This window comes from Lemur catta, chromosome 11, assembly GCF_020740605.2.
Source record: "Lemur catta isolate mLemCat1 chromosome 11, mLemCat1.pri, whole genome shotgun sequence".
Lineage (NCBI taxonomy): Eukaryota > Metazoa > Chordata > Mammalia > Primates > Lemuridae > Lemur > Lemur catta.
In genome coordinates this window covers 24,629,187-24,773,365 of record NC_059138.1, presented here as the reverse complement: position 1 = coordinate 24,773,365, position 144,179 = coordinate 24,629,187, and the positions used below count along the sequence as shown (strand labels likewise).

At 36.2% G+C, this 144,179-nt stretch overlaps 2 protein-coding genes and 1 long non-coding RNA gene across 5 annotated transcripts; all 3 read right to left on the bottom strand.

Moving 5' to 3' along the window:
- Window positions 1-6,597: 6,597 nt before the first annotated feature.
- On the bottom strand, window positions 6,598-7,503 carry TAS2R16 (taste 2 receptor member 16). Its single transcript, XM_045564144.1, has one exon. The coding sequence runs from the start codon at window positions 7,501-7,503 to the stop codon at window positions 6,598-6,600; it is 906 nt and encodes a 301-aa protein (XP_045420100.1).
- Window positions 7,504-47,602: 40,099 nt separating this feature from the next.
- On the bottom strand, window positions 47,603-50,093 carry LOC123647457. 2 transcript variants are annotated; one of them, XR_006738237.1, is made up of 3 exons: window positions 49,819-50,093; window positions 48,165-48,301; window positions 47,603-47,837 (listed from the first exon to the last, which is right to left on the bottom strand). It is a non-coding gene; the product is annotated as an uncharacterized LOC123647457 (long non-coding RNA). The 2 variants fall into 2 exon arrangements; XR_006738236.1 differs by having other exon boundaries at window positions 48,165-48,381; window positions 49,819-49,855.
- Window positions 50,094-61,265: 11,172 nt separating this feature from the next.
- Window positions 61,266-136,240, bottom strand: SLC13A1 (solute carrier family 13 member 1). Of its 2 annotated transcripts, XM_045564922.1 has the most exons (15): window positions 136,101-136,239; window positions 118,857-118,985; window positions 111,563-111,699; window positions 109,256-109,443; window positions 108,600-108,657; window positions 108,469-108,517; window positions 88,734-88,885; window positions 79,709-79,828; window positions 76,054-76,149; window positions 75,569-75,670; window positions 72,314-72,420; window positions 69,801-69,910; window positions 64,766-64,927; window positions 63,103-63,240; window positions 61,266-61,414 (listed from the first exon to the last, which is right to left on the bottom strand). In XM_045564922.1, exons 1-15 carry the CDS (start codon window positions 136,197-136,199, stop codon window positions 61,277-61,279), a joined length of 1,785 nt encoding a protein of 594 aa, XP_045420878.1. In that variant the 5' UTR covers window positions 136,200-136,239; the 3' UTR covers window positions 61,266-61,276. The 2 variants fall into 2 exon arrangements, with proteins under 2 accessions (XP_045420878.1, XP_045420879.1); XM_045564923.1 differs by lacking the exon at window positions 76,054-76,149 and having other exon boundaries at window positions 136,101-136,240.
- Between the last annotated feature and the right edge of the window lie 7,939 nt (window positions 136,241-144,179).

Genomic DNA, 144,179 nt, shown 5'->3' with positions numbered 1-144,179 from the left:
CTGGAATTGAGTGTGAAAATGGCAGAAATGAACCTCACAGACACTAATCTATCAATGTTTATCAAGTATCAAAACACAGTAACAGTGGAGGCAAGAGTGAGTGCAACTTTGCAGTGTTGCCCATCTGTTTCTCACAGGATGCCCTCAGGGTGGGGGCAAAGGTGGAAGAGTGGTTTGTGTGGCGTGTCAGCTACCCACCCTAATACACTGGCCCTGGCCCTGAAAGTCTTGCTGTGCCATCCTCATGCCTGTATGTTTTGCATCCTCCATTTATCTGTACCCATATTTCAGGATCTAGGAATTTTCCATTTATGTCTACTTAGGGGCGTAGGCATAGCCAATCACAGTATGAAATGCCAAATCATAATCAGATGTGTGAGTGAGTATAGAGTAAAAGATAAGGAAATGTTTATGACCTTGTGACAAATCCCTCAGATAACAGCTCGAAGGACTTGTCGGTAGGATTAGAAAGCTTCACCTTCATTGGCCAAACAACATCCCTTACCCTGGACAGACCTGGGTGAGCATGATGAAGTTCAAATTTGTCACCTTTTTGTTTGCTAAAGTTTGAGACTTGTTTTACTCTCTTCCTATGTACTATGGTACAATCTCAACTCTGCCTTGACCTAAATCCTGAGGTTTGATTGGAGAACCTTCCAGCCAACCATTTCCTGGTTAATATCTGGATTATTTCATATATGGCAGAAGTTGGGAGGGAAGTTGATTTCTTGATTTACCTATCAGAAGACAGTCTCATTTCCAAGTTCTTGGAGTGAGCCTCATTCAATCCCTCAAGTACTAACACCGACCTGCCAAGATTCTCCAGAAATATCTGCCTACACAGTCTATCTTTAGACCTTAAGAATGAAGGCTTGTAAAATTTATCTTTCCCCTAATTTTAAACTTAAATTTTAAGATCTACTTTCCCTAGCAAATTTGAGCGATTATTTTCAGTCATTTTGATGGGACTGTGGCTATGTTTCAGTTATTTACATCTAGCATATTTTAAAAACTTCATTTAAGAAAACCCATCATTTAGATTAAAATTTATATAAAAACTTAATTCATGATAAAGGATTCATCTCTTATCCAACCAATATACCTTATCATTTTCTTTAATAAATTTTATGCTAAAAAATAATTTGAAGAAACTTGGCCTTACAATCGAGTTTATCCAACTATATCCTTACCATCAAATTTAGCAAAAAGCCAGTTTACACTTAGGATCGATTTTGTAAGCTTTTTTAAAAATAGAAGAAATCATCTCAAAGAAATGTTGCTTTGGGAGTTTGAGACATGGCTAATGGATGGAAAATGAGTCTCAAGAATTCCATTAAAAGCTCTGTGTAGAAAGGCCAAAGAAGACACATTTTTCCCTCCTATTAGGGAGCATTTTGGCATTATTAATAGTCACAGGAATAAGTTATGTTACAGTGATTTTATAATCAGTGCATGCTCTTCTGGACTTTATATAAAAGAGTTTCCAAAATAATCTTCTATAATATGCATTTCTGGAACAAAAGTGAATCTGGATACTTTTTAAAAGTTGGTTTATAATTGCAGTTATGTCATAATTGTTTTATTGTTGCAATCCTACTCATACATTATGTTTGGTAGTTTTTCTTTCTCTTCTTCTGTTCTTTCTTTATCTCCTTTTTCAAATAGCAAGGCCAATTTCAGAAAGAACTTTCCATAAGTTATAACAGAAATACAAGAACAATAAGGACAAACACCGTTAACAAAATATAAATACAAACACCAGAATGGAAGGAAAGCGGAACTCTATGTCAAAAGTTCTTAGGTATGAAAAGGTATTGTGATCAAGCAAAAATTTAATGATTCTCTATCGAATTCAGGTGAAAGGTTCTGTGATGGCCGTGGTAACAGGAAAACTAAGGATTGTCAGAGACAGGTCTTTGTCTTGGCCTTTGGTTTATCTCCTTCCAAGAAAGGAACTTATCTTGAGGTCATTTTATAGGAGGAATGTAAGGCACAACACCTGATAGGCAGCCTCAGAGAACATGCAGAGGCCTTTCACATCTTACTGACCTTTATGTCTCCTGTAACAATTTTATTGAATAGGCCGAGCTCCAAAGAAACACATTTTTCTTCCTTTGAACATATTCCTAAGATCACTCTTTCCCAATCCTCGATGGTATTCTAGATTCCATAGCTTTCTAGGAATGTTCTTATTCTCAAACTTTAAAGAATCTAAATCACACATTAATCTCATAACTAATTAAAATCTTCTCTTCCTCTATCTTAGGCCTGATACAGAGGTTGGGGACTAGCAGGGAAGAACATGAGGGTCAGGTCTTTCAATCTCCTACCACATCCTTTCCCTTCTTCTTGTTCTTATAGGACCGTCAATTTGAGCGGTCGGAGAAATTGAAAAGGCCAACCTCTTGTTTGACTGGTCCTGTTGTAATCTGGCCATCGGTGCCCTCTGTCCCGGAGGGAGTCCAAATGCAGGCTGTTTTCTGTTCTCCAGAATCCCGAGAGGATTTCTGTGGTTTGTCCTTCCTTGATGAGGGAGAGGCTCTTATCTGCAGAGTGGCTCTCAGTTCTTGCCCCACTGTGGAACACCCATAGCCTCTTTCTACTCAGGTCTTCTCAAAATCAGAATGGTCAGGGCTGATCTAAGTAGACCCACCATGGATAACATAACCCATATGTGAAACTCTCAGGGAAGGGGCCTCATTTCTCAGGAGGACCACATGTTGATCAAGCTGCTGTCCCATCTTTGTATTCCCAGTAGTACACTGTAGGTTGACAGTAAATACTTATTGAATGAATGGCACCACTTGCAATTTCAGATTCCAGAATTCAGGGTAGTTACGCATCATGCCATTGTCGTCATCATTGTCGTTGTTGTCATCATCATCATCATCATCATCATCATTTAGCAGTAACTGCATTTCTTGTGTGTTGAAAACTGTATTGTAAAGGCAGAGGTAAAAGAGAGAGAAATTTAATAATGGGACAGAACTTACATCTGGTTCCAAGTAAGCAATAGAGACAACAGATGTAACAGAAAGAGGAGCAACCTGGAGGGGCAAGAGGCAGTGGTGGAGTTTGGCATTCATGCCTGCATCTGGGCTGGTGCTAGGTCATGAAGGGAGGATAGAACTTAGATAATGGTCATAAATAGGGAAATCAGGGAAAGAATGGTAAATGCATCAGCAAAAGTGTGAAGCATTTGTCTTATGCATGGACACATCTTATGCAAATACAACTACCCTATGCGTGGGTATTCAGAAAATAATGAGGAGATGCATCTGGTGCAAAACCTTGGGTTTATGTTGGAGATTATTGAGAGTTAAACTGGACAAGTGGCTCAGATACAGGTATTGAAAAGTTTTGAATACAAGTAGGCAAAAACATGCAACTGAAGTTTATGAACCTATGTATCTCACACAGCAGGAATGGGGCAGGGTAGAGAAAATACCATTCAGTGAATAAATTCTGTGTTGTGTCTAATCAGGAACAGACTCCATGCCAGGTGCTATCAGGAATTTACCACTGTTGCCAGTTTCCTCTGCATCACAAGGCATTCACTAAGTTTGTAGGGCATCGTATGAAGTGTGGAGCGTCTACTTTCCAGTTGCCAATGGCTTGGTGTGTATATGGTGTACATGTATACAGGCACCAGGCAACAGCACTCACAGGGCTCCTCTTAAATTCATTGCCAACACCCATGGGCTACTAAACATTTGCTCCTAAAACCCAGGGACACAGCTTTCGTATTCTTATTTCTGCTCCCTTATTTTTGGTGAGTTATCAGGCAATGTATTCTATGTTATGGATAATGAGCATTATATAGGGTAGAGCATTTGTAAATTGGACAGGTGCATTAGCCTCTCGGTGCTTTAATTTCATATCCAGCTAACTGAAGCTGTCCAAATATTTTCCATGTTCTTCGTCACAACCTTTATGTTATTTTTTTTCTAAAGTATCTCCCCTTTAAATCCTATCTTTTTCCAAATTAAAATCATTTGTTTATTTAAAATTTATCCTTTGGTTTCTCCTCTTTTTTCATTGACTTTAGGTTTCGTATGAACTAGTAATGTGAATTTAGGTAAATAATTTTTTCTTATCAGGTCTCTTTCCATGCAGTTTGGATTCAGTGATCTTAACTTGTCCTTTCAGTTCAAAATGAGAAAGTGTATGTAAAAACTCCTTGTAAACTATTAGGTGGTGTAACTATAAAGGGTATTTATTATTTCTGTTTGTATTTATTTATTTTTTTTTTTCTGATTTCAGGATGCCCTCAACCACCTCTAACACCTCCACTTCATGCGTATCCTGGATAAGTTTTCTGTTGCACTTTATTCAAAAGAAGACAGTGAGAATACTAAAAATATTTAACAGCTTCTGGAGTAGTGTCTGTGTATGATAGCAGAGGTGGGTGTTCTTTTTTTCCTGTTCTCTATTTATATACACAGGAGGAAAACGGTTTCTATTTCTTTCAGCTGTCTGAAATTTTAGAACAGGCAAGACCTCGTCTGGATGTGGATACAAATGATAAATAGCAACAAAATCCAAATTTCCCCGGGCCCTTGTCCAGCCTATTCCAGCAGGATCCCAAACCCTTGCAACCCACCTCCTAAGCATTCCTGGGAGTCTCTGTTCTGATAACACAATGCCAATATTTACCTTTTCTTTTCCCTTTTTCTGCTCAGTCCCACTTCAGCTGGAGATGGCTCTGTGTCCCAGACATTCTGCATCCACCAGGTTCCATCCCTGCTTCTAGTGCAGTTGAACCGCTGGAGCTTGGGAGACGCCAAGGCTGCACAGGGTGCTGCTGTGGAGCGGGACAGGGCGCTTTGCTCCCCTTTCTGTGCAATAGTGGGGATGCTGCTGAGATACGCCGAATGGTGCGGAGCTTTGGTGAAAGTAGTCCTTCAGTTTTTACTTATATTTCACACCTCAGTTTCAAATATGAGGTGTTTTTTTTATTTCAGCTTATTATGGGGGTACAAAAGTTCAGGTTATATAGATTGTCTATGTCCCGCCCATCCCCCTGAGCCAGAGCTTCAAGCGTGTCCATTCCCCGGACAGTGCGCATCGCACTCATCATGTTTTTACTGGGAGACAAATCGGAGTGATAAACCCAAGACCAGATCAGAATTTCCATTCCCTTCCAGGGACTAAGACTTTCTTCCATAGTCAAGCTTGAGGTACCTGCTTCTTCTACCCATAGGATGGTCTGCTCTCAGGTGGTATTTTGATCTTCTAGTGGCAAAGCCAGAAGTTCAGTTAATCAGACATGACTAGCATATATAAAAGTTGGAAAACATATTCGTAACCCCGGGCACCGGAATGCTGTAAGAGATGCAGCTGGATTTAGGAAAAATACCTTGATAAGTGCCTGGGGTAGACAGAGGCTGAGACCCAAAGGCCTGGGAGTTGTCCATTATCAAGATATTTGGGTGCTAATGGGTGATGGTGAAGAGGAGAGAAATGAGAGAAGTCAAGTGGGGCCTCACGAGGGAAGAGGATATAGGAGAAACCTGTCAGATAAGGAGATACATTTTCTCATTTTGAACTAGAAAGGATGTCTAAAGAATGGGAACATCTTATAGGTAATTTTTAATTGATTACTGTGTGTTTTGTATATTCTTATTCATTTGGGGAGGGCTTTGGATTGTCACAGAACACAGAATAAAGGAGTATAGAAAATTTAAGCCAAGATCATTCAGATGTTATGAAGTAAGAGGGGTTCCCAGCTGATACCTGGGTTATATATGGCCAAAACCCAGCTATTCCTCAATACAGGAACCTTTCCAGAAAGTTCACTCTAATTTATAGTACAATAGAGAGGTAAGAATAGAGCCAGTGGAAACCATGTGTAGATGACACAATTAACCATCAATATTTGGAGAGTATTAAGGATGAACTTGGATTGGGTAAGTGGCCTGCTATTCTAGGGAAGAGTATAATGTCTTGGCAAATGGAAATGAAAGAAGAGTTAAATTTTGACTTGGGTTTTCAAGGGATAAAGAGCACAGTAGTTAAGAGAAGCAAATAAGAACATTGTATCATAGGATAAAAGTCTAGAAGCAAGAAACAGCAGCAGCAGTAGGAGAGAGAGAGAAAGAGAGAGAGGCGGTAAGACTTTTTCTTGATTAAAATTAAGAAAGTGAATTGAGGGCTTAGCATGGGGAGCACTCAGGGAATGAGCAATACATTCTTGTGGGAAGGGATTCATGTTAGTGTGTGATGTAGCTGGTAGTCACAGGAAGGTTAAAATACTGTGTGGACACCATGATTTTGACTGTCCCGTATGGAATATACTGGGGGTAAGATACCAGAGGTGGCAAGGACTAAGGAGAGATGGGGCAATTGTAAAAATGTCAAGAAAATAGAAAGCCTGAGGATTGTGGAAGGGAAAGGAAAGTAGTGCAGCAGAATAGAGAAAGGATTGATTGTTCTGAGTAGATAGCTGTGGGGATGAAAGAGAATAAGGCTCACATTCCTGGCGATTCACTATCATGTCTATCACATAGGAGATTGGTAAGAGCAATGCTGGGTATTGGTATTAATTGCATCGAGGTGGACTCCCATCTGCCCGCTGCTCTTGCTGTACCCTATGCCTTAGGCAGCATCTAAGCCCCAGCACTTTACATTAAGGGCCTTTTTCAATGTAGGGCTGCTCAACATCAGTGAAGTGGAATGAATAGAGACTACTGCATAGATGACAGCTTCCCAGACCCAGAACCAAGATCCCTTTTTAAGTAGTTTGTGTGTTAAGGAGACGAGTACGGTCAGAAAGTAAGAGGTGAAGAAGATAAACAAGACGGCAAGAGACCTCAGGGCAGTGGAGTGAGCTTTCATGCTGAAGTTGCCGTGGCCAGTGTTACGATGTTGCATCTGCTGCACATGCTGGATCAGTGAGGCCACGAGCAAGGTGGTGGAGGCCAGAAACAGGAGGAAAGGAATACCCAACGCAATGAGTCTATGAGCATTAACCAAATACTGCTGAAACATCGCAAGTCTCAGAATCACAGTGCTGTTTCTTGGTAGATGCTCCATGGTAGTTAACTGAATCTGGATGAACTTGCTAACAGCCGAAGGGATGATTGTCACACAAGAAATCATCAGTGAACCCAGTAACAACCAGGGAACTGACCTTGAAATTCTCCACCTCAGCCAGAGGAAGATGGGGTTGGTGAAAGAAGAGACCTTGACACAGTAGAAGACAGCAAGCAAGCTAGTTAACCAGAATATAAGAACATTACTAAATTCCCAGATGATTGAGATGTACCAAAATGCATGACTCAGGTTAAAATAGAAGGAAAAATTGGACAGAATTGATGCCCACTGTAGAATGAAGCGACAGATGCCCAGGCTGGTGAGAATCATGTCCACAGGTGACAACCTTTTGACCTGCAGCCATTCTTTGCAAAGCACTGCAACAATTAAGCTGCTCTGCACAATAATTGTCAAGGACTCGAGCATATAGATGACAATGATGAAGATGGTAAGTTGGAAGGGTATCATCCTTCTACTCCAGCGTATCTTCCTGGACGAACACTCAGAATTTCTGCACCAGTTTCCATATGGGGAACAGGCTCCTGATCCCACCACTGTCTGTTGCAAGAAAACACTTCCGTCTGGATGAAAATTTTCCCCAGCTCATTTTTAATTTTCTTATTTTCCTATCTACAGGATTTGTTTATGCTTTGCTTGCTGGTTTGCTACCACATCTGAATGTAGGGAAATAGTGTTTGAATGTGGATTCCTGCTCCTGAGGTGATTTGATTATTCCCATAAAGCACCATGCTGTTAATTTCCTCTTTATCTGCCTAAAGTGCACTTAGCTAATTTCTCCATCTTTTTTAAATGATGTCTTCAGAATTTTAACCTAAAATTTGAGCCACAGGAAAGATGGATCCTTCACTGTCCATTCATGTTCTGCTGAGACCTGTACCGATGCTAACCTCAGAAGCCCTGTCTTCCCAGTTTCCACGGCAGCTGGCAGTGGATGCTACAACCAAGTGTGTGGGTAAATAAAAACGAGAATGAAAAATCTCTCCTCTGAGATTCCACCCTTGTTGGAACCCAAGACTTTTAAGTATTCCCAGCCAATGCAGGCCACTCTCATAACTGTCCATTGAGTCCCTCAATGCTGAGAAATCAAACTGCAGAGAGATCTCTGCACGTGACCCCTTGTTCTCTCTCCAACTGAGATGCAGCATTCTTAGCTATTGTTTTTCTGCCAATTCCAATGCCTTGAGCATATGCTTTATATATTTTGGAAATTGTTCTTGTCCTATTAACATCACTGTTTTCCCCTCCTTACATGACTAGGTTCTTTTTCTCACTGCTCCTGTTGCTCAGGATGAATTGAAGGAGGACCCTCTTACCATTAGTAAAGCATATTGCTTCTAATTATGCAGGAATTATTTCATAGCTATACAAGCAGGTTAGAGAAGGAACACATTTTCCCTCAGTTAAGGACAACAATAGACACCAAATATTTAATTAGTGGCTTTAGAAATGACAGGTGAGTTCTAATAATTGCCAACTGGTGAGGAAGACACAGTGAAAGTCATTGACCCTATGTATGATAAACTCAAAGTCTGTATGGACTTTTAATCATTCAAGGAAGAAAAAACAGAAGCAAGCCAACATGAATCTTAGATTTCTTAAACATAAAACAGAAAACTACTAAACTCTTAATGCAAAGGTAAGCAATACCTTAAAAAATTAGATCAAAAATCAGAATTAAATATTAGAAAACTTTTGCTTTGCATTCTCCATAAAATGCAAGAAAAGGAAGTAAAAAAATGAGGTGATAAAACAATTGTCTACAATTAAAAGATAAATTGGTTGAGATGTATCCAGACAAAGAAAGGGAGAAAAATAAGATATGAAATGTATGTTTGTGAAATATGCAGTGATTAATTATGCAATAATAGCATTAACATCTGGCTTGATGTCTTGGATACACTAAGCACGCTGCCTCCTATGTGTATTTTTTTCCAGATTGAGAAAGCCCGGAGACTTGGTTGGGAAATGAATGATGAACTAAGGTGGTAAATACTTCCATAACCATGAGCAGTAAGATCAGCGGACACTCCATTTCACCTTTCCTTTCAGGAGCAGAGAGGGAAGAGGGGTTGAAGTGAGTGGTCTATCTTCCTGGTAATGCTACTTTCTCACGGGGAGGCATGAGATTCCAAGGGGGAGGAATACTGATTCTGAAAGGCAGGATTTTGAAAAAGCCTGGTTTGAAAATTCTACCCATTTCCTCAGTTATCTTTAAATGCCTAATGTCACTAGTTTTTGGCCCCCTAGATCCTGTATTTAACTTGTAACCCAGGGGCATACCTGAATGATTGCACTAGGAAAAAAGGAGGCCCAATATGGAGAACTATGACTTCACAGGAGAAGGTGAGAAACTTTCCCCACGTTTAACTCCACGTGTCCTTTTATGTATACAGGGGCAGAAAAATCCCTTGAGGTTAGCAAAACCCAAAACAAAACATCTGCGCACACATACCTTTACCTTTAACTAATTCTCAGGCCAGATAAATTTACCTTTATTACTTCTATAGCAATTAAAATATTTGCTTAATCAATGATAGGAGAGCAATGGCTTTCAGTGCAGACACTAAGAATCAGGCTTATTTTGTGGTTTGAAAGTTTTAAAGTGCTACACAAAATGAGTGTTTCTAGGTCCCTTGATTCAGCAACTAGGACTTAGAAAATATCTGTTGAATGAATGATGAGTGGAGGGAGAATAGACTAGAGAACTCTATGTTCTATTAATGCTATCTTACAAGTGCAAAGGCCTTGGAAATCATAAAACAAGCATTCTGACAGAAGAGAGAAATCACACTCTTAGGATGCGATTGTATTCCTATGTCATTCAAACAACTGAAATTGTCAAAGATGCCAAAATATGTATGCCCGAATTGGCAGCTGCCTTTTTAGGAAGAAACTTGTGTTTGGGGGTATTTCATTTGAACAAATGCATTGAAACTGAATGAGGCAACTGGTGATTATAAGTCCTTATAAATCATATGTAACATTGTGGTAAGAGTAGTTCCCAGCATCTGCACTGCTGTGAATATGCATTACTGACCATCGTTTAGACCAATGGGACTGGTGCAATGGACCCCACGTGAGTACAATCTAAATGCAATAATGCTCTAGTCATGCCCCCATCACATGCTAGTTTACTTATGCTGTTGTAGATAAAATAATGGCTCACAAAATGTCCACATCCTAATTCCCCAAGCCCATGAATATGTTAGCTGATGTGGCAAAAGGGACTTTGCAGATGTGAACTGTAAAATAACTTTGCATTATTTTAACCCATTAAGTTGGTAGTAATTTGTTATAGCAGCAATAGAAAACTAATACATACCAACTGTAAGAACTAGGTACCCAAACTCTAGTTACATTATTTTTAATTTATAGGTACTTACATATTTAGTAACTATTAAAATAATGAGTTTATACACAGGGAAAATGTCAGTAGGTAGAACAGAATCAGACTACTGTGGCAAATCAGGTTAAACAAAAAGACAAAGATAGGCTATTTATTACATACCTGAGTTTCACCAGAAAGGCCTGTCTATACTTTGGAGTCAGCTGAGGAGCTTTAAAAACAATAAATGAGGCCTGTGTCCCATCCCTAATATTCTGATTTGTCTGGGGTATAGCTGGGTATCAAGATTTAAAAAGTCACCCCACCTGATTCTAAAGCACAGCTCAGTTTGAGATCCACTGCTTTACAGCCACCTCTGTGTTGTTCTTACCACTGTCTCCATGGGTGGTGAGAATGACAAAACTGCTCCATATGCTCCTACCTTGAAAATCATCCGTAGGGCAAAGTGACTTCTTAATTTTAGAAGTCTTTAGCAGTTAGAAGAATTACAGGAGTGTCCAATTCTCCAGGAAATATTCTTTGTTGATCCACACTATGAAATGACCTTCTTTAAATGCAATTTTTATCCCAGAGTCCGTACATATTAATACATTGTGAATCTTGCTGGAGCTTTCCTAGTCTCCAATTTTGTGAATATGCATCATGTTCTTCTGATATAAACCCCAAATCTGGTATATTTGTTATACTAGAAAAGCTATAACTTTTCTGTGACTATAAATGAAATGTTTAATGCTGTTAATATATACTGTACTTCAATCTTTTCAAAACATTCACCAATTACATGTGTGTTTTAATTATCTAAGAGCATTAGAACCTGCACATTATACAAAGGTAAGGCCATGGCTTCCAGATAAAGTCGTCTTCTCTGAAGATCCTGTGAAAATTTACATCCCTGTGTTATATAGATCCAGAGATAATTCAGGTTTAGGAGGAACTTAAATCTACTCTCGCTCCTGTCAGCCTGTGACTCAATCACATTTTTCCTGGTTCGTATTTCTGTTCTGTGGAAGAAGATTGCATCCACCCTTCAAGACTGTGGGGAAAACGATTTCCTCCTCACTCCAGAATGAACAACACATTTTGTTTATCTGTCTTCCCTTTCACACATCCCTTTCCTGGAAATTGGAGCTCCTTTTCCCACAGGCCTGTCATGAAGTTTTGTGCCTTCGACCCTTGTTAAAGCAATCCGGATTTGTCAAAGAAATAGTGGATTCAGATGTTTCCCAATTAGCCAAACACATTTTCTGCCTTGTTTTACTAGCATTCAATAACAATCAGAATTGATCTTTTCCATGTGGCTCCAAAATGGTCTGCATTTTAAATGAATGTCTAATAGTAACTAAAAGGTAACGTTGTCCAAGCACGGGCTTAGAGAGCATCTTCTCCTATTTCTAATTCTGCCACCAACCTTCGAGGCCTGAAGCAAGTCATTTTTTTTACTTTGCTTTTTATCTCATTCTGTAAATAAGAATCATAGCACTAATTTGTTTAGTCTCCAATTTATTGAACGTACACATTACTGAAACCCTGGGAGCATGTACCCAGTCAACTGGCAAATTGCAAATTATAGAAAATACAAGAACTGTAATTTAATAATAAAATGAAGCCACCCAAAGGCCTTAGGTAAATTTATGCCCCAAGGAGCTAAAGACCACCACCACCATCATGAACAACAGAAGGGGAGTGATTCAGGGAATATACACACTCCCACCCAGGCACTTCCTCCTCCTTCTTACTGGGCACTACGCCTGATGCCCTGCACCCTTTGAACACTCAAGGTGCAGAGCTTTCGGTGATCTGTGGGAAGGCGCCTGAGAATAACTCCCCTCCCTCTCCTCTTGTATTCAGTTAGAGGGGTGCTAATGCCCAACACACACTCCAGAGCTTCAGAGATGTCTTACTAACTTTGTGTTTCTCTCTCTTATATATAATAATATATAAGCCCATGAGGCTAGGAGGGGTTAGGGCAGAATGGTAAACATCACCCTCAGAGACATTCCTGTCTTGTAATGTCCAAAGCAGAGGTCCCCATGAATTAAAAGCACAAGCATCACCTGGAAAATGGTTAGAAATGCAAATTCTTGGGCTCTTTCCCAGATCTACTGATTCAGAAGTTCTGGGGATGGGACCCAACAATCTGAATTTTAATAAGCCTTCTAGGTGATTTCTGCGCTTGATAAAGTTTGAGAATCATAAACACATCATGCCTGGCTCCTTCTAGCCTTGGGATAACCCAGTGCTTATACATTCAGGGTACCCCGTGGCTACTCTTCAGGGTCCTCCAGTTATAAATAGATTTGTCTGACTCCAATGGAAGACGCAACAGGCTCAAGCTGAGACTCCCTCAAACATATAAAAGAAGTAAGGCTTTTCTTATTTTTAATAAATGGGGCCCCACTGTGAAAATTTTGTTGTCCTTATTTTGAGGAAATACATTTTCAGAGATCACTTAATTAGAGAGAGGTTTTAGAATAAATCCCTACTTAACAATATGTCGTAGAGGAGAATGAGAGGTAGCTGGGCTACCGAAGAGCTGTGAGAAACCATCACTTGGTTACCTTCTGGATCTTTCTCCACTGCCAGGTTGATGACTTATCAGCCCTGGAAGCCGACCCTTGGATGGCTCGGATAGCTCTGTACCACCCAAAGAATTTGCATGGGAAAAAAGGAGTAGCGGGGATGAAAATAGCAAGAAGGAAGACAGGAAGATGAGGGGAGGGAAGGAGTAAGAAGGGAGGAAGCAGAAGAGGACAAGATTTCCCAGGCTTCGTGGTTTTTGTTTCATCCCAGCACGCAGAGTTGTTCACAGGCTGCCTCAACCCTCTTTGCAGAGGCAAGGCAGGCTCTGCTGGGACTACGTCTCTGGAAACAACAGTTTGGAAACAATCATTTCTCAATGGTAAAGATGGCAAGCACATGCCATTATCCTGCCGGAACCAGCCCCTATCCCTCAAGCCTTAATACCCAAACACACAAAGAACAGAATAAAAGCTGTTAATATTAATAATTGCCACATTACCGAGGGGGAAGCTCTGTAGCACACCTAGTGCAGGCGGAGGGGTTCTGGCTCCAGAACCGCTGCTCTTCTCTGTCACACTCCATGATGCACGCATCGAGAAATGTGACTGAGAGTTATTGGAATACCCATTCTTCCGCCAAAATATTCTCTTTAAAAATAAGTATGAGGTGTAACAGAAAGGAAAATGAAAATAATCGAATCTTACAAATGTGAAATCTTTTTGTTGTTTTTGTTTTTGGACTTCCAAACTAAGAGTGCTTCTTTTCTGTATGAAGTTTTGTTAAAAAACGTACCTGGTAAAAGTGAAACAAAAGGCAAATGCTATGTTTTGTGAAATTAGTAAAAACAAGGACTTTATAAAACGCCTAATGAAATTTTGAAGACAAATTTCCTAACTTTAATTTGCAATCTTTGGTTTGCTTGTACATACTATAATATTTCTATTAACAAAGAGAAAATGAGGCAAGTAGAACTCATAGTCTTTGGACACTATATCAAATAAATAACTTATTTATGCATTTTTGATTATTTTCCATTCTCCCTTATTTTCATATATTTGTATATTTGCAGTTTAATTTCCTTTACTTTCCTTTAATCTCCTTCTGGAGAGGGTATTGGGTGCAAAAAGACTCAAATTAATTCAAATATTATCACATATATGTGATATTGTCACATTATGTTAAAACTTAACAGTATGTTCCTTCCCAGTTTTTCACGATGTAATCTATTGTTTGGGGTATGATTCATCAGCTTTTTTTTTTTTTCATTTACATCTAGGTAAACAGGAGAAAGCACCCTCTTAGAAAATAAGGAATAAGGATGCATAACTTAGATGAATTAGCTGGTCAAGTAATAGTTTACAAGTGAAATCTTATTCCCATGGCAACATAGGCAGGGTTTCTGAGCAATCACTATTCACACTAGGGCCTTCAGGTTCTCGCCTGATACTCTCCTCCCTTATAATGCTCCCATAATATCCTGAATTAAAAAAATAAATAAAAAATAAAAATAAAAAGTATTCCATGGATCAATATGAATTATGAATAAACCTTTAAAATTTTCGATTAAAAATGTATTGCAATAGCCTTTTTTCTATCTCTCTGATTCCACTATCACCCATCCACTCTATATTCGCAACACAGTGTCAAGAGTAACCCTTTAATGTAATCCACTCATGTTATTCCTCTGCACAAAATCCTCTAATGGCTTCCCATCTTAAGATTTTACCCTCCCTGGCTCCATCATTTCTCTGACCATGCAGACTCCAACTTCAGGGTCTCTTAGAGTCTTTTAATTTGGCATCCTCAGTACCACTTAACTTAATCCCCCAAATATCTAGTTTATCGTCTCAATTCCTGGACTTTGTTCAAATATCATCTTCACCAAAAAGCCTTCTATGATTGTCTTATTTAAGATTGCATTTTCTCTCTCCTCATCCTCCACCTCACCTGACCTATCTTTCACGTCTTCCTTTTTCATGGCACTTATTATCATCTGACATACTATATACTAATGTATTTGTTTAGGGTCTACTCTCTGCACCAGAGCAGAAGGGCAGAAACCTTGTTTTATGCACTACTTTATTGCCAGCATCCACAAGGTGTCTGGATCATAATAAGATCCTGGTGACATTTTATTGAATGATGTATTGAACTTTACTAATGTTATCTCAATCTTTTCTAAGCCTATTTCTAAGTTCTTGGAAATGTTTGCTCATTACTACAAGGAGTATGAGATGAGGGACCGTGGGTAGATGATTGACAATCCATCGTGTTGGGGAAATGATTCAACAAGAATGCAATAATGGTACTAAAAACATAGGGATCTCTTCAAGAGGAAATCCACTATCTGCATTAACACAGCTGAAAGTTGCCCCTGGTGGTGGTTTGGCCTTGTGTTGGGAGGGAATATACACTGATTCATTCATTATTGCTTGGAGCAAAAGTTCAAGGTTTAATTTAAGCAAAGAAGTAAGTTTGTAAACAGTGTCATGGAAGTGGAATGTGGTGGTGGCGAGGAATGTGGAAGGAGTACTTGAGAAAAATGCCAGTTTAGTATAATGACTCTGTGATTATGAAATATGATAATAAACAATATGCTGTTGCTTTGAATATCTTCAAAGATTAAATCTGTACAGGATGTTCTTCTTTTCCTTTTCTGTTGTCATGTGCTAAAATAGCACATTTTTTTCAAATTACCTTGGAACGCAATGATCTGATTAAGGAACATTTACCAGAGGAAAAGTCTATTCACCTCTCATCTCCCTGACTCACCCCAGTTTCCTTCTCCAGGTACCCTGACCTGTTCCCAGTAACCCTTATCTCCATCCATTTTACTTGCTCCCTTTCACATTAGCAGCCTCACTTTCCCCTTGTGACTTTTTGATTAGCCCCTTCCAGGTTACTCTTGCTACTATCCTGACTTGCCCATCTGCAGTGATATTCTTTGGTGGTTTTTCTGTAGATTGCTTCTAAGTAGAAAGGCTAGGTTATTTATTTAATGTTGGTTAGAAAATGGGTAGAAATAATATAATTGGATGCAAAAAGTATAAGGTAAAGGAATAAGTATTGTACATAAAAATAGCACAAGAGACAAGTACAGTCAGTAAAGAGGCTATATGATGTATTGAGAACAGAAACTCCCTGATCAGACTGACTGGGTTAAAATCCTGGTGTTACCACTTTGGTCAAATTACTTACCTCATTAAATTGCTTTTCTGTAAAATGGGAATATAATTATAACCACTTCAAAAGGTTAGCTTAATACTTTTAAAAAATCCATGTAAATAATTTAGCTCATTGCCTAGCATTTAGTAAACTCTCAATAAATGTCAATTATCTTTATTATTAAATTTCCACAAAAGTACAAGTAATACTGTAAAGAATAGAAGAGGGAAGAGATTAAACTTTATTTTTTTGAATATTCCTTAAAGAAATATTGGAAATAAAAAGATATGAAATAGTTTTTTTGTGTGTGGTGTAGCACTTGTTTTGTCTGCAGTAACTGTTGTTCACTTTGTTCTTTATTTTATATCTTTTGGAATTTGTGATAGAGACTGCTATTTGCTCTCAATATTTTTCCCATCTTCTGTAGTAACAGAACTTTGATTTTTAGTTGGTTGCCTTGTAGCCCAGTTAAGAGGCTACATTTTTTCAGACTCCTTTGCAAATATGTATGATCCTATAACTAAGTTATAGCAAATGAGATGTAAGCATGCCTAACGAATGGAATTTTAAGGAGTCCTTCCCTTTTTCTCTTGTTTCTTGGAATGGGAATATGAGAGTTTGAGCTCTAGCAGCCATATTGGATCGTAAATCAGCCTGCTAAGGATTCTGTGGTGGCAAGGTACAAAGAGCCTGATGACAGGGGAACTGCCATCCCTTCTCTGGGCTGCCTTCTTTTAGATTCTTTTTATGAGAAAAATAAACTACTTGACTTAAGACATCGTTATTTTTCTTGTTACTGTTGTTGGTATTGTTACATGAAGCAGTGCCTAATCCTATCTGATGTAGAAGGCTTTTACTCTCTTTTGACAATTTACTTCAATTATCTCTCCTTTATTTATATACGTCAAGATTTTCCAAATTTTACTCACAAACAGCAGCAGGCACTCCAAATGAGTTGAATTACATTCTTATTTTAAAAATATTTGCTATTAATCAGTGTTACAATATTCTATTTAGTTGGCAACACAACCTCATTGTTTTATTGATTATATTAATCCATTCCTTATCCTGGTGGTAAAACAAACAACACAGAAGTAATAGTTTTAATAGATGGGAAGGTAGAAAAGTGAACAATTAATCATACATTGTAAAGAAAAAACTTTGGTAAAAGAGGTTAAAAAATGTCTCTTTTCTCAAAGAGTCCCTTAAAAAGGGGCCAGTTATTTTAGGGTGGGCTATGTCATGTGAAATGAGAAACATTGAAAAAATGGTGTTTGTGTTCCAATGCTTCCATTCCAATGTAGGGAGACCGCCTCCTTTAGCAGTGATTGTGGTGTGTAAGTAAGAGGCCAACACAGGTGGAACATAGTAATCAAGATTTAATAAGAATGGGTCACAAAGGCAGGGTAAGCCATTGAGGCTGAATTCAGGAGATGAACAACACAGACCTGTAACCATGGAAACACAATAGGCCAAGGATAATTCTAAATCTCTGATCAGTTTTTGCTTAGTATTAAATGCCACTTAGAAAAGAAGGAAAATGAAGTGCTAACAATACCCAGGTGGACACTTCACAAACCTTTTTAAAGCCGAACAAGCAAGGAGATATTGAATGTATGCCATGACTACGGGCAGGCTTATATGCTGATACTTGTCAAATCAGACACAGAAATGGGCCCTCACAGAGGAAGCAACAGGGCTAACAAAACGTTTCATTCTTCTGTCAGTATCATAAAAGACACGTGATCAGTCATGTGAAGTTACTGATAGAAATAAAATAATGTAGACATTTATAGACCAGTTCATATTACACTGAAAGGAGAAGGGTCACAATGTCATTTAAATACAACTTATTAACATTCCATTCAATTACCAGCCATCTGTCGGCATCTTCTACATGGATAGGACTGCAGTTAGCAACTGCAACTCAGCTGAGACTCATCTCTCTGATGGGGAAATATTGCAGCGTCAGGAAGCAGGTGAAGAGGCCCTGTGGATAGTGAAATGCATTTCATTCAAGTCTTGATGCTCAAGCTCATCTATCTGCATAAAGAAAATCTCTCAGATCCTCATTCACAATATGTTTGTTCTTATTTTTTATACAATTGTGTTAAATTTGAATTTCTGGTTCCCAAGCACCTAGGAGATTAGAAGCAAAATCTAAGAAGAAAGGAATGAAGTCACAGAAAAAGGCACTTTGACTCTGGAGAGGGTGACAAGTGTAATTACCGTGTACATCAGTGATGAAAAACAACAAGAAAAGAGACTAAACCACATATTTTTAAAAAGGGTGATGAAAACTTTGGGGATAATAATTTGCAGCTATTGACTGGAGGAATAGATGGCCCTGCTTCCCATATGAACCATAAAGATATCATATTATGTAATAAAGAACAACAATTGATAATAACTATTAATAATATTTGTTAAGTGCTTACTATGTGCTAGGGACTGGGTAGGCATTTTAAATACCTTTGTTATCTCATTCAACCCTTGAAATAACCATGTAATAGAGACATTATTGCTCTTATTTTATGGATGAGAGAAGGATCAGTTAATTTAATTAATTTGCTATGTGTCAAGAAACTCTGGAGAGCTAAAATGTGATTCAAACTCTGATCTTTAGAATTGCAAAGCCCGTGCTTTTATAATATGATTGTGCCATTCTTAACTACCCTATACTGCATCTTAAAAGAAAAATGTTTTTCAATCCATTTTCTTTTTAAACTAGAAGGGAAGTGAGCTAATCAAATTCTGTTTACAATGGAACTTGATTATATAATAAAGATTATATATTGAGGGGTAAGCCTATGTCAAACACTTAGCTCGACTTATATGCATTATTTCATTTTCTAGCCCAGCCATATCAGAGGAACAGTATTATATTAGTATCCGCATTAAACTACAAAAGAAACTAAATCTTAGAGAAGTTTTACTCTTCCACAGCCACACAACTTTTAAATAGCAGAGTGGAGTTGGGATTTAGAACATGTATTTCTGTTTCCAGAGCCCAGTGGGTCTGGCTGGATGTAAGAACCTGAGCTGCAATATTGGGGTGTGTTCTTGGAAATCCTTGGTCAAGTTCTGTTTAATAGACCTAAAAAGACTCTTTGATATTTATAATGTAATTAATAGCTTTTTTCCTTTCCCTTAGAAAAATAGTTAACAACTAATAATGTTAATTAGGTCAGTTATACCAAGGTCTGTGCCCATGTTTCTGAGAGTTATAAATTGCAACACAGCGTGCATAAAGGGACTATGTAATCTCTGTTGAACTTCTTTGAGAACCCTCACCTTTTCTGGAAATTATCCTTCTTGCTGTTGCTTTTCAAGGGACAAGGGACAAAGGGACCTGCCCACTGAAACTGCTCTTCAGTGCATCAGATGAGGAAATGAAGTTCTGATTGGCTGCTATCATGGCCTATCATTTCTCTCTTAGTGGATGTAACATTTCTCCCTTTGAAGCGGTTGGGTAACTGTGTCCACAATGCTGACTGTGTTGGCCACTGTGAAACCCACAAGAATGGCCTCACAGATTTCCTATCACAGGAATAATAATTGGCTGAATGCCCCAGATGCTGCTACACATTAAATCTACCATTCCACTTGTGTGGAGACCGCCTCCCACAGACTGCTCCACACGAGTGACCTACTGAGGCAGGCCTACTTTTTGGAGAAAAATGACTCCCTTATTGGCCAAATTTGGACTGACAAATACACAAACTTTGCCCAAACTGCAGCCTCTTCTCCCTCTCTTCCACACTCAGGGTCAGATTTCCATCATGGTCTGGTGGCTCTCCCATTCTTCTATTCCCTCCTGATTTCCTTTCACGTGGGCGTTTCCCCTCAAAAATCTCTTGTATAAACAATCCTATCTTGGTGTCTGCTTCTTGGGGAACTAGTGCAAGTGGAACCAAGTGTGCTCTGAAAAAATAGGCAGTAAAATGGGAATTTGGGATCGTACCTGCCACCTAGCAGGTGAAGAACATGATGTACTGATTGGTAGATGGGGCATGGATGGTCTCTGGTATGGGGTGGTGGGTCAGTTCCTAAATTTTCACTGGTGGTGACCTAGTTGGATGTACCGATGGAAAGCTGTGTCAGCTACGATGATGCAGGCATTTTGAAAACATGGGGAGAATAATTCCTACAAAGACAGTGGAGTTGGGTGATTACTACCAAGTTGTATTAACACCAGAATAAGGGGCTAAGAGCTGTTAACAAATAGTTACATAGCTAAAGGTGAGAACCAGAGAACCTTGGTGGTAGTGTGTAAAGAGGCATTCATTACCTGTGTTGGACATACAGACACAATCAAATGGTAGGGTGAAGATCTATTTGTGTTAATAGCAGAGCTCCAGAGACATTTGAACTCAGCTAAATTATTTTTGTTATGTGAAACTCAGGGACCTGGCAGGAAATACCTGGGATCTGAAAACTGGGACAGGGGCTAGATGGATGCTGCTGAGGTTGTTGAGTTGACAAATCTCCCTATACCCTCTAGATTTTCAGAGGTTGCCTACCATTCCTTTGCAAGGGTTAGGACTTCTGCTCTACTGGAAGATGCTGCAAACACCCTTTGCTTTTCCCTTGACAGAAGATATCCCCTTAGAAGCTTCACTCACCTCTTTTCGTGGCTGCCTGCCTGGGACATGCTACAGCTAAAAAGGCAGGAAAAAGCTATACATCTAAAGGAGAGCTTCTTGACCATGGCACTATTGACAATTTCAGCTGGTTAATTTTTTTTTTCTTGTGGAATCTGTCCTGTGTATTGTGGGATATTCAGCATCATCCTTGGCCTCTACCCCCTAGATGCCAGTAGTACTTTCTTTAGTTGTGACATACCAAAATATCTCCAGATGACGCCAAATGTTCCCTGGGGCAAAAGTGCCTGCAGATGAGAATAACCTAAAGAATGATGAGAAGTAGTTGAGGTCCTTTTTATCAGTGCCCTGATGTTTGCACAATAGCAAGTGATAAAGGGAGTACTTCTGGGATTATATTTTGATGGTACTTGATTGGGGGCTGATTTTTAAAGGAAGATAAGCAAGAATTCATTTCTTGGGACATGAAATTTAACATGCTCCATGGCAGATGGCAGAGGAAAGAATAAAAAGACTGAAAGAAGTGGGTGTAATAGAATAGATATATTTTATATGGCCAGAAGACCAACCAGAATGTTTCGCTCCAAGAGAGATCCCAGAGCATACATAATTTACCAAGGCCATCAGGAATATGCTGGTGAGACAGGCGCCAGTATCACCAAGAAGTGTTACACAGGCCAGTGATAACAGTGGGAGAGGTGGCGACAGAGCTGGGCTCATTAGCATCAATGGGAATGACGGGGTTCCACAGTAATAGAGGCCAGGTGGTGTTGCCTAACTGTCAGAAGCCAGGAAACTGATAATAATCATTATGACCAGTAAAGTCATTCTGGAGATGGTTAATAGAGGCTGGTATTCCTAGAAGCAAAAAATGGAAAGCCAACAACAGTGCCATAGAGATAGTACACTCTACACTTAGAAATATCTGCTTGGTGATACAGAAGGCTGCTATTTTTGAGTGGGGACCAAGAGCAGGAAAAGGTACTGCATCAAGTCCAGGTTGTGTGCAATCAGCCCTGCCTGGCCCATATAATCCAACAGACCCTATGGTGGTGGAAGTATCAGCGGTAGGAAAAGAGGCAGTATGGAGCTAATAGAATGATCCAACGTGAAAATTATATTGCAGACCTCTGAGATTCTGGGGTTAAAGTCATGCCTTCCACAACAGAGATTTACATGCCCTTGGAAGAAGAGCTCTTGGCAGATTACCAGACCCTGCTAGGTAGGGAATGCTTAACTAAGTGAGTGACCATGTGATATGGTTTGAATGTTTGTTCCCTCCAGATCTCATGTTGAAATTTGATCCTGAGTGTTGGATGTGGGGCCTGGTGGCAGGTGTTTGTGTCATGGGGCAGATCTCTCATGAATAGCTTGAGAGATCTCAGTATGGCTCCCTGCAATATTGAGTTCTCACTATATTAGTTCACACGAGAGCTGGTTGTTTAAAAGAGCGTACCTTCTTCCTCTCTTGCTCCTTCTCTCGCCATGTGACACGCCTGCTCCCCTTTCACCTTCTGCCTTGACTGGAAGCTCCCTGAAGCCCTTACCAAAAGTAGATGCTGGTGTGATGCTTCTTGTACAGCCTGCAGAACTGTGAGCCAAAGAAACCTCTTTTCTTTATAAATACCCAGTCTCAGGTATTCCTTTATGGCAATGCAAAATGGATTAACACACCATGTGCCTGGAACTTCCCATTATGAGATGTATTCTGTTGGATGAGCCCAGCAGTAAAGAAGATGGAAATGGTACATACCAGATCAAGCCTGAGTGGATACAGAAGGCATGAGTAATCTTCCTGAGACGATAACCCCGACCTTCATGCCAGCCACCACTGTTGCACAAATGACCTTCCCCCAGCTTGTATCTATGGCCGTTTCTGGTGTCCCATCTCACCACCTGAAGAAGGTAGAAAAATCTCAAGTTTGAGTTATAGATGGGTTGACTTGGTATATGGTCACAAAGTAAGTATGGATGGTGTCTGCATTGCAGTCACATTTAGAGCTGTATTCTTTCTGGGGGCTTTAGGGGAGAATCCATTTCCTTGCCTTTTGAGCTTCTTAGAGGCTGCCTGCATTTCTTGGCTTGTGGCCCCTATCTCCATTTGCATGGCCAAGAGTTTGGCATCATCAAATCTTTCTCTCTCTTCTCTTCAGTCACAACATCATCTTCTCTGATTCTGCTTCTGTTGTCACATTGACTTCTCTCATCCTGACCCTGCTTCCTTCTTCTTATAAGGAACTTGTGAGGGCATTGGGTAAACACAGATAACCCAGGACAATTTTCCCATTTGATCACATTTGCAAAGTCCCTTTTGCCATGAAAGGTAACATATTCATAGGTTTTGGCAATCAGGACAAGGACATTTCTGGGAGGGATCCCTATCCTACCTACCACAGTACTCTTAATGGTAACAACAGAGTAAATGAGAGTGAAAAAAAATACAGATACTCTATATTTAGCCTGTGGGAGTATAAATAGTTAAAAAAATTCTGTAAGGCATTTTAATAATACGTACCAAAAGACTTCAAATAACTATATTCTTTTGTTCCCCCGTGTGTGCACATATATCATGATATTGTTTATCAGAAAGAATTTCACTTACAATAAGTGGAAACAGCTTAATGCTCAATAGGGGAATTAGTTCAATACATTTTGATGTATCAGTAATGATGTGTCAATAATATCTTTCATCAGCTTTAGTAAAATGACTTTAGAGATGTATTCAATAACATGGAAAAGGAAAAGCCTTTATGATATTTTCCTAAGTAAGAAAAAAGTTAAACTTTATTATATACCCTGATTTATCCATATGACCCTAGTTTTTCAAATTTACATATTATAATATGTATATATAGGCATATATAAAAAATGAATGGAAATATAGCAAAATGCTAACTCTTCATATGTGCATAATGGAGTTTGAGTAATTTTAATTGTTATGTATATGCTTTCATATACTTCTTAGTTTTCTAAGTTGAACATGTATTGTTGCTATAATAAAAAATAAATATTTTTTGATATTTTAATGATCTTAATTCATTGGGGATAAACTTTTTTAGAAGAATGCTTTGATAATGTAAGTGTATTAATTATAGCTTCTAAGATCATAAAGAAAGCATGGATGGACTATATAACATTTTAATTACAACTACCAAAAATACTTTTCACACCTCTTTTTATTTCTCAGAAATATCCCAGACTTCTTATTGCTTTATTTTTTATATTATTATTATTACAATTATTAATTAGCTAAGCTTTCTACTTATGGAGAAATTGGAGGATTTATTTTTCTTGTGTGCTTACTTAATTAAACTCCTTTAAACTATATTAATATTATTATAGGTTATCTTGTTGCCACATTCTAGTTTGTATAATTACCATATTTTTAAAAACACATCATTTAAAAATAAAACCATGCAATTATACACACATAAAAGAAATTTTCTGTGTCAAATCTTTGCATTGCCCCAGCAATTTTATTACATAAGGTGATGAATGTTTAATTAGCCAGAAAGTTTGAGTAGTAATAAAAACAACCTACTCTTCTGTTATACCAGTTAAATAAATATTTGTGTATTTAATACTTCTTTGTACCAAGACCTTAGAAATACACTGTAAATATATAATACTGTTCTTCACATTGCCCCAGATAGCCTAATTTTAGTAACTGGGAGACATCCGAAACATTTCCTAAAGTCATTCTATAGATCAGCAGCAGAGAACCAACAATGATCTTCCAATTTATTTTCCTCAGGAGTAGAATGCATGATATCATTTTATTTATAATATAGATTTGTGGGGTGTTACAGTTGAAATGATCGTGGAGGTGATTTTCTACAGAGAACAAGAATTTCAGGATTTAGCCCCAAGAAATCAGTACATCAAACGACCAATTTACTTTAATTGCAGAATCAACTGAGCACATTCTTTCAGTAATTAACATTCTAGGGACTTTTCAGCATTTCATATTTGCAGATTTAAGAAGGAAGAATCATTAGCATAATGATAATAATAGGATAGTTGCTGGAAGCCATCTGAAAGTCCTGTATCATGACTATTGTGTCCTTAGACAAGTCACTTACCCTCTGGGTGTCAGTTTCCTCGTCCTTTGATAGAGAGCAGAAGAGGGGTACCAAGGCTTGAAATGTCTAAGTGACTCTTCAAGTGTCTTAGAGGAGAGCTGGGATTTCAACCTGATGCTCGTTTGACAATTAAGAAAAAAAGAGATGTTAAGACTAGAGAGTAACCAGGTAACTGTCTCATTAGGATTTGGGGAAATTTCTCTGAGATAAGAGAAAACCAAAGGGAAACCTATTTGAAAATATATGCAGAGCCATCACTGAGCCATGTTATCCAGTGGGCCAGGGTAAGAGGGTCTGGAGAACACAATTAAGTGTCAGGCCGGGTGTCATACACAGAGAGAGCAAATGGTATAGGTGCTTTGAAGCTAAAGGGAAGAAAATATTGATTCCACAGAAGCTAGGAGAACTCAAACTAACAATGGAACAGGCTGTCCTATATAGAGTGGAATGCTACCTGACCCTGGAATTTAGGAGGAAGCCAGAGGACCCTCTGTCTGAGACATTGTAGAAAACATCTTTAGATGGGGTAAGAGACTGGGCTATAAGACATTTCTGATTTCAAGAGTCTATTTTTCAGTGATCTGAACAATATGAAGATAAAATATCTAGGTAAAATTTATTTTATTTATTTTTAATTTTTAATTTATAAAATGACATTTGGGGCATGGAGTCAGATGACTTTGTTTTAATCAAAGTTCTAATTTCTCCTAAGCGTGTGACCTTGATTAAGTCCCTGGAAGTCTCTAAGTTTCCTTGACTGTAATATCTATTACCTATCTCATTCTTGAGTTTGTGGTGATGTCAAACAAGAAAACAACATATATAAAACCTGCATAGAAAGCAGAGGAATAGATAAACCCTTTTGCATCACTTAGAGTCCTAGACAATTATTCACTTGCTGTTGTTATTATTATTCTTATTATAACCTCTTCCATTGCTCATATAATAGGAACTTTCCCCATTCTCATATCTACTCTAGAAGTATTCTTCCTCCCTATTTTACAGTTTAAAAATGAAACTAACTGCAGGTTAAATTATTAGTCATAACTAAGCCCAGAATAGGAAAGATTTTCTTCTCAGCATAGAAATGAAGATGCACTTTTCAGGTAGAGGGGACATTGCTATGAGCTTCTTCATTTCAATTTACTGTACTTGAAATTGGTGTTCACGGTTCCTGGTGTCTGATGTGTAATTTGATCAGCTAATGGATGAAAGCTGAAAATGACAGAAAGAAGTAATGGTGCTGAAACTAAGGTGTACTTCACGGGAACAAAGGAGAGAGTATTTGTAAATCGCACAAGGTAGGCTGGCTCCTGAGTAATCCTGCCTGAGTGCACCAACTTGATGAGCACTTACAAGGTGGGAATCACTTAATTTGACATAGATTTTATCAGACTTTAAGCTGTCTCTCAATATGTCTCTTGGAAAGGTCATATTTTCAATTTTCCCAGTTGGTGAGGGAAAAATTGCCTTTCATTAACTTCAGAGATTTTTCTCTTTTTGTGAAAGACTGAAAGTTCGAGCATGGAAGTAAAAGACACATTCTATCTTTCCTGGCTGTTCGAAGTAGGAGAAGAAAATAGAAGGCAGAAGGAACAGATAACCCCAGAAAGGATGATGCAAGTCTTGCAAAAGAAGTAAAACAAAATATGAAAAGTTACCTGAGTTACCAAGAATATTTGCCACTTGAAAAGCACAATCATTATTAAAGAATTCCGAAAGCCATAGGGAGGGACGCACCAGACTGACCACTGAGATGAGATCAGCTCAGAGGAGTGTGTGTTATGTCATCTCTGAGCTGAGAGAACACACACAAATACAAAGAGTGGTTCCATTTTCTAAACTGCTGTGATTCGGGGGTTGATAAATCTGCCTTTCTCTAGAAATGGAAACAACTCTCATGATGGAATTAATAGGAAATAACATTCTTAAAGATTTTGTGTGGGATTATTTTCATAACATTGTCATGGTGCTTACATTTTTCACTATATATTAATTTAAAAGGTAAATTGGATGGTAATTGAAAAGGAAACACATGAATCACAAAAGGAGAAATGTTGAAAGGAGTAGGGTGATCGATGGGAATGATGTTTCTACAGCAGAAATGACAAAAGTTGTTCAGTTTATATACACATCATGATCGTAATAAATGACTTTTATGTAATGGGCAATTGCTTAGGAAAGGAATATCGAAAGGTTTTCTGGAAGGAAATGCAATATGTAGCCAATTTTGCCACTGTGCTAATATTTGGCAGTGAGAACGCCAAAAGTACAAACCAAGATAATTGACTTACAAAGCATGTTTATCAGCAAACAAAAGGAAAGAAAGGGGATCACTAGGAAAGAGGTTGCAACTGTGAGATATCACTGTTTTTTTCTAGAATCAAAAGGTCCCCAAGCAATACTTCTCTATTCTATCTTTCTTAACTTTCTTTGATCTCTTCTATGGACACAGGTAAGCTTCTAAAAAATTTTGGAGAAAACTAACAAGTCCAGGGAGCTCTAATCTCATCAAGACAATGGAGAACGTTCTGATTCAGTTTCTCATTCTGTGCCTCATGTTGTCAAAACTTCAAGCCTTGATTTATTTAATATACTCTCCCAGCTATATAAAGATGTTTAAATTAATTATTCAGCTAGAAGAGACCTCTAATCTCGCAGATAGCAGGACCACCTGGCTGTAACCATAGACCTGGAGATTAATACTGCTAACATGTGGCAAAGCAAAAAGAACCCAGGCCCTATAGTCTGTGAAGAGGACAAAATATTTCAACATATTTTTCTTTTTCCTCCTTCAACTGAAATTTGTACTTGTAAAACTTTCTCTCTCTCTCTCTAAATATATATATTTGGTTTGGCTATATCAATACTTGTATTTTCTTATGATGTGAAGAACTACAAAGAGAAGGCATTAGTAAACAGGGAGGACCACTAGTGCAAATTTTATGACTCAAATAATACTTGGAAACTATTTTATTTTGGTCAATGGATTCATTCCTGCTCGCAATATCTAGAAATGAATTTGGGCACAATCCACTATGAGAGAAAAAGCAAATTCATGAGCAGCTGATTTAGATGCAAATGGAGCCCCACGGGTGGGTGAAACTTTACTCTCCACACTAAGTTGTTTTTCTGTTAGGTACAGAGTCAGCATGCTCTGGGGATACTTTCTTTCTCTGGTTTCTGTCTTCCTCTCCTTCCAGATTGTCCTCTCTCTTGCCTTCTGACACCGCTGCAGGGTCCAGCTCCATTTTCTCAGGTCTCTGAGGTCAGGGTGACTGACAGTTCCTGTGGCCAGATAGTGATAGGTTCTTACCATTCCTCAAAGCAAGAGGCTTTTTTTCAGTTCCTTTGGAATGGACCATCTACACTATGCACGTCCAGTTGTGCCTCATGGCAACATTTTATGAAGCAAACAAAGTCTCTCTTACCAAAGGACCCTCCTCAGCACAGTAAGGAATATATGGAAATAAAGGAGTGAGAGGGGACAGAGAAACTGTCTAATCACCACTCTCCTACTGTCCCCTTACCCCAAAACACATTTGATCAGCACCTGTTTGAAGGAGTTTTGTGTTGCCTTCTTAATATTGGCTTTTGAAATATTAGGCAAATCTGTAGACTCTTTTTGATATGAACTTGGAAATAAACTGCTCTAATTTCCTGTACTTTCTGAAGGGTGAAGAAACTGGGCTTATGTAATATTAAAAACATCCTGTCAATTCAGTTAAAAATCAGTCTTGCTCCTTATTATCATGACAAAATCCCTAATCTTATAAAATTGGGCTTCTAGTTTTATTTTCACTGCTTACCATCCATGGCTTTTCTGTTTCTTCTTTAAGATAACCAGGCGAGCACTACTGTCCACTGATTGCACTGGGTTGTTGTGATGATCAAATGAGATAATATAGGAAAAAGAGCTTTGAAAAGTGCAAAAAAAAATTTATATAACTGTGGAGCAGCATGTCCTCAAAATAAGCCTTCAAATGTTCTTCCCCCTTTTTAATCTATGTAGCTTGAGCACAAGGGACTCTACAAGGACTACTAGTAATGCAGCTAGTATTTAATCTCCATTTTTCCTCTCTAACAGAACTTTGGTTTAGTTGGGATAGCAATGTGCCTAACAAAAGAATCTTTTGCAAATAAAGGCAGGCATGTTTCACAGTTTGCCAGAAGGTACGGATAGAAGTTATTGGATAAGAGCTCTAAAAACATCTCCTTAAAAGAAGGATACACTCAACTATTATATGACTTTTGTCTTGCCTTCTTCCTCCTACTTCCTTCATGGAATGTAGATGTTTTGGCTAGACCTATAGCAGGTAATTTACGACCTTGTGGTGACCTTATGATTGGAAACCACTGGAAAGGATAGTAGAGCAGAAAGGCGTAGTGTGCCTGGGCCACTGATGAAACCCTGCAGCTGAAGCATCAAGCCCTAGAATATCCAACTCCAGATTTGTCGCGTTATATGGAAAATAATCCCTATCTTTTTTTCTTTTTTGAGACAGAGTCTCGCTCTGTTGCCCAGGCTAGAGTGAGTGCCGTGGCGTCAGCCTAGCTCACAGCAACCTCAAACTCCTGGGCTCAAGCAATCCTCCTGCCTCAGCCTCCCAAGTAGCTGGGACTACAGGCATGAGCCACCATGCCCAGCTAATTTTTCTATATATATATTTTTAGCTGTCCATATAATTTCTTTCTATTTTTTTTAGTAGAGACGGGGTCTCGCTTTTGCTCAGGCTGGTCTGGAACTCCTGACCTCAAGCGATCCTCCGCCTCGGCCTCCCAGAGTGCTAGGATTACAGGCTTGAGCCACCACGCCCGGCCAATAATCCCTATCTTTTTAAATCTACTTTTTCACGTATTTATTATTCATGGCCAGGGAAGTTTCTAACTGAACCAGGATAATTATGTTATCTATACTTTCTACTACTGGATTTTAAGTATTCATATATCCAATGGTAATATTTGGAATTTCTATTGATATCTCATATGCATCTTACAGGGCCCACTGGCATTTTACATGCAGGGACTCTGCAATTCAATTAATCCTTCTCCCAAAAGTTATTTTTTATCTTTTATTATTAAACTCAGTGAAAGGCATCATTATTCTCTTAGTCAATAAGGCAAAAATGTGGGTGTTTAACTTTTGCCTCCTTGAAGGTATTAATTCTACATTTTTGTCATCAGTTTTCAACTCTGTACCTTCAATATCTTTGTGCAGACCTTTATAAAATTTTCAGTTCCCAGTGTTCCTTCTAAACTGCATGTAATTCGCTAGCTTAAAAGTCTTAAAAAGCTCATTACTCTGTCTAGAAGAGTATATCTCTACTTTTCCCTTTTTCACGCCACACACAGAAATGACATGTGTGCTGAGGGAAATTGATGAGACTTTGCATCCAGAGTGGCCACCCTGGGAGCTTTCATTGCCTCCTCAGCCACCCCAGAGATGAGGTGTTCATGAGTGTGTACCTGGAACGGATTCAGCACTTCAGTGGGACATGATTCACTGTTTGGGAAACTTTAGCTTGGAAAATAGAAACAAAGTCAAAATATCTTAATACGGCATAAAAAGCTGTCCCAGGATACAGTCGTTGCCTTTCCTTCCAACCTTATTTCAAGCTGCTTTTCTTTTCTGTTCCTTTCCTCACCCTCTCTAACACATGATCATATATATGTGTGTATGCGTGTGTGTGTGTGTATATATATATATATGTATATATAAAACATATGATCTTATGTCTCTTCAAGCCTTTATAACAAAAGTACCATAAACTGGGAAGATCATACATAACAGTGCATGTGTTTATAGATACTTAGAAAGATAGATATACATTGCTCCAGCTGTTCCAGGAATTTTTTCATGGAATGTGCCAACTTTTTTCATCTTCCTCATGTCATTCCCATCTCTGATGTACATATTAGATATCAATTCATCTTTTCAAACTCAATTCAAGTGTTACCTCTGATGAGAAGTCTTTCCTTCTCCCTGGGATAAATTTGACTTTTTCCTTTTGTGTACTGGTTGGCCCCATTAACAATTCTGTAGTACTTAATTGCCATTTTATTAACATACTGCTCTCTCAGTATCAAGCTATAGACTACTAGAATCCAGGAGCCATGCACTATTCCTTATTGTACCCCAGAATAAATTTACAGCATTGTCTGACTTATGGTACTCAATAATACTCAAATATTTGTAAAATATTGCTTGATTACTTAAAAAATAAAATGCTTTGGGAAAATAATCGGAAAAATTATTAGACCAGATCTGTAGATCCTACTAATAGAAAATTTCCAAATTCACCCTGCTCAAAACCTTAGTGCCTGTTAAAAATAAAAGCCCGAAAGTTTGTCCCCCTGCAATTGCACTCTATGGACTGTGGCTAATTTTTGATACAAAATGCTACATTTTGAATAGTTCTTGAATAATTTTGCCATTACCACTCTGGTTATAGTTATAACCTTGCAGTACAATATAAGGCTTTAAACCACTTGGCTCTTGCTCGAAAAAAACAGATGTTTAGCTTGCTTGAAGATCTACATGTCCATGGTATTTGGTATCTGTTGAAGACCATGAGCTTTACTGTTGACACTTTGCAAATCATTCAGCAATGCTTTAAAGCCTTTAGTCCATCGCAAGAACTTCAATGACTTGGAATCAGCATAACAGTAGGAAGAATTTGGTAAGTCACGGAAACACCTGAACAGTGGGTTAGTCAATTTTTATAGATTAGTTAGGAACAGTGACTTTCTTTTCTCCCCGACTTGTATTTTTTTTATAATTCCCAAGGAATCTATTACATCCTAAATGCTACTTCTCATTAAGATAAGGATGTCTATAGTCCTAAAAAACAAGAAGGTTCGTTATAGCAAGGTAGATGTATCTTCCATGGATATGCTGTTCTCCCTTAAGTGATTTGCCATTAAAGAAACTTATTGCTGAAGAACAACTGATAGTATCTATCAAAATTTAAAATGTGTCTCCGTATAATCCAGAAATTCTACTGCATGTGTAAAATAATGTACGTATAAGGATATTTGCTAAAACATTGCTTATACTAGCAAAATTTGGAAAATAACTAAATGCCCTTCAGTAAGGGGCTGATTAAATACATTATGGTATGTTCACTTTTATATGGACTAATCTGGAAAGACCTTTAATATATGGTAGTTAGTGAATAAAATAGGTACAAAAGAGTGTGTATACTAAGCTGCCATTTATGTTAAAAAGCCGAATATGCATATATGGTTTGAAAAGGCCCAATATTTCTCTAGAAAAATATATAAGAAACTGGTAAAAGCATTGGCTCAGAGGATAGGGCCTGGTAACCTAGGAAGAGAAAAGGGATGGAGATTTACCTTTCACTGTTTATAGATTTTACCTTTTCAATATTCTACCAGGTGCATAAATTACCTATTAAAGAAACAGATGAATGTTTTGCAGAGAAATCATGTTTTTATCTCAAAAAGAATGAAATTCATATGTCAATGACAAGGTCAAAGCTAAGTTTAGACCTCAGTTTTGCTAGGCTACATAAAAATTTTATGGCAAAAGCCCACAAAACTGACCGCTGAACAGTTACTAGTCAGGGATTTGTGATCTTGTATAAGCAGGATGTATATGTTTTTTGAAACTCTACATTTCCATAACTTTATCAATTTTACTAATTTAGAATATAATGTGTGGATTCCTTCTCAAAATTAGACAGCAAGTATCTTCAGGTCAGTGATGATTTTTATTTTTTTTAATGCATCAAAATACCTACCATAGTATCTTAGATGTAGCAGGAGGTCAAAAATGTACTTATTGATTATACAAGAAATAAATTAGTAATGGGGTTTAACACCTTTAGTAATACCTACCTCTAGCTGTGTGGAATCAAAATGCAGTCATTGATTTCAGTGCCTATGAACAAAATCTTTGCATGTGCCCCTTTTTTAGTAATTGAATGATCTTGGAGAGTTATTAGCTATTAACTGGACTTATTGAATATACTCCTCAAATAGGCCTCTAGATATATTCATAAAACTATGAAATAAAGATGGAATTGATGGTATTAAGGTTTATAATGAAGTTCATCTAGCGGCAAATCATAGAAGAAAGTATTGATATAACCACACATGTACACCCTACAACTAGATTCGGAATTCATCCAGTTTAGGGAGAGAAATGAGCTTAATGTTCCTCTTACCTTCCTTAACATTGGGCATTACGCATCATCTTGTATAGCTATTTTTAATGAGACACTGGAAATTTTCAAAGTTCTCAGTAAATGCTTATTGAAGGAATACATATATAGGGGTTACCATTCCTTGTGACTTAGGTTCAAATAAACCCTTTGGGGTACCCTTAAAGGGATTGATTTGAATGAATTGTTTTTGCATGAGGCCTTTTGTTTATGACAATAGAGGAAGGAGGAAGAAATGCCAGAAGGGAAGGAAGGAAGGAAGGAAGACAAAAGGAGAAAGTGGAGCTGATAGTGTGATGTATGTCTCCAGCCAAATCTTTATGGGGAAAAGGGATGTGCAGAAAAAAAGAATGACCCATTTTCAGGAAGAACACATGATATGGGGCAGCCTCAGTCCTGTGAGAACGTGAGTGTCCTGTGGTCCCCACAGTGCTTTCTAGGCAAGATCTCAATAGCAAGAAATGTTGTGGTTGGAACGATGATGTCTTGCAAAATCCGAATTGTTTGAGAAGGCAATGGAGATGCATGGAACTCCCGGAAACCATTGACAGGAATCCACAGAGGCTGAAGTTTTAGTTGACAGATGGGACAAGAAATAAAATGAGCTATTATCATGACTCTGTCCCTATCAAAATCTTAGGCTTGGTGTTTACAAATAAATGCAGGTAACTTACATGAATGAATTCAGTAAAGAAATATAGCCTTGAGTATATATTCATATCATGTCAACTAACTATTTTTTTCTGAATCGAAAAATATTATCTTGCTTTTTTGGCAGGAAGCCAGGGTAAACATACTGCTGTTTGACCAAGTGTTAAAGCTCACAATGAATAAATATCATCTTTGCAACTAAACTTCATGGTATTTTCCTAAGAATGTTTTTGTTCTTACAAGAACAGATGTAGTGCTAATAGAATCTTGAGTTTTTTTGAAGTTCTTCTATTAAAGAATTCTAAACCTAGAATATACATATGTACACATATTTACGTGTGTATGTGTGTGTCTTCCTTCATCTATAAAATGGGAATATGTAACATTTATGATATATCCTGACTTCTTGGACAAAATTCTCTTCACCATGTAAAAGGAGTTGCTTTCAAAGCAATGAAATGCTGTATTTTTTGTGTTTTTCTTATTTAATCATCAGGAATTCAATGTTTACTTGAATCATCAAAAAATTTATTTCAGACGGCAACTGACATTTTTCTCATATTAAAAAAATAAATCCTTGAGTTGACAGACATCCAACAGTAGGAGGTAAAGCCTGAGCTGACAGTTGCTTCCTTGCACAGACTTTTAATTACAGAGTCAGCATGCAAGCTTCAGAAGACCCCAGGAGTCAGTAGCTAACATTAACATTACTCAATCCATCGCTAAAACCATCACAGGAATAAGGGTGGCAATTGAGTGTAGGTTTCAGTGAGAACATGCAGAGAATATATCTGTTCTAGGATCATGAGTATTAATTTCACATAGAAAAAAAGACCATAATTTCATCTATTTAGCTTTATCAGAAAAGGGGTTGTTTTCCATAATTAAAATGTTATATAACTGAGGCTTAAATTTATTCACTGAAATATTTAAGCCCTTTAGATATCTAAGCCACATACTTTTCATATGTATCAGATATTTCCTATCTCTTAAGTGCAGTATTCTGAACAAAAGATAAACTTCTCTCACACAACCAGGTCCCAGTGATAAGTTTCAATTGTTATAGTCTTACTGTGAACGTAATGAAACCCTATTTTCCCTTGCTGTGTGTCTTATATCAGCTGCTCTTTCTCAACACCAACTTTTAGCACGACAGTCCTCTTGGTCTTTCTAAAAGGCTGTTTTTTGAAATCCAGGTAGACAGATGACCAAGTTTATTTGATTAAAAAATTATTTTCTCATCATTTTAAATCAATGAGCTTTCTGAGGCTCAAGAAAGGGGCTCTTTTTCCTGAGAACTCAGCATTTCATTATTGCTATTTTTCTAATCAACTCCCAGAGTATTTGCAGTGCATCTATTATATGCCAGGCGTGAAGGAGGTTGCCAGAAATGTGTCATTTTGATGAGCAAAATGCTACTGAACACAAGTACTTCGGGCAGCAGTGAGTCCGGGTTTCAGTGTTTGTTCCCAGCTTCTCACGTCCCCAGGCACGGTCAAGAACTCTCGCTTTTTACAATCTATCATTTTCTGCCTCAGCAGAGGATCATACATAACCTCTCCAGACTTTTGATTTTAGAATCAGGAACATAGTGTTTTCTGTAGTGTGTCTCCTTTTACAAACCTTCAGACCCTCCTGGGTAAAGTCCTGAGCTGACTGTCTGCAGAGCTCCCTCATACCTACGTGTAAGGAAGATTGTGAGCTCCACGTCTACAGTGAGGTGGCTCATTCTTAACTGCGCTGTGATATTTGTCTGCCCCATATGCTTGCTCAAAAATAAAGGTCCCACAGGAATTTGGGTATGCCAAATTTAAGAAAATATATAGGAATAGCAAACATATGAAAGGAGATAAGGGACCTTTTGCATCATTGGTTAGCCTTAAATCCTTCATGGAGTAAAACAATATAAACTAACATACAAACTGCCTTCGCTGGCTTTACAGTTTCCCTGACTCTTCAATTTTCCCTTTTAGGAAGAATCAGTCGTTCAAACCTTGACTCCTTTTAGAAACCCCACTCCAGCCAAATTAAATTAAAATTTCTAGGCTACTCCTCTATTAGTATTAAAAAACCAATTAAGCCTTCCCAGGTGACTCTGAGGTTGACACCACTGAATTAGATTGATTGGAAATGCACAATGAATAGACACTGCATTTGCAAAGGCCTGTTCCGAACAGCCATCTGGTACCTGCTTAATCTAATTTCTGAGATCATTTCACTTAAACAGAAAGTTGGAACAAATATAATTTCAAATAGACTTTAGAAAATTTGTAAAACAAAGGCAACATATCAGGCATACATTTTTCCTCCAAATGGGCTAAACATAGACTACAGAATGTGAAAAGAGTGTTTCATATTTTGACATTTCAATAATGGTTATTAATCATAGCATTCTATCTCACTATTGAAAAATTGTCATTTAAATACCATTTGTTAATTATAATATTTTGGGAAATCTATTCACATGTAATCTAAGAGTGGAAACAGTTTATAAGACTATCTTGAGTTATACCTCAAATTGAAACCTTTTGCTAAAAATAATCTGGAACACAAAAGACATCGTGCAAGGCACTAAAAATGTACACTCTGGAGAGGAAAGTAGGTGAGCTAGTTTCTACCTATTTTGACTTTTTTTTCTTTAAAAAGTCTTCATATAATAAAAAGGGTAATTTATAAAAAAAAAAATCAAGAAATAAGAGAGTTACATTAGTTCTTTTTGACTAATACGGAAACTTTAAATGAAAGTCTTATAACTTTCTCCTTCAGGATGCCTAGAATTCCCCAAAGAATAGAATTTCAAAACTGTTAGAATTGAGGCAAAAATCTCTTTCTAGCTTTTTTAGAGACGTCTATTTTGTGTTTATCCTTAAATTAAAAAAAATCACATCATGAAACATCAGAATTATTCATTTACTGTTTGATGAATTTGTTAGAATTGTGCTGGGCAAAATTAAAGCGGCTTCTCACATTAAAAGAAACACTAAAGACTGAGACCACCCCAGATATTTTTATGTGAACAATAGTGTCTTAGAATTTTAAGACTGCAAGGAAGAGATGTGCTCAGGTGAGCTTGCCAATGAGGCTTTATCTTACAGACAAATGGGAACGAGGGGATCTTAGGACACATCACAGGCAGCTGAGCAGCTATCCTGCTGTCAGCACCTCCAGCTGATCATCATCTATCATACAGAAATGGGGCACAGGGTGGTTAAGTAGCTGCCAGTGAGTGTGGAGCTGAGAGTCTCAGAGGCTGCCCTTATAACCACTGGGCTACACTGCGTCTCTGAGAACCAGAGTCAGATAACAGAGAGCATACTGGGAACTTAGAAAGCCCAAGTTAGGAAATGAACTTTGTAATTGACTTAGGAGCAGGGGATGCCAACTATGAAACTTAGAACTTAATTTTTTATTAATTAAATGACAATTTTCAATAGTAAAATAGAAGGCTATTATTAATAAGCAGACTTATTTATTTATCCTATCTAATGCCCTGAAATTATTAACTGCAAAAAAAAGAAAAAGAAAAGAGAATTTGGTTACCTTACAAATACGCTATTATAAAATACACTTGAGCGAGGAAAAAATACTCCCAATTTGAACCATTCAGAGTGGCCTGGAGGCAGAGAAGTGACTGGGTTTCTCCATATCGCCTCAGAGGTAAGCAGGAAGAAGAGCCTTTGCAGGTGACTCAGGACGGCCAAAATCTAAACTCCTCTTCATACATTCAAGTTGGGGAATTCTAAAAAAGCTGTTTTTATTTTATTTTATCTTTTATTTTGAGAAAACCATCCAATTTGTGATCAACTGTGCCCAAGAGTAGAAATTTAAGGAGAAAGAGAAACATCTAAACAGATCTCTGCAGTGTATGTGTGTTTTTCTGATGCATCACCATTTTGAGTCCCCGAGTGACTGAGTTTTATTGTGGCCATGTTAAGATTTGAGATCTATGATTTGTTTTTTTTTTTTGAGATTTATATTTTTTATTTACTATTTCAGTTCTAAATAAGCATAATATTTGATTCTTAAGACAATTGCATTTCTAAAAGTGAAAAAATTGGGTTTTACTATGAAATATATTCCTATTATCTCATTCTACTTGGAAAAAATCAAAATATACTTAGATTTTATTATGATTCTTGAAATTCAACTTTTCAAGTGAGTAGGGTATTTCTATTCTCAATCCTTATTTTATAAATTCATTTATTCATTCATTAATAGAATAGGCTATGCTTAAATGGAGGTCCAGGGATCTAGAATTTACATTCTTCTTCTGTAATTAATAGAACTTTGTCGCACTTTGTATAAAAGTTAAAAACAATTTTAAAATATCCTTAATGGTTTCCCCTCTTGAATATGTAGCAAAACCTCTTCATAGACCTTCAATGTCAATCTCATCTTTGTTCTTCTGATTATCTTAGCTCCTTTTCTTTTCAAATGTATACCCTGATCTCTTGTGAAATGTAGTATCCTTATGAGGTTTGTTCTGTTTTGGTTAAAGCCTCACCCTCCAATGTGGATCCTAAAACAATCCCTGGGGGTGTATGTGGGGGAACCTAGGGTTGAACTGTCCACTCATATATCAAGAAATGATATTTTGCAGTCCCTGGTCTCTGGCTGATGATCTCCTCATTTTTTTCAGAATATATATAAAAGCCATATTTCAAATTTTCTAGTGTATGTTTTTATTATCCACCCCCCTCCCCCTGCACAGCAAAATTAGACAGTATTATGTGAGATGCCCAGAATGGAAGACTATAAGAACCTCTACTTCAAAGTTTTAGGCTGGAAGTGGGTTTTTTTCCTGCCTCCTCAGACAACCAATGTATTTAAGAATTAGAGTCCTTCCTAGAAAAAGAGCCAAGATATCTGAGACTCAATTAGATCGGGACCTTGTTAGTAGCTGAGATCTGGTCTTATGGAGACTAGGATGCCAAAATCAAGTAGGTTTGGATAACATTGCTATAAGCTGCTTGTCACCAGGAGTTTCGTGGGTATCATTGTGTCAAGGATGATGGAAGAAGAACTCCTAACAAGCTTCAAAGAGAAAGGACAACTGATGGAAGAGTGCAATATGAGGATTAAAAATTGTAGATACCTTACTTTTCTTCTTTGGAAGGAAGCAAGATTCAAGAGACAACAGGGAGAGGTAATTCAATTCTGATGCTGCTGTGTTGTTTTTTGGGGTGGGGGTGGGGTGGGGTGGTTACCAGTTTTCCAGTCGCAAACTAAGCTCATTTTCATACTGGTTCTAAACACACACACACACACACACACACACACACACACACACACACAAATATGAACTATATGTGTGTGTGTATATAAATCATTTTTCCATAAAACAATGAAAGGTACTTTTGCTGTGGTTTTTAAAATTTTATTCAAAACAATAGAAAAGTAAATTGCAAGACTTCCATACAAACTTGGATGGGAGAAGTGAGTAAAGGTTTCTATCTTTCTCTCATGTTCCCAGCTTACCATTGAAAAGACCAAGGGGTTATAAAATAGTATTAAAACTTACAACTGTGTTAGAAACTAGTAAGAGATATCACTCATGTGGCAGAAACATCAAAGGAATTCTGGTGGATGTAACTACTAAATCTGCTTGGATATTCTGAGAAGCAGCAGCATCAGTGGGAAGAAAATCCAGCGGACCCTGTAGCAAGTCCCCTACACTTCCTAAGGAGTAGACAACATTTGGACCCTAATATAGCCAGTACTCAACATTAACACTCAACCAAAGGCCTAAGTTTAGTTATATCAAGCAGGAAGTGTCAGTGTTAGTAATACTGAGAGGAAAGTTAGCATGGGATAAAGTCTGGGTAAATAACTGAAAAAAAGCCTGTTGAAAAGCCCCTAACAAAAATAAGGGGAAGGACTACATTATACTCATAGAGGGAGAAAAAAAGTATTCTCAGGAAAAAAAACCAAGATTACCTATGTAGAAGAAGCAGAAGGAAACTTTAGAAAACACCTACATTATGTTCTCAAAACAAAACAAAACCTTCATAAACTTTACAAAACAGTAGATAAAAGAACTGATGAAAAGAACCTTTCCAAATTGAAAGGAAAATGTTGCTTGATGAGAGGAGAGCAGGTGCAAATAAAATACCTTCAAACAGGGCCGCGCGATGGCTCACGCCTGTAATCCTAGCCCTCTGGGAGGCCGAGGCGGGTGGATCGCTCGAGGTCAGGAGTTCGAGACCAGCCTGAGGGAGACTTGTCTCTACTAAAAATAGAAATAAATTATCTGGACAACTAAAAATATATATAGAAAAAAAAAAATTAGCCGGGCATGGTGGTGCATGCCTGTAGTCCCAGCTACTGGGGAGGCTGAGGCAGTAGGATCACTTAAGCCCAGGAGTTTGAGGTTGCTGTGAGCTAGGCTGATGCCACGGCACTCACTCTAGCCAGGGCAACAAAGTGACACTCTGTCTCAAAAAAAAAAAAAAAAAATTAGCTTCAAACATTTGCTCTGCAGAGGTAAGCTGAATTATTTCCTTCTGGTTAGACATCCATTATTAGAATTATTATAGAAATGTTAAAACTTTAGTTCAGGGTAAATGTGGGCAATCAAAGCTTTTAAAAAGTTGGAATCTGTATCTACTAACTCAATTGAGTAGCCAGACATACGCTAAAGGAACAGAATTTCCTCTCAAGAAAACACATGGGATACCAAAACACCCCATCTCTTAGAAAAATTCCGTTCCACAGGTGATTATTGTTGAGCATTTCATAGAAAAGTAGCAATTAGGGCAACATTCTAGCTACTAATCAACACATATGGAAGTAAAACTCAACGGAAATCAAGTAAGTGAGAGGGGGAGAAGGGAATGAGTAAATTCACACCTAACAGATGCAATGCACACCGGGCGAAGGGCGCACTTACATTGACATTGGATAATTTTTGACGGCTGCTGGTACAAGAAAAATGCTATGGGGAACAATTTGTGCAGGTGTGAGTGATTAATCCCAACTGAGGCCTGGTGGATGAGTGTTAGGAAATGAAGATCCTACTATTGCAAAGAAAGCTTCCTTCTAATTTATTTTTTGCTTATATGATGGAAAGCAGAATCAGAAATATACAGAGAAATTTATACACTGCAAGTTGTTATTTGAACAGTAGTCTTTTTATTTGTTAGGACAAGTGTTACAATTGTAAGGGTGAGAATTGATTTCCATTCAGAAGCAATTCATCTCAGTTTTCACTATCTTAGAGCCTGGTTCAAAATGCAGTTAATTTTATTTATATGATGTCTTCTGGCTTCTGGGTATGTGAAGAAACATGACACAAATCATGGTTTAAGATCAAGATGTTAAAAAAAGTGCCAGGGTGGAAGTGGGGGAAGGTTTGGGATGGGAATGAAATATAAAGTCATTGATTCTTGATAAGAAAATATATTCTGTGATGTGGGGAAGGGAAACTGGCAAGCCCATCATTGCATTTCATGGAAAGGAAGGGAAAGGAAAGGAAAGGAAAGGAAAGGAAAGGAAAGGAAGGGAAGGGAAGGGAAGGGAAGGGAAGGGAAGGGAAGGGAAGGGAAGGGAAGGGAAGGGAAGGGAAGGGAAGGGAAGGGAAGGGAAGGGAAGGGAAGGGAAGGGAAGGGAAGGGAAGGGAAGGGAAAGGAAAGGAAAGGAAAGGAAAGGAAAGGAAAGGAAAGGAAAGGAAAGGAAAGTTTCTAAGAATTGATCCTCTATGTCTAAGGATAAAGCAAGTGCCCAGAAATGAATTACCCTTTCTTAGGTCACCTGAACAGTATGGTGACTTGATTTCATGTGAAAATAATATTCATACTTCAATCAAAACAGTCAGTAAGGCTTTGGGAAACCATGCTGACACCGTGCAGTTCTCAGTGCTTGTTTGGGTGGAATTCTGCCTTAGAGGGGAAACTTCTCCCAGTGAGGCCATTCTGTTGCTGAACCTTCTGGTATGGAGTTAAAATAAATCCATTTTCCACCAAATTTTGTTTTGTAGCAAATCACTATGGAGAAGAATAGCTTCACAACGTGTTTGTGATACTTACAAGGCCTATTTGGGATCTTAGAGTTGAGAAGATGAAAAAGTGTGTAAACCAATTGTCTGGATACAGGAGAATGGAACCGGTTACTCAACACTGTAGATAATCCCTTTTAGATCAATGTATGCGTTTATCAACCTACCTTTCTACACATTGTTGACATATAATCAATAAATCATTTCTCTACATACTCAAGTATAATAACTCCACCAGCTCTGACAGCAAGGAAGATGGACTTGCCCTTTCACTAGCGCCCTTATCGTGAAATATTTTATCATAGCCACATCCAGATTTGTGATTTCTTAAAAATCAATGATTTTTATAATAATCTTTTCAGAATTACTGCAAAATAGTTTGATGTCAAATATTAAATCTAAGACCTAGTGGCATTGTTTTGTCCTGATTAGTAAATTCTTTCACAAAATTAGTTTTTGTGGGTAACTCTAAATCACTAAACCATTACAATTTTTTATAAATATTTTCCTTAGAGTTTACTTCAAGTAGGGTACTATTTCTATCATAAAATGTGTTTTAAATGGGTATTAAAATTTTATTCCTTTCTATGCTAAGAATTAAGTAATTAGAATTGAATAGCAACCTGAAAAGCTGGAAATGTATTGCTGCCTGAAAAAAAGTCATCCAAGTTTTACAAGCAGATGAAAGGAAGAAATTATCAATGATAGCCTAATGGTTGAAATAGAAGACTTCATGGAATTCGTTTTTCAGCAGTGTTTCTTTTGTAGAGAACATAGGTAAAGCACTTAATCTATCTGTGTCTCTGAATTAATAACATAAGGGTAATCATGTTGTCACCGATTTCTAGAGCATTCGACCAAAATTAACAAGGTGATGTACGTAAATTGCTTTAGAATTTCAGATGAAGGGCATTGAATAAAAAAGTAGTTAGCTAAATAGTGATTACAATATACCCACATACGTGCAAAGATACATACACACACACACACACACAATTAATGTATACGTATGTGTCCTAATGGGTTCTACACGTCCCTGTGTTATCTGCAGCAGGTTCCTCAACATCACCACTACTGACATTTTGGGTCAGACAATTCCTTATTGTAAGGACTGTCCTGTGTGTTGTAGGACATTTAACAACATCCCTGGTCTCTACTGACTAGATGCCAGAGGCACTTCTCTCTACAGCTGTGGCAAGCAAAAAATATCTTGAGACATTGCCAAATGTCCTCAGGAGGGCAAAATCACCCCTGGTCTAGAGCCACTGATTTAGAGGTTAAGATAGAACTAATGTGAGGACGTTAGACTATGAGAAAAAAAATTCATAGATTAGGCTAAAAGAAAGCTTTTAAATTAAAAAGAAAATAAAATAGTTATTTCCTTTTTTAAAAGTGGTAGTGTAAAGGAAATACTTCTTTTGGGAACTTAACAGGCTGATGCAAAAATTTGTAATGAAGGAAAAAAGGACAAGAACAACTAAGATAATTCTGAACAAAATTGGTGGGAGAATTGTCCTTTTGATTGGTTGTTATATTAATTAAAGAAGTGTAATATTGGTATAGAAATGGACAAACAGACCAATGAAATATGATAGAGAACCTAGAAACATACACAAAGACAAGACACCCCTAATATTTGTGGGATCTGGGGCAAGCAGGCCTCTGACTCTTGCTCCCGAGACTCAGCCCAACCCTGTTAGCATCCCATTCCCAAGGGCATTAGGCACACACACGTGTGGACATCAGAGCCCCAGCCTGTACATCTAAGCTCTTTACACACACCCTAAAACAAGTTCCATTTGGCCAGCCCTCACGCTTGGAAGATGCCTATTAGTGATACAGTCTGCCCAGGGCTCTATAGGTAGGCTCAGAGTTGTTTGGGAAGGACATTCTAGGATCCCCGGTATCACCAGGTAAGTTTAAAATTGAAGCATGGGCTCTCGGTTGGAATATCCCTTGCCTTGCAGCCTCTTTCACCATAGGAAGGGACATGAAGCAGGAGGGTTAGATTAGACTCTTTGAATCATATATCCTAAACTATAGTCTCCTCTTCTGGGATCCATGAATGATATTGAACAAACTTATATGAAGATCCTTTTATAGGACAGAGTCTTTCAAGCTAGTGAGGAAAGACAAGAGTATTCAACAAATGATATTGGTATAATTGGTTTTCCATAAATAAAAAATAAAATTATATCTTTTTCTGACAGCAGCACAACACAAATTCAAGCTATATTGAACACAAAAGGATTAAAAGCAAAGTTTTAAAGCTTTTAAAAAATAATTATAGGACAATATGATCTCAGGGAAGGTAACAGACATGGGTAAAGTCAGATAAACACAACACAAAGACTATCACCACAGGTTTATAACTGGCACCCTGTAGAGAAATTTAAATGAATATTCTGTTATTTTGCATTCACTAGGATACAGTTTAATACCTCTATTCAAAGAATTGTAAATCTGTTTCAATGAACAATTTAATTACTGTGGCTACCCTACTGAGGCAGGATTGATGCCATCCTCTTTCCAAAACTTTGGTTGAGATGTCAGTCTGATAACACCCTATGTGCACCAAGAAGGGATGTAAAGTTTTATTACTCACATAATGAATTTTTACAGGGAGAGCAGGTCAGGCATCCAAGCAGGTATAAATACCTAGAACTCCAGTCTAATTATGAGGAAAACATCACACAAATCCCAATACAGTGACATACTACAAAATATATGATCAACATTTCTCAAAACTTTCAGGGTCATCAAGAATAAGGAAAGTCTGAGAAACTGTCAACTTTAGAGGAGCTTAAAGGTAAGTGGCCATCTGGATGGGATCCTGGAACAGAAAAAAAGACATTAGGTAAAAATTAAGAAAATATGACTAAAGAATGGACTTGAATTGATAATAATGTACCAATTTAGTTCATAAATTATAATAAATATATGATATTAATTTAACATATCAATAATAGAGAGAATTGGGTACAAAATACATGGGAACTCTGTACTATCTTTACAATTTTCTGAAAATCCAAAATTGTCCTAAAAATTAAAGTTTACAAAAAAGACTTTATTAAAAGTTTGTTTTAAAAAACTTGGACCAATAGGTCAGTGAAAGAAGATACAGTCCACATATAAAGATTAGTCTTACAATGGAATTTGGCATGCGAGAAAGGTGGTTTTATAAATCAGTAGGAAAATGCTAGACTTCTCAAATATGTTGCTGGGGTTATTTACACTTAAAAAGTAAAAATAGATTCCTATTTTCAGTATTTATTAAAAACTAATGTGGAAAGCAAAATTTAAAAAATTTAAAATAAATTACAGGGAATAATACTATAATAGTGGAGTAGGGGAGGCTTTTCTTAAATAAGATACATATAGAATAAAGCATAAGAGAAATATTAGGTTAATTTGATGAAAATTGTTAAGAATCTAAAATAATGAGTGTTTAAAAATCAAAACTTTAAAAAACAAATAAAGGGAAAAGGCAGTCTTTCACCAGGATAAACTATTGCAACTAAAATAAGTGACAAAGTACTATGAGCAAGAATGCTAAAGAATTCTTTAGTGAAAAGAAGTCAAACAATTCAATAGAAAAATAAATGGGAAAGAACAATTCATGGAAGAAGAAATGGAAACATTCATCCTTATTAATAATCAAGGACATGCAAATACTAATTACCTATGCATCAGATTGACTAAGATTATAAGAAAATTGCAAATATCAACTATCACAAAGAATTATGGTAAGTGGAAATTATCAATAATTTTGGTAGGAGTGGAAATTCGCATAACTACTTTGGAAGGCTACTTGGCAAATGTCATAAAGATGAAGATTTGCACCTGCCCCTAGATATCTACTATATAGAAACTCCTACACAGGTGCACAAGAAGTCACAGATAAGACTTTTCACTGCAGTATTATTTCATTGCAAAAAGGAACCACTGGAAATGATCTCAGTGTATAGCAGTGGGTGCTATGGTTTTGAGCATGTCCCCCAAAAAGCCTATGTTGGAAACTTAATCATTGATACAACACTGTTGGGAGGTGGGGCCTAATGAGAGGTGATTAGGCCATGAGGGCTCTGCTCTCATGAATGACATTAAGTTTGTGGGAGTGGGTTTCTTATGGCAGAAATGGGTTACCTATAAAAGGATGATTTTGGCCCCCTTTTTGTTCTCTTTCTCTCCTTCTCACCTTCTGCCGTGGGATCATGCAGCAAAAAGGCTCTCACAAGATCCCAGGCCCTCAATCTTGGATATCCCAGCCTCCAAAACCATGAACCAATAAATTTCTGTTCATTATAAATTACCCAGTGTCAAGTATTCTGTTATGCAGCAAACAACAGACTAAGACAGCAGGGGAAGTGCAATTACTTCATGGCATATCCTTACTATGAAATTTTCTATATTTATTATAAATGAATAAAATATAAATTCATATATTATTATGATATATGAGAAGTATTGAAAAAGTTCATGGAAAATGCATATATGAAATAGCTGTGCATGAATTTCAACATTTTTTTATACCAAAATAAACTCATAATTTGTTATAACATATAATATCTTAACAGGATCTAGTTTGAGGCACTAAGAAAGACAAGACATCAGTTTGAAAAAAAACCCTATCAGAGCAACATGAATTCTGCTAAAATCGAATCAAGAACAAACATAAAATTTATGGTGAAGCTTGGATGGAAGAATGATGAAATCATTGATGCATTACAAAAAGTTTATGGGGACTAATGCCCCAAGGAAATCAGCAGTTTGCAAATGAGTAACTCATTTTAAGAAGGGATGAGATTATATTGAAGATGAGGTCCACAGCATCAGACCATCCATATCAATTTGGGAGGAAAAAATTCATCTGGTTCATGCCCTAATTGAGAAAGACTTATAATTAACAGTAGATGATTAATAGCAGAAACAATAGCCAACACCACAGACATCTCAGTTGGCTCAGCTTACATAATTCTGCCTAAAAAATTAAATTTGAGCAAACTTTACCCTTGATGGATGCCAAAACCATTGTACCCAAATCAGCTGCAGACAAGTGATTTCAATGAATTTTTAAATAAGTGGGATCAAGTTCCTGTAGCAGTTATGCAAAGAATTACAATAGGAGATGAAACACAGATTTACCAGTAGGATCCTGAAGACAAAGCACAATCAAAGCAATGGTAACCAAGAGGCAGAAGTGGTCCAGTCAAAGCAAAAGCAGGCCAGTCAAGAGCAAAGGTCATGACAGGTTTTTTGCGATGTTCGAGGCATTTTCCTTATTGAATTTCTGGAGGGCCAAACAATGAAAACATCTGCTTATTATGAGAGTGTTTTGAGAAAATTAGCAAAGCTTTAGCAGAAAAACACCCAGGAAAGCTTCCTCAGAAAGTCCTCTCCACCATGACAATGCTCCTGCTCATTCCTCTCATCAAACAAGGGCAATTTCATGAGCGTTTCCATGGGAAATCATTAGGCATCTGCTTAACAGTCCTGATGTGGCTTCTTTTGACTTCTTCTTGTTTTGCAATCTTAAAAATTCTGTAAAGGGCGTCCATTTCTCTTCAGCTCATAATGTAAAAAAGACTGCACTGACATGGTTAAATTCCCAGGGCCCTCAGTTCTTTAGGCATGGACTAAATGGCTGTTATAATAGCTTACAAAAGTGTCTTGAACTTGATGAACTTATGTTGAGAAATAAAGTTTACATTTTTTATTTTTATCTTTTAATTCCATTTTCTATGAACTTTTTGAAGTCCCCATGTGTCTTGAATATATACTGTTAAGAGAAATACACAAGTTGAAGAAACACATGTATGAACATGAACAAATGACAAACCAATTTCAAGTCACTTTTATCTAGTCATGGAAACAGATTCCTAAAATGTTTAATTGGCAATGATTTTATTAATTTTGTTTGAATAACAACAGAAAGGCAAAAAGTAGTTTACAAATTAATTTTTGATAATTTATAACAATCTTCCACTGACTAAAATTAGTGAAATTTTATTTTATTTTGGACACCAGCAAAAGTACACAGCAGTTTGCCAAAAATTAAGATAATGACTAAATTTAGAATGAAAATTTTATTCGATGTCTACTTCATACATATGTTGTCTATATTGCTTAAATTTATGTAAATTATATCTTCAGAAAAACTCTTCATACAACATTTTACCTGATGGTAAGGACTCTTCGTTTTATCTTTTCTGCATTTACTGCTCTTTGCAGTTTCTGGAAGAGAGTAATCATTTCAAAATTGCTGAATGAATGAATGAATGAATAGTGCATTTGGCTCACTATAATACAAAATAGCTAGCTTCTATGCTCTGGTGGCTATAATGTTCTTGGTCATATTAACATTATTCCCATGTTCTGGATTAATATTTCTCCAATCAAATCATTTTTAAAAAATATTCTATGTGCTTTTAAACATTCAATTTCAAAACATTTTGTTATAAGAGCCACCCTTGCTTTCTGTAATTATTTACTTTTTGTATATTAGATTAATGTTATCTATAATTATAACTAAATACACATATAATTAAATATAATATATACCAGTGGTCCTCAACTGGAGGTACTTTTGCCTCCCAGGGGCTGTTCAGTAATGTCCTGAGGTATTTTCAGTTGTCATAACTGGAGGGTGGTCGCTACAGTCCTCTAGTAGGGAGAGGCCAGGAATGCTGCAAAACATCCTGAAATGCACAGGACAGGCTGCTCACCAAAAAGGCTTGTCTGAGCTAAAACATCAGCAGTGCTACGGTTGGGAAATGATCTGTTTTGAAGGGAGAAGGAAAATGAACCATTCAAACATTAATTAATAAGCCAGTTCTTCAACATGAACAATGTACAAAAGAAATCATAATCCCCTGGAATCAGAAATTTCAATGCACATGAAAGGCTTCTATGTTTTCTTTCTTTGATTTACTTCTTTTTCTCAGCAAGGGTTTGTGGAGGTACCCCAACCTCTTCCCTACACTTTAAGGGACTGGAGGTGGAGCAGATCCTGCCTGAAGGCAAACACTTCTCTATGTAGTGATTAGAAAGAAGAATTTTTTGCTCAGAGTAAGAAGACTGAGGGCAAGCCTAAAGAGTTTGAGTCAAAAGAGAATTAAAAACTAAATCTCTTGGCTCTGTGAAGTATGGATACATTACGGAGCTAAGAAACGTGCAAATGCATAGTTAGTGACGTTTGGAAACAATTGTCCATTAGAGACCTTGGTTTGTAGGGAAACATAAGGCCATATCCTTTCTTCATAGGGTGTGTGAGAAATATTTATGTACTTTCCCCTCATCCATCTAAACATTACTGAAAACTATTAAATAAACATGCAAAGGCAGTGAATATAGCTTTCATAAATAGCACCAAATGAATGGAGAAGAAAATTTTTAAATATTTGCAAGAATCATTTATAATATTCTGTAATCAATGACAAGAGTTTAAGTGTATTAAAGGCCAAATAATAAATTACGTTGGGCTGACTTTGCATGTTTTCCATGGCCTATGCAAATAATAACTGAAATTATGCTAATCTAATGTGTTGTGGCAATTTTAACTTAATCTTAACCGTGAGGGCAAGAAGAAAATGCTGAAAACTTATTTATCACTAACGCTGCTAACACAATATGAACTAAATTAATTTTCCTACCTTAAACAAATTTGTGAGATAAATAGCAAATATATCTCACTGTAGGAAAAAGGTTAAAATGCTATTTATGACTACTTTGAAATAAAATATTCATATCAAAACTATATGAGTAAATTCATATAAATCCCCTAGAATGAGTCCTGCTACACAATGAGCACTCAATACATGTGAGCTACTACTTTTTATTAAGCTTGATCCCAAAACAGCTTTAAATTTAATAAGTATCTTGTAACTAACAAAATGAAGAAAGCATAAGTGCAGTGTTCTTAGTTTAGAAGTCTTTATGTTGCTGATTCTGAACATCAGGGAAAAATATCTGGTAGAAAATCATCAATTATAAGGGGAATATGTTCTTCAAAGATAGCAATACCAGTTACAGCAATGAACAATTATCATTCTATGTGTCCCAAAGTAACCACTTTTCAGAGTCAGAAAAAGAACAAGTAATCTGAATAGGAATAGAAATATGAGTAATAAAAATCATTGGCACATGCATCTCACTATAAGAACAGATGGGATGACAGTTTTTAGACATGTTGAAACAAGCAAAGGGAGGCACTTACTGAGTATAGCAAATCAGATGAACTCTGTATGGAATCCCACGGAAAGGGAAGCTTGGTTGAAAAGTATTTGTTCTGATGATGATAACATTAGTAACATAATACAAGCATGAGACCTATAAAAATAAAACTGTAGCATCTTATAAGAGGACATAAATGATATTTGAACAAATGTAGTACAAAGAAAAATGCATATTTGGTATAACCACAAATCACTTGGTAGCAATGAATGATGTGAACAGAGTTGATGTTACTGGCAAGTAACATACACAACACAGGTAACATACACAACAACATAGTATACAAGTCACATTGTATTAAAATTTATTAGAAATTTTTTTTTAATTTCCAAGCATCTGGGGGTGTTTTGAATATCTTTTTTCCATTAACTACTAATTTTATTGCATTGTGGTCAGAAGACATTGTCTAAAATTAATTTGGTGTAATTTGTTCAGATTTTTTTGTGGTCTAGTTCATGGTCAGTTAATTTGTAAAAAATTAAATGGAGAAATGGAACATAGTTGCAAACACAGTAGCTAATTAAGATAACAAGGATCATGTTAAAAACTTTATTCTAGTAATTGCAAAAACTAAAGTGAAAGTCTCTCATAGCAACATAAAAATTTTGAATTGATTAAAGAAGCAGAATTAATGGTTAAAATCTACTTACTAATCAAAAATCCTAGTTGGATAGAGGGGTCGAAGGATGAACAGACATGTGACAAAGCCAGTGGAGTAAAATGTTAATGGTAGAATTTAGGTGGTAGTTATAGGTGTGTTCACTGAAATTCTTTCAACTACTTTGCTGTATGTTTGAGAATATTCATAAGAAAATGTTGGGAGAAAATTCTAGATATTTATGTGGTCCATTTATATCAAGTCTTAGAAGAAAGACAATTCATATATAATAAAAATGATAGTAGAGAATAGAAAAAGTGGGAAAGATACTCAACTCACATGATATTATTAGTATAATCTTGACAATAAAATTGGACTAGGATAAAAAAAGAAGAAAAATTACAGGCTTATTTCATATACAAACATTACTATAAAACATAAGACAATAGCTTTGAGAGCTTGGGGGCAGGGAAGTGTTTCATAAATAAGTTGCATAGAGTATATCCATAAAGGACAAAAAAGGCAAAAATACAGATGCTGAAGGAAAATGCACATACATTTTACTATATCAAAATAAAAAATTTGGTTCAAATAAGATCCACCATACATAATTAAAAAATACAAAACAAATTGCCAACCAGAAGATGGATTATTATCTAAAGAAAAACCATGAAGTAATAAAAAGAAGTAGTAGAAAATTAGGGAAATGTATTTATAGACAATTCAAAAAAGGTGAAACTCCAAGGGCCAATAAAGATACAGAAAATGTTCAACCTCGTGACTAATCAGGGAAATGTTAAAGTAATATCAAGATAAAATTTCTATAGGAATGACAATAAATAAATGTCTAATAGTAAGCATTGGCAAGGGTGTGGTCAGATGGTGACTTTTACTCATTGCTGTCAGGAGTTTAAATGGGTGCAAATACTACAGAAAGCAATAGGGCCATACCTGGTAATATTGGAGATGTCCAATATTCTGAAGTATTTCAGAAATGAGCAGTTTAAACTGTTGCTTATTAATACATTGATCGTCCCTAGGTAAACTCTCAAACATGTGCACAAGGAGCCATGCGCAAGGATGTTACTAGGAAACTATAGGAACAAATTCATTATCCATTATTAGGGGAATAGATAAAAATGATGTTTTAAAATAAAATCTAATACTATAGAGAAATTAAAATGAATAAACTAGATCTACATATGTCAATGCTGTTAATAAAAATAAATTGTAAGAATATACACACAGAATAATAAGTTATGTAAAATGTTTAAAGCACTTTAAAAACAATACCATAAATTGTATATAAATACAAATATAGAAAGTGGTGTACAAGTGGTGAAAATGGACATAATTGTCTTGTTTGCAATCTTAGAGGAAAAGCTTTTCACCATTGAGTATTATGTTAACTGTGGACTTGTAATATGTGACTTTATTATGTTGAGGTACATTTCTTCTATACCTAAGTTGTTGAGAGGTTTTTTTTTAAAAAAAAATCATGAACAGATGTTGAATTTTGTCAAATGCTTTTTATGCATCTGTCAGATGCACCTACATCTGATAAGGGGTTAATATCCAAAATATATAAGAAACTCACTCAATAGCAAAAAACCAAGTAACCCAATTAAAAATGGGCAAAGATCCTGAATATTTATTTTTTCCAAAGAGGACATGCAAATGACCAACAGGTATATGAAAAGATGCTTAACATCACTAATCATCAGAGAAATGCCAATCAAAACTATGCTCAGATATGACCTCACACTAGTTAGGATGGCTATTATCAAAAAGATGAACGATAACAAATTGGTAAGGATGTAGAGAGACGGGAACCCTTGTATACTGTTAGTGGAAATGCAAATTAGTATTGCTATTATGCAAACCAGTATGTTATATGGAGGGTCCTCAAAAAATTAAAAATATTAATAGAACTACCATCTGATCCAGCAATCCCACTTCTGGGTATACATCCAAAGGAAATGAAATTAGTATATTGAAGAAATATCTGCACTCACATGTTTGTTGCAGCATTAATACCCAGGACATGAAAACAATCTAAGTGTCCATTGATAGGTGAATATTATTCAGCCATAAAAAGAAGGAAACCTTACCATTTGTGACAACGTTAAAAATTAAATAAAAGAAATTATCAAGAGGATTCAAAAAAGGAGTTGAATCCTAAATCTTTTTATTGCATGGAAGCAGTGACTCATGTAGGCAGAAACATATTTTATTAAGAACAATAATAAAATAGCAAGTACTATTTTAAAGTGATTCCTAAAACTAAACACATGCATTATGTCTTGTAATCCTAATGAGGTAGCTGTCACTATTATGACATTTTACAGACAGGGAAACTGGGGCTTTAAGAGTTAAATAATAACAAAGTGATGAAACTAGAAAATGATAATATTCAAGCACTGATATTTCTAACTTCAGAGCCAGCCTCTTAGCACTTACTTTTGACTATCCTAATCTTATACTAGACAATAGCATTCTGGTAAATAAACTAAATGTAATGTAATGTTAGATATTTTAAACAAAATGTTTCCTACTCTACCCTTTTAAGAACTCTCTCTTCACCTTATCTTCCAATGCCCAGGCTTTCACAACTTCATTCAAAACATTTTGGTTACAGTTTCTTTAGAATCAACTGATCCATGAGCTTTTCATAATGAAAGATCTTTATGCACTCATATTTATCTATAAAGTGAAAATGTAGAATAAATGTTCCACCTCCAGAAGACCATTGCCAATTTTGATTTGCTTTTTCCTTAGAGTGACTGGAATATGTATTACAGTGGTGCATTTACATGAAGAACTAGAACCCATCAAAGAGCATTGCTTTTAAATAATGCTTTGCACAGTGGGTTGAATCAGCTCATGACTAATTTTAACCTTTGAATGAGGGGGAATACTGATTTTCCAACTTTCCTGAGAATTCTTGTACATATTCATAGGAATTTGGAAGAACAATTGAAACAGAGTGTTATTAAATCATTATTAGTTATATATATATATATATATATATATATATATATTTTTTTTTTTTCTAACTGAATGAAAAGAGGAATTAGGAATGTCAACAAGTAATTTGAGGAAAATCTAATTCTCAAGCTGACATTTTTTTCATGTAGGTGAGTTAGAAGTAATTTTGGCAAAGACTACTTTGATAATTCAGATATTGTTGCTTTGTCTCTTATGAGGCACATAATCAGACTCTAATAAAAATGAACAATATAAAAATTTTTACAGAACATGCAATTATGGTATAATACATCTTTCAGGTCACACACTGACATTCTGAGTGTTTTTAAAAGGTATTTATTCCACCAGCCATTCAGATAATAGGAATGAAGAACAAATAGATTGTGAAGGATAAAAATAGGGACAGAAAAATGAGGCTCCATATCACTGCTGCATGTGCAGAGTGCTGCATTCACTCTCTTGAGCTCACCAAAATTCGGGCATAGCCGGAAAGTTGCTGTACTGTGCCTCTAGGAGCCCGTCTGTCAGCAGCACAATCCCTTTGATATCTTCTATCCCAACCTCCTCTCTATGTCTTTTGTTTTTAAATCATAATTACAATATGTAGTGTGAGGGCTTAGAATAGATAAGGAATAAATATTTACAGCTACTCTCACAAAACTCTTGTCATTTCAATAATGCAAATCATCACTGACACTGAAGAGGTGCTCAAGATATGCCTGGCCGGGGTGTGTGGCCAGAAACACTTTAAAAATCCCTCTGCAAAGCTGGGCATGGTGGTGGAGTTTGTAGTCCCAGCCACTTGGGAGGCTAAGGGAGGAGGATCACTTGAGCCCAGGAGTACAAGGTTGTCAGGCGCTGTGATTGCACCACTGCACTCTACCCTCGACAATATAGTGAGACCTTGCCTTAAAATAAAAATCCTGCTGGAGAGATTTATTAAAGGATACAAAATTATAGCTAGATAGAAGGAAAAAGTTCTCGTGCTCTATAGCACTGTAAGATGACTATAGATTACAATAATATATTATGTAGTTTCAAATAGCTAGATAGAGGATATTGAATATTCCCAACACAAAGAAATGATAAATATGCAAAATGATGGATATGCTAATTGCCCTGATCTGATCACTATACATTATATGTACTGAAACATCACTATGTGCCCCATAAATATGTACAATTATTATATATTTCAATTAAGAATAAAATAAATGTATAAATGTCTTAAAGCAAGAAAAAGAAATAAAAGTGTCCAGATTGGAAAGGAAGAAATATCACTGACGTTATTCATGGAAACATCATTGTTTATGTAGAAAATCCTATGAAACTTATAAAAAAGCAACTAGATAAAATAAGTAAGTTTAGCAAGGGTACAGGCTACAAACTGACTTGACAAAAATGTGTTTCTAAATTCTAGCAACAGTCAGAAATTGAAGCTAAAATATACCATTTACAATCACATAAGAAATGAAATACAATGGCACTGAAAATATAAAATATGTTTAAACATGAGCAAGACTACATGCTGAAAACCATATAACATTGCTCAAGGAAATTAAAGAATATCTAAATAACTAGAGAGCTATATTGTGTTCATGGATCAGGTGACTCAAAACTTTCAAGATATCAATTCTTTCCTAGTGATTTATTAATTATGACTAGATTTCATTGGATTCCTGTTATAGTCTCAAAAATGTTCGCTTCTGGCACACAGTTTATTTTAGATTGTCCAAGGTGATGAAAGTCCATACTCTTTCAAGTAGTGTGAGGTAGGAAAGACTCTGGAAGCTAGTCTGAAAGATCAACACCGAACACATACAAAATTGTTTGCAGAACTGGAGTGTTTCTTCAAACTTAAAGCAGATTTCACGTTTAGGTTGATGAAAAGTGCTGTCTTCAGAGCATCTCTTTTGTTCTAAGCTGCTTCCATCAAAATTCTCTCTACTCTTTTTCAGGATGACTTGGAGTTTGAAAATCATTGCATAAAATATAAGGCTTTCATTTCATTTTTCAGGCTTTATTTGGAAATTTATTCCTAGGTCATAAAATATAGAGATGTAGAAAGGTATCTATCTGTAATTTCTTTATGTGGGAGTACTGCAAGGAGACACTATTTTTAGAGATTCTGAGAAACCCAGAATCTGACCCTTTTCTGAAGAGTCCAAGCACATCTGTTTTTTTTTTTTAAGACAATGTGTCAAGATAGAAAGGTAAGCTAAATAAAAAGGTCAAAATGAAGCAATTAGAATAAATAAGAAAAATAGTGGAAATGCTGGCTATTATACCTGGATGTAAAAGCTCATCAATTTTGTTTGAATGCAGGCAAGGCTAGGTGACATTTCTGATGTTTTGCTAATCTTCAATCTGTACTTTTTACAGAACAATAACCACAAAGGCATCGAGTCTGACTCAGTGCACCCACCATAGACTTGCCACTGAGGGGGGGTGGGTCACAGGGTAGGTTGTGCTCAGCAGGTCTGAGGAATTATAGCTGTCTGGATTCATCAACAACCCTGAAGTCCTTCCTGACAACATGGGGGATTTTCAGCTATCTAAAAATCCCTGAAGTGAAAACTAAAGATTAAGATCATTTGTTGGAGTGAGAGGCTCATTCTATACCAACATACCACATTATTCCAATAAGATATTGAACTTGTTTTTAGTATTGTATACAGAGCTTAAATTTTCCTATATTTTCTTTGTGTACTGAATTCTGTAAATGAAGACTCATTTTTCTATTCACATTATGTTCACTCTTTTACCTTCAGTGCTGTCTCTCCACCAAGGAGTAATGAAGAGAAATTAAATGATCCTTTGGAAATCTCCACTTAAGGGGCTGTGAACTAGAAGTAACCTTTCTAACCTAAACAAAATTCACTTATTTAGGGTTTTAATGAGATTTTGGCTAAGTCTTCTGAAGAAGGAGTTTTACAAAGCCTAGTGATTGTGCGTGGGCAATTGCTTCTGTGTTATGTGCTAAGGAATAATAATAATACAGTTCTAAGAATACTGTCTAATATTGAGTTTTACTATGGCCAGTCACTGCTCCACATATTATGTGTACTAATTCCTTTAATCTTCATAACACTATAAAGATATTCTTATGTTATTAGTAGCCCATTTTAGGATGAGGAAATTGCAGCATGTAGGGGTCAAATAATGCATCCCAGGACACACAGGAGGTGAGTTGTGAAGCAGGGATTTGGTCCTGGCAGTCAGCCTCCAAATCCTATGCCTGTTAGAATAATAAAACTAACACAGTTTATTTGGTTTACTCTTTCATTTTTAATACAATCCTTCCCCTATAAAAATTTTAAAAAAGCATTTAATTTGATAAAAACCACATATGCAAGCAAAGATAAAATTAATTAACTAAACCAATAACATTTTGGGACAAAAGTCATCACAAAGATTCTTGTAAAAGATTTAGGCATGGTAGAGATATAGTAATATGTCTAACAACTCTTTTATACATAATAATATAGGGTACGTATATCAAGACACAATCAATGTGCAATGATATTGTTTGGTCAATTTTTGCTAATAATGTTCATTAGTAGATTGGCTAAAAGTATGTGCTTCTTACCTCACATGCAGAAAAGGAGAGAACAATGCTTTTGATACCAAGGTGAAAACACTGCACACATTTGAGAGAAAGAAAGTCTGAATTTTAGAGATGCTGATATATATAGCAGCAGTTGGGGTGAATGAAAGATACATATATGCCAGTGGAGCCTTTCAAGTACTTGCACCAACAGACAGTAAATAGGCACTTAGTGAAATTGCTACTATTATCTAGATAAGATCCAATCCTAAGTGAAATGCTGAAATTCAAAGTGACAAAGATTTCTAGTTAACCTGTAAGTAATGATCAAGATAATAACAAAAACACAATCTACCAGACAGTGAAAGGACAAAGATGCATTTGATCATCTGTTTAAGGTTGTCTTTTGGAAACTTTGAAAGACAATATGCAACCCTCAAACTAAAAGAGCTAAAACAGCATGATACTAGCACAAAAACAGAGACATAGACCAATTGAATAGAATGGAGAACCCAGATATAAAACCATCCTCATATAGCCATCTAATCTTTGACAAAGCAGACAAAAATATACACTGGGAAAAAGATCCTTATTCAATAAATGGTGCTGGGAAAATTGGATAGCCACATGTAGAAGACTGAACCAGGATCCACACCTCTCACCTCTCACAAAAATCAACTCATGGTGGATAACAGACTTAAACCTAAGGCATGAAACTATAAGAATTCTAGAAGAAAATGTTGGAAAAACTCTTATAGACATTGGTCTAGGCAGAGAATTTATGAAGAAGACCCCAAAGGCAATCACAGCATCAACAAAAATAAATCAATGGGACCTGATCAAATTAAAAAGCTTCTGCATAGCCAAGGAAACTATCACAAAAGCAAGCAGACAACCTACAGAATGGGAGAAAATATTCACATGCTACACATCCAATAAAGGGCTGGTAACTAGAATCTATATAGAACTCAGGACAATCAGTAAGAAAAAAATCAAACAACCCTATCAAAAAGTGGGCAAAGGACATGAACTTTTCAAAAGAAGATAGACTAATGGCCGACAAACATATGCAAAAATGTTCCACATCTTTAATCATCAGGGAAATGCAAATCAAAACCATAGTGAGATATCATTTATCCCCAGTGAGAATGGCTTTTATCAAAAAATCCCAAAACAATAAATGTTGGCATGGATATGGAGAGATAGGAACACTCATACATTGTTGGTGGGACTGCAAACTAGTACAACCTCTGTGGAAAGCAATTTGGAGACACCTTAAAGAGCTACAAGTAGAACTACCATTTGATCCAGCAATCTCATTACTGGGCATCTATGCAAAGGAAAAAAAAAGATGTTCTATAAAAAAAGACATCTGCACGCAAATATTAACAGCAGCACAATTCACAGTTGCAAAGATGTGGAAACAACCCAAGTGCCCATCAGTACATGAGTGGATTAAGAAAATGTGTTATATGTATACAATGCAGTTCTACTCAGTCACAAAAAACAATGGTGATCTAGCACCTCTTGTATTATCCTGGATAGAGCTGGAGCCCATTCTACTAAGTGAAGTATCACAAGGATGGAAAAACAAGCACCACATGTACTCACCATCAAACTGGTATTACCTGATCAACACTTAAGGGCACAAATAGTAGTAACATTCATCGGGTGTCAGGCAGGTGGGAGGGGGGAAAATGGGGATGGGTAAATACACACCTAATGGGTGTGGTGCACACCATCTGGGGGATGGACACGCTTTAAGCTCTGACTCAGGTGGGGCAAAGGCAATTTGTAACCTAAACATTTGTACCCCCGTAATATGCTGAAATAAAAAAAAATTTAAAAAGAGCTTGAGAACTGATGTAAATGTGACAAATGTGAAATGGATAAGTTAATTCATTTTTTAAAAATTATTTCGGAATATTGTGGGGGTACAAAAGTTTAGGTTACGTATGTTTCCCTTGCCCCTCCCTGCCCCGGCCGAGTCAGAGCTTCAAACGTGTCCATTCCCCAGACAGTGTGCATCACACTCATTATGTATGTATATATCCATCTCCCCCCCCACCCCACATCTGCCCGACACCTGATTAATGTTATTCCTGAATGTGCTCTTAGGTGATGATCAGTGAAACCAATTTGATGGTGAGTACATGTGGTGCTTATTTTTCCATTCTTGGGATACTTCACTTAGTAGAATGGGTTCCAGCTCTATTCAGGAGAACAAAAGAAATTCTATATCTCCATTATTTCTTATAGCTGAGTAATACTCCATGGTTAAGTCATTTTTGATAATCAACCAAATGTAAAGATGTGACAAGAGAATTATATTGCTCAATGAAATACATTTTGACTAAGTATTTTTCCTCTACTCGGCTGGCAGTTGTTGGAAGTAATTCATTAAAATTATTCAAGCAGAAATGTTTATATTATTTTCTTGAGACCCAAACTTACACATTATAATTCTAAAAGTCATTTTATTTTTTTGTATTAAAAATGTATCAATCATATAATTCAGTAGTGATAAATTTAATGACTAGGAAAAAGGCATAAATGTAATAAATACTACAGATCATCAATAAACCTATAAAATATGACAGGGAAAGGCACAAATAATAGAATGAACATAGAAGATTACACAAAGCAGCAATATTATATTTTAAGGTTGAACTGGACAAATTTTTCTTTGAAAAAATGATTAGTTTTTCGTTGATCAATTAATAAACACAGACAAATAATGAACATGGGCAACTCATGTATATTTTAAAAGGAAATGTTATTTGTACAAACTCTCTTTACTATATTTAATTTCAAGAATAATTTTATAATAATAATATTTACAAAAACTATACCAGATCTGTAACGTCTAGAAAAGTGCCAATGAAGATTAAAAATGGGAAAGTTATTTTTGACCTTGTCTTCCTTTTTCTTTTTAGCATGAGAGTTGCTAGGCCCTAACATCTCCATTTTTTTCTAACTGTGCACATTATTGTGTTTTTGGTTGTCATTCTTTCTTCTTTAGTCTAATTTTGAAATGTCAAGAGACTTTACTCTGTTTTAAAAATTTTTTTTACTGACATATAACAGTTATGTATATGTTGGGGGGACATGATATTTTGATACCTGTAAACAGTGACTAATGATCACATCAGGTTAATTGGGACCTTAGCCTTTTTCACATCCTGCTGCTATAAGACCATTCTTATCCTACTTTTGTTTAAATGTTCAGTTTTTTTTTTTTCTTTTTGGTTCTCCCACAAATGTTTTATTTTTTTCTCTTTCATAAGTTTGTCAACAGTTTTAATTTTTATTCTTTATTTTCCTTCTGATATTTTTATTTCAATGCTGACATAATGGAGTTATGTGACTTTTCTATATCTGTATATGCAGTGATAATTCATTTAAATGTCTATGTCTCTCTTTTAAACATAAGACATTATGTATTTTTGAAATAAGATAAACAAGCAAGTTGTTATAGTATATATCAATGTATTAATAGTTTCATAGTGTTTAACTTTCTTTTCTTTTCTATACTGTGCTATTGCAAATCACAGCAAGCCTTATCCATATCTCCACAAAATGTATTTCTCAGTGCACTGAGATCACAAAAATATGAATTATATTAATCTAACTGTAGGGTCAAATAGAAATAAATACTTATCTATGAGTTTTCTGTCATTTAGTAGATTCAGCTATAATTTTGGAATTACTACTTAAATTTAAATTTTTATGCTGTATGTATATATTAAGAATAATCCAACTGGATTTTTTTTTAAATGAAGAAATGCACATTTCCTTTAGATTAAACTTTTCTCTGCATCACCAGATGACCACGGTTTTGGTTTCTCTGCAAATTCTTTTGTGTGACACTACAGAAATGATTTATACAAGTACCTAATGAACTTGTATATGTTGCTTTCTATTTTTAGTTTCATGGGAAGTTTTTGAAATAATAAAGTGATGTTTGAAATGTTATACTCAACTCCAACTGTAAGATGAAGCAAATGGCCTAATCTCTTTGAAGGTCAAGTTATAAATTATTCTTATGATGAAACAAGATACAGATGGTCCATGAGCAAAATCTCAACCATTGGCTTCTTGATGAAGGTGCTTAGATGTTCTTTGGTTGCATCTCAAAAGACATATGGACTCCGAGTTATGACAGCAGGTTTTGGATGTTCGCTGGGATTACAGCAGCTATACCATAACTGATTTAAATGTGTCATCAGTTATTTAGAGCCACATTTTACAGTAAATTATTAATGGTTCCCAAAAGTCACCATGAGATAGTCAGAACTTTTGTGCTTATCATGGTGTAGTTTTATTTGAAAATGCAGGAGCCCAAGAAGGGTAAGTGTTGAGGTCAAATAGGGGTACAATCCAGGTGGACATGGCAAGCATCACCACGGCAACACCAATAATATTAACACCAAGTCCAGCTTTAACCTTGAACAGGAAAGAGCATAAATGTCAGTCTCACAGAAAGATAACCTACAGGAGAATAAGAATACTGTTGTAGAAAGTACATGCCAGATTTATACGCCTCCTAAATGATTAGTATAAATTGTCATTTCTTAAAATCAGGGGTTCTTCTTGATTTATATCAAAAGAAAATCTTTTAGTTGGAGAGTCTCAGAAAGGTTCTCCTTAGGAATATACCTAAGTAATTCTGATTGGAAAAAAAAAAATCCCCTTAAAAATTTGCCATTTCATATTAAACCAGAATTTTAGTTTTATAGTTTTATGTTTCAATGGATAAGGTTCAGGACAACATATGATAACTGTATCCTTCATATTCACTCAATATTATGATTAATTTTCCCTTTAGCATTGCCTAATTGAGATTTTATAATGCTACATCTATTCATTTTTGAATTCTCATCTTTTTAGCTCTTACATCATCATTCTGGTGTCCATTAAACAATCTCAAAGTTGCTTTCTATCTATTGTAATAGAGGTTGGAAAACCACTGCCCTTGGCCTGTTTTTGTAAGTAAAGTTTTATTGGACTACAACCATGCCTGTTTGTTTATATATTGTCTTTGATTGCTTTCATGTTACAAGGGCAGAGTTGTGTTGTTGTGACAGAGACATTATGGCCTACAGAGCCCCAAATATTAACTATCTGGCCCTTTACAGAGGAAGTTTGATTATCCCTGCATTCTGTGAATAAAACATCTAGCCCAAAAGTAAAAGGGTGATACCTAGCAGTAATTATTATAGAAGCCTTCTTCTCTGTCCATGGAAGCCACTCATTTATTCCAGAATCCTGTTTTATTGTTTTTAATACACATGCATTGGGCATTGCTTATATTGTATTATGCATGTTTTCCTTACCAAATGAATATTAGGAAATTACTGTATAGAGACAGTTCCAGAATTTTTCTGTTGCAGGGGTTTTGGAACAACAATCTATATGGGAGCAATGGAGCTGGGACTTACCCTGGAACTGCATTTGCATAGGAAGCTCCCTGAATTTAATATGGTTATATTCTTATTTGGCTTGGTTTGGAAGTTGGTGACGAACATTTGTGGAGAGACTAGAATATTCTCAAGCCAGTGCTTAACTACCACTACTTTTGTATTTGGCAAAAAGGTGCATGTGTTATCACTTACATTCTCCACCATCACTTGCTTGAGTTTTCACGTCAGGTGCCAGTATTAAAATCATACCAAGAAAGATGCCTTTTTATCAGTCAGGCACTGACCCAATGTCTCATTCGGAGCAAATGTTGATTGCATAAATATTTATGATATCAAACCAGAGTTTTATTTTAATTGCTGAATTTCATAAACCCAATTTCTTCCTTTTGCCAGGGTCAGGATAGATCCTGACCTTGACAAGTTAAGTTTAAATTGTTGTGTTGTGTGTACTCACTGTTCCTTTCTTTCTTCCAGGGCATTACTAATACATTCAAATATCTCTGTATTTGGGACCATAAATTCTAATGACATATTCACTTTTGGTTCTTACTCTTAAAAACAATTCTATGATCAGTCATGCACACACTTTCATAAACAGAACTCAGGCCATGCTTTTGCTGGTGGTTGATTGGTGTGTAAAAGGGAAGATAATTCAAGACATCACAAAAAAAAATGTGTATTGGATCTGACAGTATTCTTTCAGGTACTCACCATGTCAAGGACTTTCAGATGACCATATGAGAAGACAATAGCATTGGGTGGATTTGCTACTGGTAAGAGGAATGCAAATGAAGTACAAAGAGTAGCAGGTATCAAAATTAAAAGAGGGTTCACTTGAATAGCTTCAGCCTATTGTAAAAGACAAAAAGGAGTCTAAGTCAAATTTTGAGGCCAGGCACCAAACATCAAAATTAACAAATTTATTATAATAAACTTTCCCAAAGCAGGTTGAAACCTAATGGCATAAAATTATACACATAATTGCAGTTGTAACTTGAGGAATATTTTTTTAGAAACATCTTTTCCTCTTATTATTTATATAGTTATTGATGCCTATAGTCCAGTTCATTTAAAAAATAAACTATCACTTATTCCAGAAACTAAATAAAAACAGCAACTATTTATTATTTATCTAGTGCTAGGTGCTATGCTAGATGTTTTTATATACATATATATTCATACACTTATGTATAATATATAATTTGTATAATATATTTATGTAATATATAAATTATATGTAATATATAATTTCATATTATATCATATGATAAATTACATATATTTATATATACATGTTAATTTATACAATGACCTTATGAGGTGGCTACTATAACCCCAAATAACAGATGACAAAACTGAGGCCCAGAGAGGCTAACGTAACTAGCCTAAGCATGCAGCTGGTGAGCAGCAGAACTTAGGGTCTCAGGTCCCTCTGGCTTCAGAGCTTTTCATTATACTATTAACTTTACTGCCTCTGTGACATATGTAATTTGCAATTTTCTTAAGGGTCATCACAGAAGAGTTACTACTATTCTTAATTCAATACATAATTTTTTAACTGTTCCATCTTTAGAAATAAAAAAAAAGAAAAACCCAAAATGATATTTTACTAACATAAACAGCCAATTTTTTTTATATATAATTTGAAGTAGCAACTCAAGAACGCCAACATGTGCCCTTTGAGCTTGTAGCAGAACAATTCCAGAAAGACAATCCTTCTCAATTTTAAAGTGCTTTCCTTTCACCAGACTCATCCATCCCAATAAGAAAAACGTTTTACTTAAGGCTAACTCGTTCTTGTAATTGCTAGCTAGGCAGGGAGAAGAAGAAAATACAATCTTTCCCTCTTTCTCGTAGCAAACCTATTTCTTGTTTTCCTTTTCTTTATTCTTCCCAAGGCAGTAGATAACTGTGTCTAAGATACTTAAACCTGAAGCCTGGAGTATAACCTAGTTTTTCATTCATTTGCAAATCACTTATATGAAACACTTCTCTGAAATTCAGGCACAATGTTCTGGAGGGAAAAGTGGCTGTGTTAGAGATCTAAATACTAATGTTGCCAGGAAAATTGAATCTGAAGTTTTCTTAGATCCATAACTGGAATGGATCTAGCAGATAAAAAAACTGGATTGAGAGAAAGTATGTGGTTCACTTAAGATCATGCTGCTCAAACATGAAAACCTGAAAATAGTTCTCTTGAGTCAAGGTTCCCTAAAAGTATTAATGCAAATAAAGACCACTCTACAAGTTACTTTAAAGGAGGCCCATTTAGGCCAAAAAAGATTCCATACCACAACAGAAAAACCACCATTCCAACGTAGAACACTACTCTTGATGAAGAGTGTAAACTACTCTTGAAAAATGAGATACTCACCAATGAAGATAATATTGGGAGAAGGAGGGTAATGGTAGCTGGATTGCTGGCTACCTCTGTTAAAGTTGTGACCATCAAAGAAGTTATCAGAATTATTAGCATTACTGGTAATGAACCTAGAGGTGATAATTTATTTCCTATCCATGTAGATAGTCCTGACTCCTAAAAAACAAATTCACAGTATTTGTTATTCATTAATAATTTATTTTAATCAGACACAATTTAAATATATAAAAGCATTATTTGTTCTGAAAACCAGTTTCTAAAATATAATTTTAATCTCTCATTTTTCTGTAATTTGGTAGATCTGACTCCTAAAAAACAAATTCACAGTATTTGTTATTCATTAATAATTTATTTTAATCAGACACAATTTAAATACATAAAAGCATTATTTGCTCTGAAAACCAGTTTCTAAAATATAATTTTAATCTCTCATTTTTCTGTAATTTGGTAGATCTGGGTGCCTTTGATGTGAAGGAGCTTTCACTTAGTCTTATTTTATTAATAGCATTGTTAATATACTTTAGGAAGTTTCAAATGTATTCCCACTTTTCTCAATTAAACTTTAATTACTCTAATATATGGAAATATTTTAAGAAGTCATAGAGTACTATGGGGCTTTAAGGAAAGAGCAGCACTTCCGGTTCACCTCACCCTACCCCTAAGCTGTGTTCTCCAGAGCCAATAACTTTCAGCCCTTCTTAGCTATTTACAGCTATATTTAGGTATTTAGAGTTATCTTTCAAAATAATATTCTAATTATACTTTTTTCCTAATTTTCAAGTTTAGCTATTGTTTACTGACTTTCTAATGTTACATAAGGATTTACTTTTCTCACATCGTCTACCACACATATATTTTCTATCTCTTCATTCCCCCACACTCATATATCAACATTTTTGGCTAAACCAATATTTAATGTTTACCACTATGATTATATAAATATTGCTTATAGCTGAGCTACTTAGCATACTATGATTACATTTACTTTCTTTGTTTTACAATTTCCTTCCCCTAGAAAATAATGGCCTCATTCTTTTGTTTGCTTAGTTTTCTAAGTACCTATCAGTGATTCATCACATGCTCTAGGAAAACTGGAAAATTCTGCAACAAATAGACAAACATATCAGGTAATTGTTTTTGTTTTTTTCATATTCCCTCATGAAGATATCTATTCTGGAATATTCTCTGCCACTTCTCCATTTGGATTAGCTGCTCTTCAAATCTACTCAACTATTGTTCCTGGACCTTTCTTTGTTATCATATTACGAATTTCCTTCTCGTCCCCCCAACCTTTGTTGGAATCCTTTGTTTTCCACTTCTTTGTATTGGGGAAGTTATAGAAATCCTTCTATAACTTCCTGAGAATGTGTGTAGCGGAGGTAAATTTGTTGAGTCTCTGCCTGTCTGAAAACATTTTTATTTTTTTTCACACTGTTTTGTTTCACTTATTTGTTTCACACTGTTTTGATAGTTTAGTCTTTGTAAAATTCAGGCTTTCAAATAGTTATCATTCAGCAGTTTTATGCTATTGTTTAATTTCCTGTGGCTTCCAGTCAGATTCTTTGGGAGCTTGATCACATTCTGATCTTTGGTTCACTGTATATCATGCAGAAGAATTGGCTGCACTTGGATTAGCAGGTGTGTTGCTCGGTTTTTCTCCCCCAAATGGAAGGGGGAGATTCTCTTTTAGTGAAAAGATTTCAGTGAGCTATCGTATGTATGAATCTTTATGCTCATAACAGCCAGACTTGGCATCAGAATGCTCTGATTTTAAGCAGTGTAGCTGCAGATCAAAAGTTGGCACAAACATCCCAGATATGGGTACCAGATATCATGTGTGTTATTTGTGGTTTTGACTTATATTTTTGTTTGTTTTTTTTTTTCTTGTTATGACATTTAGATGAGAAAAGACTGTCTATTCATTTAAGTCACATTAGACACAAATTCATTCTGGGATATATATACTTTTAGAATAGGTTTTATCTATGTCCAATTAGATGTGGAAAAGACTATACTACATAATGTTCCCCCTCTCTGGAGGTCTTTGGGATCACATCTTCATCTTCTATTTCAAAAATTAACAATTTTTTATTATATAATATTCAAAAATTCTACATATGAATTTGGTATTAAGCACTCAGTAGCTCTCTTGGTCTTGAATCTCAAAGCCTTCAGTTCTGGGAAATTTCTTGTATTATTTTTCAGAAATGTCCTTCTCTTTTATTTTTTTCCTCTTTCTGAAATTCCTATTGGTTGACTGTTGGCCATTTTGCATTGATGGCTTTAATTTTCGTATCTTTTTAAAAATATTTACCTTTGTGTAAATATTAATTAATTAATATCAATTGCTGCTAAACTTTTTGATAATCTGCTGTCATATTTCTAGTCTTCAGGGGCTCTTTCTTATCTTCTGCCTATTCCTTTTAAAAAAAGTAACATTCTATTTTAGTTTCACGTCTTTAAAGTTTCTAACATCTCTTTGAGGCATCAGTGACAAATCTGTAAAATCTTCTTTTGCTTCACACATTTTCCTTGCTTTTTATGTGTTCCTTTTCTTTTTATTTTCATAATTACTATTTGTTACTGGTTATTGTATTGGAGGCTTCCCCAACTGTCTGGTGATTCTGGTCTACCTATTCATTTTAAGAGGGAAACAATAAAATAATTATTGGAAATTCCTTGTGCCTGGGCAAGGATTGTCCAAGGAAGACGTTATTGTAGGTGACTGAGCCATGAGCCAGTGCCTCATTGGTTCAATTTTGCTACAGAGTAAATCTCAATTTCCTGTCGGGGGAAAGAGAGAAAAACGGCCTGGTGATTCAGGACTGGGGAAAGTACCTGCGAGGCCCACAGCTCCTTGCCCACTTTTAAAACCATTCTCCATATTCCTTTCTGATATTTATCCCAGCTTTCATAGTTATCTGCTGCCTCCAATTCCTTAGCTCTTCCATGGTCCTATGGATAAAGCAGCTTGTTTCTTGTTGGCTGTTCCTTTTGCCAGCCTATAGATTTCATTTTTTCACTGCTTTTCCTACTTGTATGAAGTCAAATGGAAATATCCTCTTTCTTTCTTCTACATGTTATCAACATCTCTTGTTTGTTATCGTCCTTGTCATATAATCTTTGTCTTTGTGGATTGGCACTTTTTTGTTCTGTTATTGCCATTTTGGTGGAGATCTGAAAAAATAGTGTTAAATCCTCCATGTTTAACCAAGGAATGTGTGAAAAGAAAAGAGGACGAGTTATTCACTGATGAGAATTTGAAGGTGACTGCCAGCTCATGAGAGATCAATCATGTTAAAACAAAATCAAGGGGCATTTGAGAGAGAGACAATTGCAATGAGGTCAATGTGGTACTACTCGCTGCTGTCTCACCGTTCCCAACTAAAAGTTATCTGGTTCTGAACATTTGCCAGACTAATTATAATTTGGAACAAAATTTTAAAAAATTAACTGTCTCCAAATCTTTGTAAAACCAATTTCTAGTGGTATATTTGTCCACAGCCATATTTTTTGAAGCTCATGGACTTAATCTGGCCATTTAGGGGTAGGGTTATTCTGGGTATCCTGTAGAAATCTCATTCTATGTATTGGGATTTTTATAGCAAAGTAGACCTTTCTCCATGGTTTCCTTAATTCTTCCACTGAGAGAACCTAGTGTATCAGACTAAGCCCATACATTTTCATTTCCTTGGTTTTTGCTATTCTAAGGTCTGGACTTTGCTTTCAAAACCATTTAAGTGTCTATGGTCTAGTCTAGACAGAGATATTCTGAGAAGGAGATATGAGCAAATCAATGCCAACTTGATGATTTTTATTTCTTCACAATTTACATTAGCAGACATAGGAATGGAATTTACTTATTCTGAGAATCTGTTAATAGATCTTATTACTGCTGAAATAGAAAAGTGTATTTATCTTATATTTCTACCATTTCTATTTGGGCAGTCTATGAAGCAAGACAAATCTAGACATTAAAACAATGTCATAAATGGCCCTCAGGATTCAATTTCCAAGACTTTCAGCTATTACTAAATCCTCCTGCTGGAAAGCTCAGTATCTAAATACTATGCAGGAAAATTGCCAATAATGTTAGAAGCAAATAATAGTTTTCCTATATGTTATCAAGAAGAGAAGAGACAGTTATTTGTCTTGAGAAGTACAAAAATTTAACCTACTGGATGCCAAAAAGCTGGATACAACACCTCTTTCACCATTCTTTTCAGTTTGATGACTAAGTAAGGAAATGGAACGGCCATAAGCTTTGAGTATTTCACGAAAGGCTATGAAATCCAGAAATGAGTGGTTTCTAATTAGTTTAAGAGTCAAGGATTTCCATGGAACTTTTGGAGACAAAAACTTCCCTTCCAGCAAGACCACAATGACCAAGGTAATTATAACAAACAAGGGCCACCCCAAACCACTGCTGGATAGCTAGGTCAAAGAAATAGCCAACTGTATTTCTCATGGTGTTTTTATTTCTTCCTAAGATTAGGCATAATATAATGTTAGGCATGGTTATGAGAAATTTCCTTTGGACTTCATGCAATAAACATTTATTATTTTTAATGCTAATATTATTTCTCATCCTCCTTTTTCAACAGCAATATGACCATGATATATTGAAGTCTGAGAGCCACTCAAATTCATCATGAATAAGGCAAAGGCTTAAACAAAAAAATGTGTTCCACTGGGAGTCACTTTATATATTTTATATATACATATATATATTTTACTAAGCTAGTGTTTTACTAATACTATTTCATGAATTAAAAATTTTAATCTTTTTTGCATTATTTCTTTTGACATGCTAGAGTACCACAAAAAATAATCTTTTATGCTGGCAGCCTATAAAACTTCTTGAACTCTGAACTGACCTCATCTGTGTGGTATACTCACTGCATGGCTATTAAAATTTGCATCATTAAAATGATAAAATTATATTGAATATACCAAAAGCTTGAATGTCTCTTTGTTCTTTTGAACAGTCTAGTTGATTGTTAAATATCCTACACACAGAGTATATTACCTCACAGCCATCTGCCAGGGCAAACCCTCCACCGACAAGAATGGCTATATCCCAGGGCATGAATGACTGAAATTCTTTCCAAGTAATCAGTGGAGAGTAATCAAAAGCAACTGCAAAAAAAAAAAAAAAAAAAAAAAAAGTCCTACAGTTACACATTGCTTAGAACATGACAATATGACATTTTTTTTCAGCATTCTAAATAGTCATCTCATGGGAAATTTGTAGTATTCCTATATTGTTTTTAAAGGGAGGATTTGATCTAAACTTTGAGTAATTGCCACCTGGCCTCAGGGGAATATTATATTATAAAAAATGCTATAAATTAGAAAAATCCTTTGGATAATATTATAGAATATATTTAGATAAATTATAACATTGTCATTTATAATGCCATTTATTCATTCATTCATTCCACTAACATTTTAGTCTACTATGAATAACACAGTGCATTTAACTATACTATTCTCTGCTGTGAAAAATGTCTGTAATATTCCATTGATTCAAGAGCATAAGTGTAGCATTTTAATTATTATTCACTAATATTTATTTGAATTTTTTATTTTTTAAATCATAAGAAGAACCATGATAGATTCATCAGGATTCCAATTTAAAGATAATTCAGGGTTCAGATTAAATAATTTCAGTATTATTTGTGAGACCCTTGAAATTCTCATAAAGCAGTTATGACAATTTGTCTTGACATTTGCATTCTGATCTCTCCATTATTTTGTTGATAAACAAGTTCATTTAGGGATACAGTATGTCCATTTAACATATGTGTAACAAGCAGCCTTCTACATGTGAGATTTTAAGGTTACTCATGAGTCTCCTTCCTGTCACCTTCCCCCACACCCAAACCAAACCAACCCTTACTGATCACTGAAATGTTGCTACCAGGTTTCTGACTTGGATTAAGGCCATATATCCTGTTAAAGCATAAACGTCTCTGATAAATACCTCTCATTTCAAATGTAATATAGTATGTCTTATCTGTCATTTTTAAACCTAGTATGAATAAGTTTATCAGGGACAGGTGTTGAAGAATGAGGGGAGAGAGAAGGATGAACAGGAGCAAGGCTCTTTCTCAGGGAGGAAATTCTGATGTGGGCTCCAGGGAAGCTAAGGCTAAGCATTGGTTCTTCCATATTTGCCACTGCCAGGCCTTGGGGCTTGGATTGCAACAGAGTCCTCAGGGGCTCTAGGACTCAATGCTCAATACTGCAACATCTCCTAAACACACAGTGAAATATTCTAAACTCAAGTAATAAACAAAAGACATTTATTTCTGTGCTATGCTGTTCACATATATCACGTTCTGGAAATCTGGCACATTAGTCATTCATGGATTCTGACTCAAGGAGTCAGGTGAGGCAACTCAACTTCATGAATTCTGGTTCCATCCTAGTTTGTCAGAACAAACAAGTAAAGCCAGAACTCTACTAGCTTATTTCCAGACAATTATAAATTATTTGTCCCACATCGGCAAAATAGGTGTCTGACTACTCAAAACATGTTGTGTTAGTGCAAAGCAAAACCATGGATGAATCCTATGTTTAAGAAGAATGTGGCTGGGCGTGGTGGCTCACGTCTGTAATCCTAGCACTCTGGGAGGCCAAGGCGGGTGGATCGCTCAAGGTCAGGAGTTCGAGACCAGCCTGAGCAACAGCGAGACCCCATCTCTACTAAAAATAGAAAGAAATTATCTGGCCAACTAAAATATATATAGAAAAAAAATTAGCCAGGCATGGTGGTGCATGCCTGTAGTCCCAGCTACTCGGGAGGCTGAGGCAGTAGGATCACTTAAGCCCAGGAGTTTGAGGTTGCTGTGAGCTAGGCTGACGCCACGGCACTCACTCTACCCAGGGCAACAAAGTGACACTCTGTCTCAAAAAAAAAAAAAGAAGAATGTATGTGGGGCGGGCACACACTCTTCTTATATATGGGGAGAATATGCTCATGAAAATATGCATGCTTGTTTGTCCATGTGTTGCACACACAATGAATGCTCCTACTGAATACCTTTTCTGTCAGTTTTAACCCTAGATTGTGGCTATGTGAGGTTGATTTGCATTTTCTTAGGGACTACTTTGAAGCTGTAAATGCTCTTTCTGTTGAAATTTCTCTACTTTTTAGATCCTCAGCATTTATTATCAAGGGCTCATCATGAGGCAATGATTTCCAAATTTTTTATCTTTACCAATAGTAAGGTTAATTCTGATTATGGCAGCAGACATAGGTTTATTATGGGTCAAATAGTATCACTCGTAGCAGAGCCCTAACCATGGTGCAAAAGGAAATCTACTTCTCACTTCTGCAAAGTAAGCTGATCCTTCTTGTGGATGGAGGATATGTGCTGGCTGAATAGGGGGTTGTAGTGTGTGAATAAGTCAGGCTAAGCCGAGGGTGTGCCAGAATGGACATTCTTTCTGTTCTAAGTGCTAACTAAAACTGTTGGAATTTTATATGGTTTGCTCTTCTGTCACACTCATTCAGAATGATAAATGATACTCAACCAATTTCTCCTGTCGGTGTAGTTTTAGTCGATTTCTTAGCTGGGATAACAAAAAATAGGAGTCCTACAAGTAAGGCAACAGTTGAATCCGTAATATAATCAGCGTAACTGAAAATGAACAAATGTGTATTAAAAACCGGCAACAAGACTTACATAAGCTAAACACCAATGAATTATATTAATATCATTTAAGTACAATAGTAAGGGTGGTATAAGCTATTTATTCTGGATAATCTGTTCTATAATCTATGGATTTCCAACTAAATGACATAATTTACTAGAGCAAATAATCTCAGATCACATTCCTATTGTTCCCATATTTCTCCTTATTTTCAATACCAAATACACACATCCAGACAAACTAGGCTAATGTGGCAAATTTTCCTTGTATGTAAGCTTATAGATATGTTAAATAATTTCTTATTTGAATTATGTATTTTAATCATATTGACAGAGAATTGAATTTGAAACAATTGCTAGAATAGGCAAAGCCTCATATAATTGATATATAACATCCTAACATCCTTCGATCAAATCGTAGCAAAGCATGATGTTTCTAGAGTCTCACAAAATTCTTCTATAAATTGCAAAAAGAAATTGATCTGTTTTCCAAGGTATAACACCTGCTTCTGTGGATACAGGCCCTAGCCATATCATACAAATGAAATCAACCCATTTAATGTTTTGTACTCTATGAAACTCAATCAAAAATATAAATTATTGGAGTGGTTTGTGCAATGCTTATAAATGATCGTTGTACAAATTAAAAGTGAATCAGGAGCAGATGGGGTCTTAGAATCACCAGGCCATTCCAACAAATAAGACAGGTTCCCAGAAGCCTCAATAGTTAAGAAACACCTGGAGACCAGATATAAATGAAATCGGCATAAATAATTAGAATTCAGTTTTAAAAGTCAGCAACATTAATTGGTGCATTTTTGTAACCTGAGAAGAATATGCACACCTTAACGATTATTTTGCTACCTTGTAACTCAGTAATGTGTAGATACTAAAGAAGTGTTTCTACTTCTGTGATTTACTTGAAAAACCTATTAAATATATAATCAAGGAAATGTGTTATCTTTCTCGACCTAACAATTTGTAAAGCAGTCTGCTTTCCTTAAATATACACTTATGTCGTTTCATTATTAACTGTCTACCGTGGTATAATTTATTATACAAACTTACCAATATTTATAATTTTATTGTTCCTTATTTATTTTATTTCAGTTATAATTTTTGGTTGATTTTTTGGCAAATTGGGCCAGGCATCATGTAACCAGATTTTGTTTTATATGAAAAGACACATTGAAATCAGTCCAAGTTCAAACAGATGGAATGAAAACGTTAGGTAGTAGCTATAAATCTTGATATATCATTCTAGCTTTAGAAATTCTAAATACCTAGAACCTCTAAATAACAAATATTAATATATTTTATAGAATATATCTCTTAAGTAACATCAAGGCATAAATATGAAATAATTTATTTTCAAAAGACTTTTAAAATGATTATTATTTTATCATACCTTTTATTTTTAGTTTATTATGGATTAAGTTAGGTTGTCTCAGTATTACAAAATAATAAGCTTATACAAATTTTATTTGCTTTGGATTTGCCAATTAGATTTATATTTTCAAATCTCATCATCTCTCAAACATTTGATTCTTTCCTATTGTTTTTTCTCAGAATTCTAGGTGACACGAGAACCTGCCCATAGACAATATACTGTTTTCCTGCTACAAACAAAGCATGTCCTATATTACAGTTGCCTTCAATAAAGAATAGCAAATAGAAGTTGATTATATTGAAGTTCCTATTGGGATTTCTGCCAGGTTTTTATTAGCTATTGTCTTATTTCATTTAGTTCTTACATACTGGTGTTTAGAGAAAGAATCTCCCTATCTAGGATGGTAGAGCTGGATTTTAAAAAGGGAAATAATTATTTTTTATGTTGTTCTAGATCCTACCACAAAACCACAAAGTACTAATCAATTACTAAACAATAACTTGCTTTAAATACTTGGATAATACTTTTTGTTTATACCTCTCAAAATAAAAAATTTTACTCCAAAAGGAAATAAAATGTTTATAAAGGTGAAGTTGACCCTTTAAAAAATGCTACCACATTGCATTACTTGACTTGTGTAGTCATTAGGAATTTGAATTCAGACGTTGCACCCTTTAAAAGAATGTTGGCAATGCCTGTAAAACCAGAAGTTCTAATTCAGGGAGGGAGGAATTTCTTTATTACATGTGGGCAGAATACATTTGACACAAACAATTTTGGTTTCTGCCCCATAATACATGGATTTTTGTGAGGGATGTGAGACAGGAAGTCCAAGTAAGAAATCTGCTGAATTTAGAAATTAGAGTACTTTAGTGAAAGATAGATTGGGAACAAAAATCTCACAACCAAGTTATTTATATTACATGTAGGATGGCCCTAAATTTAGAAAATTATGCTATTCTCTTCCTCCTCACTTCACATGACTCAGCAATGACTGCTTGTATATAAGACACTGAGAGATAAAATTAACTCTGACCTAGCTCCTAGGATCAGCTTTTGAAATCGGTCTTATCACTTATTCAGGAATTCCTTATCTGTGAAAGAAAGGCTGGGCTGAATGCGTAGTGATCTGGTGCAAAAATGTACACAAATAGAGAAAAAGACAAGATATTGAACCAAATAAATAGTCCTTTACAGAAGCAAAAAAATTAAGTTGATAAAATATACAGACCATGAATTTATATCAGATTATTAAGAGGCATTGAGTGACATTTATTTCACATAACAAACATTTATATAGCACTTTTATAGGGAGACAGGCCACATTATTCTAAGTGCTATTATCATCTTTATTTTCCATATGAAGAAACTGAAAATTAAGGGACTTGCCCAAAGTAAATGGAGGATCCAGGAGTGAAGTGTGGCTCCAAAATCTACACTCCTAACCGCCAGAGACCATAGCCTTCCTGCAGCTTATATTTCTAATTTTGTAAGGATGGGAATAGCCTTGTCTAATGGACCTTGGGTTTTAGTTACAGGGCAGTATGGCTATCCTTTACATGGTATTCTCCTAGATTTCATTCCTCATACTTTGTTTTTTTCTGAAAAGATTACAAGTAAAAATATCTTTTCAAGGGAAAGGAAGAAAAACAAATCTCATACGATATTCCCAGACACAGGAACCACATAGGAGGGAGGCAGAGTATGAAATGGGAAAGGCTGGCAAACGTAACATGGAATGCTCACCCTGAAGCAAGTGCAGACCAGCCAGAAACAAATCCAGGATCTCGGGCAAACCACAGCAGGGCCATTACAATGAAGAGGAGCAAGGTCACAATTTCTTGATACCTGTGGAAAAATTCCAGTACCATCATTTCTTATTTTCTTATAGAAATTCCCTGAGCTATTGCCGGGAGTGATTTTAGCAGAACACTAAACACTGTAAAAGTTGGATGTGTCAATAATTTGAGAGCATCGGCGCAGGTAGAAAAAACCTTACTCCCCTGTGGGGTCTCTCAGGTTTTCATTCTATCTGGCAAATTTTAGTTAGACAACAGGATGCATTTTGTCATGTTGAGTTATATTCACAATGCTTAGCAATTCTGGGGCCCTAATCAAGTGTAATAAATACCTTTCAGGAACTTAAGTGCTGATTGGTTTTTAAACAGCTACTTGCAATATAAGCAGCACATATCTGTGTGTGTGTGTGTGTGTGTGTGTGTGTAGCTTACCTCATTGGCCCGAGTTTTTGGTATTCATTCTTAATCACCTCAGCACAAGCTTTTTGTTGGTATGTTTTGGTTTTGTCACATTTGAACATCTTGAAACTGAAAAAATAATTAAGCCTGTTATTTAAAGAATTCTTTCCCTATCACGTCCTTTATGGAAGATAGTTTTTGTGAAATCTTCATAAAATATGAATCTCCCTGCTAATAACAGCAATCTGTGCTTTTTGCCTATATTTCTAGCTCCTCCTTTGAATATCCTATCCCCTCTTTTCTGTTTTTGCCTGGTTTTCTCACTTTTCAATGCTTAATTTTTGTTGCATATTTTCCATATCTTCCACCAATCTCTTCTTTTTCCAAGTCCATTTGCACCACTGGAATTTTGCCACATGCTGCTTATCACTAGCTAACTCTTTATTATATACTTGACCATTATATTATATTTTTAAAATATGTTTATGATATATCTTCACTGTTAATTGTTGCACCTAGACAAGTTTTATTCCACTAATTAGATAAATTATCCTGAGGAAAGGATAGTGACAATGTCGTAGATGTTTTCTTTGGCTGTGTATCTCTAAGCACTGGCATGCCCAGTAAATGCTTAACTCGTCATCTCAATAATACCTTTGGCAAATTTATAAGACAGTTGATGTCAGATCCATCAATTTTCACAAAGTATGCTAAACTTGAGTTATACACTAGGGTAGGGAAATCATACATATTGATCATAGAGTCCAAACTAGGTCTATTCTCAAAAGTAAAACCAACTCTATTAATTTTTTTTCTTTAAGTTTCTCCACCCCTAATAGTACTCACAATATAATCTTTTAGTTTATTTCCAGTAGTAATTGCCACTCTTCATTATTTTTTACTGCTTGTTTAGGGACCTCTTTCCCCTGTGACTAATTTTTCTGTCCTGAAGTCCAGGGTCTTCAAAACTTTGGACAGTTTTTGTAAAATACTTCTCTAGATGTAAATTTATAAAAATTCCTCCAGAGGAAGAAACAAATAGGAAAATGGCCAGATTCTTAAGGATTATGTCCTGGAACTTTGATGAGTAGCTCAGTTAGTTTACATTATATGTAGGTATAGAAAGCAGGAACATTTTCTTCTGTAAAATTGCTGGGGTAAACATGGATATTTATGAGGGAGTACTTAGGAAGACTGGGGTGTTGGGAGAGTAGCTATCACTTAGTTACAGTTGTTCCTGTAACTCTGCTATTTGCCCTTATTTGGACTGTGATTCCGTTTGAAGGAGCAGAATTTCCACAATTCTTAAGCCATTCACCCTGTACATTCATAATCACCCTCATGCATACACCCCAACACTGAACATAAGAAGATGGACATTGTTGAATTTATAATCAATGAGGGATCAATGAGAAATTTCTTTTTACAATCACAATTATATTACTGACTGGTACCAGTCTTGAAATTGTGTCCCTTGTCACAATACAAATACTGTGAATTATAAGAAATATAACTAATCCACAGGCCACCTAGAGAAACATCTGTGGAAGAGAAGTATAGTTAAAGAAAGAGGTAAAAGTCTCTTTAGAAACTATTTTGTGCCCAGGATACCACACATATACTTTGCCATTTTGGTTGCAGACAATAAATAGTTAAGTCAGAAGCCAAATTGGTTTTGCTACGGTAACGCCTTCACAAAGGAACCGATGTTTTCCAGTGCACCAGCCTCTCCATTTAAATAGGTTCCGTGGCACTGACATATGAGCTTCTCTTCCCGACTACGCTGGAGTCATTTATAACGGGTGAGTTAACTGTGTTAATATGCGACACACTAATCAGAATGCATGTGAGTCCGCCAGGGGGGGCGCTGATGATTTCTGTTTGTCCATCTAAAACCTCTAGAGGTGAACATCCTGGTAGACTGAAAAGGACGCTGAAAAATTTGCTGGAGCACGAAGCCATGCAGCGTCTAACCAACAGTGGATACCAAGGGGATTGTTTAAACATGCCACTGATCGTGATTTATGGACTTTGCCTAATGTATGCACTTCACAGGATGTTTTTCCTCACGGAAAGCACATCTCAATATATTTATTTGTGCCTTATCTTCTTAATTTCTCCTTTTGAAGTGGCAGGCCATTTTAAAATAATGAAAATGGTTTCATATATATTGTATAATGTCATTATATGTAGCAACAAAGAATGACACAACGGTGGGCCTGTGACTCCACTGACTTGAGATTCCTGTCCTCTGTCTCCTGCATTGCCACCTGTACAACTGAATAGGCCCTCAAAGGCTTTCCTGGAAGAGGCACTTAGTATGCATCTGGCCTCTACCCATTGATGCCCACCTGCTGAAGTCAGTGACATTCTACACATTTGCCTCAACAGGAGGACTGCCACACGCTGCTCCCACAATCTGGATAGAGTTTTTTTAAAAAAATCATCAGTACCATCTTCTCGCTACTAACAAAACTGTGTCAGTTCTGGAGAAAAACCAGAAATAGGAGCACAGAGGGGAGAATGTCAGCCCTCATATTACCGGGCTTGGAAAACACGGGCCCAGGCATGGAGCTGCACCTGATCGCAGTGAGTTGTTTGGCAAAGGAGGAACAAATAGCCGACTTCAGCCTCACTGGCTTGGTGAATAATGTGCTGCTTTATTCATAGGTCACTGAAATTATTTAAGTAAAACCCTACACAAATGAATTTGAATTGTTTTAGTTTTCAGGAAGAAAAAATTCTCAAGGTTTGATAAACAGCTATTTTACCCTTCTCTTTGGAGCATTGCTAAATGATTTGAAAACACACTGCTGCATTTCAGATTTTGCTTAGGAGCCCTTCACATTTGTAAATGCTTCCTGTCATCTAAGTCATTAACTCATTGGTATTTATGAACTACCAGCTTTGATGCCAGCCAATACAATATACTGAAATTCTCTTTGATACATATATTTAACATTTTAGCGGCATCACTAGGTCTTTATTGATTGATAATTCTTACTTTAACTTGTATGCGTTCATCGTGGATCTGTATGTGTTAGAATTGCAGCTTTGGAAGTGATCTCACTGATCTTGTGGGTAAATTACATCATTTGGCAGCTGAAGATGCTGAGACTAACAATGGGTCTAGACTTGCAAGAATCACTCATTTGGCCTTTGAAAAGCCACAGTTTTATCCCTGGTCTTGTGACTCCTAATTCAATACTCTTCCCACAGAGAACATTCTCAGATCTTTATTTCACTTGATATTTTGAAGGTGACATCAATTTTGGTGCCAACATGAAGCAGGAACCCCTGCATGCTACAGATTAAAGTAACTTGATAATCCAAGGAAATCCCCACATTAAATCAAGTTTGAGGGGCAAACCTTAAAATTCTACTTCAGCCAGTTGGACATGACAATGAGTTTCCTATGCCCTTCTGGCCTAGTAGCATCTTATTGGCTTAGGATTCAAAGTTCACCAGAATGGATTTGCTTTCTACAGACTTTCTGCCACAGACAATGTTGTTTAAACGAGATCCAAACTTATTCATAAGATACGTGTTATTGTTTGTCAATTTTGTGGGTAAGAAAAAGGCAGAAATACAGTGTGCTTGGCATCTGTGAAAAAGCACTGGATAAGGAGCTAGGAACTTGAAACTTAGACACTTTTATTTATCGTACTAACATGAAATATTTACTTACTTGAATCCTAGGAAAAGCCACTGAAGCCAGATCCAGGACAAGAAGAGAATCATAATAGCAGCCGGGAAGGAAAATATAAACCATGATCCAAAGTTGAGGCACTGGCAGTCAGGATAGCGTCTGTGTGAAAGTACAGAGAAGTGTTCAGGGAAGGAGGGACAAGTGGAACCCTTTATGATGGTCATTGGGACGCAGAAGCCCACATCTTTCCTGGCTGCTGGCCAAGAAGGAAGTCCAGGGATGTACTCACCGTTAAGTAGAGTAGGTTTACTCCTCGTCCCCTGACTTGATTCTGTAACTGTGTAATTATTGCTACATCCCACAAAAGCAAGAAGGGGCATGTTTTGATTTGTGTTCTCTACATTCTATCTCTAAGGAAGTTCTTGTGAGAAAACGCAGCACAGTACTTGATACTCATTAAATGTGTATGAGGGGGAGTGTGTTTTGTTGTTACTACTCACATCATCAGTGAGTGAGGAAAGACTAACAAGCAGGCTTGGGAACAGGCAAAAATTAACAGGACTGAGTGTTCCCATTTTACCCTGGTAGCAGGAACCCCTGGCACCTACGAAGGGACTGTGATCCAGCCCATCTCATGTCTCCTGGCCATTTTCCCCCCTGATTCTTCAGCCCCAAAGCACTGCGACCGTCTCACCAGGCATAGGACAGCCCCTTCTTCCTAGAACTAGATCATGCCTAGGGGCTCGGTCAAATGGAATAACACTGAGCCAGGTAAAAATAATAAAAAGGTTCTATGGAAAACATCAACTTTTTCCTTTAACTTTTCTAGTTATTTTCAACTTTTAAATTCACATAATAACAGAACAACAGCAACAGAAAATGAAGGTCAGATATGAGCACAGTGTCTTTGGTAACCTCATATTCATTGTTCTAAAATGCAGTCTAAATACCAAATAAATCCTCATAGAGTCATTCATTTTATAACTATAGAAAGAAACAGTAGGAAATTTGAGAAACGGTTGTCTTTACTATTTTTTTTTCTTGAGGCAATAACACAAAGACAGAGCTGGAAATCTAAAAAATACAGAAAATGTATAAAAGTAATAAAAACATCACTAACATATTTTAAATAATTTTGAAATCATAAAATAGAACTTTATAGAAAGAGATTTTCAGTGCTTATTCTATTTAAATCATACCTTGTATTTTGTCATTTAAAAACGATTATGTAAATAAATAAAATGCTTTATGCTGCATCTATGAAGCAAATTTATGTAGTTCAGAGTGTTTCTTCTTCTACTTTAAGATGGTCCTTAAGTGATGCAAATACTTAAAACCAATAATAATAGGTTCTCAAAACTCTAGATTTCTAATGTGTTCTATAATTTTCTTTGAGCTTATGAAAAGTTACAAATCTCCCTGGCCCCAGAGTTACCCTTAGCAACTCGAGGACAATTTTTATCTACCTTGAAGAGATATAAGGATTAGCTTACGTATGAATGCAATAAGAAGGTGGCAAATAACCATGGGAAATGTTGGCAAATATGTAGAATTGGATGAGTGGAAAAATGCTTTATCACATCCATGAGGCTCTATTGAAAACTGCTCATTTTTGAAAAATGTTTGTTGTCTTCAGTTGGAAAATAAAATAAGGAATAAAAGGCTTGAGCTGATTTCCCACCAATTTATTAGACTCGGATTACAAGATGACCTGTGTTATTCTGTTCGGCAAGCATAATGACACCCAGAAATACTACTTGGATGAGGTTTAGAACAATGTCCCCAGTCCTAATTTAATTTTTCACCATCTGTGGCTCACACCTTGAAATCTGGCTGCATTGCTCTACCTGCCCATTGGAGAGACTCCTGTAAAATATGTTTGACTAAAAAGGGGCTTTTCTGAATTTTTGCTTGGAGGGATAGTTTGTTTAAAAAAATGAAATCCTGAAAAAGTTAAATTTTGTTGTTTTGTTTTACTTTTTTTTCTTCACCAGGTAAGGAAGTATATAAACAACCACATAGTACTGTGGCCACTATAATCATGACCTTCACCCTTAGACATATAGTGAATATTGTGAATAAATAATGGAATAAATGGCATCCTCTAAGGGATTAATTTTGCTGCAATGTTCCTTTTTCCACTTTTCCTCATATCCTACAAGGGAAGTGACTGCAAACATGTGCCTAAAGCAAATATAGATTTCTTCCATCATGAAGTATGCTAAGAAATTTAATTCTGATAAAAAATCCTTTTCATTCACTCAACACTGTTTTGTTGTCCACCATGTAAGTACTCATCTAGCTATTGGCAACACAGTGGTGAATAGGATGGATGTGGTGGTCCAGGCTCTCATGAAGTTTACATGACAACAAGGCACACAGGTAATAAACAGGTTAGCATATAATAAAATAGACAAGAAAACAGAATAATGTAATATTAGAGAAAGGAAGAAATTTTACATAATGTGGTCAGGGTAGGTGATGTTTGAGATGAGATCTAAATAGCTAGAAATCGTGTGACTAATTGGGAAACAGCATTCCAGAGAGAAGAAATAGCAGATACAAAAGCCTTGATTTAGGGATGAGTCTGGCATGTTTATGGACCAGACAGGGCAGGGGGGAGGTGCAGATCAAGGATGCTGTCCTGTGCGTGTTTATTTGAAATGTCCCTTACTTTTCCAAGTGGTCATGTTGGATAGGCAGTGAGATAAATGAGTCTGGAATTCAGAGGACAGGGCAGGGATAGAGATATAAAATTGGTAGTTATCAGCAGATAGGCAGCAACATAAACAATGAAAATGGGTATGATAATTTAGGGAGTAAGTGGAGTTATGGAAGTTAAGAGGAACTGGCAGTACACCCTGGGGCACTCTAAGTTTTAGAGGTCAGGCAGAGGTGTAGGAAGGAGCAGATGAGCTAAGCACTTTTAATTCTAACAGAAATCCTGTGAGGAAAGCATTAATATCCATTGCACAAAAGAAAGAAACAGTTAAGGAGATTAAGCGGAATGCTCAAGGTTACAGATTGTGCAGTCAGTCAAGCTGGATTTTTAACCCAGGAAAAGTTTAAAACACAACCTCTCTTCATTAACCCCCCAGGCCCTCAACTTCAGCTCCCGGGTGAAAATAGAAAATGCCATATATATTGCAAAATATCCATAGGCTAGAATACAGACTTTATGTTTTAAGGGCATTTCAGAACAGCTATAGAAATGATTGTATCATAATGCGGAGACATGCTTTAACCTAAAGCACATGTGCACATCACTGTTGACACTTAGGAAGATCACGTTGTCACTGCAGCTCTTATGCCCAACTACAAAATGACAAATAACTTTAATACCAATGAAATACACAGAAATGGCTTCAAAAGGGTGGATGCAGTCGTGGTAATTTACAGCCTTTTAATAGATTTTGGCCACTAAGAGTCACAATAAACTAGTATCCACCACACTGATGACAGTCCTTTTGAGTAGTGACGGAATTAATTATTTCTGAGACAAAGCCACTTTTCAGTTTTGTATGCGTGTACTTCCAGAAGTTGCTTTTCAAAATGTTTACTATTTGTTATTAAAGGTACAGGCTTAGATTTCTAACAGCAATAGCAAAAATAGAAGCAGTGGCAATAACAATAGCTAGCATTGTTGACAAGTTGATATGTGTCAGGCCCTCTGCTAGAGCTACATTGTCCCCATTATGCCATTGAATCCTCACAATAAGTTTTAGTATTGTCCCCATTATAGAGATGAGGAAACTGATGTTCAGAGAAGTTAAACTAATATATGGTAGGCTTAAAATTTGAACTAAGGTCTAAGTCCAAACTCTGTGATGTTTAAATTTCTTTTTTTTTAAATTTTTTTAAATTTCAGAATATTACTGGTAGACAAACATTTGGTTGCATATAAGCCTTTGCCTCACCCACACCAGGGCTACAAGTGTGCCCTTCCCCCATACAGTGCTCTCCACATCCATTAGTTGTGAGTGTGCCCGCCCCCTCGACCCCTCCTACCTGACCAGGACCCAATGAATATTACTACCATGTGACTACCATAGTGTTGATCAGTTAGTACCAATTTTATGGTGAGTACATATGGTGCTTGTTTTTCCATTCTTGTGATACTTCACTTTGAAGGATAGGCTCAAGCTCTATCCAGGATAATACAAGAGGTGCTAGTTCATCATTGATTTTTGTAGTTGAGTAGAACTCCATGGTATACATATATCACATTTTATTAATCTACTCATGTATTGATGGGCACTTGGGTTGTTTCCACATCTTTGCAATTGTGAATTGTGCTTCCATAAACATTCGAGTGCACATGTCTTTATTATAGAATGTCTTTTTCTCCTTTGGGTAGATGGGATTGCTGGATCAAACGGTATTTCTATTTTTAGCTCAGACTCCAGCCAATGGTTGGTCTGATAGGATGAAACAGCTGGTCTTTCTAGAACCAGAGTAGGAAGTAATGGGTTAAATGCAGGATAGTATTTATTAACCATAGTGTTAGGAAAAAAGATTAGGTGGTGACTGGAAGAGTATATCAGTAGAGAAGAAGAAGGGGATAAGGGTCAGATAGAGAGCATTAAGCAAACAGGATTTTCCTAATGGAAGAGCCAATAAAAACTGAATGAATTTGCAAGATTATAACAGGAGGTGGTGAAACAAAGAATATTTCCAGAATCCCCTGCTCCAAGGATTTGTCAAGGCTAATGGTCAATTAATCACAGGGGAGAGAGAATAGGGTTTTCAGAATTAAGGTGCCACAGCTCCTAGTTTCTAAGATTGAGAATGCAAGAAATATTTCATACTTCATAACTGAATTCGATAATTGACTCAGTCTTGTTAGTATTATTCTGAAATTCTACTTTCCAAACCACACATTAGCTCATGAGATTGGCAACAAAGGAATAGTTTATTCTAACTGGCCACATCTCCAGCTTTGCTGATATTTTAAATAATAGTTATTATGTGTAGCTATTTATATTTTATAAAAAGAAGATGCAACAAGAGAATATGAATACTCAAATAATTCTTACTTATCTCTGGAAGAAAATGTGCTTTGTTTTAGAAGTTTGCCATCATGGCACCGTCATCGGTGGTCACAGATCTGTGAGGCAGTGAAGCTACAGAATGGAAGGTGCCCTGGGACTCAAGCCACCTGTCTCCACTTCCCAGCTCCTTGGCTGACTAGTAATCATCACTTAAACTCTCTGAGCCTCAGTTTCCTCATCTGTGAAATGAGGGAGATGTATACATGATCTGAAATTCCTCTGTCTTCACTTGTTCTCTTCTTCCCTCCTGTTACCACCAAGCAGGATACATCCTTCTTTATCAAGACAAACATTTCCATTCTTGCTTCTAATTTCATTCCATTGCCACTAGACTCATTCTGATCAAAGTTCTTTTTATTTTTTTTCAAAACCTCATGTGTCTGTTTTTACTGTCCCCTTTCCCTGAATACAAAACCAAACAGACATCTCACCCTTGTTCTAAAAGAAGGCTCTGCCTCTGATCATACCATGCTCGTTCTTTTCTTCTTTTCTTTGTCAAACTTGAAAGAACCATTTAAACTTGCTTCCTTCCTCTCCCCACTACACTCTCACTCCTTAACTGTTTTCAGTCTGATTCTTTTAATTTTTTTCCCATGTGACCATTTCCATGCTCAAGAATTTAATTTTTGGATTTATGTATATAGACCCCCAAATGTATATTAACTCAAATAATGCATTTGCAAATGCCTGCTGAAAATCTCCTATGGATAGACTTTCTGCAGGTCACTTCAATGGATCCAAATTCAAATGTATTAATTTCTTCAGTGAATCTTCACTTCCCCATGTCTTCTCAAGGAGTTCATGGCATCATCATCTATCCAGCCTTATGGAAAAAAGTCCCCAGAGTTGCCCTAACCCCTCCTTACCCTTGAATCCTCACACCTAATTACTCATGACCTCTTGACTTGGCAGTGTCTCAAGTCTAAATCCTCCTATCACTTCACAACTAGCCCAGTTCTGCCTTTCATCATCTGTCAGCACTTTGATCATGGATTCCTAATTGGTTTCCTGTCTCCAGACTCATAGCATCAATCTGCACATTGTTATTCTAAACTGTGCAAAACATGCACAGATTATTCCACTCCTCCCTAAGAAAACCTGTTACAGACTTTGGAACTTTGATTTTATGAATTATTTTTAATCATTTTCTCCATAAACATGGTGTTACCTCTTTTAAAATTGTTCCAATTTGTGTGAGCACATAGCTACAGCCCTCTTTTAGGGCACACCTTGAGTTAAGTTTCTAGGGAGGTAAATTTTTACCTTTGGGGTCTGACTGACCTTGGTTTTGTCTTCAATCTGCTAAATGGAGTCTCAATTTCTCTGTTCTAATGATAATAATATTCAATATTTATTGAGCACATGCTTTCTGCCAGGCACCAAGTACTACTTATTTTATGTAAAACTTGAAACAGCCCTCTAAGAGAGGAATTATATTATTGTCTTCATTTTTCTGGAAAGATAACAGGCTTAGAGAACTTAAGTAATTGTCCAAAGTCATCTAGCTGGTGAATGGAAGAGCTGGGATCTGAACACAAGCATTTTAACTCCAGAGCCCATGTTTGTGATCACCATTATATACCACCTCCACAGCAAGAATACAGAGGGTATGTGCACACTATAATGTATGTAAATTATCTGGCAAGGACTCAATACCTGTCACTCTACCTTCCCAACTATATATCAAAAAACAAATGTTATTATGTTTACAAGTTTTAATGGTTCTCACATACATAAGTTTTCTTTAGACAATCGGATGGAATCTTCTTCCTAGCATGTTTTATTTTTTGTATTTTTTAATATAATTTAAAACAGTGCACTGCACATTGTCAGTCCTCAACAAATGTTTGTTGATTGACTGAGTGAATGAATAGAGGTCTGCTTTTATTTCCACTGAATAACTTTCAGCTTTCTCAGAATTTATTATTATTTTCTTTGTGTAGAGAAAAGAACAAAAGATAGAAGGGCATTATGATTATTATTATTATTACATAGACATATACAAAGACATTGTATATAAAGATATATATATATATGAATATCTCAAAAGAATAGATAGAGCTTCAGAATATGTTATACAATCTCTTCCTCCAACAGTTTATTTGTAAAACGTCACCTTTATCTAAATGTAAATAGTAGGATTCCATTAACTCTGAGGTTTCATGTACCCTTTGGAGTTGGGAGAGACCCAGAATGAAATTGTTCAAAATGATCATTGGTATTGCTCAGAAAGATGGCAAGTAGTATCAAGGTGGCATTATTGTAGCAGATATGTAGATAATGGGCTATTTCTCTCCAGCTCCAAACATCTGAACAAAGAATATATATTTAGGAATTTTAAGCTTTTATAACAGTTCCCAGTGAAACTGAATGCATTCCATTCCCTTGTTGCTTTAGGATGCTACTGTATTTTGGAGGGCCAACATTTTTTTCAAAGTTCATTCCATATCTAGTTTACATAATACTATCAATTATACTTTTTTCACATAAGGGTATGTTTTCTTTAATATTCCAGTATTTTATATCAAAAAAAGATTCTTAGAGTTTTTTCCACTTTGCATATAATTCCTAATGTAAAGGCAACCTTGTGAAGAAAAAAACACTCAGTTTCAAAGCACATTTTAAGTGTTCCCTAAATTTAAAGTACTTTTTAATGATTAGGAGAATTAGAACATTACACAAGGAGGGAAAATAGTTACTGAAACATTTTGTTCAAAGTGCTACAATGTTCTCAGTATGTTGTTACAAACGGATAAATGCATCCAAAGAGTAAAGGAAAAAGTTAAATAAAACAGGAAATTTGGTTGATACACTATGCAAAACACAAAGACCAAGGGCAAACTCAATATGAATTATTTCAACTGTATCAAGTAATTCCACAGGAATGGCGGAAACCATCAGTTCTCTAACATTAACAAAGATAAAACAATAAGAATTAGGTCTAAATGTTACGGGGAAAAAACTCACAGAGCGGACTAAGATGTGGGATCTCTGTCTTTGGGGAATTCATGAGAAAGGATATAAATCTAGCTTTCAGAAAGGGATCAGGTGTATTTCCTGTCTTGAATTAGAGGATATATTGTATAAATCCTCTCTGGCACTGTGAATTTCAGAAGTCTTTTTTAGAAACCAAAAGTCTTTTAAAGGTTTCTTTCTAAGTTTGTTGAAGTGTACATGATGAATGTGTATTCATAGAAATAATAACTACACATGGAGGTTTGTAGAATATTGATCCTAAACTTTTATGCCAGTCTTCTTTGTATACACAAGCTCCCATTCTTTCTAAAATGAAGATGGACATTTTTTGGGTCTTGAATTTCTTGGAGAATATATGCATGAAGAACATTTTGCAAATAATTTCAGAAACCTCATGGAGTCTGTAAATCCATTTCTTAGGGTGTAGCTTTCCTGCCTCTGAGCCCTAATTTTTCTGTGATCTGAAGTCCTGTTGCTGGGCTTCCTCAATGCTGCACACCTTCTTGGGACTCCGACTATTATATGTCCTTTTAGTAGAAGGAGTCTGACATTTCCAACATTTCTTATTACTGACATTTCTTATCATTGTGCAATCTTTCAAATCTTTTTTGAATTCAAACACCAAGTGGTACCTCTATTCACCACTCATATTTAAGTTCAAATGCCAGTCCCCAAACTCTACATAGATTGTCCCATGAGAATAATTCTTACTTTAGCTAACTACCATTTGCAGTATTATTTGCAATGAATAATGTCCTCCCTGTTTGATCAGGCTAACAATCACGTAAACTCTTGATTAAGAGTATCTCCTCTGAGCTGACCTGGGTAATCTGTAGGCATAGGCTAATTCACTATATCCTGACTATTTAAATTTCAGTACAAAGAAAGGTCTGTAGACTTATAGATGTCCTGATGGGGGGAAAAAAAGAGAGTTAACATAGCATCTCTGTTCTTGGATTTTCTGAATTAGGTGAGAATAATTTTTATAATATAGTGCTGCTCATTTGTTAAATGACCAATTCAATAATGTTACTTACGTATTGAAATGCTCAGCGAAGATCAGGTTGGTGGAGGTACCAGTGATGGTTGTCAGTCCCCCAATCGTAGAAGAGTAAGCAATGCATAAACACATTAGTTTACACATCATGTGGTTCTTCTTTGTTCCATATTTGTTTCCTGTGCCTGAGTTCTGTACAACAACAACAACAACAACAACAAAATACCATGAAAACAGCCCTATTTGTGGTCATAACAAGCAGTAACAACATTTGTTATGGACTGAATGTTTGTTCCCCCTGCCCCAATTCATATGTTGAATCCCTAACTCCTGATTTAATAGTATTTGGAGATGGTGCATTCAGAAGGTAATTGGGATTAGACAAGGTCATGAGGATAGGCTCTTGGTCTGATGAGATTAATGTCCTTATAAGAGGAGACATCAGAAAGCTTAATGTCTCTCTATCTGCCATGTGAGAAGGTGGCCATCTGCAACCCCAGGAGAGAGTCCTCACCAGACATCAACCTTGCCAGACTTTAATCCAGTCTCCAGAACTGTGAGAAATAAATTTTTTAGTTTGTTTGTTCAAGTCACCCAGCCTGTGGCATTTTGTTATGGCAACCGGAGCTGACTAGTACAGTGCCTATCTTTCCATCAGTAGAAATGTTAACAATAAGAACCATTTAAACTGAAACCACTGAGATATTTTACAAATATAATTTCATTCATTCCCTCATCCTTCTTTTTTGTGTCTGACCCAACTCTTCCCTCATATCTTCCCTTCCTCCCACTACTCCCAAAGCTTTCCATTGTTTTTCTGCTAATATTGGTGGTACATGGTCAGTAAGTTCCTTAACCTCTTTTTGGAGAGTTTTCCCACCTTGGTACCTAATGGATGGTCCCCAGAGGATACCACTCCCGACATTGAATGTTTTCAACCCCATATACCTCAGAACTGAGAGGGGAAGTTAGTGTCATCCCTGCTCCCCACTATCTCTTCCAGAACGTTAATCCTCTACTTGCTCAAAATAAATCAATTTTTCTCCAAGGATCATGTAATTTGCAAATGTCTTTCCCTATTCTTTTGACTATGACATTCTGATCTCCTAGTCACTCACTACTGTCATTTAAGATAACATTTGCACTTGGTACACAATCATCTTCTGTACTCCAAATCCCGTGAGCATCTGGATGGCTATACCATGTTCATGAATAACTTTTCAAATATCCTGGCCTCACAGATTTTTGACCTCATTTCCAAATACCTTCAATTCTGCTCCACCTCAGTCACCCCCTCCCACAGTTACACCTTGGACAGTGGCACATCCTCAAATGGTTCCACCTGGGAAATCGCTATTCCAAATGTAAGTATTTTCTTTAAGAGTAGGACTTCGTAGGGTGACAGCCAAAAGCAACTTCATTATTTCTCTCACTCATGGCCCATATAAGCACACTTTGTTGGTTTGATTCTTGCTGTTCCTATAGTGAAATCCAGGGCAGAACCAACAAGTTTCCTGGTCATTTCATTTAATAAATAGATTTTTGGTCATGTTTAGTCAAAAGAGAAGCTTCATTTCAGTAGCTTAAATAAACAGTGCTCCATTTAATTTAAAAAGTCCCAATTTTATTTAAAGTTAAATGTTCTTTTCTGCCTAGATCAGGCCTGCCTGAAAGTCTATAGGTGGAAGGAGGTTTGTGAGTTTGGCCCTTCCTCTGCACTGCCCGCCCCCAATTCTAATTCCTCCCACCATTTGCTAGACTCAGTTTCTAAATCCTCCATATTTGGGTTGTCAGGAGAAGGACAGGATCAGGAGAGGAGTGGTAAGGATTAGAAGAGGTCTTATTTGAGTGGCATATGAATTAAGATATGACATTAGTACTCTCCAGGCTTGGTGGGTATTCAAAATGACTCCATGTGGTGAGCACTTGTATGGGATTTTAAGAGGCTTTTATCATTCAGATAAGAACATCAGAGTGTTGCTCCTTCTGTGTGGGTAATGTATCTCTTCCACCTGGCTGCTTATGGCACACTGTGATTTCTACATATGTTAGTCTCACCTGGCCTCTATATGCTGAGGTCAACTTACCCTGAATAAAAGCTCTCTTGGAGGAAGTTGCCTTTCAAATTACCCCGAATACCACTCTCCTCACATGCTCTCTGCCTCTGGTCCAAGGGAAACAGGTACCTCTACCCTGTTGTCAGTGAAAGTGAAGCTGAAACTCCATGGATAAGGAGATTCAGCTATGACTTTTCACTTTCTAATTTTTCAAGAGTGTGTCAAACACTAATCCATTGACCTCTTCTATACCTAGATAGCAGATATCAAGTTCTTCAAGTGGTGGTTTCTCAATATCTATCTTCCCATGGTAAGTCAGAGACTCTTCCCTTCCCTCCTTGTGGATCCTAAAGTGACTCCATCTTAGATGCTAATTTACCATGTTGACTTCTGATTAACCCCAGTTCTGGGAATACCTCTAAGATTTCTATTTTATCTACTATTCCTTGTGTAAGAGCAGGTACTTAAAATAAATCCTGCCCTTAGGTCAAAACAACCGTGATGTTATCACAGAAATTATAGTCTGTCAGATACATAGCATTCTTGCCTTTTCCTAGAAGGACTGACTTTAATCATTATACCCTTTTCTTACAGTACACAAGCCCTGGGTCTGGGAGGTAACAGTGCAGAGATCTATCTGTCTTGCTGCATCCCAAGACCATGCTTCTCTTTGTAAGTTTGCCAATAAATTGCCTTTTACCAACAAAGTAATTTGTCTGCCTCATTCTTCGGTTTCTTGGCTAGACTTCTGCTTTGGGGGATTGCTTTGCATATATGGCCCTCTCATGAAACACTCATTTGTGGTGGTACAGATGTGTGTGGGGGATGAGGGGTGGGGAAATACCCCAACTTCCTCCATAAGTAGACTATCTATCAGCCTTTTCATTTTTAACACTAAGTTTAAGCATCTAAAATTGTTTTTTTGTCACCTTACTTGCAAGTCCTGTGTAAATGGAATGTGGGAATACTTGTGATGTATACTTGATATTATAGTTAATTAGGGATAGAAAGAGTTCATTTTACCATCCTACACACCAAGAAATTTGCCCACCTTGCCACAGTTTCTTCTTTCAACCTTGCTGTTGAGTTATTTCTATCCCTATTGTTCTCCAAGTCCATTGGCAAGTCTAGGTCACTTATTCCCAGTGGATTAATCAGTTGTCTCTGTTCTTCACTTCCTTCCTGACCCAGTTTAGATTCCACGGTAAACCATTTTAATAATTTTCTTAACAAAACTCTAAACTCTTTGTCTTTCTTTCAGTGGTAGTTATTTATCAAAATTCTAACTGTTGAAAAACCTAACCATTCACTCTCTCCATGTCGTGTCTGCTCCTGAGCAGCCAGCACTGTTGGTAAGAATCACACGCACAGCAGAGCACGTCAAATTCTGTACACGCATGATCACAGATGTCAACTGCTATGTCATGCTGCTCCTCTGCCCTACGGTGTTTCTCTGACCAAATTACTCTGTCTCCACAAGGAAATTTAAAACCTCTTTTAATCTCTTTATACATCCCTCTTAGTGCTCCTTCTCACTCTTTGTAGGTAGCTTTGACTCCTACTTCACAGAGAAAGTAGGAGACAGAAGACAATGGTATCACACTGAAATGCAGAAACCTATTGGCATCTGCCCCACCTTCTCCTCTTTCCCTACATACATAATGGCGCCAATCTCTCTTCTCCAACTTCTTGTTTCTGGACCCCAATCTTTCAGGCCTTCTCAGAAACCTTCCATTTACAGAGTACTGGAATTATCATCAACCTTTAAACATTTTCAAGTCATCTTTACAGATGGAAAAAAGAAGTCTTTCTTAACCCTCCTCTCAGTTGAACTACCAGCCACTTCATCTCCATTTTCATAGCCAAACCACCCAGAAGAGTTGTCCACCTTTACTGACTCCATTTCCTTAACCACTTCAACTGGCTTCTGTCTCCTCATCTCATTCCACCCCAAATGCACTTCCTATGTTTATCAATAACCTTTGCATAGCTAAACCCAATAGTTACTTTGCAGTCTCAACTTTGTAGACCTCTCAGCACCACCTAAAAGAGTTAATCACTTTTTCCTACTGAACTCTGCCTTGAGCTTCTGTGATATTTTACTCTTCTGGACTTTCTTCTATATCTCTGAGTACTCCTCTGTTTCCCTTGCCAGTCTTTTTGCCTTTATCCTTCCTTAAAACTGGAATTTTTTGGAAACTCTGCCAGAGGCTCTTGTCTCTTCCCACTCCGATGTTTCTCCTTAGAAAATCTCACATTTTCATTGACTTAATAAATATTTTCATATATTAGATCACCAGACTTCTGTCTTCAGCCCAGACTCTTCCTTTTAGACCTCTATACCTAACTGCTGATTTGAATGTCTTAAATAAAACTCAAATCTAAAAATGTTCAAAACCAAACTCATTACTTCCTTTCTCAAACCTGGTTCTTCAGGAACAACTATATAAGTTAGTGGCATCACTATCACCATAATAACAAACACTTATAGTGTGCTTAGTATGCAATAAGTACTGGTCTAAGTTAAAATCTGATGTATGTTTTAATTTATTTAAATTTACCATATAATGAGGTAGGTACCATTTTAATGATGTTTTACAGATGAAAGACATGAGATAGAAGTTAAGTGTCCCAGGTCAAGAGGTCTGCAAGTGGCGGACTTGGGTTTTGAAACCATGCAGTCCTGCTTTGGAGCCCATACTCTCAGCCACTGTGCTATATTGCTCGTCCTCCTTGGAAATATTCTCTTCCTCATCCCACCATACTCTGTCAATTTTATCTGCTTAAATATGTCTGGACTCCGTTTTCTCTATCCCCACTGTTGTCACCTCGGTCTAAGTCAACATTACCTCTGGCCTAGGTTAGTGAAATAACATCTTTATGGATCTTGCTGTATCAATTCTTACCTATTTCAGAACTGTTCACACAGCAGCCTTTAAACAAAAAATCCAAATGTATTAAAATTTAAACAATATACAAACATTTGTTATCTTTTGTCTTTTTGTGTTCATATATTTCAAAAATACATTTGGACTTTTCCTTAAGACTGCAGTATGCAGGATAGGTCTGAAATAGGCAAGAATAGATGCAAGAAGACATATAAAGACATTTTTATGGTAACTCATATCTCATTTTCTTTATCCATTCATCTATCAATGGAAACTTATGTTGTTTCCATATCTTGGCTATTGTTAATGCTGCAATGAATATGTGGGTGCAGATATCTTTCTGACATTCTTATTTCATTTCTTTTGTATGTATACCTAGATGTGGGTTGCTTTTTCACATGTAATTCTGTTTTTTAATTTTGTGAGGAACCTCTATAGTGTTTCCCACAGTAGCTACACTGATTTACATTCCCACCAACAGTGTACAAGGATTTCATTTTCTCCAGGATGAACAGAAGAAATGTCCTCGTCCATACAGATAGGCATGCTGTCTGAGACATTAGCATTGAAAGATCCTTTTCAGAAGTCATGATAAAGAAAAAATTACCACTCGCTAAAAGTCATGGATGGGGAAATGGCATTTAGCACGGCAGGGTCAGGTGCATTGGATTGTAATTTACCTTTTACTCTCTAATTAACTTAAAGGTCAGCCCCCAAAGGAATTCATGCTTCAAACAAAATAAATTGATTTGTAAATGTCTCCTTTTGCCTTATATTTTTATACATGGAAATGATTTTTATTTTCCATATGATAAAAATTTCCATTGAAAACTTGAAAAAAAATAAATGGTATGTAAATAAAATAGAAAAATGAGTTCAAAACTTCCTATGAGTGATGCCAAGTGACAACTCAACTTTAGGGCTTAAGTATTAAATATTTTACTATAGGAAAGACTGCAAACACAAACCAGAAAGTGGTGCATAATTTGAATATTATTAAATTAATAATAAGAATGGAAACTTAAAAATGTAATATGTACATAATTTCTCATTTCTCATTACCACTTTAAAACTTCCAAAAATACAAATAAAGAACAAATTGGATTTCATATAAAAGCTTAACTGCAAATATATGGCATATATATTAAAACAATGATTAAAATGTATTGGCACACATAAAATAAAAATCAAAACAGAAAAGAATTAATATGTTTGCTATGCTTTATCCTTTATGAATGTAGTACAGCATTTTTTATATAAAAACTTTTAAAATATACATTAGTGCTATGGCACATAAGTCGATATTTATACAAATATCATGGTCTATTTATAAAAGGCATCAAAAATTCAGAGTAATTCATTTGGATTTATTGTTATGTTTGCTGAGGGCCTGTGTTCACTGGGCTGATCTAGTGGAAAAGATAATACTACTGAAGTAAGGGTAAGGCTTGAGGACCAGAGGGACAGTAGCAGAGGGGACTGAGCAGAAAAATAGAGTTCCTAGGAAAGTCGGAAATGAGCCACTAATTAACACAACTAGTAGTAAAGAAATTATCAAAAGGGGGGTGTATCACAGCAGATTAATCTTTAGTCTTTTGCCCAGATTGTAGTTTCAACCTGAGACCAAGAGTTTCACTCTAGCCCAAGAGGGAGTTGAAACAAGTTGTTAGAGGTAGAAATTAAGACTTTGACATCCTGAGGGCACATGTGTTTTTAGATAGCAGAACAACAAAATAATCACTACATTTCTCCATAATTAGAGGAAGAATTTGTTGTGTGCCAGTATGTGTGTGTGTGTGTGTGTGTGTGTGTGTGTGTGTGTGTGTGTGTATTTTATCCTAAGAGTTTGGGAGAGAAAAAGGAATTCCAAGCAAATGATGAATGAGAATCAAAGCATCTAGAGAGGTGAGGCTGGAGACTGCCCGGGATGAAGTGGCCGGGGAGAACCTGTTGTACTGAGGTGACCACAGGACATTGTCATGGGTATTTCTGGTATGGGAAAGTGCTCATATTACAATGTATAAGTAGACTTATGTGAAATTAAATATACAAAAAGGTGTAATTTTTAAAATAAAAAATCCACATACATATATGTGACTAAAAATAAGGCTGAAATGGAATACATCAAAATATTAACAATGGCTATTTCTTGATCTGCTACCTTCTTGATACTTTTAATATCTTCTACAATCATAAAGAAGTTTTTAACATATAAAAGAAGCATAGACTATTAAAGTAGACAGGTATTTAGAGATTGTCTGGCACAAAAACCTACTATTTCAGAAGAGCAAAATGAGTCCCAAACGTGACACAGTTGATCAATGCAGAATTGGAAACAGAACTCATGTATCTGAGTACCCTCTTAGTGATTTTCTCCTGATCATATTCTTTTTACTTATGTGAATTTTTAAAACCACATCTGAGACTTTACATTTAGTTCCATTTCATACTGCTTTTACCACAATTGTAACCCATTGCTTTTATTCAATCCCATTCTCCCTGCAAATATATGACATTTAAGACCTTGAGAGTGTGCCTTCCACATCTTTCAGGTAACTGAAAAAAATTTTCTTTCTACTAATGACCAAATGCAGAATCCTATGACATCATCACAAATGACCTGTCAGGACAGAAATCCTGCAGGCTCAGATATAACTCACTATTACCACCTAGTGGCAGTGATTGCAGATTTCTCTCACAGTTTCCTTCGCTGAATACATACTTTAGACGTCTCCATCATCCTCCCTTGAAGGCTTTAACATAACTTTGCTTCCAGGGCAGAGTACAAAGTTTGAGCATGTTGTCTAAACCTCTATTAACAGCTGAGTAATATGATATATATTAATTTTCCTGTCTCTTTCCCGCCACGAGTTAGAAAAATCTCTCCCCCCACACATCCCTCCCTTGCTTAGTTTTTTAAGCACATACCACTGAATCAGTCCCAAATATTCCCTGGTTGTTTAAATCTTCTCTCAAAATGATCAATTGATGGGACACATAAACCACATCAATATTCTACCAATTTCATTGTCTTGGTGGCGTCTCTTCCAGGGCTTTCCTGCCTGACCTAAATCTAGTTACTTTTTCTCTGGAACTGGAAAGAGCTATCTACACTAAAGTCTACTCTTTTACTTCATCAATACTTTGGCTGGATATTGATTCTAGGTTGGAAATAAATGTCACTCAGAATTTTGAAGACATTTTTTTCAACCGTCACTGAGTTTCCAATATTGCTTGGGAGAAGTATCGAGGCATTCAAATTTTTGATCCCTTTTAAAGAATCAGTTTTTCTTTTTTTGAAAAATTTTGGGTCTTCTTATAGTATTATGAAATCAGAAAAAAAATCAAATTATACCCTCCCTGTTTGGGTTTATTTCATCCATTTTATTGGCTCCCAGTGGGCCTTTTAATCATAAAAATTGTATTCTTCCAGTATAGCACTTTTCTTGGATTTTTGACAGTCTTTTCTTTTTTTCTTTTTTCTTTTTAAGAACTTTTAATTATTTCCTTCCTCTTATTTATTCATACTGAACTTTTCATTTATATTTTATATCTTTTTATGTTACATTTATCCTTTATGTATTTATTTTATATTTATATATTTTAATATTCTTGTTTCTCTTTTATAGAATGCTATTTGTATTTCTATGAAAACAATTTCTTTATCTCTCAATATATTAATGATATTTGCTTTTCTCATGTTTTTTTCTTCTTGCACAGCCTCTGTTTCCTCCTAGCTGCTGTTTTCTTTTTGTTTGTTTAGAACTCTCTCTTTCATGCCTGAGGCTTTCTTCTGCTATCCAGGAACTTTCAGTTGTCTGCTCACATTGAAGGCAGTGAAAAGCTGTTTAGAAGCTCTGCACGTGTGTTTTGGGACTTGGTGTTGCCTGTGAGCTTCACTGTGGTATCATTTGACTGGGCCTTTTTTTTTTTTTTTTAAGAAAACTCTACTGCCAATATGTTTTCATCTTTTCTCTTGTGCTGATTATATTCCCCAGGGCAGAATCATCCGGCGTCCTGCCTGCTGACACTTGGAAGGCACAGACCTGGCAGCCAGGCAGGTGGAATAGAAGGCAGAGTTCTCAACGTCCAGCGTATAAACTTTCACTCAGTGCCCCTATTTGCACTGTGACATCCTCCCCCAAACCAGAGCCATGTCTGGTTCCTCTTACCCTCTATTTAAGATTATACTTCTGTTTGGTGGAGCAGGAGCAGTTGCATCTATGTGGAGTTGGGGAAGAAATTTGGGGATTTAACCTCTTTAGAAGCAATTTTTTCTTACCCCGACTTTTCAACATTTTAAAAACTTTGAAGGCTGCTGCTTGCAGATTAGGTTGTTTATTGGCTTTCCTCACTACTGATTTAGGATTCAGCTTCTGAGGAATTACTGGGGATAACAGTCATTTCCCACCAATCTTTTACTTTCCAGCTTCCAAAATGATTTTGCTGTCATCTCTTCTGTTGATGTTTATATAATTGTATTTATTGAGACAGGGAACTGACAGGTTCTGCTTTAGGTACTGCTTTGGGCATTGCCTTGGGCATTGCTGCAGCATTACCTGAGTCCAGGAAGTCTTGAAAAAAGTTTCAGATTACCCTGATCAAAACAGAACAGAGCCAGGGCAAGTTCCAACCAGTTAGAACCAAGATGGCAGAAAAATAGAGGGTGCCATGCTGATTCCAGGAAAACATCACCCCTTCCATGAATATTCCTCCCCTTGCTTAGCCTATAATTAAGCTGTTGCCTAAATAGAAGGGCAAAAGGAACCAGGGGGCAGGTTCTCTTCTGCAGGGAAAACTTGCCACTGCTCTGTCTGTGGAGTAGACTTTCTATAGTTTCTGAATAAATCTCACTTTCACTTTATACTGTTGGCTTGCTCCTGAATTCTTTCTTGCATGAAGCCAAGGACTCACTTGGACTTCAAGTGGCTCCCAGCATTGGGAGTCACTTTCCTGTGTCATTATGACTTAAAGTATATTTGTTTATGTTTTAATGGAGATTCACTACAGAGCAGTGGCAAATGGACCTACTCAATCTGTTATCTTAATGGAAGATGCACTCTTTTTACATTTAGAAAAGCAAGAAATAAATTAATCTTTCCTAATAATTAATGCACAGATTGACACTGGTGCTTTCATGGTCCGTAAGTTGGTGGATGATGTCAGTAAAAAGAGGAGGGGAGAGTGGAGCTCCATGTGTGCACAGGTATTGAGAACAATGGTTTTCTTTGTTTGCATATTGAGTTACATGTGTTCAGTTAAATGCAAAACAGACTATGTTACTTAGCTTTAATTAAACCAGCCTTCCCATAATGTACAAATGGTTTTAAATGATTTCAATAAGAAAATGATTTCTGTGAAGAAATCACAGAATGAAAATATTACATAAGTGACTAGCAAGAAAATATAAGAGGGGATCCTTCCCTTACTCCTGGCATGAATTCTGCATGAAGATATAGTAAAGTTCTAATTACTGATAACCTGAAGAATCCAGAGGAGTTGGTAATAAAGTTGAAGTTATCAATAAGATTCTTTGAAATAGGATTTATATCCACTGCAGTTAATTAAAGAACTGTTCTATATTATGAATCAGGATATAAGTTAATACAGTAATAAACATATTTATTTTATGTGTGATAAATAGAAAGATATTTAAAATTTAGCATTCAGGACATGAGGACTCTTTATAAAAACTCTAATTTTTAGCAGTGTTGAAAATCACTATTAAATCGAGGATTTACTTACACAATTTTGTTACCCTAAATGTTAACTATTTAGAAGTTTCCTTTGTAATTTCTTAGCAAAGAGCAAAAGTACTCAAAATATATGTGCCATTGAGACAAATTTTGTTCTATGGTGGTAAAAATGCCTGCAACAATATATAGTTAATACAGCAGATTTGTCTATCTAGTAGCATGACAAATCAGAATCCCTGTTAAACAAAATGCTGTTTAAAAATATAAAAATAATCTTTTAAAATGTATCACTATTTCAAAACAGAATTTTAAGCAGGATTTCAGTTTATCCTGTTGCAAGGACAGCTTGGAATGAAAGATAATGCCTAAAACCAACTGTGTGTGGGGAATCATATAGGAAAATGCTCATAAAATTGGTGTCCTTTCCAGAAGTAGCAATCAAGGAAATGTCACACTGACTTAAGGGAAAACATAATGTTCCCTGAAAACTCCTAACCATGAGCATTTTTTAAAGCATAAATTGGTGTTACTTGTGTGTTAAAAGAGAAATAGCAATATAATTGAAAATTCTTACAAGCAGCTGCAACCCAGGACTTAAAGAATTCCCATAGAAACTTCAAAGAAAATTAGCCTTTCTATTTTAAAAGTACAAAGCATGCAAGAAAATAAGGCAACAAAATGAGAACCAGCAGAAAAAATAATAAGTCAAAGAAAGAGATCCAGAGGACTTCAAATACTGTAGCTATTAGATATAGACACAGAATGTAAGTAAATTCTTTTACATGTAATAAAATTCAAGAAGGGATTGAAAATATAAGTACAGAAAAGATACTATAAAAATTACCAAGCAAATCTTAAAAGAGACAAATATAATTTATAGAAATTAAAATTTAAATAACCATTTTAAAACTCAATAGATAGGTCAACAATAAAATAGACATAGCTGAAGAGAGAATTAACTGGAAGATAAATCTGAAGTTACTGTTCATAATGCAGTTCAGCAAAACATAGAAAAAGAAAATAAAAAGAGATGTTAAAAAGCCTAGAAAATATGGTGAGAAAGCGTAACGTGTGTTTAACTGGAGACTCAGAAGGAGAGAATAAAGAGAACTAGTGAGGCAATTGAATATTGAGAAACAGCACCTGAGAATTCCCAAGAATTTTTGGAAAAGACAAACACACAGGTGCAGGAGGGATATACACTTAGGCATATTACAGTATAACTCTAGAACATACACATACACACACATGAATCTTTAAGCAACCAAAGAGAAAAGACTGCCTACAAAGGAATCATAATTTGGCTGATAGCTAGCTGCCTTTTCAAGAGGTAAAAAGAAAGACAAAAGACATTGAAATATATCCCAATGTACAAAGAAAAACTAATGGTCAATCTAGCATTCTGTAACCACAAAAATATATTTCAATAATTATAAAGACCTGTCTAGCAAACAAAAACTGAGAGTTTATCACCAAAAGGCACACTCTGATATACATTCAAAAGATACATTCAGGCAGAAGGAGCATGACTCCCAACGGAGGGTCTGAGAAGCAAGAAAGAATGGTGAGCAAAGATCTTAAATATATATATACATATGTAGATATATATAATCCTCTAAATTATTGATTAAAAATAAAAAACTATCTAATTTATAGAAGAATGATAGATTAGAACTAAAAATTAGAAAACCGTAGCATGTAAATAGAAAGGGACAGGGATGCTCTGCGTTAAAACGTTCTAAAGTCTTTGTATTGTTCAGGAGGAAGAAAATAAATGGATTATTTTTAGATTATTATATATTAAATACATGATATTATGGACTGAAGTATGTCATTTGATATTTATATGTTGAAGTACTAACCCTCAGTGTGACTGTATTTGGAGAGAGGGCCTTTATGGAGGTAATTAAGGTTAAATGACAGTGAGGCTCTAATATGATAGGACTAGTGTCCTTATAAGAAGAGGAAAAGAGACCAAGGATCTCTCTCTCTACTGTGTGTGCACAGAGAAAATGCCATGTGAGGACACAGTGAGTAAGTGGCCATGTACAAGCCAAGAATGGCCTCAACAGTAATCAACCCTGACAGCACCTTGACTTTCTACATCTAGCCCCAAACTGTGAGAAAATTAATTGCTATTGTTCAAGCCACCAGTTGGTGGTATTTTGTTAAGATAGCCATTGCTGCCCAATAATAGGGTAAAATGATCAGGACAATTAAAACAATAGACACAAAGTATAGACTATAATATCTGTGTGTGTGTGTGTGCATGTATGTGTAGGATGAAATAAAAAAATTGCAAAAGAATGCAGGAAAGACAGATGGAAAGAATATTTGAGAAAAATAGAAAGTAAGTAACACAAATTATTCTAAATAATATCAGAAAAATTTAAATGGATAAAACTCGTCAAGTAAAGGCAAAAAATTTCAACCTTAATAAAAGCACAAAAGTTGGCAATAGGCTTTTCGTAAGAGATACACCTAAAGTGTAACAACAAAGAAATATTGAAAGTGAAAGGATAGAAGAAATGCCAGGTAAATACTAGCCTAGAGAAACTAGTATTGCTACATTATCATCAGAAAAATAAATTCTAAGACCAAAAATAATTTACTATAGATGAGGAGGTGCATTGCAAAATGGTAAAGGTTAATTAGCCAGAAATATATAAATATGCTAAATGGATTGAAAATAATATGATCTAACAATATGTAAAAAACAAAGTTGACAGCAGTACTATCTGAAGAAATAAACGTTAATAGACTGTTTAACAAAACAGTTTTATTAATTGCTGAATTAAACAGAAAAAAAAATTGGTTAGGTCACAAAGATTTGAAAAGCACAGCTAGCAAACTTGATCTAACAAAGTTTTGGAAAACATTGCACCCAATTAGTTGAAAATAAACAATTCGTTTTAAGCACATGAAAAATATTTATCACAGTTGACTATGTGCCAGCCCATAAAGTTGCCTCAACAAGTTTTGAAGAACTAATATACAGACCACAGTTTCTGACTACAGTAAACTTGTTACTTTTTTAAAAAAAAGCTACAAAAGCCTCATTTATTTCAAATTTTAAAACACACTCTAAGCAGCTGTTAGGTCAAAGAATCCAGCATAATGGAAATCAGAGAACACAAAACTAAAAAATATGGGATATAGCTTGGAAGAGAGAAAAAGCTCAAAATTACTAAGGTAAATATCTAATTTAAAAAGTTAGCAAAATACTAGCAAAATAAATTCAAAAATAAAATGGACAGAACAAAGTAATAAAGAAAGGAAAATAATAATTTAGAAAACATGAAATGGGATGAAAAGAGTCAGAAGCTGGTTCTTTGACAAGACATAATACTAAAAAAAGACGTTTTTGGAAAGATTATTTTCAAAAAAGTTTAAAAGTATAAGTAAAAATATTAGAAATAAACAGATATAATTATACATACTATAGAAATTAAATAGATATAAGAGGATATTATAAACAACCACATACTACGAAATTTGCAATGAAATGTATAAATTCCCAAAAAAATACAACTAACACAACAAGAAGTAGAAAATCTGAATAATCCTAAAGCCAGGAAAGTAATAGAATAATTTCTAAGTATATAAGCCTTCTACTTTCTTATTTCCTTGACCTGCTTACTGGAGTACAGGATGGCTGGAGGAAGATGGGGCAGCCATCTTGAACCACAGAGTTCAAGTGCTAAAGATGGCAGAGTAGAAACAGAAAATGTCAGGGTCATCATGATCAAGAAGCCACCATACACACTAGCCTATTTCTATCTTATTGAAGCTTTTGCTATTTTGAGTCTTTGTTGTGGTATCCAAACCCATACCTTAACTAGTGCAGGTGGCAAGACTGAAAAGAAAACAAGAGAATGATTAACACAAAATTTTGGACTACGGCTACCACAGTAAGGGGACAGCAGTGATTGTGTGAGGAAAAGAGATAGAATCAGAGAAAGGCTCACGGAGATCTTTTTTGTTATGTCCTATTTTTTAAGCAGTGGTGTGGTATACGTCATTTCATTCATTTTATTATTCTTTAAAATGTTCAGTTACATTTTTGAAATGTGTATATGTATGAAATATTAGATATCAAAATATCTAAAAAATAATTTGAGGACATAACAAATGTATTTCTTTGTTAGAAAATATCACTAGAAGATACATAAAAAAACGTTGTTGAGGATTTCAAGAAACAAAATATAGTATTAATGTGGGGGCTTTGTTGGACAGTTAGATGCTTCTAACATGGTTGAGCTTATATTTGCTAGATGTTATTTCGCTAACAAAATATGAAGGCCTATATTTTTATAATTCATAAAATAAAGATATTATAGGAGAAAAAATGTCAACAGTCAACTTCTTTAATAACAAAATGTTTTGTGGGAAAACAACTAAGTATAGCTATCAGTGAAGCTAGGACTTGACTACAATGAAGATTGAAATCTGTTGTAACGTCAAGCTCACAGGTTGTGGCTGTGATTCCTAAAGGGCATGTGGTAGTCTCCCTCTCTTTCCCTATTCACCTCTTCTATAAACATTCTCCCTTAACCACAGGATTTGTCTGGATGAGTGAAAGGAGACACTTGGGTTGTATCAGGTGGGGATTGAGCAGGACTAATAATTGCCTTTGCACTCACTTTCACTCAGTCTAGGAAAAAAGAAGCATCATCAAGGAGAATCAACTTTTGCTTATAGTATCTATGTAATCTAAGCTAAAATACCTTTTTAATATTTGATCTAGGGTCCAGATATTCTAGAATTGGTATCTCCTTATTTGGCAGAATTAATATCCCTAGTTCCTGACATTATGAACCATGTTTGCTACTGTAGTTACAAGGCTCTTTGCAGTCTTGGAAAACTTGAAACAGTGTTGTTTTGTAGAATTTGATTTTAAACAGTAAAGATTTTCACTCTCAAACTATTAATAAACAACACCTAATTAAAAGCAAGATGTAATTTGTTCAAGGATATTTTTTCTTTGAAATTTTCCCTTTGAGAAACTACAAATTCTATTAAATAAATGAAAAACAATTATCTCAAAATTTTCATTAAAAGCATACTGATTTTCCAATTCCTTTCATTTGAAAATGGCCAGAGGTTTAGAAATTGAGCTAATGTAAAACTCTGGGGTATCTCTTTGAATAATACTAATGCTTATAGGTGAAGAAAAAAACTGACAACTTGATTCCTCCTTTTGGTATCTACAAATGGCTTTTTGGGTACCTGAAACTCATTTCTCATGGAAACTATAAAAGTGATGGTTGGTCTCCAGTTGCCCCAATGGAACCTGATAAATATAATACATTCCCTCATGTACTGTCAGTGTCCTTTTAGGGTATTTCTTTCTTCTCCCAATTCCTTTTTTTCTCTAAAAATATTTCAGCTACTTTTAGGAGTAATGTGGGATTTATGGGCTAAGTACCTACCCATCGCATTGATTCTGGTTAAGTGGGGTGCCCTGTTAATGTTTTAGTTGTGGCTTATAGTGAGAAGAGAACATCATGGAAGTGATGTCACGGAAAACATCTCTTTTTAGGTATGCAGCATAGGAATGAGACTCGTAGATATGAGTAATCTTAAATCAGATTCTGGACTCTATGGGACTACTAAATATCTATTATCTTTAGCACTAACATGTAATCATTGTTACCACTAACGCCACCACCACAAGCAGTTGTAGCAGCAACAAAATTATCATCATTATTATCTATATGAAAACTTTGCTCTTCTATTAACAAGAATTTTAGAGCTGATAAATTTTAGTTACAAGCCATTTTTTTTCTTACTACCCAAAAGGAAACTAATCTGATCCATAGTTTTATCTTTATACCTTTCTCAGTTTGCTCTTTTCTTCTTATAGTTTACATACAGCATGAGTTATTTTAATCTAATTGTAATTATTTGAGAAAATATTACTGAACTTATTCACTCAGCAAGTATTTATTAAATATTTAACTCTATAGCAATCACTGTTTTAGATATTTGGGATACGTATTAATTGGATAAAAATGTCTAACCCTGCAGATGTTACATTTTAGTGGAGAAAAAATACAATAAACAAAACAAATGAAAATTAAGCAAATTATATAGTCTGTGAGAAGGTGAGGTTATGCATGCATTGGAAAAAGTATTGTAGGGTTGGTGGATTAGGAGCATGGGTGTGGGATATGGTGACTGCAAAGAAAAGGGAGGTTAGGGTTGTCCTCTTTGAAAAGGTAACATTTCAGCAAATGTTAAATGTATATTTCTTAACCAATATTACTACAATCACTAAGTTCAGAATTTATTTGGACGTAATTCTTAAATTTTTTTCTATTCAGTGAGAACTTTCTGCTTACTGCACACTGAACTTTAAATGGATCGGTGTGTATATTATTGCCTTTAGAGAGAAATATTATAATTCTAAAAAATGAAGTAAGCGTATTGATCATCTTGGATTGATTTGATTGTATTAGTAAAGATGTTTTAATTAAATCTAGGAAAACTAATGTTGTACTAAACAAATGGTAATTTAAGTGAATAAAATTGTAGTAATTTTCACTAGGGATCATATCTAATTTTTTTGTAGGAACAGAGCAAAATGGTACAAATTACCAAAGCATCTAAATCTTTCATTTTCTTTCTCTGAAGTTTATTTTAAACCACTTTCTCCCAAAAGGAAGCAATATTTATATCTTTTCTGACTTGTAGGTCAAATTCAAAGTCAAATTCTACAGGATTTATTTTAATTCAATAGAATACCCCACTCATTTCAAGAAGAAAGCAGAGGATCAAAATATTATAAATATAAACATTTCCTCCATTTTTAGTTAGATGAAGTAGGTATAGATTCTTCCATATAGTCAGTGTTATCTATGGTAAACCTGGCAAAGAGTATGTGCAGTTTATTATATTAGTAATTTCAACACAAACTATACATTTATTCCTGAAAAGATATGTATAATTGTTAAAAATCAAAATGTACCTTGAATTCACAATATACAAAATAATGCTTTCATGCAATCTCTTATAAAAAACACTTTTGTACAGCAAAAGGTCCCTTTTTTAAATATAAGATTGAATTTTTATGCATTGTGTCCTAGAAAAACCACAGAAACAGTATTCAAAGGCCTTGCTCACCTCTCTGAAACTCAGATATTAATCTGTAGTGCCTAAAATGCACTCAAATTATTTTACTTTTCTCCATGAAAAGTTATTCTTCCCTCTTGTGTTCTCCATCCCAATCAACAGCATCAGAATCTGCCTTTACCTAGTTTAGAGCAGTGGAGACAACTCTTACACTTTTATCTCTCTAATCCCCAATGTCCAATTAATCAAAAAGCTCAGTTGAGTCCATACACCATTGCCCTTCACACCGTCACCAGAGCAAGCTTTCCAAAAGCAGAACTTACCATGCTGTCCCCCATCTTCAAGGGTCACTATTCCCATAAGATCAACTCTAAACTCCTTTGCGTTGCATGAAGAGCTATTTCTAACCTGGCCAAACCTATCCGACCATTTCATTCACCACAAAAGCTCATCTCTAACACTTGCACTGGAGAGGTTTTCTAAAAAAAAAACTTGCTCTTTACATAATTGGGTCATTGAATTAGTTGTACTCGCTGATTAGAGTGCCTCTTCCAGTTTTCACTCTTTGCATTTACTTGTTCATTAATTGATAAAGGTAAATATCTCTTGAATATCTACTCTGAAATGTGCTAGAGTCTAAAATGGTGACAAAGTAGACATACTCACGGAGTTTGTACTGTTCTGCTTTCACGTGCTATCATCTTCCCAGACTCATGCGTTTACCTCAAACTCCCTCCTCGCAATATGCCCAGATTGAACGAATTGTTTCTGCTTCTGGAAGGCTTGGCGTTCGTGCATGCCTTTGTTGTGGAATTTATGTCAGATTTATTTTTTTTAAAGTCCATCATGTCCATTAGATTCTGAGCTGCTTACAGTAAGGAGCAGATCTTTTCATCTATAGACCTACCTCGAATACCTAGGACAGTACTGGATATCAAATCAATTTGAAGGGTCTTGACTCGATATTTAGGCATTATGCCAGAAACCTAGGTTTCTGAAGAACACCCTGGGAAAGTTACTGAGTGTATGTATACTCTTTCTGTTTAGGCATGCCAGTTTTTAAAGCCCATTTCTAATGTATTATATTATACTATACCTGGCACACTGTTGATTTTTTGTGTTTTAAAAGAATTACTTCCATTTGTAAAGATAATAATGTTTTCATAAATGCCTATATGCAATTCCCCTCTTCGAAAATCCTTAATGTATACTATAGCTAATGGCTTAAAAATTATCTTTATATTCATTTTCTCTTTATAGAGAAATTACTCTTTCCTTGAAGATTTCTGTAATGAACAAGGTTTTCTTTTTCCCACTGAGCCGCTTGTTAATGCATTATAGCCATATGAGGAAACATACGCCTCACTCTCCTATTCCTAATGCCATGGTGATGGTAGGACTATTTCTATGCATGATTATTTTTCATATCTTGAGATATATTGCTCCCAGTGCAACCTAGTATAGTATTTTTATATTGATTTATTCTGGGGAAATAATTCTATGGGATAGTTTATAAAGGTTTGCTTCCTTCCTTTAAAATCTAGAATGGCTACAATGACTCCGCCACCTTTATGTGACTGAAGCAACTCATGAGTTACGCATTAAATTTTTTAGTGGCAATGGAAACACTAAAGATAACTAGACTTATAATTATATGAATAGGAGTTGCTCTAAGTTCATAACCTGACAGAAATAGGATATTCCTAACGAAAATCAGGCTATATTAGGCCAGCAAGATTTTAATAAGAAAATGTAACAATATCCTGAGGCTAGAGTTGTATTTCTTTAAACTACATTGTCTAACTGCCATCATCATGATTCTAGTAAAAGGTGAAAATAATGATGCTAATTTTCAGAGCCTAAAATGGTTCCTATCCAGATGTCAGTTTCAGTCAATCCAGGAAGGGTTATCAAACCATTACACTCACTTCGACTTAGTCAAGCAAAATAATTTATAGAGAAGGAAACAAGTAACAGGTTTTAAAATGCATACATATCTAACTACAGCTCTAATAGAATTTCCATGTATAATTATTTAGAAAGAATCAAATTTAATGTACCTTTTCCAACTCCATCTTGCTTGAAATTTTCCCTGTACCATTACTGTGTCTGAAAAATAAATTGGTCCAGTTTGTAGTTTTATTAAAATGTAATTTGGAAAAATCCTAATCAAAATGTCAATATTCTTTACCCTGGAACTTGGTTTGTTTTCTCTTTCCTCTCATTTGCTTCATATTCATTAACACTTTCTGCAAAACATTAAATAAAAGAAAAATAATTTTTAAAAAGGGGTTATCATTGGGTTTGCATGAGTATGTATGTGTATGAGAAAATGGAAACATTACTAGAAACTGAAAATAAAAAATTCACCTTGCACTGTCATCACATTCATCTTAACAAAGTATTTCATAAATACAAATATCCCTCCAACATTTTTTCACTGCATGAGAGCAGTTCATCAGAGCCAGAAATAACCACAGGGAAATCTGATGCTGTATCCAAATAAATGCGAAAATTAAAGATGTCCAATATTATGCAGGAAAGTATTTTCAGAACAGGAAAGAGTAACCTGGAAGTCTACTGATAAAGACATGAGAGAGTGTTTTATCAGCCTGGCTAGAGGATGGAAAAGGCATTCTTCCTTTTTGCCAGAGAACATAAATCCAACAATGTAAGGTAAAATATTTTTATAATTTCTTTGTATAGATATTAGGAACTATAGAAAGAAGAAGGTTGAATTCACATCCTGCATGTATGGACAGTTACTTAAAAACAAGCCAGAATTCCTGAGTCTACACCTATTGCCTAATGACTAGACTCCACTGTGGCCATATCAACACATGATACCATCAATTTCCAGGGTGGGGTTGGCAGATCCAGTGAAATAAGTCATCCGAGTGGCCTCGACCTCTGCTTCGGCACTGATGATCTGCTGCACCACAGCCTCCACAATGGGCATCACCATGGCAGCAGTAGAGGTGTTGCTAAGCCACATAGACAAGAAGGCAGTGCTGCTCATGAACCCCAAGGTCAGCCTGAAATGAGAAAACATTTAATGTGGAGCTGTGCTCTCTAGCTAAATTAGCTCTGTATTATTTAACTGTAAAGGATGTTGTTTAGAAGTTGGGAATTCAAGTTTTTCAAAACATAGAAAGTTGAGGTTCCACCCAGGTAGTGAACCCCAAGTACAGTTTGTAGCCAGGTACAAGCCCAGGAAGCCATAAGAAGCTGTTCTCCCCAAACAGAAATATAATCAAACTGTAAGTTGGCATATGACATAACAGCTTGTAATAGTATGCCAATATTCGGATGCTCTTTATAGATGATTGCTTACCTTCAAATGCTAGTAAGATGAAAATATGATCAACTTTTGAATTTAGGGTTCCTTTTTTTTTCTCTTATCTTCTAGCCATATCTCTGTTTGTTCATATGTGTGCCAAGGAGACACAAGGACAAAGAGAGATTAATATTTATAAAGCTTCTTTCTACTTTCTCGTTATTCTGGTTCAATGTATGGTGGGTGGAGAAAATAATTAAGATCACTTCCTAAAAAGAGGTTTCAGAATTTTCTGTATATTCTGTTATTTATGCTCTCCTGAATCTAATATCATCCCTTCCTTTTGTTGAGAACTGGATGTATTACATCATCTTCTCTTATAAATAGAGTAGTTCTTTTCCCTTAAATATCATATTTAATACCTACGACCACCAGATTTTAAACTATATCTATAAAGTTTCAGAATCACTTAGGAAAAAGCATGATCTCTTTTGAGTAGGAGGCCCTAGAAAATCATTCAGAAGCACATTTTCCCATATAGAGCCATTTGTGAAATTCTCTGACTCCCTTTTAAAACATATCTACAAGAATAATTTCACACTATAAGTTTGAAACTCAGATAAGGTGAATATTTTCTACTTGTAAAACAAAATATTAGAAAACTATTTAGAAATCTGCTTAAACAAGAAATGATTCTTAATAAAAAGAAAACTAGAAACACTTTTAACTTAAGGCATTGGCAAGACATGAAATCTTCCTATAAAAAGGGTTGGGATCAGATAAAGCTTTTTATGGTGAAAATGCCTTAAATTGAAAAGTCACTAAGTGACACAATGTACAGGACTCTTGCCCAACTGTGTTTTCTCCATCCCCTAGAGTCAGCGACCAGATGGTCAAGGAAAAGAGATGTATTTCTATAGCACCCCAAGAGGCATGGAGCACCATTTAATTTCAAGAGTGAGATGCCTTAAATACAAATATGCTACAACATTTTTAAGTAAAAAATTTTTACTTAAAAATTTGTCTCATCTGAGCAATTGAATTTTTTTGTACTTAGCAAAAACAAATTTGCACCATAAATGATAAACACAGATGTAGCTTTGTCCTAGAATGAATTATGCAACATAAATCAATACAATATCCTTATTTTCAAAGAAAGATGAGAAGGGAAGATCCACCTAAGGCTTTAAAGCAAAATGTCATCATGTAAACGATTATGACCCTGGAAATTTTCTTTAGCTTACATTCATGCCCTTAACAAGAGGTAGAATAAAACCAAAACAGCCATATATTTCATGGAAAAAAGCATTCATTTCAGTGGAAAAAAATAAGCCAAATGAGTGATTTCACATTCTGTAGATGAAAAGTCTTAACTGATTGTTTTACTTTGCAATAGTTGATTTTTAAAAAATGTTCACCTTGGACTTCTTCTCCACACATTTGTATTTTTTCAGTAACATCTTTGCTTTGATTCTTAACATCCTCCTTGATGATAAAGGATGCTCTTGAACAAGTTCTGAATGTGTAATCAGCCAAATAAACAAGATAGGACCGAAATCTACTCTGAAGTCTATCAATCTTGTCTGTTGAGGTTCAAGGGTTCTCTCAGCTTTGACTTCCATGGTACATGAAAGATGAGAGTTGTGTGCACTTATTCCAATCTCCCTGAGACTAGACCTGCAGTGAAAGCAATGTTGTTTTTTCCCTTCTACAGCTCAAGCATGCTTTATATCAGTTTCATAGTTGCAGAAGAAAAAAAAAGTTATCAATTATACTGTGATGCAAACAATTCCCTGGATGTGCATTACTTATTTGGCTATTTTTTGCTCTGCACAAAACATGGTCTGTTCAGAATGCAAAGTAAATGCAGTACTCACCATACAGGGTCCACACCCACCATCATCACCATTCTCAGAGCAATCCTTTTGTGCAAATTCCATTTTTCTATTGATGTTGCTAAACAGATGACTCCAATTAGCAGCAGGTGAAAATCTTTGAAATAAGAAGATGCCACCTGTAATTTCAATTAAACCCACAGTTATTTACATTGGTGGTGGGGGTGAAAGAACATTGCACAAGGAAGATTATTATGCTGCTCTTAACTTTGACCTTCAACTACATAATCTTTCTATTTTGTTGAGAAAAATGTAGATGTGTTTGAATACAAATTTAAACGTGTCCTGTATTCTTAACAGAAATGATGTTAAGTAAAAACATACAGAAAAGAGAGTACCTAGGGTACTGGGTTCTTAAATAGTTGAGTAACATCAGGCAAGTGCCTTCTATGTCCTTATTTTTCTAGCTATAAACTGGGGTTAATTTGTTTATGCTCCTATGGTAGAATGGCAATGACTGTGATTGGGAAAGTCCTGAATCAAGATCCGACCTGCTGATATCTTCTTCACGACTCATTATGCCATAACTGCACAATTACTCCTCCATTTTTTGAGCAGTTTTACCTTCAAAATTATTTACTATAAAACAAATACTGTTAAATGAGGGCCAACGTTTTGAAGCCATTTTCAGTTAACACCATTCAGAGATTAGTAAAGTGTCCAGACACTTTAAGCAACCATTTGCAGCATTATGTCCCAAAGAATGCTTTGAAATGTTAGGTACACTATGCTTTTGAAAAAAAGGATTATGTGGTCAATTAAGTTTGGAAAACATAGGATTTTGAAATACCAGAATTTTTTTTTCCTGTGGCCCTTCACAAAACCTTTGTAATAGCCTTTTACAAAATCTATATAATAGAGAATATTGTCATTCTCAAGGAGCGGAATACACTGTGCATTTTTCAAACTTATGTAATCACAAAAAGCTTATTTTTATCTAATTCTTAAGTGGAGCACTTCATGGGACTGCTTTTCAAGAGAACTTACTTTAGGAAATACTTGGCTAAATCTAATCACAGAGCTATGCTGAGAGGAAAGGATTATAGGAAGAAATATCCCTTTAAAAGTAAAATAATGTCTAGTATTATTGAAGAAATGGAAGGGTAAGAACAAAACTATCCTAATATTACAAAACCACAGAGGAAAAGGAAAATAAATCATATATATATATATAGTTTGCTATTTTAAATTGTATCTGCATTTTAAGCATAACTTACTAAGCTTGGCTTGGTTTCAATACAAAGCAAAAATTAGTGATTACCCTTGGAATTAAAAGTAGACAAGCAGATAACTTATTTATGTTTTTATAAAATCTTAATTTATGATGTTTTTCAAAGTTTTATTCATCTCTTTACATTTTATAGTGATCGGGTAATAGAAAATAAATAATTATATCAATTTCCTTATTTCATTTATTAATTGCTCTAACATTGAAAAAACACCTGCCGTATACCAAAAATGTTACAGGGGCAGAGGATACATGAAAAAATGCCTTATATATTTTTTCCTTTTTGCATCTCTTCAATTCTCAAATATCAGGCCTTTCTAAATAGATCTACTATTTTTCTATATCACAGAACCCTGATTTTTTAATAGCATATTGCGTTGCATAGATTCTGTTTGTTTACCGGCGTGTTACCTGTTTTCCCTATTATACTACACATTCCATGAAGACGAGGACTCTGTTTAGCTAACCATCGCATATTTGGCACATAGCACAGTCCTAGCGCAGAGTAGAGAGCTCAGTAAATAGTATTGAATGAATGAGAAAGGGAGTGAGGGATGTGAGAATAAGCTATGGTCTCTGTGCTCCTAAATCCCATTGTCTACACTCTGTCCCCTACCTCTTATTCTTCTAACTCTTTCAACCCTTACTCTAGGTATAAGTATTTATCAATTTACTAGAGTTTCCAGATTTTTGAACCATTATTTTTTTCTCCCTGGTTTTATCCCTGAATTGAATTTTTCTTTTTGGCCTACTTTGAAAATTAGTTTTTTTCTGTCCTTCTCTTAAAAACTGGTGTTCTACAGAGTTCTACAGGTGTTCTACAGAGATACTGACACGATTTTACCAACACTCTGAAAATTAAATGAGAGAATAAATGAAGAATTGCTTTAAAAAATACAAAGAAACACATAGAAGCAAGCCATTATTAGTAAGTGATTAAACGCAGAAAGAAGTCCAGGACCATGAGGTGTTCTTGCTGGAATCTATTCAGGTTATATGAGAAGTGAGTACTTTGTAGGGTCTAGACAGTAAATATTACAGACTTTGTGAGCCATATGGTCTCTACTGCAATTATTCAACTCTGTCATTGTGGAACAAAAGAGCTAAAAATAATATGTAAATGAATGGCTATGGCTTTATTACAATAAACATTTATTTTAAAAAATTAGGCAGCAGGCTGGATTTGGTCCACAGGCCCATAGTTTGCCAATTCCTCAAGAGACCATGCAAACAAACTATGGCCTTCAGTCTAAATGAAATTAGTTGTTAAACCTAAGGAGGAATTTTCACATTCTCCATTTTCATTGTATTACTTATTCTTTGGTTTTCACCAGAGTCAGAATATTTGTAGGAAAACATTAGTTATAGAAAGTTATGTTTGTTTATAGCCTACTCGTCCAGGAGGTACTAGAAGAAGGTGCTATAGTAAATGACACTGACAAATATAACTATTTTCAAGGCAAAATTGATATGTCAAATAAAATTGCTAATAAAATTTGAAATCTATTTGCAAAATCAGGTAGTTATACTTCTATTTCAAAATGGGATTTCATCAAAAAACATGGACTTTTGCAGTCAGAGTACCTAGGTTTTCTCTTAGCTTTGTAATGTACCAGTTGAGCAACCTTTCTACAAATCAATAAGAAGTTGGAAAAGTTAAATAGTACTCACATCATTTACAAATTAAATGAGATAATATTTTTTAAAAAGTGCTTTGTTAGGTATAATGTGGTTTTGCTAAATCCAATGGTCAATATCTAGTTTTACATATTAAGTCATTTATCAGCAGATTTGACATATACAATCACTGACTCATCCTCAAAATATTGCTTCAGTTGGATTCCAGGACCCCATACCCTCCTGATTTTCTTTTATATCTCAATAACCTTTTCTTCTCAGTCTCTTTGGCTAGTACATTCTCTTCTCACTGATCTCTTAATGCTGCAATTATGCAGAGCTCAGCTCTTTTTCCTGTTTGCTTTTTTATCTTTACTCATTCCCTAAGGGATCTCATCAAGTCTTAGGACTTTAAATACCATCTATATGCTGATAACTCTCAGGTCTGTATCTCCAATCGGCTCTCTCTCTCGTGAACTCTGGACTCATTTGTATTCAGCTGCTTACTCAACATCTTTACCTAGATGTCCAATAGATATTTTAAATTTATGTGTCTAGCACCGAACTCCCAGCATCAGTTCCTCTCCTACAATAAGCCTACTCTGCCCATAGTATTTCCCATTTCAATTAATAACAACTCCATTTTTCCATTTGGCAGGTCAAAAAGCAGCGAGGCATCCTTGACTCTCTTCTTTCAATCATATGCCATATCCAATCAGTCAGGAAAGTTTGTTGATTTTACCTTAAAAGCTTATCGATAATATATTCAACATCTCTATTATTACCCCTGGTCTGAATTACCACGGTCTCTCAAGGGGATTGCAATAACCTAGTACCTGTCTCTTTCTTTCCACCTTGTTTCTCAGCACAGCCAAGGCAATCCTTTTAAGATCAAAGTCAGGTTGATAATGTCACTCTTCTACTCAAAATGTTTCAGAGGGTCCCATTTCATTCAGAGTTAAAATCTTATGGTGACCTACTTTGGCCCTACTTGGCCCATTCCCTCCTCACATTACCTCCCTGACATAATCTTCTATAATTCTCCCCTTCACTCATTCTGTTCCAGTTGCACTGCACACATGTACCTGCCTTAAGGTCTTTGCACTGGGTATTTCCCCTTCTGCAGTGGTCATTCCCCAGCTTTCAAATGGCAAACTTTCTTATGTCCTATAAATCTTTGTTCAGGTGTCACCAACCCAGTGAGGTCTAACCTGAATATCCTTTTCAAAACTTCCACCCTTTCTGATACCCACTATCTTGTTGCATTTTTTCCATAGTACTAATTACTTTTCTAACTCACTGTACTGTATAACTTATCATGTATGAGATATATTGTTTATTGCCCCTTTCCCTATAAAGATAGAAACCTTTTACCTGTTTTTATTCCTTGATGCACTCCAAAGTTCTGGGCAGAGTCCTACTATGTAAATATTTATTGAATGACTGAGTAAATATGTAATGTAACATATATTATACATAAATTTATATTTTCACATTCATATATGTAAATTTTATATATAGACTTTTTTCAATTATAATAACATTGATAACTATTTTAGAATATCAAATTTGGCACACTCAGGTTAAATTCAGCAGATATGAGAAAAGTTGAATTTGTTGATATTCTTCAAGTACAGTAATGTGCTCAGCAAGATGTATTAATAGGTATTTAGCACTGGCTTAATGAACAGGTAAAGTAAGGTTAAAACAATGATGAACAAAGAGACACGAGTTTAGGATTCTGAACTTAGATGAGGACATTAATTACACATTACCCTACTCAATGACAGATTTGAGATTCAAAGATGCTGCAACAGGCTGGAATGATAGTTTAAAACTCTCAAAACAAACCAATTGTGAATATTAAAACTCATAAGAAGGTTTGATACTTAGTTTGTATCATTGTTTAACATAGATTGTTTAGTTTGGTTGCTATGAAAACCCATGGCTTGTGTGGCATTATCATGTTCCACTTAGAGATGATAAAAAAGAGTTATTAAGGGACATGACCAGAATCATAACAAGTAGTTAGGGGTAAATAGCAGGTTTTAATCTCAGGCCTTCTTACTAAATCTCTAGCTCTTTCCATAATACCTTGTACCTTTGGTCAGCTATTTATGAGTAAAAGGTAAGTTGCCCTGTCTGGAAAGAGGATCACAAGACTAAAATCAGTTATCTCTGCTAAAAGTCCAAAGGGCTTTGATTTGCTGCAAATTCCATTTGAGCTTACTAGGTGAAGAAAGTCACATAAAGTTTAAAACAAACTTAGGCTGAAATATTAGAGGGGAGATGATAGACTCATTTACCTTTGCAATACTCACAATGTTTCTAAATAATCTATTCACTTTTGTCAAGTACAATAATATTAGTTTACATATATTGAGTCCTTACTGTGTAATGGACTTTACATTTATTAATCAATGTAATCCTTACGTATCACTGACAAACTAGAGTTAGTTCCAGGGAGAGAAAAGAAGATGGTGATGGTGAGGAGGCTGGAGGTGGTAGATGTGGGCATGGGAGTTGAGGTCTGGAAACCAGAAAGATGCAAAGTAGAAATGATATTAATATTAATTTTCAAATCCAAGTAACACTATCATGCAGCAAAAAAAGATGAGATTTATTTGTGGAATCCTAGATGCTAGAAAAATGTTTAATACATCAAAGTGACTGAGTTTTAGACTTGGGTTCAATAAAGCTGCTTAAGAGTTGCTTAAGAGTTAAAATTATTCAAAAATAGTGTGGGTTTCCTCGAGGCATATTAGAGGCCCACAACCCAGAAAGTCTTCAAGCATTTTCTGAATGATTTCATCTGTAAGAGATATTATGGAGGGGATCCCTGTTCTGGGTGAGAGTTGACCCAGAAGGACTTTCTTCCCAAGTCTGAGGTTCATTGACTGTTAAATTAGTCTGAGGCTAACACCTTCAGGAATAAAGGCCTCTTGGGCAGGTATCTCTGGCCAGAGTGATGCAGCTGCTATTGGCATCTACAATTTCGCTGCCTCTAGTCAGGCCCCCAACACCATGAAGAGGCAGAGATATGAATCTTTGGCAGCTCTCACAAAGCCAGACCTTCCTACCTTCTCCTTCTGTTTCCCTAGAGTGCTTTTATGTCCCCTCACAAAGCAGCTTGCTACAGAAATGCCTCATGATTCCAATTAACCTCACTCTACCTCAGCATCTTTTAAAAAGTTAATTTAGTCCATTTTATTGTTATCAAACCATAAGAGACAAATGTATAACCATTTAACTTAACTATCTCTGGAGACAGAACCATCCAGGCCAGTAGGATAGGGGTTAACTATTTGACATCCTATTCTTGAGAACTTGTTAGTCATTTTTTTTTATATTCCCTTCATTGAAACCCATATAGTAGGTTGGAGCATTTAAGAAACTTCATATATAATAGATCTCAGATTCCATGGGGTATCGGAACGTCAGCCTGAGGATAGAAGGAACTGAAGTATAGCCCTGGCCATATGCTCTTTCAAATTGATGGTGATTAGAAAGAAGAGGCAAGATTAAGAGGAAGGGGGAAATGCAATAATAAAAGAGGAGCAGAGAGGACTAAAATGCAAAAAGATGGACTTCTGCTCCAAAGTGGGGAAGAATGACATGAAAATAAACAAGGGAACAGCTCCTCTCACAGGAAGAACTGTAATCAAGGGTTAGTTAAAATGAAAAATCTCCACCCACATTAAATACAGGTGGGCCTCAAGATGACAATATTGAGCCCAGGCAGAAGACAGAAGTCCAAAGGTGATAAATTGCACTGACTGGGCATCTTGAACTCAACATCTTTCCTGAGAAAGTTTGAGCTGTGGTTTAGGTAGTTGTCGTTTGCTTGGTAGTTGGAGACTACATGGAGACAGATATTTCCGGTTTCAATGCATTTCATGCTTTTAATGAGAAACTGAATCCATTTTTCTATAGATGGGTACTCTTAGATTGTATAAAGATAAGAAACACCTCTTAGCATGAATAAACTCCTCCCAGCAAGAACAAAATAGAAATACACATGAAAGCTAATTTAGTTTTATATTTTGAAATGGCATTTCTGGGAAAGAAAACAAGGAACCTTTTTCTTCATTAAAAAAAATAAATTGTTTTTCCAACACTGTGAGACCAAATTCTGCTGCATAGAAAAAGCTTATGCAGAATGTGAACGAGTTGCCCCTTTTATTGTGAGAGAGCACCAGGTATAGATGTCAGTGGAAGAAGATGACACACATAACTCAAGAAGTTGCAGCTTGTGCAACCTGTGTTTGTTCCCCGAAGGTGGGAGGCAAGAAACATTTGGAAATTTGGGGGACTTATGTGGAAGCTTCATCAACAGTATCATTGCTTCCTTTAAAAACAACTTTTTTCCAGTGGAAATCTCAGCACAAAACAGGGAATCTAATTTTGATGAACATTTGTAGGAGAACTTACGTCCTTAGAAGCCATGATCCCAAACATGGGGAACAGTAAACCAGGCAGCAAAGCTGTTACTGACAGGGGCAAAGCCTCGGTGAGCCAAAATATGGCAATGACGAAGAGTATGTAGGCACATTGTGCTTCCTGGAAAGAATGAAGACAAAACACAAGGTGAAATTATGAGACTAGGGAAATCATCCTTCAAATCATAGCCATATTTGCTGGATGGACCCATGTTACAGAGAAAGTAAGAAGCTCTGAAATCCTCTTTGAGTAGCCAGCAAGTAGTCATGTTTTAGGGGTTCTAAGAGCAAAAATTTAATAAACATGAAAAATCGAAGACAGAAAAAACTCCCCATTCTTTAAGTTTTTTTTCACATTTCCTTCAAAACAGATAACAGATAACATTATACAGTGAATTTTCTGCACTCATATTAGGGTATATGAATGTTTTTACTCACCTTTATTTGGCCTATAAAATGCACTGCCTGCTAGAGTACTGCTAGAGTGCAGAAATAGCCAAGTTACAGCCTTTTTCCAGGGCAGGACACCTGATTTTTAATTGCATTCTTTGGTTCCTGGATGGATAAGACCCGTGCACACCTGCCTTCCTCTCCTTCTAACTAAAAGGGACATCAATCTAGGGGAAAACTTTTTCAATACTTTGTCTCAGAGAAAAGACAATGACAAAGTATGTGTTATGGGTGTGCCTGAATCTAGCTCCTAAGTGACAGGGACCTAGAGGTGAAGAGCTTTCTGCTTTGCTTTTTGAGAAAGACAGCTGAGTCACTGGGGAGACACGAGGTGATTCAATGGGAATTCTACTAAATAGAATCTTTTGCTTTGCTAAGTATAAACCTGTAGGTTTGTGTTTTAGGGCGTAGTTAAGAAGTGGTTGAAATTTATCTTTATATTTGAATTATATGGATAATTTAGATAAAAAATCATCTAGAATATACTAAGTGATCAATAAAGGTTAGCAGTTCTCATATGGCTTTGTTTTGCTCTCACACTGCCTACTCTCTGAAATTTGTGAGTTGCATTTGAAAAATTTACAAAAAATGTCATTTGGGTTTAATGAGATCTTATATTTAAGGTTCATGCAATGTCTAGCTCTGCTGCCTTCTGATTCATCTACCTCAGGGTGAGTCCTTTGGGCTTGGTGTCCCCAGGCATCCCTACACTTTCGGTGGGTTTCTAAGAAATGCCTGAGAAGCCAGGATGATGTCATATCTTTATTGTGTTATCTTTTTAAAGTAGAAAGAATAAAGGTGTTTTGATGTTGACAGTTTTATACATAGTCTACCTCTACAATCTTGACAAATAATAAAACAAAAAAACATAGCTAAGCCTTGACTGAATCTTCCTAAACTGCTCTAGGGAGAAAAGTTGTGAATACTAGCTTAATTTAAAATGCCAGTGTAGAAGAAGCATTGTTTTTTTCTCTTAATGAGAACACATGGATAACCCAGAAGGTCCTCCTTATGACTTTATGTTTTCTATCATACTTGTAAGAACCCAGGTTTCAAAGACAAAATGTACCCTTTTTTATCTTGCTTTCTTGTTACAACCAGCCACTCTCTTTCCTACCTAGTCTCCTGTCATTTTACCTCTCAAACCTGCCACTCCTCCACCACAAGCGAGGCTATTCCCAAACCAGACCATTTTCCCAGAATCCATTTTCCTTTTGTCATTCCCTTGCATAAAGCTAGATTAAAAGTCTAGCCACCCTGAGGACTATCTGGAGCACCAACCTACAAAAATCAACTAAAAGATCAGAAAAATAAATAGAATATATGATTCTAGGTAATTCTATTCACCATATATGACCCCTGCCATAAGTGTTGAAAATTCATATTAACATGGCTCCACTTGGGCTAGAGAGTCACAGTCTGCTCAGATGGGGGAATTTTGGTGACAGAATAAAAGGCAAAATTTCAAATATTAAATTTTTTGCTTTCCTGGACCATTTTTATATTTTAAGTAGCCCAACTCTGACTTAAAACAATCAAAAGTCAGTGACTTTCAGTGCTTTATCAAAAACAATTTAAAATCCTCATTTTGCATTCAAAGCCACCTTTACTCTAACTGTAGTAAGTTTTACCCCAAAACTTCCTGACATTAGCTCTCTGTATCCAGAGTTTTGTTTATACATCTTCTTGACATTTGAGTTCTGATCTTTGATCCTCATCATGTACCTTTTTTTTTGAACTCTAATTCATAACATTCAACTGGTGGTATACCAGTAAGCCCCCGGACACCCTTATGCCGTATTTTCTACCTGTCCATGCCCATATTTTGAACCCTTTGACCTTGTTTGATTATTTGGATGAAGCAGTATAAGCTGATGACCAAGTCTAGCAAGAAAATTCTATTTATTTGACTCACAATGGTGTGTGTGTGTGTGTATGTGTGTGTGTGTGTGTGTGTGTGAGAGAGAGAGAGAGAGAGAGAGAGAGAGAGAGAGAGAGAGTGTTTGTGTAATTTGAGTCAGGATTTAAAAACCAGCATATTTAATACAAAAATAAAGTACGAATTTCTGGCTTCTCTTAAAAAACCTAGAGATTTGGTAACATCAGGATCACATTCTTCCCTGGCAACAATTCTCCAGACTCTCCTTTAGAGATTAACTTGTACTTTCCAGTTGTACCCAGTACCACCACACCACTTCACTCATTCTCTTACCTCCTTGGCTTTTGTCAGCATTTGAGTAAAATCTCTGGTAGGAAAGATGCTGCTCACCTGCCCTCCTGTTCAAATCTTGCTTAACCATCCCAGAATTAACACTCAGATTGCTCATTTATACTTCTCCCTGCTTCCTACCCCACCCTGTGATCCATGAACCAACAGCAGCAACATGACCTGGAAGCTTGTAAGAACTTCAGGACCTCAGGCTCTTCCCCAGACATACTGAATCAATCAGCATTTTCAAGTTTTCCAGGTGATTCTTATCTAGGTTAAAGATTGGAAACCACTGGGGTATGCCCTTTCCCAGCCCTTCCCTCTGCTCTTTAACTCTGGGCTAGAGATTTGCTTCCAAGTAGTACCCATCTACTCAAGTTGAATCCCTGAATTTATAACTTATTTGGAAAACCTGTCCATCCTTCAACGTGCAGTTTAAATTTATGTTTCATCCATGGAGCTTCCCCCCAAACACATATATGGATTTCATATTTTTACATATGAGTCCCATGGGATTATAATTATGGCTGGCTAAGGAAGAATATCAGAATATCGGCATTATCCCTGATAGCTGTCTTCCCAGAATTTGTGAAAATTGCCCCATTCTCCATGTCTGAAGGAAACCATATCTGAAGCTCTACAAAAGGAAGAAAACAGAGCTATTCCCCTATGAGTGCTCCGGATTATTTTTATTGTTTAGAATTTGACAGATAAAATTGTATTTATTGTGTACAACATGATGTTTTGAAGTATGTATACATTGTGGAATGACTAAATCTAGCTAATGTTAGCATATACATCACCTCATATAGTTAGCGTTTTTATGGTGAAACACTTTATATCCACTCAACATTTTTAAGAATACCATATATCGTTATTAATTATAGTCACTGTGTACAATAGATCTCCTGTCTGTCTGCATCCACGCCAACATTTATTGTTATGGGACTTATCGATAACGGCCATTCTCACTGGAGATAAGTGATATCTCATTGTGGTTTTGATTTGCATTTCCCTGATGAATTCTTGAACTAAATGATAGGAACAAAAATTTTGTCTATTTTCATCATGTTTATTGTGAAGGAAAACATAGAAAGATAAAATGATATGGAATTATGACTGCCATTGACCTTACAATCTTTTAAAAGAAATTATGATTACTTCTCAAAATAAAGAAAAAAGAAAAGAGAAAAAAATCCCAGAGGACTTCCTCAAAAATGTTAGTTGCCTGCTCAAAAATCTGTATACTCCCTGCCACTCTCAAACATTACATCAAGAGGTTCTACAAACAAACTGCATGCAGCCAGACAGAGGTAGTTGTGTAGAAAACAGAGGGAATTTCATTAGATCAAGGGAGGTGTAATGTCACTTACACCTGCTCCGTGAATTCCACTCCACCTCGCTGGCTCATTCATAGCCATCTTCATCTTTCCTATTGTAAGAAGATTTTCTAATATTTCCAGAGTTATGCAACTATTATGGGCAGTTCCCTTACATTTAAAAAATAACTGAAAGTACTAGAAAGTTTTTAACTTTTATCCTAAAAAAAAAAGTTTTCAAAATTATGAAATGTTTAGAACATATGAACATAACAAACATGCTTGTACACTTCATCATATTAAACAAATGTTGAAATTTTGCCACATTTGCTTGAATTTTTTTAAATAATTAAAACATTCTACATGTAGTTAAAGACTGATAAGTATCACTCCCTCATTGTCTTTTCTGTCCATCCCCAGAGTTACCTACTGCCTACAATGTAGTGTATATTCTTTCCATCTATGTTTTTGTGATTTTATTACTACATACAGACATTAATACATTAATAAACAACATGTGGTTTTAAAGTTAAATAAGATTTACTCTATATATCATTTTGTAACTTGTTTTTTTCAATCAATATTTTATGTATTTCAAATAAATTCATGCTAGTACATGTAGAACTATGATTACTTTATTTTAAATGGATATAGTATTATTTTTATGAATATGCTACCATTTGTTTGTCTATTTTTCAACTGATGGCTGTTTGGACTTTTCCCTCAGTTTTTCACCATTATAAGGCTATAAAGCTGTGAACATCTTTGTACCTATCTCCACATGCCAGGATATGGAAAAGAGATTTTCTAAGCTGGAGTAGAAAACTAGCAGTGGAATTTCTGGGTGGAAAGGGTCCATTTGTACATTACTAGGTTTTGCCTATTTGCTATCCAAGATGGTTGTACTAGTTTATATTAACACTAACAATGTGAAAAAATTCCATTTCACCAAACTTGGTATATTGGATTAATTTATTCATTTGACAATCTGATGGTTTGCAAAGTTCTTATTTAATTTGCATTTGCTTGAATACCAGTGGAGTATTTTTCATGGTTATTGAACATAATTGTTTCTCTTCTGCAAATTACCTGTTTTTGGTCCTCTTTCATTTTTCTGTTGGGTTGTTTCCTTCTTTTTTCTCATGGATTTATGGAGTTATTTTTAGACACTTAATATTATTTCTTTATAAATTATATATTTGTAGACATTTGTCTTAGTCTCTAGCTTGTCTATGAAGTTTGCTTTATTGTATTTTTGGATGAAAAGAGGATCTTAATGAAGTGATTTAAAAAAAATTTTTTGTTATGTTTTGTGTTTTTTCCATCTTGTATGAGAAAATCTTCCTATTTTATGTATTTCCATATTTTTCTAAAGTTAAAAAAATTTCAAGTGTTGGGCTTTAATTTATTTATATGGGGATCTGGTACATATTTTTTTCTCCAAGTGGATAGCCAAAGTTCCCTGGCTTTTTTAATTGAATGGTCCATCTTTTACCTACTTCATCTTGCTAACATATTTCCTATGCTGAATTTCTACAAATGCAGACATAAATGCTTCTGGGCTCTTATTTTGTCCTCCCCCTTTCCCACTGCCACCTCTTAAAAATCAGTTCTTGCAGAATTATCATGCTCTTTTAATTTCTATAGCTTTTCAATAAGGTTTACAATCTGTATGGCAATTCCCTTATCTTACATTTTCTCAAACTTGCCTCATGGTGTTAGACTTTTATTCTTCTTTGTGAATTAAAAAAATACAATTTCAAGTTGTGAAAAATTTGTTTAGATTTTGACTCAAATTATACAGAATTTATAGAGTAAGAAATATCCTTAAGTATTTTCATCTATAAACTTCTCTATTCTTTCATGTGCCCATTAAATCTCTTCTGTAATATTTTATAGGTTTCTCCATTAGGGTCTGTTATATGTTTGTTAGCTGTCTTCATTCTGGTTGAGAATGAGATATTTATTTAATTATTATTATCCTTTTGGAGAGATTCTTGTTTTCCTTTTCTGTTGGGTAGCTTTAAAATTTCTCCTTATCTTTGATCTGAAGTTTCATTTATGATTTGTAAATATGGACCGATATTTAATTAAATTGTACTGAGAAATGCATCTGAGGACTCATCTTTTCTTTAATTGTGGAGAATTCAGTCATTATTACTTTGAATATAATTTCTCCTTTAATAATTTCTTCTTTTTCAGAAGTGGTTTTACATGGTTGTTGGGATTCTGAATTGATTCTTCAGATTATTCTCTTACTTATACATATCTCTATTATTCTGTCTGATATTTCAGGTGAATTCCTAGTATTCTCTCTCAGTTCACTGATATTATTTTCAAGTATACTCAGTTTAAAGTTTATTTCATCTTGTATTTAATAGTATACCATAACAGACATATTGTGGCTATAAGATTAATGATAGCTATAAAGCTCACTCAAGCGTCTTGCTGACACTGTGTAGCTTAGCAGTATGTCACATAGTATGGCTGACATTATGTGTCACTTAGCAATATGATGTAACCTGGCCTGGGAATTTTCAACACTGGCCCGAGAAATTCAAGGGGACAAGGCCATCTCAGCACAGATGCAACCATCATAAACAAACAAAAAGCAAACAGCTTACCCTTATGAGAATAGCTTAAACTTCCGTTTTGAAAGAAACACCTGGTAACTAAGCTGAGTACAGGTGTAAAAAAGGGGGAAAAATGCTTCAAATTCTGAGAATGGTCTCAGGACAAAGACCCACTGGCCAGTCATTCATCTAACTATATGTGACCTGCTTCTGCTATTTTTCTTGTAAGAGTGCTGCCAGAATAAATAAACTGCTTGAGCATTAGGTGGTGTCTAAGACTCATCTTTGATATGACTTGAACCAAAGAGCAGAAATCATTCCTGGGGAAGCTGGTTAATTAGGACTACATGAGATCCCCTTAACACAACTGTTTAAGGATTTTTGGTTTTGTTGTTGCTAGACTTTCGGTGACTGCATTTTTCATTTCCAGAGTATCTAACTCATTATTTTTTATATTTACCTGTTCTTGCATCATTATTTAAAAAAAAAAACTTGTTTTTCTTTTTGTGGACTTTTTTCCTTTCCTAATTTGCTAATTTCCCTACTATTTTTATTTCATCTGAGTTGATTCTACCAGTCTTTCTTTATTATATTTTGAAATTTTATTTTCAAATTTATCCTGAGTCGTAGTTGTTTTATTTTTTTTGTTTTCTCTTTGTACACTCATTGTTCCTTATTTAGCAGTTTTACAGTTGCTTACACTCAGGCCTCAGCTCCCAGTCCAAGTGTGTCTCATTTTGGCAGCCTGGAGTCCCTTTCCTGCCAGAATGATACAGATGCAGTGGTTTCGCTGGGTCAGATACCTTTGGGAGGTCCTGGCTGGGAGGCTGGGCAGTGTCTGCTTCTTACGAGCCACCACAGGCAAGTGATCAGTCTAGCTTTTTCTCTGTCTTTCACAGCTTTGAAAAAACTACTCTCCAGCCTTTAGTTTCTAGCATTGAACCTGACTCTGGCCCCAGAATAATGTGGGAGTACTTTAAACCACAGGTTCTCACCTTGGTGTCACTTGTTTGCTTTTCTGACCTATTCTGATCTACAGCAATATTTATTTTATTTATTTATTTATTTATTTATTTATTTATTTATTTTTAATTTCAGGATATTGTGGGGGTACAAATATTTTAGTTACATGTTATGACTTACAGCAATATGTATTTTCTTTGTGTTTAGAGTAGAGAAAGGGCTTTGGGAGAGGGAATCTTAGTTGTATAAAACCTCATTTAAACTGTTGATCATAGGCTTTATATATAGAAACACTTATTTAAAATATAAGAATATTTGCCAAGGATACAGATAAATCTGTTTTCTGACTTATGATTAAGTAACAAGATGGGAAAATAACATTGACAAATGCATATTGTGTGCCAGATACAATACGTGATGGTCCACATGACTTATTTTATTTAGTCCTCAAAAATTCTATAGGGTAGGTTTTGTAATTCCATGTTGAACAATGATCACACCGCTAGTATGTGGTAGAATTGGGATTCAATCCACATATAAACTCTGTGGGATTATTTTTTTTTTCAAATTTACTATCCTATTCCTAGTACTTAAAACAGTGCCTGACATAAAGTATGTGCTCAGGAATGTTTGTTTAGTGAATGAAGTTCTCTGTGTTCTTTCTCCTAATGTTTTTATTTGCATACCCTGATCTGTATATAAACACTAAATCTCTGTCCTAGGCGTAAGATTCCTTAGCATGGGAGCCTGTTTCTCTTTCCTTATTCCCTTTTCTTTTTTCACCCCTACTTGCCTGGCATTGGATATCTTGATGCTCACTCCAGTGGGTGAATGTCTCCACATTTTCCCCAGAGCCCTTACCTCTCTTGCTAACAAATAGCATTGGAACTAAAGTGTTTACCTGCATAGGGTATTTCCCCATAGCTTACATGCCCACTTCTTCAGCTCCCATTCAACAATATCACAGTCAGACCACGTCTGAACTACCTCACCTAAGCACAACGAGGGCACTTGCTGAAGCGATAGAAAAGGCAAATAACACTATGATTAAGCAATTTGGATAATGAATTTTTTTCCCCCTCACAAAGTTCTGTCAAATTATCTTGGGAAATGTGGCCGATTATATTTAAAAATCACCTTGGTTCTCTTTTAAATTATAGCCCCATAGAGAAATGAAGTATAAATTCAGCTCTAAAGTACAGGTTTTTTTTCATCCCTTCTCCCTTTTTTAATGACACAGTGACTGATATTAGGGAGTAATTTGGCTGATGAATTAGTACAGGTGTGGGTATGATCTCCTCTCAGCACAGCATGAGAAAGCAAGACCAATCACAGGCCTCACTCTCTGCAACTGATTTTCTAAAGAGAACACAAAGCAATTCGGAAAGGAGAAAAACCATGCATTCTCAATCTGTGTGCTGCAAGAAAAACACTATTATTATTTGACAGAGCCTCTAAAGGGCTTCGCGTGGTTCTTGATAGTCCTACCCCTACTGGGGCAGTGATTTCTCCAGACTCAGTCCGTATTAATTGCAAAGCTTAAATTGCTTCAAAATATCCCCCTCTTGGAAGATAGAGAGTAAGAAGGAGTTCAATCACAAATTCAAGGAAAAAATAATTAGCATTTCTTGTTAGTTTTTAGCCAAAATGGATAGCAGGGAAAGGCAATTTGTAACCTCACTATGGCAACTACTAGGAAAATTTTAACTCCTCCCTTTCACTCAAACTTTACACCTAACCAGCACCCGTGATGTACTGTTTTCACACTCCAGGCACACAGTGGAACTGGAAAAAAACACAGAGATCATCTAGTTCTCCAAGCTGACTGTGCATCAGGATGTGATCAAAATGCAGTCCACGAATTAACTGCTTCGGAATCACCTGGGGTGGCATTTGTTAAACATGCAGCATCCTGCACTTCCCATCCAAAGAGGCTTATACAAGTATCACAAGTGAATCTGGGGCAGCTGATCCACAGACAACACTTGAACATTTTTAAAAAGAGTCTTATTCATTGTATAGATGAGGAAATGAGTCAAGGAGTAGCACGTCAGAGTCACTTGGGGAATTTTGCAGACTATGCTATGTAAGTCAGGGCAGGCTAGTCTATGCTGAGGCAAAACTCCCCAAATCTCAGCAGCTTAAAACAACCATCGTGTATCTCTTGCTCACGCTATTTGTCCATCATTGCTAAAGGTTGTTCTGCAATCCAGGCTGAGAAGAGGCCTCATCTCAATGCATGCTTTTGCGATTGCAGATGCGGGAACAATGGAGTAAGGCAAATGGAGCATGGCTTTTAAAAGATCTAATATAAATACAATTGAAGAGGCAACGACATCTATGAGCTTGTGAGTCAGACAGATTTGTTTGTAAATCCTCTGGCTCCTTGGATGGACTGTGTGACTTTGGGCACATTTCTTAACTTCTTGGAATCTCTGTTCATTTGTAAAATGGGGATAATATTGGCTATTGCTAATAGTTTTATGAGGCTCATAGCGGGCACTCACATTTATTAGTGTTACCAAACAATAACTAAAAACATAGCAAGAAGGGAAAAAGGAGGTTCGTGGAAGAGACACCTTCCTGTTACTCCTACATTCTTGTTCTGTCCTTTCATCATTCTTTTCACTCTGTTGAAGTTACTTCCATCCATCACCTTCTTTCTCCTGTGTCCTATCCTTCCTACCAGATCCAGCTTCAGTCCTACATCCTTCTGCCTTGCAAGATCACCCATCCATCCAGCACAGTTATCGACTATCTACTATGTGGCAAGCATTGTGTTTGGTGCTGGAAGAGACAGAAATTAAACAATATGCTCCATGTTCTTGAGGTACGTGCAGTATGGAGGGGGAGGAAAAGATAAAAGCGAAATGAAATGCACACGATAATCGATGCTTATGTATCTGTGCTCTGATGGGATCATCAAGGATGATTCTCGATTTCCATCACAGCCTGAGCCTCCCTTCCCAGTAAGGTTGGGGCAAAAGGAGAGGGCGTCTAGGAAGAGGATACAGTATGCACAATGGCAGAGAGGCAAGAATAGTCACAATATCCAGGGGACTGCAGATAGTGAAATATTGCTACAGTGGAACATGAGACTGTAGGAGATAGATATTGGGGGCTTTGGGGAGGGTCATTAGGACAAATAAAGGACAAAATGTTAAATTCCCATCAGTGTATCCCTGCTTTGTTTAGGTATTTTTCCCCCTGTAGGTAGAAGGGAGCCATTGATGAAGTTTGACCAGGGGCGCAATAGGACTAGGTTGACATTTTACGAAGAGCTCTCTGGCAGGAGACTTTGGGAGACAGAGGGTGAAAAACGGTCTATGAAAGAAAGAGAGGAAGACAGCCTTGATGAAAGCAGTGCCAGCAGGAACGCACAGGGGTACGCACAGGGTGTGAAGAGAGCGGATTTGGGAGGATTTAGATTGTGGCGACACAGCATAGTCTGCGTGATGAGGGCTTATGGGTATTTGAAGCATCTGAGATGACACACAGGTTTCTGGCCCATGAAGGGGTGAAGAGCAGCAGTATTTTCTGAGATAAAGAAAACAGAAGGAGCAGCAGGTCATGGGCAAGGGACACTGTGTGTGGTTGGGGCAATGGAGGAGCTGGAAGAGGAAGAATCCTTAGTGGTTTATCTACCTTTTAATTACAGGTCCGTAGCACAAATATTTTGTTTAAATTATCTGACATGTGTTTACATACAACCTCATTTTGTCATTAATGTTTATCATAGTATATACTGACTTTGCAGCCATTCTGCAAGCTCCTTGAAGGCAGAAGAAACATTAATTTAAACTTCTGCTTATATCACACAGTTCACCTGGCATTCCACTTTGGACTTAGAAAGTTCTCATAAAATATTTATAAAATAAAAATATATCAGAGTTGAATTTTGTGGTTTTGTTCATCTATCCCATTACCATTAACATGATTCCTATGTTTTTTCTTGCCCTTTATCATTTTTGCATTCTTTGGTGTCTAAAATGTTCACTTTCTTGGAGTTTATAGCATTTTCTTCTTAATGTTAAATCCCTACAATACTTTTAAACCAATACTTAAGACAATATCAATTGCTTCCATTAATATATTTAACTATTTGATTTGGCCATTTAAGAGTTCTTTATGTTTTCTTGGAATGTCTCCCCTCCCTCTTCTTTCATTTGTAATCTTATTAAATTCTCTCCCACTCGTTTTCATTTTCTTTGACAGACTTCTCAGCCTACCACTTCCCCCTTCTAGTGGATGCTTTATCCCTTTGAAGTTTACATTTCCTTGCAATCATTATATTTCTCCCATCTGTTTACTTTATTTTTAGATTTAGCACCATACGTCTCTCATTATGTATCATTTCTTTTATTTATTATGATTTCTATTCTAACTTTGAAAGTCATGATGTTTCAAGTGAGTGTATTGTGACTTTCAAAGTTAGAATATAAAATATTTTCTAAGGAAAGCCAGAAGCACCTGAGAGAAAATTGAAATCTCGTCTTGGTTTTACAACCCATCAACTAGGAAATGCTGCTCAAGGCCCATGCGGTTGTTTCCTGTCTCCTTATCTCAATGAGGGGTCCTAATGAATGGGGAAACCAGAATGAGTGAAGCCTACCTGGCAGAAATGCACTCTACAAACATAATATATTGTTGCTGAATTTTATCCTCTTACCACCCCTCAGGCAAACCTGGTCTTTTTATCTTTTTCCTTTCATGACTATAAATACAAAGAAAAACCAAGAATTGAAAAAATAAGCAAGGAAATAATACTGAGCACTGAAAAGAATAAAAATTAACAAAATGCTAGAAATAGTCATAAAAGAACAAAGCTGCACAGATGGTATCACTGGGACTATGGCACATAGCATAGGCCAGTCTTAAGTTTTTATCTGGGAATATTTAAGAAAATTTCTCTCTACAGTGATAAAAATTCAGCGTGATTATTTCATTCAAATAAATACCAATTACATTAATTACATTACAGGCTTGTTTACTGATAATTACTAATTGGAAAAGGACTAGGATTACCTTTACGTTTAAGCGACAATTAAAAAGAATTTCTGCCACGATTCCTTCTCATTTGGAGCAGATGTTTCTTATTTTTTGATTTTCTTTTGCTTAGATGGGGCTTCTTTCCCCACCCCACCCCCACTCGTAAGGGTGTGACTGCAGCATATGTTGAGCAAAAACCTTTGGCTTTGCTTGTGGCTGCTTTGAGGGCAATCTAGGTTCTGGACGAATGCCTTGGTTATAGATATCCTTGGTGTGGTGGTTTTCTCAGTTGCCAGTTGATTGTAGGCTGTAGCAGTAATGAGCTATGTGTATGGGCAGATTCCCTGTCTCTCTTTGATGAGGGAGGATGAAGGCCTTTGAAATCCTTTCTCTTTCCCTCGCCCTGTGGTCTTCTTTACAGTGTGAGTTGTATTGGCATGCCCAGTTTAATCTCCGAGACAGTAGGTGGTGCTTGTGGGTAAGAATCAACCGCACCCTGTATGATTGATACATACAGTAAATGCTGTAAAGTGTTGTGCGAATTGACCTCCCTCCCAGTAGGTGGCACTCGCCAGAAGGAACAAGCTGCAGTGTTGTTTTGGAGACCTGTAACCAGCTCTGGCTGCTCAGGAAAAGCACTGGAATACCCCAGGTGGTGAGTGGGGCCTTGGAACATCCAGGTGAGTCCTTGTTCTTCACTACAGCAGAGGTGGGGGGGTCTGGAGGGGGCTGGGTTGGGTAAGCTTGTTCTCAGGCTCCACAAACGCTGTTAAGGGGTCAAAGTTTTGCTCCCAAGCCTCTACGAAGGGGCCGAAGTGGCCCCACCCAGCCAGAAAGTCTGAAATCAAGCAGTGGGGAGGAGAGAAAGGGGGATGGGGAAACCTACCCAAGAGGTACAATGAACACTGTCTGGGTGATGGGCACACTTACAACCTTGACTCAAGCATAACAAAATCAGTACATGTAACCAAAAACATTCGTACCACCATATTTTGAACATAAAAAAAGAAGAATTTCTGATGCTTCAGTGTACATTAATAAAAAAATAGAATTTCATTAGCAAAGCAAGGTTTACATTAATGTATTAGGAGTATACTTACTACCACAATGGAAGCTATAAAGACACAGCTATTCAGTTTTATTAAAATCACTGAGTCAGACAGATGTTGATTAAAATATCTGTGCAGCTAGATTTTGGCAAGCTGCTTGTTTTTTTCTCTATTTCCTATCTGCAAAATTTGAGTAGTAACAGTCAATTCATAAAAATTAAATTTGAGCTTCTATTTTACTTATATCCCCATGGGCTTCTGGGGTGAGACACATTCGGCTTTGCTATAAAATATCATTCCATTAAAACATTGAGAAATCAGTCCCAATGTCTCTTCCAACTAGGCTCATTAAGATGCCACACCAAGCGTGTGGACGTAGGTATCAAGAAAAGGGGCACTTTAGCCTGACAAGCCGACTGTTGAGCTTGTATAGCTGGAACCCTGGGACGCTCTGCGAATGACACCCTTCTAAGCAGTCCATTGCTTCAGTTCTCACGGGCCCATCGCCAGTGGTTAGAATCACTGCAATTTCCTACCTTAATGATATTGAGTAGCATGAGATCAATTGATGGCATGGCTGAACTAAACTCTTTTATTGATCTGTCTAAAGCATTTTCATGAAGAGAAATGCTGAGTGGTTGATAAACGATTAACAAGCCCGAGACAGTAAATCTTAAAAAAAAAAAAAAAAAAACCAATGTAATATAGAAAAGACTGAAACAAACCACTATTAAAGCATGAATTTTGAGTTCCAACAGAACCTGAGTTCAAATCCACTTTCTATGGCACATAGGCGGTTTTGTTGAGTTACATGTCTCTTGCCTTCAATTCCCTCCAATGTGAAATGAGAAGCACATAAGTAATTGTTTACTGGTTTTTCATAAAGGTTAGATAAGATAATTTGGGGAAAGCAGTTGGCAGAATACCTGGAACAGAAGAGTGCTCCAGAAAGTGAGTCTGTTCTTCACTTTTAACATTACTTTGAAAAACTACATGGGGTTTCTTTTCATTGATAACTCCTTTGGACTTGATATGGAATTAAGACAGAAGTCAAGGTCAGTCTATTGGAACAAACCAATAACCAGTAGGAAAATTAAAAAGAAAAAAAATCAGTCAATAATTCATTGTTGGTTCTACGTGATGTAGATTTATTGTGTTTTTAAAAGACAAACCTGGATTTTTGTTTTGATTGAATTATTCAGTTAACCTATTCCTGTGTCTTTAGAAGCATAGGGTTTTCCAGTTTTGTAACCTAAAAGTTAACAGTAAATTAATTTGCATTCATGTTAAAGTAAGCCTTTCCTTAAATTTCATACCTTCCAAAGGCCCACATTCTCTGAAAAGAAGTACTGCCTTTATTGTAAGCAACAGTTAAAATAATATTCTTTGGGTTTAATTAGCAGTTGATTGAATGATTAAATATGTGTTTAAAGTGGCCCCAAAATAAAATCATATTATTGTACTAGGAAAAAATTCTCCCATTAACATTAATGGAGTTTTAACAAATGAGCTGATTAGAAGGGAAGGAAAGAGGGACACAGTTCACCAAATGCAAGAATTTGGTGCCAAATTGTGCCAGACACCTGTTTTCAGAGCAGACCTAATGTACTTTTGTCGTGACACTGTGGAAAAAATAATCACTGGCTGCATTTCTTAACAATAATACACTTTCTAGTTAATGAATCATGCACTGAAACCATTTGCTTTTTATTCACTTGTTTTCTTTTTCAAAGAATTTATATTCATTTTCTCTGAAAATTACGGAGGGTCATCAAAGTGTCATGCATTTATATGTCAAAGGAGCAGCACAGATGATATGTAGTCATGGCCTGAGTTTGGCTTGACTAGTTTAATTTTCTATTTTTTCTGCCATAAGTAATGCCCTATGCTGAGACTAACTCAGAAATATTAAAATATAGCAGAGCTCCAGGTAGGAACCAGGATGTGCTCATGATAGAGTTTAGCTGGGTCTAGGGGACCCATGGGGCCAAGGGAGTTAGAAAGAAAAGGTCACCATGCTTATTATTAGATGGAGTAACAAGTCCTCGAAGGGGGGTGGGGTGAGAGTAGATTAGGGTCTTGAGTCCGTGGCTCAAATTTGTCATCTGGTATGGCTGCCAGAGATTCACATACGAGTCCTCAACAAGTAGCCGGAGTGGGAGTGGCAGGGGGGAAGAGGAGGGTTAATCACACAGAATTTGAAAGACAAAACCAACAAAGCCAAAAACAACTGACAGTACCTGCTGTTTTCATTCCAAATTCTGTGAGAATTTGAGGGCTCAGAACGATGTTAGACTATAAGGGCTGAGGAGTTTTTCTCCCTCCCTCCACCGAGCACCGTGAGGCCCCAGCTCAAGGGAGACCAGTCCAGGACACTGCAGCAGGGTGATCGCCCCTGGCAGGAGACAACCTGCCCTCAGCAGGGGCCAGTCCCTCTGCCACCCTTGCAAGTGGAGGAGACCTTGACAGAGTCCAAAAGGACTTTTTGTTAGCTCAGGTGAATTTCCTTCAGAGACTCCTAAATCAGTGGCAAAGAATTTGGAAGGAAGATGGAGGGCCCACCGTGTTGTCATTAATGTGATTCTGTTTTAACCCAGACTAGTATAACCTTGATTAACTCTTGTCAGAGAAGAACAAGGTTCTCTTCCACTAAGAGAAGGGATTGCGCATCAATCCCTTGCAGTGGGAATTGCCCCAGCTGTGGAGTCAACACATCTGGGGAGACTCACACTGCCCCACTTCCTGTGTGCCAGGCACGGCCCCAAGTAAGTCTTGATGAGTGTTTATTCATTTAACCCTTGCTACAAGCCTGCTGCTATCCCATCTTACATAATGAGGAAACAGAAGCACAGAGAGGTTAAGTAATTTGCCCAGGTCACACAGCTTATAAGTGGTGAATCTGGGACCTGAAGCAGAGAGCCTAGCTCCAAAGCCTGCCCTTTTACCATTAAGCAACACTTGTCCCTGGCACAGAGAAAGTGCTCACCGAATGCTGATTCAAATCATTTTATTGAGGGATTAAAAATGCACTGAGTTTATTACTCTTGACTTAACAGACGGATTACTCTTAAAAGCAAATAGAAGAATGCTTACAAGTACATCAAAGTGAAATAAAATCTGAAATTATAAGAACGTGATACAATGATTTATTAGATTTTCTGATTCAACGCGGAAGATTTCTTTATGCTTCCAGTGTCTTCTTATCCTATAAGGAAACTAAATTTCCAGGAAGTTCTGTGACCAAGCCACAGAGCCGACAAGTCAATTAGTCTGCGTTAGAGCCCAGGAATCCCTTGCTCCTCTGCCTCTTCCCCCCAGTATCACATTGCTGCCTAGTTTCAGGGGAAGAGATTGTTAGATTGTTCTACCCCAGGCTGCTCCCCGGAGGTTGGCAACTTGAGGTGCAAAGTCTCAAAGGTTGTATTCTTTTGTTCTTCCTCCCATCTAGTTGAGAGGCAGAGGACAATTAATGATTGAATATTCTATTTAATTATTTTTAATCATACTGAGAACCAACCAACACTAACCATTCAAAAGGAGGAAAACAGACAGAACACAAAGTACAACCACCCTGACCCCAGGCACAAAGTATCAACACTCATTCAGCTACAAGCCAGGCCATTAAACAGCAAAAATAAAGGACAATTACAATAAGTCTGAAAATCCACCAGTCTGTTCACTCACCTTGTTGTGGAGAATGATAGGCAGAGGCAGTAACACCACTGCAGTGAAAACCACGAGGAGAAGTCGACGATAAATAAAAATATAACTGAGAAATTTCATTGTCCTGAGAAGGTATCTTTGATAGTGTCCTCCTCAGCATAAGGTAGATGTTAAATAACCAACCTCGATTAATATTTTTCCAGCCCATCATCTTTACTCACTGCCCTAGACTAACATCAGTTAAAATTAAATCTCATTTTTAATTGTTTTACTATCCCAATTACCATGAAGAGATAAGTTCAAGGGTGTTTGTAAGAAATCATAAACCACTCACCCATGTGGCTTTTGGAAGGTAAAACTGTTCTTTTCGTACATTTTTTGCTCATGTTAACTGGCATATAGACTGGACAAGTCTAGGAGAAGGTAAAATCGCGAAGTCACGTTTGCCCACCATGAGGTTCCTTTGCCCCTTCTGCTGTCCCCTGACCTTTCTGACTCCCTAACTGGAGTAGTTACCGCTCTGTAATGGAGCCTTGACCAAGTCTCCACAGACTGCCTCTACTGCCCTTTCTAAGGAAGTATATTTGCAATGTGTAAATTGAAATAGCAACTTCAATAGTAGGGATTTCAGCACATGGCAATGTGAAAGGGAAAGGTTTTTTTTCTTTTGATACTGTTGGATTCAAAAGGGCTTCTTAGATAATGTATGGAGTCCGCCTTCTGCAAAATTTATGACAAATTCTCCCTATTGTTTGAAAGCAAACTTCTGTGTATTTCTTGGACTCTACTGCCTCTTTTGATAGGAAACCAAAAGTAACCATATAGTTGTATATAAGCCCTCCTCTGTAAGACATTTGCAGGCTGAACTTGATACCATTGTGCTGATACTGACTATATAATTATCAGGGAGTCTGCACAGGGATGAATCATTAGAGACATCTAAGGGGTGTGTGTGTGTGTGTGTGTGTGTCCATGTGAGCACATGAGCACTATGAAGATGGGGATTGTTCCAACAGTGATATGGAAGGTGTATTTTGAAACTTCTCAGGGACAGGGACTCTGGTTTATTTCACATTGTGTCATGAATTAATCATCCAATGAACCTCAAGTAAGCAACTGGAAGGCACTCAGCCTTAGCATATATAACTTCCATAACTTGTAGACACTGCCCTGTGAAGGGGACACTCTTTGAGTGCCATATATGAACTGAGCTCCCAAGCATTTTTAGATACTATTAAAACTAAGATGATTTTTTTCCCTCTGACTAGCATCCAGTAGTCATTTACCTTGGCGCTTTTTAATGTTTTCCCTTTCTTCATGTTCACCTTTCTATTTCGTAAGGTGCTGAATCTTCTTGATGAAAGAAAAGCATATAGATAACGTATGTAGTAAAATTTCCAGGCCCACATCAATTAGCTGTATCAGTTTTGATTTTCATTACCTAAAATAATTATTTAGGGTAGAATAATCTACCCTAGAGATTGTATTAATAGATGCGTACTCAAGTCCTTAGACACTTAAATTGACATCATTTATTATTAACCACACTTTGATAATTATTCTGCCAGTATCATGAAATAAATGATTAACTGAACAGATGAAGATTGAACTGTGATCTGCGAGATGAGGACCTGAACTCCCATAAACCAAGAAGCAAAGCAAATTCCAAAAGAGAAAATCTCCTCTAGCAGAAACAGCAGCTGCCAGAATATCTCAGCACTGAAGCCAAGACACAGCTGGTCACACCCTCCGGCAAGGTGGGGAGAAATGGTCTTCTCTTGACCAAGCCTCACCACATTTTTATTTTGGGTTTTCTGGAAGATGAAAGGGGAAAATTCAGGGGTATGGGCAGGGAAGCGGGGATGTAAGGAAAGAAGGGAAGAGTAGAGAAAACATTCTGAAACACTTAACATTGTGTTAGAAAAGGGAAATTGAAAAAAGCTACCCTCAAATATCTAAAATGCTGTTTGCTGCTGCCCCTTCCCTGTTTGTCCCTCCCTCCCCTGCCCAGCTGCCTCGTGCAACAATCATATTCCATAAGTCCTGACACATGTGACACATGTGACAATTCTGTAATCCTTGTGAGAACTTTGAGCATATTCAGAGGGGAATCCCGGACTCCTGGATATGGCACTTACTAAGTCAGTAAGTAGTTGGTGACGGCTGTGATTCTAGGACCCTTAGAAATGGAAATCCACACAAGTGGGTCATGTAGCACTGCCTTAGAATCCCAGCAGAGCCAAGTGCTCACCCTTCCTGTCAAGTCAGGAGGTTTCCATATAATTCCAACTAGTCAGTCAGAAAACTGCTGTGCATATAGCTTGAGAGACTAAAGAAACTAACGAGGTAAATATTTTCCCCTGATCATCTCAGTTCTGCTACAGATTCACTACTGCTCACAGTCAGATATGTCCATTTTTCTTTCTCAGAAAAAAAAAAAAAAACCCTGATATTTCTCCCACCATCTTTATCACCAAAAATATTGTACCTTTGGAACAGCTCCTGTCCGTAATAACAATGAAAAGATAGAGTGTTAACCTATTTCCGAAGGGTGAATTCATTTTAAGTACAGTAAGTGGCATTGACACAGTCCAGCTTCCTGTCAAGCTGACCTATCTTCTTTGGAAATTATTTTCTACTTAAAGGTAGAATATCTGACAATATGTTATTAACATGAATATGGGATGTTCTCCAGGCTGCCCTCTCGCAGTAATTCTCTGTTGGCATAGCTACAGCATTCACTGCTCTTCACCACTTAGCTTCTTTTATTATTTGGGGTTGGTGGCTCTTGGTTCAAAACTGTTACTTTCAAAGAAAATTCAGCGTTTAAAGGAAATGTGTGCCTTGCAATACATGATTCACGAAGAAACACTCCAACATTCATTCTGACAAATCTTTTATGCTTATATTTTTGTTCACTTTATCATAGATTCATAGGGATATATTTTCAGAATAATATTTTCTTCTCAACATCTATCATTGCAAAGATAAGCCATATTAACTGACAGGCCATGAGGATGCAGTTTAATTTATACTTTTGGCCTGTATCAACAATGATGGTGGCGAGGAGTAGTTTGATCTCTGGGAGGTTTTAGAAGAAAAGAGGCTACTAAGATGGACCCAAATGTAAATCTTTCTAGTGAGTGAATTGATGTGAATAAGATGCTGTGCCTTCACAAGGGGAAGACAGCCTGCCCATAGCAAAGAACTCCATGTGACTTAGTAGAGCATAAGACAAGTGTAATCGGAGGGCAATTAACTCAAACTGCTCTGTTATTTCGGAAAACAATCATCGTTTTCATAATCCCTAAAACAATTAATCGTAAATTCTCATGGCAAGAGTCTTGGCCTAATGTGGCTTTCTGGATTTTTTGAGATTCATACTATCTCTGGTTTACAAAGATGTTCTAGGGCATCTATGAAATACCCATGTTGAACAGCCCATTCTTTCTCAGCCCATTATTGAATACCTCTAATGATGGATGACTCATTCCCCATTCCATATTTAAACATCTCTTTTCCTCTCTGTTAGACTTGCTTTGCTCTTGAATTGAGACAAAATTTGTCTTCCTGTAGCTTCATCTACTGTTTTACTTCCGCTGCTTGCGATCACACGGGGGGGAGAAACTCAAGCTCCTCTTCCAAAGGACAGCCTTTACACATCTGGAGTCTTCCCTTTTCCGTGTGCTTCAACTATTCCTCATGTCTCAAATTTTAAGTCTCTTCACTATCCTGGGCACTTACTTGTCTCTCTATCTCTGGCCTGTTTCCTGAGTTAAATGTTCTATTTCAGATTCTGTTTGGCGATGAGGAGCAGCATTAGACTGTCATCAGCTTGGTTCTGGATGTGGTTCTTACAGCAATGCAGCCTAAATCGCATGAGCTTTTTCGTATTGCTCCATTACATTCCAGAAACACTTTGAGCTTAGTATCCAATAAACATTCAAAACATTGAATTTTTTTGTTTGTGTATTTGTTTGTTTTTATATGCTACAGCTGAGTAACCTCTATCTTGTCATAGCAGTAAATATGGAAATTTTTTCCTATTTTCATCTTTTTAAATTTGTACATATGCTTTAAATTGCCATGACTATTGTCATTCATCACATGCATGCTGTCCATATATTTGATAATTAAATATCATTGACAATATATTCAAGAGGTTCCTTCCTTCAGATACCTCCCTTCAAGTTGACACTCTTACCTTGGAAAGTAGCTTTTGGGTACTATCATTAACTTGTGTCCACTAAATTGTCACCTATTAGTAGTTCCATTCTAGAATCTGGCCCAAGATTGACATCTAACACTGATGTACAGTTAATAGCAGTGACTTTTACCTTGTTGACAATCAGTATGGTATTTACCTGTCTCTTGTATTGGAGCACAAATCCATATTTCCTCTAAAATCTTTGAAATCTACCATCCATAAGTTTAGGTTATACATCTGATTATGTCTAGCCTTCCACTCTTTGACTAGCGTAAATACTAAATAGGACAAAAAGAATTTTTTCTAAGGCATAAGTTACTTTCAGCTTTACCAGCCAATTATTTCTCTATATTTTGAAATATGTATTTGTCTGGGTATGAAGAGTCAGTAATTATACTTACTATATCATTGATTTCTCCAAACAAAGAAGAATTATCCTTCAATAATTATTCAAAAATTCAAAAAGTTTACATTTTCTAGAAAGGAAACGTTATCAGTACTAAATGTGTGTGAGTGCATATGTGTGACTCTATCAACAAACATCCACAAAAATACATGTGGCAATAGTGTGACCCTCATATAGGAAAATACTAATATATTTCTCATTGATCTCTCTTCCCTCTTTTTTTTCCTGTAGGAATGTTATGTCCTGGGCAGACTCAGCAAAAGCCATTCAGGGACCTCAGGAGAGGATACTGAAGAAAGGGAGAGCCTGGATTGAGAAGGACCAAAGGTGAGTGAGTGGATTTCAGAGGATCTGCTAGGTCAAAATTATATTCATGATAAGAAAACGACATTATTTACATGTTCATCTTTTATTCACTGACAAGTATACAGTGTAATTTTCCAGAGGCTGCATAATATGTGATATGGCAATAGATTGAATGCACAATCCAATTCTTTTCAGTATCTAAAGACATCTGTAAAATATGCAATAAGCTTTCCCCATCCTGTTACAAGGATGCCCACTCTTACCAGTGATTTTCAACCTAGCCAGAGAAAATCCTAGCTAGAAGAATTAGATAAGAAAAATAATTAAAAGATATCCAAATTTAAAAGGGAGAACTAAAATTATCTCTGTGCTCAGAAGAAATGATCTTATATGTAGAAAATTCTAAAGACTCAAAAACAACAACAAAATCTGTTAGAACTAATAAATGAATTCAGTAAAGTTGCAGGATACAAAATCAACATACAAAAATAATTTGCATGTCTATATGTAAACAATAAGTTCTGAAGCCAGGATGAACCAGATTTTGAGAAGAGCTGAAATAAATAAATATGAAATGAGCTATTGTTGTTACAATGAAATTTGTCTCATGAGGAAAATAGGGAGTTATGGGTGTCCATGAAATTTGGTAATGATAAAAAGAAATCTTCTTATGCAAGTATGACTGTTTCTATTAAATAAGAAAACTATAATTGCTAAATTATAAGAACGTGGACTATTCTGTGTTATGATAATCACAATCACAGACATCCTTACAGTTTGCGGTAGCCCAGGTAGGATAGCTATATATCTTATTATTCAAACTTGGACACTTTTGAGAATAAGAAGGGTGTTATTAATAATTTCTTCAGGACTGTTCTGGGCAAATTGCCCCCTGTGGTCCATTTAGCCAGGACAGAAACTGAGGGTCAAGCTGAATCTAAAATTAAAGACTCTTTAGATCATTGGAGGGGCTGGGGAGAATGTGAAGACAGTTTGGGTCCCAGTTTATCAAATTATTTCTTATTTTTCAAAAAAAGTCAAAAAACATATTCTTTTATATGAAATGTCCTAATATTTAAATGTTGGGAACTGATTCAGTGTGCCACTAATAGAATTAAAGGCACAAATATGATCCTGTTTGTGACTTTTTCAACAAAAACTCTGTCTTTTAACCCAGAAGACAAATCTATATATAGCCAGCCACACATCACAGGGAGTTTGGATGATTCAAAGCAGAAATCATCACTGTTAACTAAGAAAAAAATCACCAAAGGCATGTCCAAATGAAGGGTTAATAACATTGTTGTATCCCAAGAAGAGCACAGTTCACGGTACATTGTAGCTAAGCAATCTCTGGAATATAAGATGAATCCACAATGAGTTATGATTGAGAAAGGACTTATAGATACATTTATTGCAGCAATAAGATGAGTTAAACAAATGTTATAGAGGCCAAACAGAAGTTGGAATTTTTCAATGTTCTAATTCAAATCCTTAACATCAGAGATGAGCAACTGAGCTTCTTGGATGAGAGCTGACTTCAGCCAGGGCATATTAAGACAATGCTTTTTCTCACCTCTGCACCCACTGGAATTTAACATCCCACTATAATGAAAGCATAAGGCACAAACATTCCAATAGTATATTCTACATCAATTTCTTACTTATAAATAATATACATTGAAAGCATATTCAACAAAATAATCTACTTTTTGTAGGGAAAAAATTTTCCATGCTAACTTTCCCCCATATTTGCCATTCTAACCATTTCTTCTGAATGATCTAGGACATAAAACACAATGTGCCTTTGTAAATAATCAGTATTTATCATAGTATCAGCAAGATACTATGATACTTCAAAGGGTTAAACAGAATCAGATAGCCAGTGAATTTGATTATAGATTAGAGTAAGTGCTTTGAGTCTAGCCCTTGAAGAAGAATCAGAATGAGGTGATCTATGAAATCCCCATGTGACTGGAAACTTTAGAAAGAAGAAACATTAGTGCCCAAGCCACTCATTTTAAGGCAAAAAAAAAGGAAAAGGGGGAGAGAAAAGGGAGAAAACATTGAAATTTTGGTGGTAGCATCATTCGACTTAACTGAATTTAGACTGAAATCTCTGCAAACATCCAGATAAACTCTTTTGGAGCTCCCTGTAGAACTCTGAAAAAATACTACTATAAAAATTCAAAGATGAACAAGTTCTGTGTTGACAATATGCTATAAACCTTTCTGACCTGCACCCCTACATGCAGCCAGGGTGAGACACCTGGCAGTGAGCCTCTATGTGTATTAACACTGCTCCTGCTAGAAAGACCTACATCAGCACCTCAGCAGCCCAAAGAGTAGGTGGTAGGAGGACCAACTTTGCCATAGGATGGGTGCCTTCTCCAATAGAAAGACAGAGAGATGAAGCACCAGTAAATGTTCCCCTAAACTTAAAACTTTTTAAAAGATTTTTTTTAAATCTGTGTATGTTGTCTCAATTTCTGTCTTTATTTCATCCAATTTTCCTCATTTTCTTTGTCATTTCTAATGCATTTATCCTTTCCTCTGACAGCCTTTCTTAGTTTATCTTAGCTGCTGTTATGACGTTAAGTGCCTTCTAACAACAGATGACTGTGCTGTCTCTCGGGGCTCTCTCCACCTGCCTGCCAGGGTGACCGGAATTTCTCTAAGGTTAGGTTGAAGTCTGCCAAGTGGCAGAGAGACTTTACTTCTTTCTCTTTTACCAATTTTGTATTTTACAGTGATAGAGAGGATCACCATCAAATGCAAAGTTCTATAAAATATTGAATTCATATTCCAGTTTAGGTCTCTTCCCATCCAGCTTTTTGGTAGCTGCATCTCGCTCATACCTTCTCTCACCTTCTGTGTGGCCACTCCTGTTTATCTTCTGTAGTTATGTTGTAGGATACTTTGTTTGCTTGTTTCCATCTCAAGCAACAATACCCCTTTCCTTCCAATTTCCATAGTCCTTCTGTCAGATCCCAAACATCTTGCTTATAGGGCCTTCTTAGCAAAAACTTCAAACTATATCCTCACTGTTCTTCATTTTAAAAACCTCTCCTTATCTTTCCCCAGGTTGAAAGAAAGGCAGGATAAGAATGCACTTAAATTTTGTAAGTTATGCTAAGATTTAGGGCTTTGAAATGTTTAAGAATAAAAGTAATTAAACAGA

Excerpts from the sequence above, each read along its gene's own strand:
- TAS2R16 (XM_045564144.1), bottom strand. The coding sequence starts at position 7,503 with ATGATACCCTTCCAACTTACCATCTTCATCATTGTCATCTATATGCTC.
- SLC13A1 (XM_045564922.1), bottom strand. The coding sequence starts at position 136,199 with ATGAAATTTCTCAGTTATATTTTTATTTATCGTCGACTTCTCCTCGTG. Across the intron at positions 111,700-118,856 it reads GGATCATGGCTTCTAAGGAC|GTGGCATCTTCTTATTTCAA; the intron begins GTAAGTTCTCCT and ends TTGAAATTACAG. Across the intron at positions 61,415-63,102 it reads ATCTGAAAGTCCTTGACATG|GTTAAAGCTGGACTTGGTGT; the intron begins GTGAGTACCTGA and ends TTCCTGTTCAAG.